The sequence below is a fragment of the Globicephala melas genome, chromosome 19 (genome assembly GCF_963455315.2).
Source record: "Globicephala melas chromosome 19, mGloMel1.2, whole genome shotgun sequence".
Taxonomy (NCBI): domain Eukaryota; kingdom Metazoa; phylum Chordata; class Mammalia; order Artiodactyla; family Delphinidae; genus Globicephala; species Globicephala melas.
Window position 1 is genome coordinate 2987252 of NC_083332.1, and position 120936 is coordinate 3108187.

Sequence of the window (120936 nt, forward strand, 5' to 3'; positions counted from 1 at the left end):
GCCAGAGGCCTGCAGCGGCCCCTCTCACCCTCCCACTGGGGGACCCAGGTGGCCAGCTCTGCAGCCTGACCTTTCAGCTCCAGCCCAGCAGCTGCCCTGCAGGCCCTGCAGCCCCCCAGGGGAGGGACTCAGCTCTAGCCTGAGTGGGGTGGTGGCGTGGTAGAGGGCAGCCTGGGGTCCCCGGACCCTCGCGAATCCTGGCTCTGCCTCTCTCTGGCTGCTGACCAATGCCTCTGTTTCTCCAGGGCTCAGTTTCCCCATCAGTAAATTGGAAGCCATCATCCTACTCGTCCAAGCCTTGTCGGGAGGACTCCACAAAGTCTTGAATGAATTTTAAAAAGTTAAAAAATAAAGAGCCAGGGCCTGACACCTTATAAGCATTGAATGAAGGGTCATCATCGCATTATTTAATTTTAGTTTTAGTTTTTGAATAGGTAACATGCTGTGGGGGAAATTCAAATAATACGAAAGGCAGAGTGATCAAAAGTTCCTTCAGGGGCTTCCCTGGTAGCACAGTGGTTAAGAATCCACCTGCCAATGCAGGGGACATGGGTTTGAGCCCTGGTCCGGGAAGATCCCACATGCCGCGGAGCAACTAAGCCCGTGCGCCACAGCTACTGAGCCGGCGCTCTAGAGCCTGCAGGCCACAACTACTGAGCCCGCGTGCCACAACTACTGAAGCCCGCGCACCTAGAGCCCGAGCTCCGCAACAAGAGAAGCCACTGCAATGAGCAACCCGCACACCGCAACGAAGAGTAGCCCCCACTTGCCGCAACTAGAGAAAGCCCGCGTGCAGCAACAAAGACCCAATGCAGCCATAAATAAATAAATATATATATATTTTTAAAAAAAGAATCACTATGCTGTATACCTGAAACTAACACAATATTGTAAGTCAACTATACTTCAAAATAAAAAAAAAAGTTCCTCCAAAGTCACATGTTGACACTGATTACTGACTCAACTGAAGCAGCAATAGAAAATTGGGAAAATTGGGGGACGAAGAATACGGACTGAGTATTAGCTTATGTTAAGGAATTACCGTTACTGCCGTTCGATGTGATTGATAAGAGTTTTGCAGTTGAGCTGGAAATTTTCCTTCCTTTGATGGAAACGTAAACCTGAGCATTGGGGCAGAATTTATCACGATGTCTGTAGTTTATTTAGTGACTTTTAGCTTTTTATGAGGGAAAATTTCTAGCAGAACCCAAAGTAAAGAGTAAAGGAACTTCCATGTGCTCAGCAACACATGTGCTGTTGACTCAAGATCCCCACCCTCACTTGGGCCATGTTTTCCTCCGCTGGAGTATTTGAAACCAAACACCAGGCAGTGTATCATTTTGCCCCAGATGATTTCCCTAGGCTGCAATTTACTTTAAAATACTCCATCCCCACAAAAGAAAAGAGACAGAAAGAGAGTATGGCAAAAAGTAATGTTTGTGAAGTCTGGTCAATGGAGTGGAGGGTGTTCCCTGTGGCTTTCCTTTTCCACTGTTCTGTGCTTGCAACTTTCCACAAACCTCGAAAAGTCAAAGAACAAAGGAAGTTCTGCCTCTGCACCGCACCCCGCCAGCCCTGCCCAGGTTCCCAGGGCTAACACAGAAGCCAGTTTCCTGGGGATCCTTCCAGGGGCCCAGAGACCTTTCTAGCTGCGTCTTTATTAATAGCAGGTTGTAGTAGTAGTTGAAACCTGATGGGGCAGGCGTCCGGGCTGAGTCACACAGGCCTGTCCCGCGTCACCCCACACCTCCTCCTCTCTGACCCCACGTAAGCCGATTGCCACTCAGAACCTCAGTTTCCTTTTCTGTAAACTGGGGATAAATCACCACCCTTTTGGGTGGCTGGGAGGATGCAGCATAAAGGCCCCAGCGCAGAGCTGGGCTCAGAGCCTCGCTGAGTACATGAAAGAAGACTTTTCCCCAGAGTCTCTCTATTAAGAGCTCCCGGGTCTGATCGGGGAGGGCTGGGGGTGGGGACTCTTGGTATTAGGGGGCTTTGGGAGTGGTCTCCCTGGTCACCAGAGGCCCATGGAGGCAGGTGGATGCACAGAGCCCTGGGTCTCCCAACCCAGGTAAGGTGTATGAAGGGGCTGGGCTCCCCTTTCTCTGTTGCCCTCAGGCCCGGCCCCTGGGGGTTCATAATATGTTTTGTCCCCTCTGTCCTGGGACCAGAGCCCAGAGTCCAAGCTGGTCTAAGTTTGGAAGGGGGAGGGAGGGGTGGGGGGGGTGACAGGATGTCTCTGAGCTGTCACACACACCCCTGTCCCAGGCCCAGAAAAAGGGAGGGACAAAAGGCTTGGAGAGAGTCAGAAACAAAGACGGGAGAGAGACGGAGAGACACTGGGGAGAGCAGGCCAGAGTGGGGGACAGAGTGCGGACATCCTGAAAGACAGACAGACAGACAGCGGCCACAGTGGGAAGAGCGTGGGGACAGGAGCGAGGGGCCGGGGACCAACAGACAGGCGGGGAGACCCACCCTGAGACCCGGGAGCTAGAAAAAGGGCAAGACAGAGACAGGGAGGTGTGGAGAGAGGGGTCCAGACAGGCAGGGAAGTCTCTGGACTCGGACGCAGAGGGGCACGGAGGCAGACCCTTCAGATGAGCTCCAGGCCTTGGCTCTGCTCAGGGGTGCAGTGGAGCTCAGTGGGCGTGCTGCTTTTGGGGAGCCCAGACCAGGGGTGCTTGCCCGAGGGCCAGCTGACATCAGGTCACCCTGAGATGGAGCTCAGGGACCCCGAGAACCAGGAGGATGGGGACCCGGAGGTGAGAGAAAGGAGACGAGGGAGGGAGAGACAGAGAGAGACAGAGAGGATGCGGGAGATGGAGAGGGCCAGGGGCAGACACACACAGAGAGACACAGAGAGACACGGAAGAGACAGGGAAACAGAAACATCAAAGACCCAGAAGAACTAAACCCGAGGACACACAGCAAGGCCAAGGCCCCTGGGGGAAATGTACTCAGAAACAAAGAACAGGAAACCCGGGAAGAGAGGAGGATGGAGAGAGAGAGGGGTAGAGCCGGGGTGGTGTGGGCTGAGGAGGCCCCCAGCGGGGCTGGGGCTTTGGTGGCTCCCACAGATGGCAGTGGGCAGGGGCGCTGAGACAATCACCCATAACCCCGCCAGGACACAAAAACAGGTGGCCTGAGGGCGGGTGAGTCACTGTGACTCATCCCCCTCCCTGGGGACCAACCCCCCACCTCAGCCCTGGGCTGGGCCTCCAGGCCCCCCTGCTGCTCTAGGTGGCCCCCAGACTCACCCCCTCCCCACCTCTGTCCCTCTCCTGCAGGAGGACACAGCCACGGCCCTCCAGAGGCTCGTGGAGCTGACGGCCACCAGGGTGACCCCAGTGAGGAGTCTGCGTGTCCAGTATCACCTCATCCGAAAGCTTGGCTCCGGCTCCTTCGGCCACGTGCTCCTTGCCCGGCCTCGCCAAGGGGGTGAGTTTGGCCACCAAAGGGCACAGTCCTTGATGTCCCCCAGGTTTCCCCCTCTGAAACCACTGAGACAGGGAGCAGCCTTGCGGGGAGCTGATGAGGACACATCTTGATGGGGCTCCAGAAAGTTAAGAGCTCTGTGGTCTTCCAAAAAATGGAACTCACCCAGAGAGGGTGAGACACTTGCCTGAGGTCACACAGCAAGGCGGGAGCACAACTTCGACTGAAATTCAAGTCTCCGCGTCCCCTACTTTATGCGAGAGGAAACTGAGGTCCAGAGAGGGTAAGGCAGTTGTGCAAGACCACAAAGCAATCTGAGGCAGAGCAGAAAGAGTCCTCAGGGAAGGTCTCCTCCAACCTCCACTTCACAGATGGAGAAACTCGAGGCGCAGAGAGGTCAGACACTATGCCCTGCCCCTCTTGTTTTATAAGTAAGGCGTCTGAGGCTCAGAGAGGTTGAGTGGCTTGCCTAGGGCCCCACAGCAAGATCAGAACGCCCTGAGTTCCCTTCTGCCCCCGCCTCCCCAGCAGGTCCGGCTGTGGCTCTGAAGCTCCTACCTCGGGACTCGGTCCTGAGAACCACCTTCCTGAGAGAGTTCTGTGTGGGCCGCTGTGTCTCATCACATCCAGGCCTGCTCCAGACCCTGGCAGGACCCCTGGAGACGCCCCGACACTTCGCCTTGGCCCAGGAGTATGCGCCCTGTGGGGATCTCAGCGGGATGCTGCAGGAACGGGTGAGGCAGGGAGGCAAGGGACAGAGGTTGGGACTGCTCATCCCAGGTCTGACTTTGTCCCTCCCCCAGTCCTGTCTCCAACCCTGACCCCCAAATCTTAACTCCACCCTAAGCCCCCAAACCACCTCCTTATTTCTAATTCTCAGTGCGGTTCCATGACTAACCCCAACCCTAATCCATCCAGGGCGGGGAGTTGGGATTGGGGCTGAGGATGGATCAGGTCGGATGAGGGGGTAGGGAAGGAGACAGAGATGGGCTTTTAATTGGCATTGGCATTGGGAACGGGTGTGGGTGGAGTTGGATGGGTTGAGTTTAGGGTTGATTATAGATTGGTCACGGGTGTGGAGAAGAGCATGGCTGGGGCTGCAGAGTGAAGCAGAGATGCTTGGGAATGTGTATTAGGTTGAGTTGGAGAAGGGCTGTAATGAAGTTCTCTCTAGAAAGACCAGGTCAGGACTGAATCCATGATATTCTGGGGGTACTTGAGTTTGAAGTTAGGGTGGGGCCATCTTTAGGAATAGACTTTGGATTTGAAATAGGGTTGGGGATAAACAGAAGGAAAAAAGGAAGGGAGGGAGAGAAGGAGGGAAAGAGTAGGATGGACAGATGGATGGAAGGATGGGTGGATGGATGGATGGATGGATGTTTGGATGGATTGAAGGATGGAGGGATGAATGGATGGATGTTGGCTATTAAATAACTGGACAAATTATTGAATTGCTGACTAGCTGGCGGAATGGGTATTGAGTGGAAACCCTGCTGTATAGACCGTTGGATGGATAACTGGTTTGAGGGATGGATTGCTGTCTTGCTGCGTGGCTAGCTGGATGGATCGATCTATCAGTCGATTGATGAAATAACCTGTGGGACTTTAGAACTGGGTCTGAGTTAGAGATGGGACCTCCATTAGTACGGGACTCAGATTAGGATTAAGTGTGGGATTTGGGTTTTCACTGGAGATCTTGGTGGTCAGTTTAGAGGAGATAAGAAATATAAGGAATGGGTTTGAGTGTTAGGACAAAGTCTGATGGAAGTTCAAGAAGTTCTCGTTAGATCTGGGGTTCCAGTGAGGAAAACATCTGGGACTTGGTCTACAGGAGTACAGATGTGGGGGCAGCTTGTGGTTGAGGATGACCTGGAGAAGCTGTTGGGGGTATGTTCTGGGGACACTAGAGGTAGCCCCTTGTCTGGGAATTTGGATTCTTGAACCCCAAGAAGCAACGTAAAGAAGGAACCAAGGCAGCCTGACCTTCGTCCTCTCTCTTTGACCCCAGGGCCTCCCAGAGCTGCAGGTGAAGCGGGTGGTGGCCCAGCTAGCTGGAGCCCTGGACTTCCTCCATGGCCGGGGGCTGGTCCATGCGGACGTCAAGCCAGACAACGTTCTGGTCTTCGACCCTGTCTGCAGCCGTGTGGCCCTGGGTGACCTGGGTCTGACCCGGCCTGAGGGCAGTCCAACCTCTGCCCCGCCAGGGCCACTGCCCTCCGCCCCACCCGAGCTCTGCCTCCTGCTGCCCCCTGACACCCTGCCCCTGCGACCAGCAGTGGACTCCTGGGGGCTGGGGGTGCTTCTCTTCTGTGCGGCCATGGCCTGTTTCCCTTGGGATGCGGCGCTAGCCCCTGACCCTGGGTTCGAGGCCTTTGCTGGCTGGATGACCACCAGGCCCCAGCCACTTCAACCACCGCCCCCTTGGGACCAGTTTGCGCCCCCGGCTCTGGCACTGCTCCAGGGGCTTCTGGACCTGAATCAAGAGACTAGGATCCCCCCACTGGCTGTCCTGGGCTTCCTGGGGGATGATTGGGGGTTAAAGGAGAACAAAGAGAGACCTGGGGGCTTGGGGAGTGTGTCCAGTGAAGACGGGGAGGAGGAAGAGGGGGGAGCAAGCCTGGAAGAGTGGTCAGAGGGGGAAGAGAATGACGACAATGATGGTGGGAGGTGCGGACAGATGGGGGACAGCCCTGACCAGCTGACTGGGACAAGCGCCCAGAGCTTGGGCCAAAGGCCTCTCCCCCAGCCCCCATGGCCACCTGGATGGAGAGACAGCTGCTCCCGGGAGGACAGAGATGGGACACATTGCATCTCTCCCAACTGAAGCCTGGACTTGTATGCACAACTCCCCTCCTGACTGAGGACCCAGGGGTCCGGACCCCCGGCCCCTCCCCCCTCAGACCCAGGGGTCCAGGCCCCCAGCCCCTCCCCCCTCAGACCCAGGGGTCCAGGCCCCCAGCCCTCCTCCCTCAGACCCAGGGGTCAGACCCTCACCCCTCCTCCCTCAGACCCAGGGGTCCAGGCCCCCAGCCCCTCCTCCCTCAGACCCAGGGGTCCAGGCCCCCAGCCCTCCTCCCTCAGACCCAGGGGTCAGACCCTCACCCCTCCTCCCTCAGACCCAGGGGTCCAGGCCCCCAGCCCCTCCCCCCTCAGACCCAGGGGTCCAGGCCCCCAGCCCCTCCTCCCTCAGACCCAGGGGTCCAGGCCCCCAGCCCTCCTCCCTCAGACCCAGGGGTCAGACCCTCACCCCTCCTCCCTCAGACCCAGGGGTCCAGGCCCCCAGCCCCTCCCCCCTCAGACCCAGGGGTCCAGGCCCCCAGCCCCTCCTCCCTCAGACCCAGGGGTCCAGGCCCCCAGCCCTCCTCCCTCAGACCCAGGGGTCAGACCCTCACCCCTCCTCCCTCAGACCCAGGGGTCCAGGCCCCCAGCCCCTCCCCCCTCAGACCCAGGGGTCCAGGCCCCCAGCCCCTCCTCCCTCAGACCCAGGGGTCCAGGCCCCCAGCCCTCCTCCCTCAGACCCAGGGGTCAGACCCCCACCCCTCCTCCCTCAGACCCAGGGGTCCAGGCCCCCAGCCCCTCCCCCTCAGATCCAGGGGTCCTGACCCCTCCTCCCTCAAGGACCCTTCCTCTCTCTTCTGTCCTGAGCGTGTCTTCTTGAAGGAAGGTGCTGTTTCCCCTGTAGATGCATTTCTGCACGGTGGGGACATGCTGGGTGCTTATGGACTTGTGATGTGGTCAGTCCTCTCCTTTAAGACCTTAGGTGACTCCTGCTGGCCTTGGCACCAAATCTGGGCTTTCCATATCCAACACCATGGAAACCTCGCCTTCCATCTCTCCCACTTCCCTGGGCTCTGGGGGACATTAAGGAGAGGCACTCATCCTTTCTGGACCTAAATGGACACACAGATAGGCACACACACACCCTCTCTTGCTTGCAGACGTTTGGAAACCCTGTGTTCTCCCCCGAGAATGCCTTCTTCCCAACTCCAGGCCTCCAGAAAGTAGACCCCTCCCCGGGGGCCTCTCCGGCTCCTCCGAAACTTGTAGCCCAGCGATCTGCACCTCTACCTTTTTCATCTCCCCTCGCAGGCTGCCCAGGATAGACTTGGTCTTGTCCCCCTGCACATCCTTTCGGGTTCTGCTCTCACACGGCGAGCCTCCTGCGCCAGCTCCCTGAGAGCACAAGCACCGTGGCGTGTGCTGGTCCCGTCCACGCTGAGGGCCATGGCTGGTTTGCAGGGATCTGTGTTCACCCGGGCCGGCCCGATGCCACCCCCATCCCAGCACACAGACCCCTGACTTGTGAAGCTTCCCGCCTGCAAGGCAGGGGCTGCGTGGATCCCATGCCGCATGCCCCGCACCCAGCACGGCCACGGGGGCCTGCTTCTTTCTGGGGAATCTGTCTTACGTGCTTTCTAGATTTAAAAACGTGAGTTCACTCCATACGACGGGGTGTCCTGAATTGGACCCTGGGGCAGGTAAAGGCTGTTGATGGACATGGGAAGCATCTAGCGTTTGACTGATGGTTACTGTCTACATTTGGACAAATGCACCGATGGCTGGGTGAGGGACTCACCTGGCAGAGAGCTTGGTGAGGCGACATGGGAGCTCAAAGCAGCTGTCCTGCACATCTAAAAATGATTCTGAAATAAAAAGTAAATTTAAAAAGAATCAAGTGAGTTCACATTGATCATCTCGCTCTAAACCTGAGGGGGTGGGTGCAACCCTCCGGGACCCCACCCCTGCCTCCTCCTTCAGCCCTGGGAGTCCCTGCCTGCCCCCTGCCCAACTTTGAAGTCTGCAGACTCATAACTGGGACTCCCCTCCCTTCTTCCCCTCCCTTCAGGGCCTTCACTTCCCAGTTGCTGCACCACCTGCTCCCCCTCTGCTCCGAGTCTGAGGTCATTTCTCACTGCATCATTCTGGAATCTTGTTGTCTCATCCTTTCCCCACACAGGACCCCATGTCTCCTCCCCCGGACGCCCCTTACCAAACACTTGTGTCAGACCTGTCAGTGGGGCACTAATGGGGCAGCTGGCTGGGGTCAAGGCAGGGGCAAGCTGGAGAAATGATTTCATCCTCTACAGGGGACCAGGACTCCTGGATCTGAGGGGGGAGAGGCTGGGGGCCTGGACCCCTGGATCTGAGGGGGGAGGGGCTGGGGCCCGGACCCATGGGTCTGAGGGGAGAGGGGCTGGGGGTCTGGACCCCAGTGTCTGAGGGAGGAGGGGCTGGGGGTCTGGACCCCAGGGTCTGAGGGAGGAGGGGCTGGGGGCCTACACCCCAGGGTCTGAGGGAGGAGGGGCTGGGGGCCCGGACCCCTGGATCTGAGGGAGGAGGGGCTGGGGGTCTGGACCCCAGGGTCTGAGGGAGGAGGGGCTGGGGGCCTGGACCCCAGGGTCTGAGGGAGGAGGGGCTGGGGTCTGGACCCCAGGGTCTGAGGGAGGAGGGGCTGGGGGTCTGGACCCCAGGGTCTGAGGGAGGAGGGGCTGGGGGCCCGGACTCCTGGGTCTGAGAGGGGAGGGGCTGGGGGCCCGGATCCCTGGGTCTGAGGGAGGAGGGTCTGGGGTCTGGTCTGAAGAGGGAGGACTGACTTCCTGGCCTGGGATCTCTGTCTGGCCAGAGCCAGTTCTGGGAGACAACGCACGATGTCGCTCTCCCCATGAGGTTCAAGGGGCGAGGCCTGGGGCGGGGCTACGACCCCCTAGGTGGGGGCGGGGTCTTGCTGCAGGGCAGGCCTCTGCTGGCCTGGGCTCTGAGTGCTGGGCACTGACCACAGCGGGCAGCCGAAGGGTCAGGCAAGCCTTGGAGAAGGTGAGGTCCGGAGGTTGGAGCCCGGGTCAGGAGGAGGCAAGGGTCAGACCGCCTGAGGTGGGCCTGAGGGTGAAGCTGTGCAGGTGGTCAGAGTCCTGGGTTCTTTGGAGGATCAGGGGCTAATTACAGACCTTGAGACTGTGGAGTGGTTGAGTGTCAGGGACACAGAGTCTTGGGGGGGGGTCCCAAGATGTGTGAGTTACATAAGGTCGTGGCAGAGGGGTCGGCTGGGTGTCTGGACCCCTGGATCTGAGGGAGGAGGACCTGGGGGCCTGGACCCCTGGGCTTGAGTGGGGAGGGGCTGGGGCTATTGAGTTGGACCCCAGACCACTTAAGGGCTTGGTGATCATCCCCGAGTGCTTGCTCCCACCCAGGCCCCAGGCGTCCCCCTGGGCCCTGGTGTGAGCCGCGCCCGCCCTGCACAGGTCCTGGGGGCAGAGAGCACCTGTTTACTCTTGGGAGCCTGAGGCTGCTCACCCACCCCCAGGGCCCAAGCCTGTTTGCTTTGGAAACAGGTGGGGGGTGTCTCGAGTTATCTGGTTCATCTTTCATCCTCAGGCCATCAGGTGGCGCAGGGATGTGGGGGTGGGGTGAGGGACATCTGTGCCCTCAGACTTGACCTCACCCCAACCCGAGACTGGTCTCCCCACTCCCAAGACGCCTCTAAGAAGAAGGGAAAATGAGTCACGATGGCCTGAGACAATCAGCTTCCACCCTCCTCCTCAGATCCAGGAGTCCAGGTCCCCAGCCCCTCCTGCCCTGGCCCCTGGTCTGGCAGGACCTAAGTCCTGGTCACCCTCTCTTCTGCCCTTGCAGAGACGCCTGGGAAGCCATCAGAGGAGAAACAGGTGGAAATGGAGATGGGGGCTGTGGAGAACGGTGCTGGGGAGGACCTGGGGGGCCTCACGGCAGAGGAGCTGCGGCAGGGCCAGGAAGCGGCCCTGGCACTGGAGGACATGATGGCGCTGAGCGCCCAGACCCTGGTCCAGGCCGAGGTGGACGAGCTCTACCAGCACGTGCGTCCCCTGGGCCAGGGTCGCTTTGGCCGGGTCCTGCTGGTCACCCACCGTCAGAAAGGTACAAAGGCCTGGGGACAGAGGCGGGGGGCAGTGGTGTGGGCCCAGGCAGAAGCTAGCCAAGGCTGAGGAGTCTGTAAACCTCAATCAAGTCCTGCCTCTGCCCCTTCCAGGCTGTGTGTTCTTAGTAACTCCCCTACCCTCTCCGAACCTCAGCCTCCTCCTTTGAAAACGTGGGTGATGATTCCTTCTCTGAAAGAACTGTGGGCCTCCTCCCCTCCCTGAGGAAATGTTGGTAGCTCTAGTTGCTGGGGACAATGGGGAGGAAGACAGAGCCCCCTCTCATGGCCCTCACACGTGGCCGGCTTGGTGGTCATCGTGGCAGTGACGCAGAGCCATGCTGTCTGCCAGGCACTTAGCAAGGCCAGCACACGGTGGTTGTGGACCCCAACCCCAATCTGGTCGTCCCCTTCCAAGGAGACTGGAGGGCTCAGCCCTGTCCAGGGGGCTGCTGGGCCCCCAAGGAGGAGTCTGAGCCAGCCCAGCCTTCAGGGAGCTCCCAGCACGAATGGGGAGAGGGTGTGTTAGGTTCCTATGATTGTCATAACGAAGTACCACAGACTAGGGGGGCTCACAGTTCTGGAGGCGGGAGTCCGAGATCAAGGTGCCAGCACGGTTGGTTTCTCCTGAGGCCTCTCTCCTCGGCTTGCAGACGGCCACCTTCTCCTTGTGTCCTCACACCGTCTCCCCTGTGTGCATGTCTGTGTCCAAATTTCCTCTTCTTATAAGGACACCAGTCATACTGGACTAAGGACCACCCCAATGATCTCATTTTACCTCTTTCAAGACCCTCTCTCCAGGGAATTCCCTGGCGGTCCAGTGGTTAGGATTCTGCGCTTTCACTGCCACGGGCCTGGGTTCAATCCCTGGATGGGGTACTAAGATCCTGCAAGCCGTGTGGCGGCCAAATACAGTCATATTGTGTGATACTGCAGGGTGAGAACTTTAACATATGAATTTCGCAGTGGGGAGTGGTGGGGGGAGGGACACAAGGCAGCCCATAACAGAAAAAGATGCAAAAAGATGCAGACCTGGGTCCTCACAGAACTTGGAGGCCATAATGGGGAACAGAGGGTTTGTAAGGGGGCCTCTTCCAGGTCCTCAAAATCGAAGGCAGTTGTGCTTGATGGTGGGAATTCAGAGCATTGTTGATAAACAGAAGAGGCACTGCTGCACCCAGTTGGGGAGGGGAGGGGAATGGTTAGCATTTTAGGTAAGGACGTGACCCTCCCCCATCACACACAGCCTCTTGGGCAAGGTTGGGCCCTGGCAGCTGGTGACTCAAAAATTGAACAAACCATATGCTATTTGTCTTTGTCTGTCTGACTTACCTCACTCAGTATGACAATCTCTAGGTCCATCCACGTTGCTGCACATGGCACGATTTCATTCTTTTTTATGGCTTGAGGAATACTCCATCCTGTGTTTATCCATTCATTTGTCAATGGGCATTTAGGTGGCTTCCATGTCTTGGCTATTGTAAATAGTTCAGCTATGAACATTGGGGTGCATGTATCTGAATGGAGTCTTTACCAGATATATGCCCAGGAGTAGGATTGCAGGATCACATGATAACTCTATTTTCAGTTTTTTAAGGACCGTAATGGAAAAGAAAAAAACAAAAATTGGAGAAACCAGAGTTTCTGCCTCCTGGGAGCTTACATTCTAGGAAGTTGTTTCCACGTGTGGCAAAATTCACAATAATTCCTTAGTGGGGTCTAATACCCAGTTCAGGGTATCTTTTCCCCAGTTGCCTCAAACATGGCTTTTTGGCATGGGTTTGCTGGAACGAGGGGCCCAATAAAATTATTGGAAGTTCTGAGTTCGGTTTTCGTGGTACCATTCTACCTGCTCCAAGACAGCAGAGTAGGAACTCACTAAATACTATTATCATTGTTATTATTATTATCATTACCACTGGTGTTGTTTCAGTGGCCACGCTGTTCTAGGGCAGGCTTGGCAGGGGGCAGGCGGTGGAGGGGGTGAGGGGGGCATATGGGAGAGAGTCCAGGCTGAGGGACAGCAGGGCTGGCCCTAGGCTCATGCACCTCTCACCTCTGTCCCTGCTCCGTCAGGCACAACCTTTGCCCTGAAGCAGCTCCCGAAGGCCTCCACCACCCTCCGAGGCTTCCTGTATGAGTTCTGCGTGGGCCTCTCCCTGGGCTCGCACCCGGCCATCGTGGCGACCTACGGCATTGGCGTGGAGTCAGTCGACTCCTACAGCTTCCTGACCGAGCCTGTCCTGCATGGAGATCTCATCGCCTTCATCCAGCCCAAGGTGGGTCAGCCTCCCATGGCTCAGGGGGTGCCACGTGGACGCCCCTACCCAACCTGGGCCTCAGGAATCACACTCACTGCATGGTGACTCAGGTAGCCCTACAGAGGCCTCACTGGGCCCGCAGGTCTTGTGGAATTGTGAGGTCTCTAAGGAGTTCATGGCCGCCACGGAACCAACACTGCACCCTACTGAGGTTCACCAGGGCCCACAGGGCTCACACCAGGGCCCACGGGGCTCACACCAGGGTCCACGGGGCTCACGCCAGGCCTCACGGGGCTCACGCCAGGACCCACGGGGCTCACACAAGCCCCCACGGGGCTCACACCAGGACCCATGGGGCTCACACCAGGCACCGTGGGGCTCACACCAGGGCCCATGGGGCTCACGCCAGGCCTCACGGGGCTCACACCAGGCCCCACGGGGCTCACACCAGGGCCCACGGGGCTCACACCAGGCCTCACGGGGCTCACACCAGGGCCCACGGGGCTCACGCCAGGCCTCACGGGGCTCACGCCAGGGCCCACGGGGCTCACACGAGGGCCCACGGGGCTCACGCCAGGGCCCACAGGGCTCACACCAGGCACCGTGGGGCTCACACCATGCCTCATGGGGCTCACACCAGGGCCCACGGGGTTCACACCAGGCCTCATGGGGCTCACACCAGGGCCCACGGGGCTCACACCAGGCCTCACGGGGCTCACACCAGGGCCCACGGGGCTCACACCAGGCCCACGGGGCTCACACCAGGCCTCACGGGGCTCACACCAGGGCCCACGGGGCTCACACCAGGGCCACGGGGCTCACACCAGGCCCCATGGGGCTCACACCAGGGCCCACGGGGCTCACACCAGGGCCACGGGGCTCACACCAGGCCTCACGGGGCTCACACCAGGACCCACGGGGCTAACACCAGGCCTCACGGGGCTCACACCAGGGCCCACGGGGCTCACACCAGGGCCACGGGGCTCACACCAGGCCCCACGGGGCTCACACCAGGGCCCACGGGGCTCACACCAGGGCCCACGGGGCTCACACCAGGCCTCACGGGGCTCACGCCAGGACCCACGGGGCTCACGCCAGGCCTCACGGGGCTCACGCCAGGGCCCACGGGGCTCACACCAGGGCTCACGCCAGGCCTCACGGGGCTCACGCCAGGACCCACGGGGCTCACACGAGGGCCCACAGGGCTCACACCAGGGCCCATGGGGCTCACACCAGGGCCCATGGGGCTCACACCAGGCCTCACGGGGCTCACACCAGGCCTCACGGGGCTCACACCAGGCCTCACGGGGCTCATACCAGGCCTCACCAGAGCCACCCTCTTTGGGGCCCTCCATCCCCTGGGCCTGGTCCCCGGGGCCGAGGACAAGCGCTATGGCCCCGTTCCCTTCTGGCTGGCAGGCAGGGTGGTGGACCCTGACACCTGTCACCCACAGGTGGGCCTCCTGCAGCCAGCAGCCCAGCGCTGTGCGGCCCAGCTGGCCTCAGCCCTGGAGCACATCCACTCCCGCGGCCTGGTGTACCGGGACCTCAAGCCGGAGAACGTGCTGGTGTGCGACCCAGCCTGCCGGTGGGTCAAGCTTACCGACTTCGGCCACACGCGGCCCCGCGGGACCCTGCTGCGCCTGGTGGGGCCGCCCATACCCTACACGGCCCCAGAGCTCTGTGGCCCCCCGCCCCTCCCCGAGGGCCTGCCCATCCAGCCCGCCCTGGACGCTTGGGCACTGGGCGTCCTGCTCTTCTGCCTTCTCACTGGCTACTTCCCCTGGGACCAGCCCCTGGTGGAGGCCGACCCCTTCTATGAGGACTACGTCATCTGGCAGGCCTCAGGCCAGCCCCAGGCCCGTCCTCAGCCCTGGCTTGGCCTGACGCCCGTGGCAGACGCTCTCCTGTGGGGGCTGCTGGACCCTCACCCCCGAAGGAGAAGCCCCGTGAGCTCCATCCGGGACTACCTGGGGCGGCCCTGGAGGCAGCGGGAGGGGGAGGCCGAGGAGGTGCCCCAGGGGGAGAAGGGGGACCCAGAGTGAGAAGCACGGGGGCAGCCCGGGCCCAGCCCGGCCTGGGGAGGCTCCGGAAGGCAACCCCAGCCCCCATCCTGAGGTCTCCTCCGCATTCATGGGTGGCGGCTGGCTGCTCTGCTGTCTGTTGGTCTCTGTCTCATGATTTTCCCCTTTCTGTCCTTAATTCCCACGTCGGGGTATCTGTCTGCTGCCTTGGTCCGGGGGAAGGGGGTCTCCGAGAGCACCCCGTGTCTGTCCACACCTGCCCCATCTTCCCCGGGCCTTGGTACCCGCTGCTCCCTTTGCCTGCGGTGCTCTGGGTGCTTTCCCGCACCTCCTGCCAAGCTGTCTCAGCCAGGCCGCCCCTCACCACCGCAGGACACTACAGCCTGCACTCCCAGCCCCCTACTCTTGCTCCGCTCCCCTTTCCTCTGTGACACTCACTCCCTTCCAGCCGGACAATTTATCTATTCGTAGTGGTTATTCTGTGTGCCCGGCTGGAATGCGGGCTCCCGGGGGCCCAGGATCTCAGCCTGTCCTGCTCTCTGACGGATGCCACGTAGAAGGGGTCATCCTGCCCCGTGTAGGCGGTCCACAGATGCTTATTCAGTAAACGGACCCCCTGGTTTTGCACAGCCTCCCTCCGTGTATGCCTGTCTTCCTGCCCTTGTCTTTTCTGTTTTGCTGGGTTCCGCTCCCTGCCTAACTCCCTCTTCCTCCCCACATGCTGGGCCCACGCCCTCTCGATAAAGTGCTTTGTCTCTCTGTCACCCCAACCGCTCTCTGCAAATAAAGTGCATCTGGCACTTAGGTCCCCGTGACGCTGTGGGTCTGGCAGTGTGGGAGAGAGAAGGCCGGCGTGTGCGTGCCTGTGTGCCCTGGAGGGCATGTTGTGGAGGAGAGACAGAGACGGAGAGAAACGGAGAGACAGACAGAGGCAGAAAGAATGGCAGACAGTGGTCCCACCGGGCGCTCCTGTGAGGTGCTGGCTCCGCGTGTGCGTTTGTGGTGTCCCTGGGAGTGTGTCAGCACTGTTTGCACCTACCCTGCACACATATGTGTGAGAAGGAGAGGGATTAGCCGCCAGAGCTGGAAAGTGTCCAGCTGTTCTCAGGTGGGTAGGAACTTGAGCGTGTATTTCTGGGTATTTGTGTGTCCATGAGTGTCTGAGCCCACGTGTGTGTGTAAACAATGGTGTGTGTTTGTGTGTGTGGGAGAGAGAGAGACATGAGGGTTTGAATGCAGATGACATGAGTGCGTGGGCTTTGTGTGTCTACAAGCGTCTGAGCCCCCGTGTGCTCATGTAATCGTGTGACTGCCTGGGTGAGGGGAGAAAATAGAGTCTGCGTGCATCTCACTGTGTGCAGTGAGATGCTTGCGTGTCTGTGAGGCCTTGGGCCTGCATGTGGTGTATGTGTGTGTGTGTGTGTGTGTGTGTGTGTGTAGCAGGGGGAAGACAAGTCACAGGCGCGGCTGCCAGTTACCAGCTGGGCCCTCCTCTCCTTCACACCCACCCGCCCCGCCACCCGTCACCCTGGCCCCTTCTTGGCAGCCGCCCTGTTTGCAAACACTCTCTCTTCCTCTCTGTGCCCTCCTTGGCCGCCCGCCTAGAGAATGGCTACAACTCAGGGCTGGATCATATGTCATCCTCTCCCTGGCCCTGCACCCCCCAGGGCCCCTGCTGTGGCCACCAAGGTGTTGCCTGGAGGGGAGGGGTGTGGTGGAGGCAGCCTGTGTGGAGTGACCCCAAGGATCCTTTCAATCTAAGTTCAGTCCAGAGACCTGGGGACATGGGCCCCTGTCCCGGGCAATCCAGGTGAGCTTCCTGGAGTAGGGGGAGAATAAGATGGTGGGTGCAGTAGGGGGAGCACGAGCGGGACCTCCTGCCACCTCACCCGTGAATCTGAAATAACCCAAGCAATTAGGCCAAGAATGTGTCCCAAAAAAGCTGGAGGTGGCTGGGGGGTGGGGTAGGGCTGAGGGGCGGGGGAGTGGAGAGAAGTAGGGTCTGGGGGGGGAGTGCACAGAGGGTGCTAATTGGTGGCATCAGCTGGGGATACACCGGGAGGTGATAATGACCCAGCGATGGGCCCCCGCAGGAGGGCTGGAGGAAGAGACAGGAGTGGATGGGGTGGTGCTAATTTAGCGTTACTTAATGACAAGACACATAATACTAATCGTAATACTTTACTCGAGTGAAACCGCTTACCCCTCAAGCAGCTCCCAGCAGGTGGCACGTCCTGAACTCGCTGGAAGGGGTCCCTTAGATCCTCCCCCCTTCAGGGGTGGACACAGGTGGTCCAGAGCAGCCGAGGTGCCTGCCTGAGGTCACACAGAACGTTGGGCAGAGGGAGGATTCAAATCCAGGCCAGCCCTTCAACTGTCCAAGGTCCATGCTCGATCTTCATTCCCCGACCAGAGGTCGAACCTGCGCCCCCTGCATTGGAAGTGAAGAGTCTTAACAGCTGGACCGCCAGGGGAGTCCCAAGCTCCATGCTCTTAAACTGTAGGAGTGTCCTGTGGCCGTCAGGACCTGGGGGAGGGGTCTTGAGGGGACTGGGGGCCTGAGCACACGTGTGTGAGTGTGGATGTGAGTGTGACAGAGTAAGGATGAGTGTGAGTATGTGGGTGTGTGTTGCTGAGGTGGCCACCCCTCCCTTGGAGGAGATGCGAGTTGGGACACCTACATGGAAAGGAAGGTCGAAAAGCTTTTGGACCCAGGCAAGGGCCGTAGTGGAAAGGCAGACAGTAACATGTGCTGGCAAGGAGGTGGAGAAGTTGGAGCCCTCCTATGGGGCTGGTAGAATGTAAAAGATGGGGCAGTTGTTTTGGAAGACCGCCTGGCAGTTCCTCAAAATGTTAATTAACCATGGAGCTACGATATGGCCCGGCAATTCTGCTCCTAGGTAAATGCCCATGAGAAATAAAAACATGCCTCCACACAAATGTTCACGGCAACATTGCTCACAATAGCGAGAGTGGGAACAACCCAAATGTCAAGCCACTAACAAAGGGATAAAAGAAATGTGGTCTAGGGAATTCCCTGGTGGTCCAGTGGTTAGGACTCCACGCTTTCACTGCTGAGGGCCCAGGGTCAATCCCTAGTTGGGGAACTAAGATTTCATAAGTCGCGTGGTGCAGAAAAAAAAAAGAAATGTGGTCTATCTATCCAGTGGAGTATTACTGAACCATAAAAAGGGAGGAAGCACTGACACATGCTACATCATGGATGAACCTCAAAAACCCAGAGCCAGTCACAGAAGATGACCTACTGTAGGATTCTGTGTATCCACAGAGGAAGAAAGATTAGTGATTGCCAGGGGAAATGGGGAGTGACTGACTGCTCATGGGTACAGGCTTGCTTTTTAGGGGTGGCGATAGTGGTGGAAAAGCTCTAAAATTAGATTGTGCTAAATGTTGCACAATTCTCTGAGTGCATTAAAAGTCATTGAATTGTACATGTAAAAAGGGTGAACTTTGGATGGACCTAGAGATTATCATACTAAGCGAAGTCAGAGAAAAACAAATATCATATGATATCACATACATGGAATCTAAAAACATGATAAAATGAACTTATTTATGAAACAGAAATACACTCAGACTTAGAAAACAAACTTACGATTACCAAAGGGGAAAGGGGGAGGGAGGGATAAATTAGGAGTTTGGGGTTAAAATATACACACCACTATATATAAAATAGATAACCAACAAGGTTCTACTGTATAGCACAGTGAACTATACTCAGTATCTTGTAACAACCTATAATGGAAAAGAATCTAAAAAAGAATATATATATATATATATTATATATACTCTAAGAAAGAATAGATGTATGTATAACTGAATCACTTTGTTGTACACCTGAAATTAACACACTGTAAATCAACTATATTTCAATAAAATTTTTAGAAGGGTGAAATTGGCATGTAAATTTCATCTCAATGAAGCTGCTTAAAAGAAAAAAACCAAAACAGGCATTTCCAAGGTTCTCATGCTGTGACCTTGATTAGTTTCCTTTCCTTCTCTGAGCCTCTGAGTTCACATTAAAAAGAAAATGAAAAAGGAAAAATCCTGCCCTTTTTCTAATAGTGCTGAATTCAGGACCCACTCTTCACACAGGACCCGTTCACGTCTCTCTCCATTTTACAGACGAGACTGTCGAGGCCCCTACTTTCCAAAGACCCTAAAGTCAAAAGGTGGCTGAATCTGATTCCAAAGCCTTTGGTCTTGACTCCCCACTCACCCCCGACCCCACAAAGTGTACCTGGGCCCGTGATCACCAAGGAAGCTCTGGCTACACCCCAGCTGGGGAACCCCAAGTATACAAGCAGGACCAGTTACAAAATGTGTGGGTGTCCAGTACAAAATGAAAACGTGGGACTTCCCTGGTGGTCCAGTGGCTAAGACTCCGTGCTCCTAATGCAGGGGGCCCGGGTTGGATCCCTGGTCAGGGAACTAGATCCCGCATGCCACAACCAAGAGTCCACATGCTGCAATGAAGATCCCGCGTGCCGTGACTAAGACCCGGCGCAGCCAACTAGATAAATAACTAGATAAATATTTTAAAAGAGAAAACGTAGGGTTTCTTGTTTTTAAATAAAAGCTTTTGGGCTTCCCTGGTGGCGCAGTGGTTGAGAGTCCGCCTGCCGATGCAGGGGACGCGGGTTCGTGCCCCGGTCCGGGAAGATCCCACGTGCCGCAGAGCGGCTGGGCCCGTGAGCCATGGCCGCTGAGCCTGCGCGTCCGGAGCCTGTGCTCCGCAACGGGAGAGGCCACAACAGCGAGAGGCTCGTGTACGGCAAAAAAAAAAAAAAAAAAAAAAAGCTTTTTCCCTCCCCAGCCCCCCCCTTTGCTACTGAATGTCATGTTCCCTGCGCACCAGGATAATCACTGGCAGACCCTCAAGGGGTAGGGGGTCGTGGAGCCTGCCTGAAGCTGGATAGCCAGGGGTCTGGCCACCAGAACCTATAGGGGATGTGGGGCTTTGCATGACTCCCCGCTCCCAGCGCCCAGAGAATGCTTCCTTGTCTCATTGACCTCAAAACACAGAATCATCCATTGCAAACACAAAATCAAAAATCATGATGCACAGGCCTTCCCTGGTGGTCCAGTGGTCCCAATGCAGGGGGCCCGGGTTTGATCCCTGGTTAGGGTACTAGGTCCCACATGCCACAGTGTGGCCTAAAAAACCCCCAAAATCGAAAAAATCACAATGCGCATCAGATCGACTCATGGCCGCAGAACGTTAAAGCTGTGGGGCTGCAACCAGCCCACACCCTCCTTGCAGGAAAGCGTTTACCTGGGACCCAGAAGGGCGCCAGCCTTGTAGGGCCTCAGAGACACTGTTCTCTGCATTCGTTCAGCTCAAGTACAGACATGCAAACGACTTGGGCAGCACCCACGCATCACCACCACCCCACCCTGCACCCCTAACCCCTGACCTTGTTAAAACGCAGATTCTGATCCGGTGGGTCTGGGTGGCACCCGAAATTCTGCTTTTCTAACCAGCTCCCAGGGGTGGCCGACACTTCTGGTCCATGGGTCGCACTTTGAGGTGCAAGGAATTGTGAGAACAGGATTTTAGAGTATTGATCCCACGTCCCAGCTAAACTCTCATTAATGCTAAACACTTGTCCGCTTGATTCTTTGTGGTTTTCTATGTGGTCAGTCGTATCGCCTGTGGGAAATGACAGATCTGTGCCTCCCTTTCCACCCTTTGTCTGATTAAGGATGTTCCCTCTGCTCCTACTTTGCGAAGAGTGCGTGTGTGTGCCTGTTTGTAAACCGTGAATGGGTGTTAATTTTGTCAAATGTTTTCTCTGCATCAAGATTGCTAGGCCTCTGAAGCTACTGTTTTGGGCTTGTTGCAAGCTGGCAGGCACAGGATCAGGTTCAGATGTCCTGTGGGAGGTGTCCAGGGTCAGGGCCAGCAGTAGGTGGGGGCTGGCCTCCTATCCTGGCCATGGGCCCCGAGGCCAGATGTTTGGGCTTAGCTGCCTGGCCAAGCAGGGATAGAGTGACCGGATAATTAAGCACCCGCTTCTTTAGGGCTGCAGGAGGTGGCAGAGGGTGGAGGGACCTCGGGCCCGAGTGCCCAGTAGCTCCCCCAACCCTGGCTTGCAGAGGGGCGCCAGGAGCCTGAATCCCCAGTGGGGCCCTCTGGGGTGACCTGGAGTAGGGGTGCACCTGCTCCCACCTGGGAACAAAAAAGGGGACCTCTTGCTTCCAAGTTGGGGTGCCACACTTGGAGTCCCGACTAGCAGAGGCCCTCCCCAGGTTACTAGTCAGCAGTTATTTAAGTCTTAGGGCTTAATGAGACCCGGGGAACAGGACTCTCAGTGTGCTTCTTCATCTGTTGGCAGGGGCAGACAGTTCATCTATCAAGACCCTCGGACAATATCCTTCCCCGCCCCCAGCAAGTAACTGGACCCTGCTGGCCTTTGCAGGACTGCGGGGGCAGCAGCTCCATGACCTTCCAGGACCTCTGAGCCAGGCTCCAGTCTGGGGAGAGGTGGGGAGGAGGGAATGGTTCCCTGCCTGAAGCTGCAGCAGCCAGAATACAACTTGGGGGGTCTTCCAAGACAGCCCCCAGTTTACAAGCTGAGGCTGAGAGAGGAGGAGGCCCACCTAAGGACATTCAGCGGGGGCCCATCGTGGAAGCCTAACCTGGAACCCCAGGCCAAGTCTGACGCCGAGGAATTTGCATTGTTATTCTGAGTCCCCGCAGCTCTTCTCTGTGGACTGAGGCAAGGGGCTTGCCCTCTCTGAGCCTCAATGCCCTTTCTGAAACAGGGGTCAAGTTCCTCCCCCCAAGGGCTATAGTGAGGGTGGGATGTAGTGTATTAAGAGTCCACATTGTGTCCGGCACAGAGAAGCACGGTTAGGAGCCGTCATGGTCACTCTTGTTAACTGAGCACGTGTGCTAAGCTGTGTCCTCACCTGCACTAGCTCATCTAATCCTCACAACCACCCCAGGAGGCAGGAACGACCACTATCCCCATTGTACAGGTGGAGAAACTGAGGCTGGAGAAAGGAAATTAACTGCTAGAGTCCCAGAGCCAAGAGGCAGCCTTGAATCGAGGATAATCTGATTTGGGCACGTAATATCTTCTGAGCAAGGGCCCTGGGTCAGACAGGCCTGGGTACCAATCATGACTCTACTACGCACTCCGAGTGACCTGGGGTACACAACCAAATGTCTCTGCGCCTCAGTGCCCTGATCTGTAAAATGGGGATAAATACAATAACACCTATCACATATTGAGCACTTATCAAGAGCCAGGCCCTGTGCTAAGCACTCTCACATAGGTATTAATCTATCAGCTAATCATCACAGCAGCCCCTGAGGTGCGTACTATTATTATTTTCCCTTTTAGAGATGGGGAAACTCAGACCAAGAAGTAACTGGCTCAGGGTCATGCCCTCAAAGGCTCAAACTCAGGCATTTAGGCTCCAAAGTTCACCCTCCCCCTGCTGAGCTGTGGTAAAGTACCCTCCTCAGTGGGTGTTCATGAAGGTAAAATGACATCATGCACGCAAAGCCCTCAGAACAGAGCCTGACCCATAGGAGGTGCCCAGTGAACACTAGTTATTATTATCACGCACTCATCATTCAAAAAATATTAATGGAGGGTGCAGTCGGTGTCAGGTTCTGTTCTAGGGGCTGGGCATACATCTGTGAACAAGACAAAGATTTCTGCCCTCGTGGGGCTTCATCATGGCCATTATCACTGCCATCATGATCATCACTGCCATCATCACCCTGATCATCTTCATCACTGTCATCTCCATCATCACCATTATCATCATCACCATCATTACAATAGTCATTACCATGATCTTCATGACCATCATCATCACCATCATCACCATCATCTCCACCATAATCTCCATCATCACCATCACCACCATTATCATCACCATCACTTTCATCATTATTATCACATTACCATCAGGATAGGCATCACCATGATCTTCATTACCATCACCACCATCATGGTCACCTTCATCACCACCACCATTATCATCATAATCATCCTCACCATCACCATCACCATTCTCATCTTCACCATCAAAACCACCAACATACTCATCACCACTATCACCATTGTCCTCACCATCCTCACCACCTCACATGGTGCCTGTTGTATTCACAAACAGATCTTGTGATTCCACCTCCTCTAGTCCCCCAGAAACATCATTCACATTTTGTTTTTAATTAGATACTTTGGTTTTCCTATTTGGGTTTGGGAGTGTCTTAAGTCCCTCAGACCCCAGACGAGGTCACACATCTCCCCGCAGAGGCCTTTCTTCCTCCTCTGGGGTAGTAGTGGTTGGTGCAGGTGTGCTGGGGGGCCAGGCCACCTCTGCCAGTCTCTTTACAACCTCACCCAGCTGCCCCAGACCCTGGGCAGCCTCCACCAGCTGGGTCAACCCCAGTCCCAGGGCGTGGCGCTCCTGCTGGTCCCGCTCCAGAGCCTGTGTCAGCCTCTGTAGCTGGCTACCCACATCCCTCACAGCGGCCACCAGCTCTACCAGGGCAGGCGGATCACAAGCCATGACCCTTACAGGTGGCACTGGGGCTTCACATGGGCCAAGGGGGCCAGGGCTCTGACCAGGAGTTGGCCCTAGGGTGAGGCGGTCAGGGGCAGGTTGATCCAAGGGGGGGGCCATAGGGGACAGGTGGAGGTCAGGGGTCACAGTGGGGTCAGAGGCTGAGTGTGGAGTCTGGGTAGGTGGAGAGGTTACTTTGGGGCTCGGGCTTGTGGGTGGTTTGAAGTTCTCAGTGGACAGTGTGTCTACGCTGGGGGCTGGAGAGGGCCTGCAGGGGCTGGATTCAGTTGCTGGAAAGGGCTCTAGGCTCCACATCTGGGACGTGGAGGGGTGAGGGGCCCCCGTGAAGGTCAACCGGGGGTGTGGGCTGGGCTTGACTGTTGGTGCTGAAGAGGGAAAGGGAAGTTCTGTTCCCAAGGAAGTTAGAAGGGACTTGGCAGTGACCATAGGGGTTGAGGTGGGGTGAGGAGTCATGGTGGGGTAAGCAGTGGTGGTGAGGTGAGGGGTCGTGGCAGGGTAAGGGGTTGTGATGGGTTGAGCACTGGTGATGGGAGGAGGGGTTGTGGTGGGTTGCGGGGTCGTGGTGGGGTGAGGGGTTGTGGTTGAGTAAGGGGTTGTGATAGGTTGAGCACTGGTGATGGGAGGAGGGGCTGTGGTGGGGTGAGGGGTTGAGGTAGAGTGAGGGGTGGGGGTGGGGTAAGGGGTGGTGGTGGTGTGAGAGGTCATGGTGGGATAAGGGGCTGTGGTGGGGTGAGAGGTCATGGTGGGATAAGGGGTCGTGGTGGGTTGAGGGGTTGTGGTTGAGTAAGGGGTTGTGATAGGTTGAGCAGTGGTGATGGGAGGAGGGGTCGTGGTGGGGTGAGAGGTTGTGGTAGAGTGAGGGGTGGGGGTGGGGTAAGGGGTGGCAGTGGGGTGAGAGGTCATGGTGGGATAAGGGGTTGTGGTGGGGTGAGAGGTCGTGGTGGGGTGAGAGGTCTTAGAGTGAGGGGTCGTGGTGGGGTAAAGGGTGGTAGTGGGGTGAGAGGTCGTGGTAGGGTGAGAGGTCATGGTGGAGTGAGGGATGGTAGTGGGGTGAGGACTTGTGGAAGGGTCTGGGAAACTAGAAGGTTCTGGAGTTGTGCTGGGGTATGGAGATGTGTCCCAGACTGGGGTTGTGTCAGACTCTGGTGTCAGCTCTGAGGTAGGGGAAAGGCGGGTCACCACCGCCGGTGCAGAGGGGTCAGAGGTCAGTTCTTTGGGCATGGTGGGTGGTGGAGTGGGTGAAAGCCCAGGGGTCAGCGCTGGAAACACGGTGGCATCAGGGGTGGACAAGGTAAGGCCAGGGGTTGTCAAGGTGTGGTGAGAGTTCATCCAGGAGGCCGGGTCTGGGCTGGGCGGCAAAGTGGCGGGAGGGTCAGAGGTCACCTCCGGCGTTGAAGCTGCTGTGGGGATGAGCTGCGGCACGGAGTCAGAGGTCAGGACAGGGCCCGGGGGCCCCGGCGAGGCGGAGGGAGCTGGGGAAGTGGTGGGGGGAGCAGTCCTGGCCGCTGTGGGCCGCAGCCGTCGCTCGGGCCACGGTTTCCTCAGTGAACCTGTTGGAGGAAAGACGGCCGGCGGAGGTCAGTCTGCTCCGCCCATCCCGCGGCATGGTCCGCCTCCTAGGGGTGGGCTGACCAATGGGAAGGCAGAAAGCTTTGTGACGTCATGGGTCGCCGGCAGACTTCATCCGCCCTAGTGCCCCACCTTCACGCTTCCTCCATGTCTCCAGGCGCCACCTGGCGTCCTCCCCTCTGGGAGATGCGGAGATGGGCGGCAGGGGGGAGGTGGGATGTGGAGGGGTACCTGGGATGCAAGAGGGGGCCGAAAGGCAGAGATGGGATGAAGGGAGATAAAGAGGGAGAGGGGAGTGGGAGACGGTGCATAGCATGAGGGGGAATCTGAAGGGTAATCTCAGTAATCAAGACAAATCTCTTTATGCCATATTTTTAAACAATCAAAATTAATACAAAAGATCTACAATGAACAAAAAGTCAAAATTTTAATCCAAGACAGGATCCGACCTACCTCACTGGAATCCCCCCTAAAACTGGCTCTGTCAGATCCTGGTGAGGTAGGTCAGATCCTGACTCTAGTTAAAATTTTATTTAGTTCATCGTGGATTGTTTTTGCATTCATTTGTTTTTTAACCTATGGTATTAAGATCTTATTTATCTTCATTACTAAGTGTTTGGAATGCCCCCAAATTTTAGGCCCGAGTAAAATGAGAAGGCTTACCCTCTTCCAGGCCCTGCTTCCAGGTAAATGTGAATTTTAAGCACTTTTTACAGATGAGAGAAATAAGGCCAAGAGGGTAAGTAACTTGCCCGAGGTCACACACAGTTTGAAAGTTCCAGGGACAAGATCTGAACCCAAGTCCTTTACATACAGAGCCTAGGCCATTAAGTATCACTTTCTCAGTCATGGAAATGTTCGGTGCTGTCCAATATGGTAGCCACTGGTCACCTGTGGCTTCTGAGCAGTCGAAATGTAGCTAGTTCAACTAAGGAATGAATGAATGTTTCCTTTTTCAATTTTCTTTTTTTTACCTTTGAATGGGTTTCTTTTTTTAAATTTTTTAAATTGAAGTATAGTTGATTTACAATGTTGTGTTAGTTTCAGGTGTACAGCTGAGTGATTCAGATATATATACATACACACACACATATATACATATTCTGTTTCAGACTCTTTTCCCTTATAGATTATTAGAAAATATTGAGTATATTCCATGTACTATACAGTAGGTCCTTCCTTTTCCAAATTTTTGATTCACTTAAATTTAAATAGCCACCTGTGTCAGTAGCTACCATATTGAACAGCACAGCTCAACAGAATTCCACTTTTCTGCAGGGTCTTTGAGGTGCGTCGTGTCCCCCTGCAGGGTCAGAGGAGCAGTTAAGTAAAGGGCTTGGCCTCCAGCCAGGCTGCCTGGATTTAAACCCCAGCTCCATTACGTCCTAGCTGGGTAATCATGGGCAAGTTACTTACCTGCCTTGAATCTCAGTTTCTTCCCCATTTGTAAACCATAGACATCCACATACCTCCCTTGTAGAGTAATCATGAGGATTCAGAGATCGTGTGTGTGCAGGGCACTTACACAATGCCTAGCACATGATAAGCATTCTCATGATCATTTATACTGCCATAGTCATTGATGTCTGTGCCTCAATTTCTCTTATCAGTGAAATGGGAACAATTATAGCACTTACATCATTCATGAAGGGCTCATGTGGCTGCTACGAGGATTAACACATATAAATATGTTGAAGCATAATACATATAAAGTGCATAAAATAGTGCCTGACACATGGTATATTGCTTGATAAATGTTAACTGTGCCTAGTTATTATTTCAAGAATCTCAGCTTAGCTCGATAGAACAGGGACTCAGTAACCTAGAGTGGTATTGATTTTTAATTTTTCAGACCCAAGGTGCAGAGAGCTAAGCTACTCATACCCCACTGTATGTTGTCATTAATAGTCCCTGCGATGTCTTCTCTTGTTTCATTTTACTTTTTCTCCTCTTTAACCCCAATCTCCATCCCCTCGTCCTCTCCCATAGGTACCTCCACTCTAGTGTGTTTCACATATGGCCTTAAACATATGTGTGATCTTAAACAATACGGAATGCATAGATGTGTTTATGTTAATATATAAGTGTATCTGTATTTCTGTGTTTGTGCTTTTAATTTCTGCAAATAATATGCTGCTGGAAATCTCATTCTGTTTGACCTTCCCCTCAGTATTATGTTTTTCATACCTATCCATGTTGCTGTGTATATAGCTCGTCATTGCTTTAGCTATTGCATAAAATTCCATCACGTGTAACCATTGCATTTCTCTTCCTTGTTACCCTGCTGTTGGACACTTAACTTGCCTCCAATTCCCTAATACATCCTCACACATATTCCCTTATAAGCCTGTGCAAGAATTTCTCTGGAATATAGATCTAGGAGCAGGATTGCTGGGTAATAACATATAATCATATTTAATTTCACTAAACACCACTAGGTTGTGTTTATCGAATTGCTACAGCCAGTGGGGATGCCTGTCTCCCCACACCCTCACCTACACTTGGTATTATCTACCTTTCAAATTTTTTTCCATGCTCGTCATTGTTTTAATTTGAATTTTCTGATTCATGATGAATGTGAGCACTTCCAGATATACTCGTTGGGCATTTGGGCTTCCTCTTCTGCAAATCACCTGTTTGTATCTTTTGCCCATTCTCTTATAGGATTTCCTATCATTTTCCTATTTGTCAGAGTGACTTACATGGTATAGGTTAGGGTTTCTCACCCTTGGCCCTGTTGACATCTGGGGCTGGATGATTCTTTGCTGTGGGGGATACCTTGTGCACCAGAGGATGTGTAACAACATCCCTGGCCTCTACCCACCAGGTACCAGTAGCCTCCCTGCTCCCAGTCATGACAACCCAAAATGTCTTCAGATGTTGCCAGTTGCCCCCAGTTGAAGACCACTGGTACAGATAATAACCCGTTGTCTCAGGATATATTTCTGCCTGGTCTTTCTAGGGTGAGAGTTGGGTCACCATGGGGAAATCTGGAGTCCACCTCTCCATCCCACCACACAAACACCCTGGCCCCCTCGCCCCAGCCACATGCCTCACCTGTATCCCCACGGACCCTTGGAACTAGAGAGGGATGGCCTGGGCTCCTGATGGTGCCAGCGGTGCCAGAGGGTCCAGGTATGCCTGTGGTGGGGGTCCCCTTGGCTGGGACCTCTCCTGAAGGTGTATCCCACGTCCAGGAAGGCTCATAACCATCCTCGCCACCTTGAGAGATATGGGGAGAACTGAGTAATAACAGTGTTGTGAAGATTTCTTTCCAAGATGCTGGGTTTTAGGAGGACTCCATCAAGAACACAAACTGAAGCTGGCTTCCTGTTAAAATGTCAGCCCACCAAGTGCAGGCGTACTCCCTGGGTCCGTGTGTACTCCAAATGTGCTCTAAGATATGGCCACATTCTCATTCGTGATCCATTAGTGTGTGATCGATGAGATTTTTTAATTAAAATATACATCGAAAAAAAGGAAGCAGCATTGCAGAGTTACAGCCCTTGCGAGGCCCAGTCACATCCCTTCCCTTTGTCAGAGAAGCCTTTAGTTAATAGTTCCCAAGCATGCCTTTACACCTGAGCTATACACGTGGGACTCCCTAATGCTATATTGTTTCCACATGTGTTAGCTTCCTACAACTAGAAAGACTGCACATATACATATATACAGCAAACACCTTCTCACAGCCTGCTTTTTGGCTGCGTTCCTTCCTAGCTGGCTGAGCAAGTCACTTCACTTCTCCACGACTCTGTTTCCTCACCTGTACGAAGGGTATCGTGATGGCACCTACTCCATGGGGTCACAGGGCTGGCCAGTGATAAGCTGTCCTTTCAGTTAAATGCATATAACTCTAGTTCCTTCTTTTTTTTAACCTTGTGTAACATTCTATCGTAGGAACACACAACTGCCGATTTATTTATGCCCCTGTGGACGGGCGGTTCGGTTGTGGCCAATGTTTTGCTGCAGTGGATTCTTCATGAGTGGGAATTGGTCAACTCCTAATTGTGGGACTGCCGTGCAGAAGGCATCTCTCTAGATGTTGTCAAACTGCCCACCTTTATCCCTCATCCTTGCCGCTGAGAGACATTTTAAATTTTTGGCAATCTCATGGGGAGCTGGTGGGCAAAGAAGCTGCAGTTTCCCTACAGATGACCAAACTGAAGCCCAGAGACGGCAAGGAATTTTCCTAAGGCCACACAGCTAAGGAGCAGCACTGGGTTTCAGACCCAGCAGGTCTATCTGCTTCTGAGCGGCAACATCTTCCCTCTGGGGGTAGATCTCCTGGGTCGCACCTCACTCCTTCCCTGTTGAGCTTTTATTTAGAATTTGATTCCAAGGTCACTCCCTGCTTCCCCTTGAGGAAGTTACACCCTGCTCTGTGCTTCCTGGGTTCTTCAGAGCTAATTCTATCACAGGCTTCTTCCCAGTCTCCGTGGCTGGAGTGGTTATGAGTGTGAATTCTGCAGTTTGAATCCAAGCTCTGCCCTACGCTGTCCTGACCTCTCTGGACCTCAATTTCCCTACCTATAAAATGGGGACAAGGATAGTACTCATATCATAATGTTCCACGTGGAGGAGGTGAGTTAAACCATGGTATGCACTTTGGGGACTTCCCTGGTGGTCTAGTGGTTAGGACTCTGCACTTTCACTGCAGGGGGCCTGGGTCCGATCCCTGGTCGGGGAACTAAGATCCCACAGGCCACACGTTGCGGCCAAAAACAAACAAACACGGGATGCACTTAGATGGTGCCTGGCACACGGAGATTATTCAATGAATATTAGCTATTATTGATGCTCTTATTACCATGCAACCTCTAAATGTAATCTGGCATTTTAATTTTTTTTCCTGTACGCGGGCCTCTCACTTGTGGCCTCTCCCGTTGTGGAGCACAGGCTCTGGACGTGCAGGCTCAGCGGCCATGGTTCACGGGCCCAGCCGCTCTGCGGCATGTGGGATCTTCCCAGACCGGGGCACGAACCCGTGTCCCCTGCATCGGCAGGCGAACTCTGGATCCTGTGCACCCACCCCGCAGCGTTCCCTGGTCCAGTAAAAGGCGGGTCCCCATCCCCTACCTCACTCTCTCTCCTCAACCCTCGCACCCAACGCATCACTCGAACCCACCAGCTCAACCCCCGGAATGTAGCTTGAACACCTGCACTTCTCTCAGTCTCCACTGCCACCCTTGTTGAGGCCACCGTCATGTCTGCATGGACCTTCTGGTCTCCCTGCATGCACTCTTACACCTACATCCACCCCCCTGCGGCATCCTGAGCGAATGCTTTGAAAATACACATGTGGGGGACTTCCCTGGCGGTCCAGTGGTTAGGACTTTGCTCTTCCACTGCAGGGGGCATGGGTGTGATCCCTGGTCAGAGAACAAAGATCCCACATGCCACAAGGCGCGCCCCCCCACCCCCCCAAAAAAGAAAGAAAATACACATGTGATCACATCCTCCATAACTTAAAGTGCTTAAAATGCCAAGGGTTTCTGCACATAGAATAAAACCCAGACACGGGCCTCATCCCCGATCACTCTCCCCCTGCCTGGCTCACTCCACTCCTGCCAGGCCAGCATTCTTGCCCGTCTCCCAAGGTCCCACCACAGGGCCTTTGCACATGCTGCTCCCTCTGTCTGGAAGGCTCCTTTAGCTCCCTCCAGGCTCCCCATCACAGCAGATGTCTTTACAATGGACCACAGACCTCACCTCCTGCCATCATCCCCATCAACCACTTCACTTCCGCCCCACTGACCTTACTGCTGTTTCCTGAACCAGCTAAGCACACGCCCATCTCAGGGCCTTTGCATGTGCTGTCCGCTCTCTACAGAACACTCTCCAAACAGATATCTGCATGGCTTCCCCCCTCTCCTTCTTGAGGTTGTCACTTAAATGGCACTTTCTTAGTAAGTCATCTCTTGATCATCCTATTTTAAATTATAACACTTAGCCCTCCCTTCCCCCTCCCTTGCTGTGCTCATCACTGCTATGTTCCCAGGGGTTAGTACTCATGCCTGCCACACAGCAAACATTTCAGACGTGAATTAATGTCTGCGTCTCCAAATTCCATCATCCAGGAAGCCTCAAGAAATTTTGCTTCAGTGAAATGGAAAGTGAGAATTCAACCTTCATAAGCTTCCAGCTTCATCTCCTGTACACTCTCTCCAGACTTACACAGCGGTCTCTCACTGGTTCATTCATTCATTCATTCATTCAACAAGTATGTAAAAAGTCTCTACTAAGTCTCTACAACATAGATCCCGTGGTAGACAGAATAACGCTCCCCAAAGATGTCCAAGCCCTAATCCCCAGAACCTGTGAATATGTTACCTTTCCTGGCAAAAGGGACTTTGCAGATATGATTATGGCTCCAGAACTTGAAATGAAGAGATTATCCTATGTTAATCCAAGTGGACCCAATCTAATCACACAAATCCTTAAAATGAGAGAATCTAACCCGGCTGTAGTGACAAAAATGTAAAGACAAAAGAAGGACCAGAGAGATAGATGCAGCATTGCTGGCTTTGAAAATGGAGGAAGGGGCCATGCGCTAAGGAATGGAGGGGCCTCTAGAAGCTAGAAAAGGCATGGGAACGATCCTCCCCTCAAGCCTCAGAAGGAACACAGCCCTGCCCTGCTGACACTTTGATTCTAGCCAGTGATACCCATGTGGGACTTCTGATCTCCAGACCTGCAAAATAATAAGCGTGTGTTGTCTAAGCCCCTAATGTGTGGCCGTGTTATGGCAACAACAGAAACTGACATAGCCAAATACAAGACAGCTAAAAGTCTAGCAGAGACGACGTGCCCTAAACAGGCAATGCAATTTTCTCAACTCCAGCCTCTGCTCCTCTGAGAATCCCCTTCCTCCTGGTGTCTGCTGGTGAAAATGACGCCATCTCTTCTGCGAGGTCTTTCCCAATTGCTCTACTAGAAATAATCACTCCGTCCCTGGGATCCTGCAGCTGTTGCTCATTTACAGTAAATAACTTTTAACAACCAATGTTTTGCGGTTTTAAATGATTTCACACACATTTTGCTCATTGGATTGGGACCTGAGGTCACCCAGCTCGTTGTTCTAATCCCAGAGCAGCCACAGCTGGAACCCAGCGAGCTGTACTACAGAATTCACTCTTGCAATGACTTCAGTTATTCCAGAATCTTTTCCAATCCAACAAGCAAACTGTGCGTGAAATCGTTTAAAATGGATCTCAATAATGGCTCCTAAGTTAAAGTTTAATTTCTCTGAGCCTCATGTTCCCCGCACCTGAAACACAGGGGCAACACCAGGACCTATGTCACCCAGTTGGAATCATGCGAGCCTGGCACAGTGAGCTCTCCTTGACTCTTTCCAGGGTCCTTGGAGCTCCGGTTTTCGTTTTTTTCCGGAGGAAGAAACTGAGGTTCAAAGAAGCAGTCATTTTTTTCAAGGCCACCTTGCTAACGAGGATAGGAATTCCTGTCTGTCGTTTCCCCTCTCCCCACGCCACCCCGCACCTCCCTCCAAGTCTTCCCATTACTAAGGTTGTACACGTTACCCCTGAGATTTCCATCGTGCAATTCCTAGTTCTGTATTTATTTGTGCCTCGCGCCCAGCATCGGACCTCTCCGCCACGAGGGGTCGCTACGGGATAAGGGAGGTGGCGCCGGGCTGCAGAGAACAAAGCTCAGAAATCCTGGCCACACTGCCAGGTGAGGAGCATCACCTCTGGAAACTGAGCCCTAACTCACAGCTCAGGTGCCCCCCATCCCAAATCTCCGTACCTCCAATGCCTGCTCCGCGACCCCCTACCCTCCCCGCCGGAACGAGACCAGACCGAGGCAGACGCCACTCTGTAAGGTCACCGCCCTCTTCACCCGCTTTTATTGCCGCGGCGTGGGCCAGCCGGCCAATCAGGAGGCGCACCGCGCCTGTAACGTCACAAGGCGCGGGGCGATTGAAGTCTGCCCTGCCCGCCCCTCCATCCGAGGCCCCGCCCCTCTCGCAGAGGCCCTCGGAGTGCGCATGCGTGCTGAGCGTGTGAAAAACGCGGGAAAAGGTGCGAGGGGCGGGGTCCTGCGGACATGGAGCAGAAGCGGCGACACCTGGGGGGAGAGAGCGGTCGTCGCGGGGGGACGGGGTTGGCAGAGCCGGGGGAAGAAGCCGCCACGCGGGAAATGGTAGGATGGAGAGTCAGCGAGAAGGATGAGGAGACGGAGGAAAAGCTGAGGGGAGAACCGACCCTGGGTGGGGGGGAGGTTGAGTGGGAAACGCAGCGGAGGGCGCGATGGTGAGAGTGAAAGAAAAAGGAAGACTCAAGGGAAAGGAAGAGAAACTGGCCGTGAAAAACAGGGAGAAACAGCGGTGACGGGGTGTGGACTTGGAGAAAAAATGAGAAAGATGGTGAGAGAGGCTGACGAGGCATAGAGACGAGGAGGGGCAGAGAAAGAGAAAGAAAAAAGAGACTCGGAGCTGAAAAGATAAACCGACCGTGAAAAATAGTGAGAAACAGGGCTTCCCTGGTGGTGCAGTGGTTGAGAGTCCGCCTGCCGATGCAGGGGACACGGGTTCGTGCCCCGGTCCGGGAAGATCCCACATGCCGCGGAGCGGCTGGGCCCGTGAGCCATGGTCGCTGAGCCTGCGTGTCTGGAGCCTGTGCTCCGCAACGGGAGAGGCCACGACAGTGAGAGGCCCGCGTACCGCAAAAAAAAAAAAAAAAAAAAAAAATAGTGAGAAACAGAGACAATGAGCGTGAGAAACTGAAAATGTAAATAAAAAGAGGAGGACACAGGAGAAGAGATGAAGAGAAACTGGCCATGAAGTACAGTGAGAAATAGATACGGGTTGGGGGTGGGGGAGTGAGAAATGGAAAATGAAAGAAAAAAGAGCCAGACGCAGAGGGGAAAAGATAAAGAGAAGTTGACTGTGGGGAAATAAAGAGAGAAATAGAAATGATGCGAGTATGAACTTGATAAGGAAAGAAAAAAAATTAGAAAGGTGATGAGAAAGAAATGGGCGGTGAAAAAAAAGTGTTTGAGATGAGGAGGGTGAGAAATTGAAAGGGAAAAATAAATAAATAAAAATTTTTAAATAAAATTAAAAAGTAAAATAAATTCCTTTGGGACTTCCCTGGCGGGTCTGGTGGTTAAGACTCTGCGCTTCCACTGCAGGGGGCGCAGGTTCATCCCTAGTCAGGGAACTAAGATTGCCTGTGCCACACAGGCGAGGCCAAAAAGAGAGAGAGAGAGAGAATGTGAGAAACAGGACCAGAGGGTGATCAAGAGAGACCCTGCGCACGGATAGGACAGAGATCTCTCACACACACACACACAATGAGGAAGGTAGAGAAATGGGCAACATCTGAGGGGGGTCAAGGCCCCGGGGGTCAAGGTCAAGGCCCCTGGCAGCAGAGATGGAAGGAGGGAAGCAGGTGACAGCGAGACAGAGGCGGAGGGGCAGAGAGGGACAGAGCTGAGGGGCTGGAGGCTGCTCCCACTGGCCAGAGGAAGGGGGTCCGGCTGAGGACAGAGCCCTCGACCTGGATGTCCCCACCCCGCCTCTGAGCCATAGCCCGACCCTGACCAGAGCGTGAGCTGGGAGAACAGGTTTGAGGGGCTGGGGTGGGGAGACAACGTGGTGACAGGGTGGGCCTCGGCTGTGAGGTCTGGGGGGATTTCCGTCGAGGCTCCGGATCGAGGGGCACGGGCTCCCAAGGCCCCGGCTGGTTTACAGGAGGACTGCGGGCCGGGGCTTTGCTGAGCCTGGTCGGATTCTCTGCAAATCACACCGCAGGGCGTGGGGATGGGTCTCCTTTAGGCTCTGGAGGACAGCGCTACTGCTGAGTCCAGGAAGGGAATGTTCTTAGAGTCTCTGGAGCCCAGGAAAACCTGTCTGGGGTCTCTGAGACCCAGGCCAGCTCATTTAGGAGGATCTTTCTGGAAGCCCGGCAGGGAGGTGCACAGAGGTTTATGGAGGGCCCCTCCCCACCCCGGCCATGCCCCTCACCTGTGCTTGGAAGGCGCCTCGTCGTTGGGGAGGGGGCCCCTGTGCTCCCAGCCGTGCCCCAGGGGAGAGCGTGTGCAGGCACCGCTGCCGCGGTGGTCCCCTTGGCCAGGTCCTCTCCTGAGGTGGGGTCCCAGGTCCAGGGGGGATAGTCTTCCTCATCTGCATAGCCTTGGGAGAAATTGGGGAAGGGGACAGCCCCGACCCGGCTCAGAGGTCCTTGCTGTTGCTCCGAAGTCCCCTTCCCGAATCTCCTGGAGTGACTCTGGGTCCCCACCCCCATGCCACCCTGACTCCTTGGCCACTGAGCCCCCGCCCCCCGCCGTACCAGTGCAGGTGAGCCCCACGTCCTCCTCGTGGTCACAGTTGTGCTGTCCCCACGCCCTAGCGGGGCAGTCGCTCAGCGAGGCCTCACTTCCCTTGCAGCCCACGTCATCCAGCCAGATGGGCCCGGTGCCAGGGCCGTAGTGGGTTTTGCCCACTCGGGGCCTAACCCTTCCGCAGCCCAGCTCCCAGCAGGCCACCATGCCATCCCGCAGGTCCCAGCTGTCATCACACACTGTCCCCCAGCGTCCAGCGTGCCACACCTCCAGCCGTCCGGCGCACCGGTTGGGCCCATCAGCCAGACGAACCCGGAACAGGCCTGCTGGTAGACAGCCCAGATCAGGAGGGGTCAGCAGGGGTTAGGAGGGGTCAGCCTCACCCTCCACGTTCCTTCCTCTCACCTGATGCCCCAGTGGGGGAGGGGGCTGGGTCTTTGGAGGACTCTGGAGTACCTACTCCTGGGATCTCGGCCAATGGCTCCATGGTGGCCTCAGAGATCAGTTCTCGGGGGCCCTGGGTGGTCGGTGTTGCCAGGGTCTTAGAGGTCCGTTCCCGGGGGACCCGGGGAGTCTGCCTTTCGGTGGTGTGTGAGGTCAGCCTGTGAGGGTCCTCCGTGGTCAGCCTGGTGGTAAACGTGGAGGTCGGTCTTCGGGAGGCCTCAGTGGTCGGAGTGGTGGTGGTCAGTGAGGTCAGTTCTGGGGGACTCTGGGTGCCCGTGGCCCTGGAGTGCTTAGTGGTTGGTATCACGGCGGGCTGAGTGGTCGGTCTCTTTGCGTTTTTGGTCACCCACTTCTTTGTGCTTTTGGGTATCTTCCCTGGGGCCTTGGTGGTGGTTTTCTCAGGAACGCTGGGGGTCCGCCTCGCAGAGGGCTTGGTGGCCAGCTCCCCCGGGAGCCAGGCGTCTGGATCTCTACCCAGGCCAGGGATCCAGCTCCAACTGAAGGGGTCTGAGATGGAGTCCAGGCCGGGGGTCCCTGGCAGACAGGAGGGGAGGACAGGGGAGACAGCAGACACCGTGATTGTCCTCTCTCATCTCCCCCTACAGACAACCACCAAGTTCCCATGCATTCATTCACATCATAGACGTTTACAAAGCATCTCCTACGAGCCAGGCCCTGTGCCAGACCTGGGCATACGGTGGCCAGCCACAGCCGGCACCATCCCACCTCTGGGCACTTACAATCATGATGTGACTGCCCCCCTTCACCCCGTCACACTGACCCATCCTCTCCATCTGCCCAGCCACTGCCTGGCTTCCTGTACCCTCTGACTGGTCTTCCCCCACACCCCGTGTGTGGGGGGAAGCTCTCACCGCCCCACCAGGGTGGTACCAGGCCACTGCCCAGCTCAAAACCCTTCTGTGGCTCCCGTGGCCCTCAGGAGGGGAGGGAAAGGGGAAAGTGCCTTAGCTTCAGGCAGAATGGTTGACTCCATCCTCCCAGCTGCCACGGCTCACCTTACATCTTTCTGATCAGCACAGGGAAGGCGGCAGACACCATGGGCAATGCCAAGGGTTACTGATGCAGGATAAGGGTTAATCTTGTCCAAAGAAAGGTTTGGCCCTTTGCCCCTGGCTGCCGGGGGGAAGGGGGAAACTCCAAGCCCTTTCAACGTCCTGCCTGGTAAGAGTGTGTTGTTTCCCTGTGGGGCCAGGGCCACCTAAATCATCTCTGCTAACACTGTGACTTAACGGGCCACCAGTGGGCCACCAGCCACATCTCATGACTGCGCTCCTATAAACACTCTGACGCCAAGGCTGGGAGATCGTCCCTGGTTGGCAATACTTCACGTGAGTTGTCCTGCGTCGTCGCTGGGAGAATTAAGTGAGGAAGCTCCACAAGGGTCTCTCCTGGACCCAGCCCCCCATGCCTCTTCCCTCAACTGACTTTTTAAATTTTTGGCTGCGTTGGGTCTTTGTTGCTGCGCTCGGGCTTTCTCTAGTTGCAGCGAGCAGGTGCTACTCTTCGTTGCGGTGCGTGGGCTTCTCATTGCGGTGGCTTCTCTTCTGGCACAGCACGGGCTGTAGGCATGTGGGCTTCAGTAGTTGTGGCTCGCGGGCTCAGCAGTTGTGGAGCGCGGGCTTAGCTGCTCCACAGCATGTGGGATCTTCCCGGACCAGGGATTGAACCCGTGTCCCCTGCATTGGCAGGCAGATTCCTAATCACTGTGCCACCAGGGAAGTCCTGATATGGACCATTTTAAAAGTCTTTTTGCGGTACGCGGGCCTCTCACTGTTGTGGCCTCTCCCGTTGCAGAGAGCACAGGCTCCGGACGCGCAGGCTCAGTGGCCATGGCTCACGGGCCCAGCCGCTCCGCGGCACGTGGGATCTTCCCGGACCGGGGCGCGAACCCGTGTCCCCTGCATCGGCAGGCGGACTCTCAACCACTGTGCCACCAGGGAAGCCCAAAAGTCTTTACTGAATTTGTTACAACATTGCTTCTGTCTTATGTTTTGGTTTTTTGCCTGCGAGGCATGTGGGATCTTAGCTCCACAACCAGGGATTGAACCTGCACCCTATGCATTGGAAGGCGAAGTCTTAACCACTGGACCGCGAGACAGCTTTTCTGATTGTGAATCCTTCTAGAAAACTATGGAACCCGAGGGTGGTCTTGGGGACCTCCCAAATGATAATGTGTCACACGGGTTTCCAGCGATTTGTCGGGGCGTCTCTTTCTCACAGTGAACTGTGAGCCTCTCAAAGGCCAGGGTTGCGTTCGTTGCATTCTGAGGACCCAATACCTAGCTCAGTGTCTGGCGCTGGATAAATAATGGCAAATGAATGAACACGGGCCAAGCCTGAGTCTACTTCAAGTGGCCCTCCCGTCACATGGGCTTCTTGCCGTCTCCCGGTGCCCCATGCCTGCTTCCTTTCCTCTTCCTTTTCAGCTTCCCTCTAGGTGGGAGACTTTCTTGATTCTTGGCGGGAAGAAGAGGAGGAAGAATCCCAGCTGTGCCGCTTAGCTGCTGTGTAATCTCTCTGTGCCTCAGTGTCTTCATCAGTAAAATGGGCATAACATCCACCAATTTGGACGCATCGTGAGGTGTGAATACGGTCACGGGCGGGGGCTTAGGAGGTGGGCGCTCAATCGATGTTAGTGCCAATGTTAGTTCCCGTTCCCTCCTCCAGGAAGCCCTCCCGGAGCCAGCGAATGGCCAGGGCCTCCTTACCAGTGCAGGTAACTCCAACGTCCTCGTTGTGAGCACAGTTGTGCTTCCCCCAGGGAGCGGCAGGGCAGTCAGCGAGGGAAGCCTCGGTCCCCACACACCTCACGTCGTCCAGCCAGATGGGGCCAGCGCCCCAGCCAAAGCGGCCGGCAGCAGGGTCTGGCTGCCGAGGTCCACCGCAGCCCAGCTCCCGGCAGACCACAGCCGAGTCCCGCAGGTCCCAGCTGTCGTCACACACGGTCCCCCAGCGCCCACCGTGCCACACCTCCAGCCGGCCTGAGCACCTGCTGGGCCCGGCCACCAGGCGCAGCTGGGGGGACCCTGGGGTGGGAGAGACCCAAAGAATTCGAGTCAGACCTTCCTCCACCTTTGCTCCATCTTCCTTCCATTCATCCACCCTTCCTTCCCAGCAGCAAGTGTTTATCCAGGCCTGTGCTGTGCCATCGTCTGCATCAGGCACAGGAATAAAGAGTCAGGGATAGGGAATTCCCTGGCGGTCCATGGTTAGGACTCCGTGCTTTCACTGCCGAGGCCCGGGTTCAATCCCTGGTTGGGGAACTAAGATCCCACCAGCCTCGCGGCACACCAAAAAAAAAGAAAAAAAAAGTCAGGGGTAAAGGGTGGTTCCTTGGAAAGCTCAACTCAGAATTGCCATATGATCCAGAAATTCCACTCCTAGGGATATATACACCCAAGATAAGGTGAAGTGGGCATTCAGTCAGATACCTGTACGCAAACATTCACAGCAGCATTATTCACAAGAGCAATAATGTGGAAACAACCCGAGCGTCCATCAATGGACGAATGGGATGGATAAGCAAAATGTTGTCCATCCATACGATGGAATACGATTCAGCCGTTACAAAGAAAGAAATTCTGACACACTCCACAATACGGATGAACTTGGAGAACATTATGCTCTGTGAAATAAGCCAGACACAAAAGGTCCAATACTATACGATTCCATTTACACGCAGTGCCTGGCTGGCAAATTCACAGAGACAGAAAATCCAATGCTGTGTGCCAGGGGCTGGGGAGATGGAGGGGAGGGCAGTGAGTGTTCAATGGGTCTGGGCTATCTGTTCGGGATGACGAAAAAGCTCTGGAGATGGTGGTGGCGATGGCTGCACAACATGATGAGTGTATTTTTCACGACTAAACTATATGCTTTAAAATGGTTCAAATGGGACTTCCCTGGCAGTCCGATAGTCAGGACTCTGCGCTTCCACTGCAGGGGGTGCAGATTTGATCCCGGTCGGGGAAGTAAGATCCGCGTGCCGTGTGGCACAGCCAGGAAAACAAAAAGGTGTTAAAATGGTCAATTTTACGTTGTGTATATTTTACCATGATTTTTAAAAAATAAAGAAAGTGGGCTGTGGAACAAATTGCCCTCATTGGAGTCCTGGCTTTCAGACTTTTTAGCTGCGTGGCCTCGTCTGTAACGTGGAAACCAGACGGTACCTACCCTGCCAGTGGCTGGTAGTTTTACCTGATGAAGGGGCTTGGAACAGCACTGGTCATATGAGCCAGTGACAGCTGAGTCTATGGCAGCTGTTATCATTATTATTATTATTATTCAGAAAAAGGGGAAGCAGGCCTCAGCTAATAGCGATCAAGTTCCCACTTTTTCAGCCTTTGGCAACCTTGAGGAGATGGCTGTATTAATCATGGCTTTTTATTTGCGGTACCTGATGCTTTGACATCTCGGGGCCTTGCTGACACTGGAGGGATTGCTGATTCCCAGAGACAGGAAACCACTGGAGTGTGCCCTTCATATGAAACCAACCCACCCAGAGCCCTCACCCACCACCTCCTGTCAGGCTCACACACTCCAGCCATCATCCACCTGCCCCATCACCCCAGGGCATGTACCCGACAACCAGGAGCAGCGGCTACGCTCCAGAACCCGCCGAAATGATGCAAACCAGCCCATCCGGAGTCATCTCACCCTGCCTTGTCCATTCCTCCCCATGAAGCCACACTCCAGGCTTTGCCCACCGTCGCCCCTCGCTCCCTCTGCCTCCTGCTGGACCCTGGTGCTTCCCGTGTGGCCCTGTGTCATGTGCGGGCTGTGCCCCCTCCTCTTGGGAATTGTGAGAAACCAACTATCTCTGCAGTGACAGTGGTCTCACCTGTTGGCCGCACCACACAGCATGTGAGACCATAGTTCCCCAACCAGGGATCAACCTGTGGCCCCTGAAGTGGAAGCGCAGAGTCTTAACCACTGGACCACCAGGGAAGTCCCTAAAGCCTGTATTTTAAAACAACATCACTGACTAGTTCTTTCGATACTTGCGAGAAGGAGGCGGCCCTGTGAGTTTCAAGACAGCTGGAGCAGAGCATTAGACTAAGCAGGGGCCTTCTGCGTGTGGGGTCCGTCTCCTCCCCTCCACCCTTCCCTCTCCCCGAGACCTCTGAGGCAGTGAAGGAGGCACCTGGGGGCTGTGGGGAGTGGCGGAGGGGCAGGAAACAGAAGCTAAACCCCTACTCGGCGACAAAAAAGAACAAAATAATGCTGTTTGCAGCAACATGGATGGACCTAGAGATTGTCATACTGAGTGAAATAAGTCAGACACAGAAAGACAAATATCAGATGATATCACTTATATGTGGAATCTAAAAAAGGGGGTATAAATGAACTTATTTACAAAACAGGAGTAGAGTCACGGATATAGAAAACAAACATGGCTACCAGGAGATAAGGGGAAGGAGGAATAAATAGGGAGCTTGGGATGGACATATACACGCTACTATACATAAAAGAGGTAATAAGGCCCTACTGTATAGCACAGGGAGCTCTGCTCAGTACTCTGCAATGGCCTACATGGGAAAAGAATCTTAAAAAAAAAGCAGCAGCAGCTAAGCCCCACATTTGGGGTGCGGGGAGCAGGAGGGACTCACCAGCTTCCGGCCCAGGCTCCTGAGGGGCCGCAGGGGAAGCGGGCGGAGGTGCAATGCCTGCTATCCGCGCAGCCTGGCTCACCGTGGGGGGCGGGGGCCTGGACGCAGTTTCCCTGGGCCTGGAGCTGTTGCTGCCCACTGCGGGGGCCGTGGGAGGGACGTATCCCAGAGGCATACCTGGGGCGTGAGAGGGAAGAGGTGACCACCACCCACTGCTGTGCTACAGGCAGTTCCCCACACCTGCCACCCCAGGACCCCCGATGGAGACTGAGGTTTCACGATGAGCAAGACATGCGGCAGGTGGGCTGCTGGACGGAGGGAGTGCGGGGCCCTGGGGTACACCTCCGGAAAACACACGAGACGCCCCAGCTCTGGCCTCTCCCCCAGGGCCCCCTCACCGTCACACACGGCCCCAGCGTCCTCCCGGTGATGACAGTCATGCTGGCCCCAGGGCCGCGCAGGGCAGAAGCGCAAGGCCGTCTCGTTTCCCCGACAGCGAAGATCGTCCAGGAGGATGGGTCCAGCCCCCTCCCCGAAGAAGGCGCCTCCAGGGGCAGCCAGCGCGGCCCCGCAGCCCAGCTCGTGGCAGGCCACAGCGGCGTCCCGTAGGTCCCAGGCATCGTCACACACGGACCCCCAGCGCCCGCTGTGCCACACCTCCAGGCGGCCCGCGCACCCGTGGGGGCCGTCTGCCAGACGCAGCCTGGGGGCCGGGCCTGGACGTGGGGAGAGGGAGAACAGAGAGACGGGAAACTGTGACGGATGAGCAGCTTTAGGCCACGCATGCAGGAAACTGGGATGGACGAGCAGGTACCGAGCTATGCACGCAGGTGACTAGGATGGATGTGCAGGTACAGGCCTCATGCTCAGGTGACTAGGATGGGTGAGCAGGTACAGGCCACCTGCTCGAGTGACTAGGATGGATGTGCAGGTACAGGCCACGTGCTCAGGTGACTAGGATGGATGAGTGGATATAAGCCTCATGCTCAGGTGACTAGGATGGGTGAGCAGGTACAGGCCACATGCTCAGGTGACTAGGATGGATGAGCAGGTACAGGCTATGTGTGGTGTCCCGCTTCACGCCCAAGATGGGGCTGGAAAGCAGCCATTCCATCTTCAGTTTGCAAGTGAGGGACAGACTCTGAGCTGGGAAGTCGCTCTCCAAGAGTTCAACTCTGGTCTATCCACTGCCCCCCATGTCCCTGCCTCCCCAGGGATGAGCCCTGGGGACGCTGGCCCTGATGCCCTCCACCCACCTCCCCAGGCAGGTCCCCACTCCCCAGCTGCCTTCCCCAGCCTGTAAAGCAGGGCTTCTCAGCCTTAGCGCCCCTGACACGGGGGTCAGGGCATTCTCTGCTGTGAGGGGCCATCCTGTGCACAGTAGGATGTCCAGCAGCATCCCTGGGCTCCACCCCCCAGATGCCGGCAGCACCCCCAGTGCCCCACACAGTCATGACAACCAGAAATGTCTCCATATCACCTGGGGAGTGCGGTTGAGAACCACTAGTCTAGATGTTAACCTCTTGTTGGTTTGGGGGTACATTTCTGTTGGGTCTTTGTGGGGTGAGAGTTGGGTGACCTCTGGGGAGTGTGGAGTCCATCTCTCTAGCCTGCAGTCGGTGTCTAGAGAAAAGGACAGGCCAGAGAGGGAGAGATAGTCCTGCCTGCATCACCCAGCTGTGAGTGACACGCTCCCTCATGGGGCTGCCCTGAGGAGCAGAGATGTTGGTAAGATACCAAGCCCCCGGGCCCCTCAATGGGGTTCACTTCTTCTCCCCAACAGCTTCTTCTCCCGCTGGAGACTCAACTCACCTCCTGGGAACTGGGCTTCAGAGGCCCCATTTCTGCCCCCATGTGCTTCCCACGGAGGCACCACCATCACTGCCTCTGGTCCACCAATCTGTGCCCCGACCTGTGTCCCCTTGGTCTCCATCCCCACCACACCCTACATGCTAGATACCCAGATCCATCTGTGTAGTGGGACAGACACGGCAGTCAAGTTCTGGGCCATCTGCTTTACATCTCTGAGCTTCTGTCCTGCATCCGTGAAGGGTGGGGCGAGGACATCCACCCAGGAGGCCAGGCAGGTGGGGGTGAGGCCCAGAGCTGGCTCCCAGCTTCCTCTGTAGCTCCCTCTCCCCTTTCCCATCCACCGACTGAAACGTTTCCTGCCCCCTGTGCGGGTAGGCGGGCAGGCTCCTCTAGTGGGTGCAGCCCTTGAACTTTCCTACCCCACACCTGTGGGCCACCCCTGCCTCCTAAAAGTCAGGAGAGTGAGAACTGGGTCTGTGCCCGGTGTGGATGGGGCTTAATGAGTGTGAAAAGAAGGAAGGAGGGAGAGAGAGAAGGAAAGGAGGAAGGGAGTAAGGAAGGGAGGGGGGGGGAGGGAGGGGGGAGGGAGGGGGAGGGAGGGGGAGGGAGGGGGAGGGAGGGAAGAAGAGAGGGAGGGGCGAAGGAAGGGGATTAGAGAGCTCCTTAAAGTTGAGACCTCGGTGAGCGGGGAGGGGGCGTGGCCCTGGGGGAGGGGTCTGGAGAGGCGGGCACATACCGGTGCAGACCAGTCCTGCGTCCTCGCTGTGGTCACAGTTGCTCCGGCCCCAGGGGCTTCGGGGACAGTCCCGCAGGGCCTGCTCCCCGCCTCCGCACCCTACGTCGTCCATCCACACGGGCCCTGTGCCCGGGCCGAACCGGGCCCCGCCGGGGGCGGCCAGCGCACCCCCGCAGCCCAGCTCGCGGCAGGCCACGGCGGCGTCCCGCAGGTCCCAGCCGTCGTCGCACACCGTGCCCCAGCGCCCGCCGTGCCACACCTCCAGGCGGCCGGCGCACCCGTGGGGGCCGGAGACCAGGCGCAGCCGCTCTGGCGGGCGGGCGGGGAGAGGGGCAGTCAGGGGCCTCGTGCGAGGCAGCTGGGGATACGCGGATTCAAGCCGCGGGGGTGGGGTGGGGGGATGGTCAGTGGCTTGAGATGGGCCTGCCAGCCGGCTGTTAAGGGGAGAGCCAGGATCTGAGCAGGCCAAGGGCCTGGGTCCCGGGAGTGGACACCCGGGTCTCCTGACCGGGTGGGGAGCCTGGGCCTGACTGTGAATCCCCGGGGGATGCAGTGCCCCCGCATACCTGGGGGGGGGTCCCAGTTTGGTCCAGCGGGGCCTAGCGCCTCACCCCATCCAGATTTGTTGCAGAGGGGAGGCCTGCGCGGACTTACCCTGGCGGGGGGCTCCGGCAGTCAGCAAAGGGGCCCTAGTGGACTTGACGGGCTTGGGCGGCCGGGGGCTCTTCTTCCGGGAGCCGCTCTGGGGGGTCCCGGCTGGGCGGGGGGCTGGGTGAGGAGACAGCAGGGAGGGAGATCGGCAGCTGCACCTCCTGGGGCCGCAGGTCAGTCCCGAGAGTCCCCAGGGGTCCGAAGGGGGCCTTGGCGGGGGCCCTCGGGATTGTGGAGGAGACGGGCCTCTGTCCCTTCTCCCTCACAGCCGAAGCTGGAGACAGGGCACATGTGGGGGGGGCTCACCAGGCATCACCGGGGCCTCCTCAGAGCCGGGGCTCAGCTCCCCAGACAGCCCCGGCCAGGGGTCCCCATCCAGGACTGAAGGTGAGTCGTCCCAATCCCTGGAGTCCGACACACGCTGACCTTCGGGAGAGCAGCGTGTGGCTGGACCGCACTGGCTCTGTTTTGTCAGCCCCATCTCAGGCCTGCGGCCCCGCCCCCTCCCCTCTTTGCCTGGCTGAGCTTTGTCCCACTCACGAGGAACACGCCCAAGCCAGAGAGGTTCCCTATCAACTTTTACCCTTGCCTTCGTCTGATACGAAAACAGGAAGGATGCCTTTTGCTGACATAGAGGATTAATGGTCCATGAGGAATGATGGTCATAAGACCCCCTGGGGGAAGGAAAACATGCTTCTCCCTTGGTACTCAGATTCTGTCTCTAGCCTTGGCCCCTTTAAATCTTCCTGCACCCTTTGCGGTGGTGTGCAGCACAGCTGCAAATAAATGGATCACTGCCCACCAGATCCATCCTGCCTGTATGAGTTCCCCACAGTAAACTTCATAGTTGTTCTTTACTGCTTTCTTTATTGGTCTCAAAGTTCCCCCTCAGTTTGGAAGATATTACTCAATATCCCCGCCATGCGATCCCCAGATGCTATAAAGAGGGCAGGCCCTGAGTGAGGCAGGAACCCTCCAAGGTAGTGGTAAGTCCTGGCTTTGCAGGGGGTGTCAGGGGTGGGGTGTCTGGACTTCTGGATTCTCAGAGTTACTGGACTGAGGACTTGTGTCCCTGGGTCGTCTCTGAAGCAATGTTCCTTGGAGGGGATCGAGGGCCCCTTACCTGCACAGACGACGCCTGCGTCCTCCTCGTGGGAGCAGATGTGGGCCTTCCAGCCGCGGTGGGGGCAGAGGCCCAGCTGCTGCTCACCGCCCCGGCAGGCCAGCTCGCTCAGCCACACGGGCCCCGCGCCCTCCCCGAAGAAGGCGCCTCCAGGGGCAGCCAGCGCGCCCCCACAGCCCAGCTCGCGGCAGGCCACAGCAGCATCCCTCAGGTCCCAGCCATCGTCGCACACGGTGCCCCAGCGCCCGCCGTGCCACACCTCCAGGCGGCCCGCGCACCCGTGGGGGCCATCGGCCAGACGCAGCCACTCTGGGGAGGACAGAGGAAAGGCTGTGATGTCCTGGAGACCCTGGGGCCAGGGGGAGGGTACGGGCTGGGGGCTGTCCTGCAGGGCATCACCGGGAAGCCAGTGTCCTGGCCGCTAACGGGGAGCCCAACTCCTGGGTACCCAGGGGAGCAGTGGTGCCCCGTAGGAAGCAGGAGGCTGTCGCCCAGGTGGTCCTGGGGGAAGTGGTGCCCGAGGTCACAGGCGGATGGGGGCGAACAGGGTCCCATTGGAGGGTGAGGCTGGGCACGGGGTGGGCCTGCAGCTGAGTGAGGCCAGATGGAAGAAGTGTTTGGGGCCACTTACCAACAGCCTGGATCCCCATCAGAGCCACTGGAAGGGAGGTTGGAGGGGTGGACAGAGTGAGGCCTCATGCCTCTGAACCAGAAACCCCGCCGCTGGGAAGCAGGACTCTGGGTCGAGGGCCTGGCGAGGTTCAGGTCCTTGAGGTGGGCGGGGCCCCAGATGCCTCAGGGCAGGCACCCAGGCCCTTTGCACTCCCCCAGGGGTCTGACTAAAGGTCAAATGATGGGTGACCCCCCACAGGATCAGGGCTGGTGGGGCGGGGGTGGGGGGGTAGGAGGTAGGTCTCTGGGGCTCCTAAGAGGGTAGGACGGGGGTGCCAGAGGCTGGGTCCCTGGGGGATCAGGCAAGGGAGGGCCAGATGTCCTGTATCCCCCAAGCAACAGGGATGAGGCCCCGGAAGTCTGAGGCTCTCCAGTGGGTGAGCTCAGGGGTCAGAGGGTGGGGCCCAGGCCCGAGTCCCCGAGGAGAAGGGTCACTCACCGAGGAGGCAGGCCAAGACCCTCATGTCTGCAGAGTCGGGGCAGGGATGGGGTGAATGGGGAGAGGAGCAGGAGAGGGGAGGAGCTAGCGGCCAAGGGAGGGGGGGAGGGAGGGAGAGAGGGAGGCTCCTGCCAGAGGCGCCCGGGACCTGGGGAGGAGCAGGCAGGGGCTGGACGCTCTGCCAGGAGGAGGAGAGGCTGCTGAGGAGGCAGCAGGGGACAGGAGGGGGGGGCGGGGAGGGGGCTGGCCGGCGGCTGAGGCCTGGGGAGGAGGGCGGTGGCAGGCAGCAGGGAGGGTGTCCAACTGCAAACACCCACTGGGGAGCCGGCCTGGGGGCAGCAGGCTGCAGGGAAGCATCCAGGCAGGGGCGTACGCTGGGGGACAGGGGTGCACGGGTGGGGTGCCCACCCATCTGCCTCTTCTCTTGTCCAGCCAGGGAAGTGTGCTGGGACCAGAGAGCATCAAGGATGGATTCACATCAGATGCCGGGGTTGGGGACCTGACACAAGTGGGGCTCCCGGTGCAGCAAGAGGGCTTGCAGCCAGACACCAGGAAGAACTTCCTGGATTGGGAAAAGAGACAGAGAAACTCCCCTCTCCATCCCCCCCGGTGGATCTGCACGCAAAAGTCCCCAACCTCCTGTCTGAGGGAGCCGTGGTTGAACTTGCGTGTCTCCCGAGGAAACTGGGGTCAGGGGTTGGGGAACCAAGGGTCAAGGCTTGGGTAGGGGAGGGCGATTACACACACGCACGCGCGCGCGCGCGCGCGCACACACACACACACACACACACACACACTCTCCCTCTCTCTCCCTCTCTCTCTCTCTCTCTCTCTCTCTGCACTAAGCAGCTGTGAGGCGGAAAAACTTCGGTAATGGGGAGCCTGAGTCAGAGGGCTGGCAGGGAGCAGGGCTGCCTTGAGCTCATTGCCTCCCCTGCCCCCAGTCCAGCACCCCCGCTGCCAACAATTAATGTCAACCTCGGGGAAGGAGGAGCCAGACGGAAGGGGGGCCTCGGAGACAGACTGGAAAAGGCATCAGAGAGAGGGAGACAGGCGCACAGCAGTTTCAGGCTTTATTAACAAACGGGTGTTAAAAACCAGATGGGTCTGCCTGCCCCTCTGGGCTCTCACCTTCCCGGGGAGGGGCTGGCCGGGAGGGCAGCACTGTGCCCACCACCCCCCTCCCTCCCCTGGGGCTCTCCAGGCAGACGACCCTCCCCTGCAGAGGCGCCCCTCACCCTCTCTGCCTCTGCAGCCTCACCCACTCCAAGCACAGCATCAAGCCCCACCCCATTCCCTGGGGGCCTTGTCCCGGTTTGGGGTGCCCCTGCTTAAGTCCTAACCCTGGTCGGGGTGGGGGGCAGGCTTGCTCGGCCTCCTCTCCTCCTGCCCCACGTCTCTCCCAGGCTCATAGCACAAACGGCACAGGCTTGACAGACAGGCAGATGGGGAGACTTCTCAGTGCAGACAGAATCTGAGGCAGGGGTTAGATGGGCCGACCTCTCTGAGAAGTTCAAACATTACAGACAGACGTCAGGCTGTGGTGGGGTCTCTTGCCCTCTGCAGGCCTCAGTTTCTGGGCCCTGGGTGGGCTGGGGATTCATGGAAGGACGGTGTGAAAGTGTCTGCACACCGTAGGTGCTCACTAAGCGCTGGTTTTCCTTCCTCCAGGGTCTGGCGTCATAGTTCCTTGCTGAACTCCCTCACCAGCGTGTAGCCCATACAACCCCAGCTCCCCTCGGCCTGGTAGCCACAGCCCTCAAGCATCCCGGCCACGCCCCACGCTGCCACGGCCACCGGGACCACTAGCCGGGCCCGGGGCTCCCCCATGCCGCCCGCCCAGGCTCGAGCCCGGGATTCGGCAAAGGCCAGCAGCCGCCTGCCCACGCCTCGGCGGCGGTGCCAGCGAGACACAGAGAGGCGGGTGACCCGGGCCCCGTCTCCAGCGCTGGAGCCTGGGGCCAGGGCCAGGACCCCACACACATCCCCTGAGCCCCGCACTGCCACCCAGGGCCCCCCCAGCCCGCCCGGCGGGGGCAGCGAGCCCCACCGGGCCCGCAGGCCCAGCTTCATGGCCGCCACGGCCAGGAACACGGGCAGGAGGAGGGCCAGGGCGAAAGAGGCCAGGACGAAGCGCAGGCCGCTGCTGGCTGCCGCCAGGAGGAGCAGGGCCGGTGGCCGCGTCAGGGCGTGGAGGGCCACGCGGTTCTCTGTGTCCTTCACACCAGCCTGCAGGCAGGAGGAGCAGTCAGAGTCGGGGGGCTCCCATGGGCAGCAGGAACGGGGCAGGGAGGAGGCAGGCCCTGCCCAGGAGGGATCCGGGGCCAGGGTTGCCGGAGGAGAAAGGAAGGCAGTGAGCTGAGGCCTGTGGCGGAGGGTCCAGGACCACACGGCTGGCACACTGGGCTCTGAATGAGTGAGCTAGTGAATTAGGAACTGTGAGGGCTCCCACTTCAGTGGAGAGGCAGGCATCAAGGGAGGCTGGATGGAGGAGCTGACCCAAGCAAGAGAGAAAGCTGGAGGGGCGCCTGGGGCGTCCTCGAGTGCCAGGCTGAGGCCCAAGGGCTCTACTTTGAAAAGCAGGAGGCTGGGGCGTAGGGAAGACTGGAAGTGCGGAGGATAGGGAAGGAGTTGGGGTGTCAGCCCTACAGCGGTGAAAACCCTTTTTGATCCCCAGGGTAGGGAGAAAGAACAAGAGAGAGGAGGGCCCAAGGGCCCTCTTAGGAGCAGCAAAAGACTGCTCGCCGGGGGGTCACGGCTGGCTCAGGAAGGTGACTGAAGCCACTCAAAATGCCGCCCCTGCCCCCTCCCAGGCTCCGTGGTGTGTCCCCGCCCCACCCCCATGTTCATTGGTGCCCCCTCATTCTGTCCCCGCCCCCTCCCAGGCTCACTGGTGTCCAGGCCCCCCCTCCCTGGTACCCTCCCCCAGACTCACTGGTGTCCCCGCCCCACCAGGCTCATTGGTATCCCCTCATTCTGTCCCCGCCCCCTCCCAGGCTCACAGGTGTCCCCGTCCCCTCCCAGGTTCACTGGTGTCCCGGCCCCCCCTCACTGGTACCCTCCACCCCACCCTCCCAGGCTCACTGGCGCCCCTGCCCGCTCTCACCTTCAGCATCTCCAGCACTAAGGGTTTCTCATCTTCCCTCATCTCCCGCACCGACAGGTGGCTGGGGGCCATGGCAGCCCCCAGGCTCCCGCGCCCCCAAGGGAGCAGGCGTGCACCTGGCAAAAACAAGCCGGTCAGCGTCAGGAGGGCACCTCTCGTCCCCAAAGCGCCCCAGAGCTGCGGATCACGCAACAGTATGTCCCAGGTCAGGTCCCAAGAGAGGTCCGAGACAGGACAAGCTTCCCCGTCAACCCATCGACCTTTCTAAAGTCTCTCGGGGTGCCCCCCCGGCCCCCAGTGGTGCCCAGCGATCTACGCCTAAATGCCCGGTGCACGCCAACACCTGCCAACACCGGGCTCCCTTCCAGGTTCCGGGGCGGCCCTGGGGGTGAGCGAAACTACCCCCACGGGCAGAAAATGGACCCCGCTCCCCACCCCCCAGTGCCCAGAGCCTCTCTGCCCCAATCGCCCCCGAACGGCGTCTGTCGCAGGAACAAGGACTTGCAAGCACCTCTGTGGGTCGCTTCGCTTTTGACAAGGTGCGGGGGGAGCAGGGTTGAGAAGGGGGTCGTCGGCGGAAGTGACGTCAGACTAGCGCACTCGGGGCGGGGCGGTGCCTGCTCTCGGCCTTAGCAACTGTTGCCAACCTTCTGGCAGCGGGTGGGGGGAGAGTTTGGGCGTGGGCTGGGAATGGACTAAGGCGGGGAGCGGCAACCCTGCAAGGGGAGGAGCAACAGAGAAAGGGGGCCTGTAGGACGCTGGCGGGGGAAGGGGCTGGGGATGGCAGCGGGGGACCCGGCGGGGTGGGGGCGGGGAGCGGTACTTACCGGTCGCGCGCTGAACGCACGCTTGCTTCCCGACGTCCCCTGGTTCCTAAGCAACCTGAGCGCAGGGGGTGGGGGCGGGGCGGTGAACTCAGTGGTTCTCTTAGGTTCCAGGGCCTTCGCGGGAGGGGCCGCGTCAGCATCTTGAGCCCACTGGCTCCCAAACTGCCCCACCCCAAACCAACCCACCCCGGCTCTCAGTGACATTCGGAATGGGCATTCCCACCCACCCATTTTTCCGTGAGAGGAGGGGTGGGGTGACTTACAGAGAACAAGTGGCAGAACCAGGATTCTAGATTCCAACGCCTCCCCCATATAGTGACCGTTGCATCCCTTTTTTAAAAAGGATAAACAGAGCCCACATAGGAGAAGTGGCTGGCCCCAAGACGCAAAGCAAGTCACCTGCGAACCAGGAAGCAAGACATGAGACTCCAAGTTCCCAAGTGGTGGCTATGGCCATGACAGTGATCTCCCAAACCACAAATAAAACAGAACACAGGAGCGGAGATTCTGGTCTTTATTAGCAAGCCCAGCCTGCAGTTCCCCTCCCCCCAGCTCAGCCCAGCCCAGGCTGACAGTGAGTCGGGGTCTCTGTGTGGGGCGGGAAGGGGTACCAGTGGTTCTACTCAAAACGTGTGCACCAGCTGGACTGCGGGCAGAGTCTGGACAAACTGGATGGAGGGTAGGCCCTGTGGGGTCATGCCCCCAGGTGCAGCTCCTGCAGGGACCACTTGTACCATCTGGGAGGCAGGAGCCGCAGGGACGCCCGCGGGAGCAGAGCCTGGGCCAGGTGGTGGTGGGGCCAGCAGCTGCAGCGCAGCGGCGCCTCCCCCAACGCTGCCATTCTCCAGCAGCTCGGTGGCCGGGGCACTGCGGATAATGAGCAGTTTCTGTCCCGTTGGGCCAGGGGTTGGCGGCTCAGCCAGCCCCGAGGGTAAGGTCTCTACCTCCTGCACACACAGCTGGGTCTGCTCCCCATCAGCCCCGCTCAGCACCAGGACACTCTGCAGCCCCTCCTCCGTCTGCAGCGTCTCAAAGAGCACATCCTGGACCACACCAGTGCTGGCCTCACCGTCACCGGTCTCCCCCGGGCCGGGGTCCGCCAGCAACTCCTCCGCTGCCCCACTCTGAACCACCAGCAGATTAGGCGCCTCAGTGGTGACGGCTCCCCCACTGGAATTGGACAGCTGACCCGTTACAGGCTGGAGCTGTACCGTGGTCACCTCCTGGGCCGGCTGGAGCTGGACCGTGGTCACCTCTGGGGCCGGCTGGAGCTGGACCGTGGTCAGTTCCGGGGCTGGCCGAAGGGGTTGGAGCTGGACCCCGCTCACTTCCTGTGGCCCTGCCTCCCCAGCCCCCACATTCTGCAGAACTATGAGGCTCTGCGCTCCCGCGCTGGCCCCGGTGTTGCTCCCTCCCTGCACCCCTAGCCCCCCAGGGCCTGGCAGCCAGACTACTCCAGCCCCCTGCCCAGCTTTCCCCACTGCCCGTGGGCCCTGCCTTGCACCGCTGCCCCCACCACCAGTACTGGAGGAGGGCAGCAAGATGAGCTTGGGGGGGGCGGGGGGAGGCGGGGGTGTGGGGGGCTGGACGCTGCTGGGGATCAGCTGGAGGCCCTGAGCAGTCTGCACCAGGAGAAACGTCTGGGAGTTGGGGGCTGCTGGGCCAGGGGGCGGGGCCTGGGCCGTGACTCCTGCCACCTCTAGGGAGAGCGTGGCCTGGAGGTGGGGTAGAACGTGGACATCTTGGGTGGCGGACGGGGCTGGGGCGGCAGCCAGTGGGGCAGGGGGCTGGGGGCCGGCGCCGGGGGCTGCGGGGCCAGAAGCGGCATTGGCCGGGGCATGCGTCCTCAGGTGCCGCTGCAGGTAGGCGGCCATGACAAAGCTGCGGCCGCAGATGGGGCAGGCAAAGGGGCGCTCGGCCGAGTGCGTGCGCTGGTGCAGCAGCAGGTTGGACGAGTGTGTGAAGGTCTTGGGGCAGAGCGGGCAGCGGAAGGGCCGCTCGCCCGTGTGCACGCGCTGGTGCTGCCGCAGGTTGGAGGTCTGGGCGAAACTCTTGCCGCACACGCCGCAGGAGTGGGGCCGCTCGCCCGTGTGCACGTGCCGGTGGCGCCGCAAGCACGACGTGTTGCGGAAGGCTTTGCCGCACTCCCCGCAAGCGTAGGGCCGCTCGCCCGAGTGCAGCCGCAGGTGGTACTGGTAGTGCGACGACCACTTGAAGGTAAGGCCGCACTGGCCGCAGGTGAAGGCCCGTAGGCCGGTGTGCACGCGCTGGTGGATGGCCAGCAGCGACGAGCGCTTGAAGGCCTTGCCACACTCGCCGCACTGGTAGGGCCGTTCGCCCGTGTGGTCCCGCAGGTGGTAGCGCAGCCCCGATGAGCCCTTGAAGGCCTTGCCGCACTCGCCGCATTTGTAGGGTCGCTCCGCGGAAGCCGGGGCGGGCGCGGGCGCGGGCGGGGCGGGGACGGGGGCGAGCGGCTCCTGGGGACAGGTGACTTCGGCAGCCTCGGCCTGGGGGGGCGGGCGCCCGGCCGCTGCCTCCTCCACGTGGCACTGCTGGTGCGCCAGGAGGCTGGCCAGCTGCGGGAAGGCGCCGTCACAGCTGCCGCAGCGGAACGCCTGCCCGCCGGCCGCCCCGTGGCTGTGCTGGTGGCGGGAGAGGCCGGCCACCGTCCGGAAGGACTTCCCGCAGGGGAGGCAGGCGAAGCCAGGGGCAGAGGCGGCGGGAGGGGGCTGCGGCAGGGGGGACGGCGGGGACAGTGAGGGCGGCGGGGGAGGGTCGGCCTTCCGCGGCTCCGAGGGCGCGTCCGCGGGCGGGGGCGGCGCCTCCGGCCCGGGACAGGGCTGGTGCTCCAAGAGCAACTCCTCGCTACCGAAGCCTAGCTCGCAGCCGTCGCAGCGGTACACCAGCTCCACCGTGGTCTCGGCCGCGGCCAGAAAGAGCTCGGGCACCACGGGCGGGGGCGCGGGCGGCGGGGGCGCCGGCGGGCTGGGGGGTTGGAGGGGCCGCTGTAGGTAGGTCTCTGAGACCAAGACCTTGCCGCCGGGCTCCCGCGGCGGAGGGGCGGGGGCGGCGCCCGCGGCGGGGGCGGCGGCGCTGCCGTGGGTGCGCTGGTGCAGCAGCAGGTTGGACGAGTGTGTGAAGGTCTTGGGGCAGAGCGGGCAGCGGAAGGGCCGCTCGCCCGTGTGCACGCGCTGGTGCTGCCGCAGGTTGGTGCTCTGCGTGAAGCTCTTGCCGCACACGCCGCAGGTGTAGGGCCGCTCACCCGTGTGCACATGCCGGTGGCGCCGCAGGCTGGACGAGTTCTTGAAGGCCTTGGGGCAGTCTGGGCAGGGGTAGGGCCGCTCGCCCGTGTGCTGGCGCAGGTGGTACTGGTAGTGGGACGACCACTTGAAGGCCAGGCCGCACTGGCCGCAGGTGAAGGCCCGCAGGCCAGTGTGCACACTGCGGTGGATCTGCAACAGCGACGAGCGCTTGAAGGCCTTGGGGCAGTCGGGGCACTGGTAGGGCCGCTCGCCCGTGTGGCCCCGCTGGTGGTAAAGCAGGGCCGAGGAGCCCTTGAAGGCCTTGGGGCAGTCGGGGCACTTGTAGGGACGCTCGCCCGTGTGCGTGCGCTGGTGGTGCAGGAGCCGGGACGACCAGCGGAAGGACTTGCCGCACTCCCCACACTCATACTGGGCCGTGGGGGCAGGAGCTGCGGGGCCCGGCTTTTCCCCGGCCCCCTCTGCGGTAGAGGCCGGCGCCATGTCCGCGTGGGAGCCGACCATCACACCTGAGGAGGGATTCTGGGTCAGGCGAGGGCGGGTGGTCCCCCCACCTCCGCCCACACACCGGGTTATCTCAACCCCAAACCCATGGGCTGGCCCTGTAAGAGGCATGGGACACATCCCTTAGGATTACGGCTTCCTAGAGTCCAGGTCAGCTCTGGCTGGAGAGGCTTCCCACGATGGAAGGCTTTGGGTGCTAAAAGGGAAACTTATGGCAAATTGGGAAGAGCTGGTTACCCCCCACCACCACCATGCCAGCCATCTCCTCCAGGAGGCTGGACCACTGGACGTGGCCTTTATGAGGCCAGGTGCTGCCTTTCCGGCTATGTTCAGCCCCTCTAGAGACAGGCAGTGTCTTTGAAGAAGGCTGGGGTCTCTAGCACGCGCTTTGGATCCTCTGGTCCCTCTAAAGACCTCCTCCCCATCCTGCCTCAATACCCGCTTCCGCTGCCATCCCCCAAACCTTTCACTACAGACAAAGCCTCTGTGAGCATCCGCTCTCCACCGCCACTCATCCTGCTCCGCCACTCCCTCTTGGGACCCTAACCCAGAACCCCTAGGTTCAACCATATCTACCACCCATTGATCCTGTGGGCTCTGCATCCTCCGCCCCCTCATCCACACCCTCACTGCCCCCCTTATACAGCACAGATGCTGCTGGTGACTGGAAACTGGCTGGCCTCAGCCTCCTTTTGCATTCATGCCCAAGGATCTCAAAGCTCCCTCCCCAACACCCTGCACTGCTCCTGCTGCATTTCTCTGGTCCACTCACCCACCCCACCAGGTGATACTTGCCTCAAATCTCTCTCCTATCCCCTCTTGCTCTTAGCAGGTGACCCTGCCATTGATCTTGTCGCTGAGAAAATAAAAGCAACCAGAAGAGAACATTCCCATCTTCCAACAACTACACTGGTGGCTCTCAATGGGGCAGTGGAAGCTCCCTCGACCACCATCACCACGCCCTCCACCCCAGCAGACATGTGGCAATGCCTGGAGACTGTTCTGGTTATCTGGCTGTCGACTGGAGGAGCAGGTGCCCCTGGCATCTAGTGGGCAGAGGCCAGGGATGCTGCTCAACGTCCTACGATGCACACTACAGCACCACCCCCAACCCCAAACAGCAAAGAACAATCAGTTCAAAATGCCAGTGGTGCTGAGGTTGAGAAACCCTGCACTACCCCCTCCCACCTGCCTACTTCTGGGCCTAAAGGCTCTGACTTCCCACCTACAGTGATTCTCCTCATCTCCTGGACCGTTCCCATCAGTGTACCCACAAGCCAGGTCTCCCATCTTTGTAACTTTTAAAAAAATTTTTTTGGCTGCGTTAGGTCTTCATTGCTGTGCACGGGCTTTCTCTAGTTGTGGCGAGCAGGGGCTACTCTTCGTTGCGGTGTGCGGTACTCTCATTGCGGTGCCTTCTCTTGTTGTGGAGCACGGGCTCTAGGCGTGCTAGAGCGCATGGGCTTCAGTAGTTGTGGCACGTAGGCTCAGTAGTTGTGGCTCGCAGGCCCTAGAGCACAGGCTCAGTAGTTGTGGCACATGGGCTTAGTTGCTCCGCAGCATGTGGGATCTTCCTGGACCAGGGCTCGAACCCATGTCCCTTGCATTGGCAGGCGGATTCTTAACCACTGTGCCACCAGGGAAGCCCTCCCATCTTTAAAAAAACAAAAACCCTTCGCCCCACTTCCTCCTCCAGCTATGGCCTCATTTCTCTCTGTCTCCTTGCAGCAAAGCAACTTAAAAGTGCCATCAATACATGCTCTTTCCCATCTCAAACCCTGTCAATCAGATCCTCCCCCAGCCCCCTCCACTCATGGCCTCCTAGTTGCTAAAGCCAGTGGTCTCTGCTCAGTGGTCAATGGACGCCTTATTCTCTCTCTCCTTAAACCAGTCCCCTTGGCTTCTGGGATACCGCGCTCCTCACCTGCCACCCTTCTCAGTTTCGGGTGCTAGTCCTACTTGTGAATGTAGGAGAGTCCAGGGCTCTGTCAACCCTCCTATTCTGTATCCACACTCTCCCTGGAAGCCCCCACCCACTCCTGGGACTTCACAATCTATAAATTGGACAATTCCAAAATTGATCTCCACTTGATACCTGTCCTTTGAAACCTACACCCCTGCTAGACTATGCCATTTGGATGCCTAATGGACAACTCAAACTTAACATGCCCAAAACCTAAGTCCAGTTTTTGCTCCTGCTCTCTCCCCTCTCTGTCCCCCACAAATATCTCTTTCACTCCCAGTCTGCTCCATCTCCAAAAACACCTTTATTCTTGCTCAGGCCAAAAGTCCCAGGGCATCCTCACCTCCTCTTTTTCTCTCACTCTCTATGACCAGTCTGTCAGCCGATTCCCCTATTCGAGCAGGAGCATCCTTGGAATCTGGCCACTTCCCACCAAGTCCCCCATTACCACCTTTTCCTAGGGCACCAACATCTCCCTCCTGGGCAACTGCAACAGCCTCTGACAGCTCTCCTAGTTTCCACCCTTACTCTTCCTAACCCCAGTCTGTTCCCAACACAGAGGCTGAATGGAAACTGCCAACACAGACAGACCATTTCATTCCTCTGTGCTAAAGCCTTCCACTGCTCCCATTTGAGAGCAGAAAACGAACCCCTTACAAGAACCTTCAGACTTCCCACGGCTTATGGCTTCCTTCCCTCCCTGACTGTCCTGCTAGCCTCTCCAACCCTCAGAGCACCATGGTCACAGGGCCGGGTCAGGCATGCCCACTCCCACCTGGGGGCCCACACAGGCCCCTGCCTAGTACCCTCTTTCCTCCAATATCCAGTAAGCTCCCTCCCTCACCTCCAAGTCTTTGCTGAAATGTCATCTTGGGGAATTATTCCCTGACCACCCTACCTAACTCTGCAACCCCTCCCAGCATGCCGCATTCTCTTTCCTTGACTTATTTTTTCTCTTCATAGGGCTTATCACCTTCTAACCTACTTTATAATCAGAGTTTCCCAGCATCAGCACTGTTGATATTGGAGCTGGACAGGGGGCTGTTTCCTGCATTGCAAGTTGGTTAGCAGTATCCCCGGCCTCGGTCCACTAGATGCTAGTGGCATCTTGTTCACTGTTGCATCCCAGCGCCTAGAATAATATCTGGCACTGAGTGAGTACTCAGTGAACATATCTTGAATGAAAGAAAGCTGGGCATCCCTTTGCACAAGCCGTAAAGATTCCCTTTAAAAAGATGAGCGTCCCCTTTAAAATATAAGCAAATCCTTTTAAGAGGCTATCCCAGGAAGCTGCACGTGTCTTTCAGAAGGCCGGCATTCCTTAAACAGGAGACATCCGTGCTCTGAAAGAGCCGGGACCCATCTTATCTGGTAAAGAGCACCCTCTTCAAAAGGCCGGGCCACACCCTTCCAATCAGGCCCGACTTCCCCTTTAAGAGGATCCTGCTCCTGCACAACCATCTTCACCTTCTCTGAGCTAAACTAGGGACTGCTTTGAAGCCACTAGGATTCAGAAGCTTTTCTTTCAGTACCTGGGACACTGTCACCGGCCTTTAAAGAGACAATTTATTCTCGGGGGGTGGGAGGCGGGGGGGTGATGGAAGCGGGAAGCTCTTTATAAACTGCACAACCTGCCCCGCCCCTTTAAAAAGCAGCCCCTTGCCCTTTAAAGAGTCGAACCGGCCCGGCGGACAAAAGTCGGAGGTGAAGTAGCGCCCTTCCCTTTAAGGCATCCCTTCCGGTTTCACGTTCGCCGTTTCCCCAACGTCTCCGCCCTCCGGTCCCTCCCCCACCCCCTCCCTCCGGTCTCTCACCTGCGGCCCCGACCGGGGAATGAGCTGGGGAGACCCAGGGCCTTCCCGCGGGGATCGATGGGAAGGCGGGGCCCCTGCAGCGGCGGTGTAGGAGTGGGGGCCGGGGAGGGGGCGGGGGCACGCTCCCTCCCAACGGCCCCCGGCGCGAGGCACCCAACCTTTATCGGCGGCCTCTCGCGCACACAAACCCCGACGTCGCCGTCAGTGCGTCAGGACGCCACGTGCGCAGAGGCCCCGCCTCCGTACCCCCCATTGGCCGCCGGCTGTGGCGGCCCTTCCTGGCGCAGGCGGCGCGAGGCATCTTGGGAGTTGTAGTACTGTCGGGACCCCGACCACTCGGGCCTTGCGGCGGTCGCGGGGGTCGGCCTAAGGCCGGGGAAAGCTGGGTTGGGATGCAGGGTCGCACGTTCCCCTTTATTAGCATCGACTCCCTCTCGTCTGTGGTAGAATCCTCTCCCGCGGCGCGGTTCCCGAGCAGGCGTCGCCCACCAGGGATGTGGTCACTCCTGGCCTGGCCCCACGACCAGGCCCTCGGGGCTCCCATTTTTTCTCCCGTTGGGGAAACTGAGGCCCGCAGTGCTTCCTGCCCCGCAAAGGTACCACGTGCTTGCGGTTCCCGGGCGTCTGTTGCATTCTCGCTAGTGCGGCTGTAGCGGAAACTGGGCCCTGCTATGCAGGGGGCTGCCCAGGGCACCAGGGACCCCTGCCTTCTTCGCAGCCTGGGGGCTTAGGGGAAAACGGGGCTGTCCTGAATCCCCTCTCCCTCCTTCCATGTTCAGCTCTCACCAGCCGCGGCCTCTAAGTCAAACTGACTTTTCTGCGAGTCATCCAACTAGTTTCTCAACCATGGCACTGGTGACATTTGGGCGGGTCTTTCTTTACTGTGGGGGCTGTCTTGTGCCTTGTAGGGTGGCTAGCAGCATAGTGGCCTAACCCTAACCCACTAGAGGCCAACAGCCCTCCTCGCCACCCGGCTCCCCTCCACCACACGTTATGACAGCCGTCTCCAGACCTGGCTGCAGGTCCCCTGGTTGAGAACCACTATTCCAAGGCAACCCTCTTCAGCCTGACAGCTACCCTTACCGCGCCCCTTCTCAACTACCGGAAAGCCCCTATGCTAGGTGGGGTCCCATTATATGCTCAGCGGCACTCATCTCTGTTCTAGGACAGACGGATGGGGTCTGACTTTGCCACCCAGGTGTCCCCAACAACCAACAAGGGGCTTAATCAGAAGCAGACGGCACTCTGTTGAATGAGGGAATTTTTACAGCCTCCCATACAGTTTCCCAAGGCCCCCAGGCAGGCTGGGACTCAGGCGTGATCTGAGTTGTTGGACCTGTCCCTGCCCCAGGCAGGCTGGGACTCAGGCGTGATCTGAGTTGTTGGACCTGTCCCTGCCCGGCAGGGTCTTTATGAAATCTGCAGTGAATTCATGCATATAAAACCCTTGGCTTCCAGCTCAACCCAAACGTTCCTCTCACTTCAGCTTTCACCTCCCCTGCCAGAAACGAAGCTGCCAGAGGCACTGGGGGCGGCGGGGCGGGGGTGGGGTGGGGGAGGGACACCTGAGGAGAGTTCTGAGCTGTTAAGGAGTAAAGAGGGGAAAGCTAGGAAGAGGAGAGACCTGCAGGCCCTGCCCCCTGGGGTCTGTATCCAAGGCTTCGCAACACATCAGGCTCTGGTCGCTAACAGAGGCTTGGGGATGGAGGGAGGATCCCTTATGAGCAACTGGCTCCCGCTCTCGAGGCCTGGTGCCTCTGGGGAGGAAAACAAAAGTGCAGATTTGACAGGCTCATTTTCAAGACAGCAGGGACAGCCCTGTGGTGTGAGTGATGGGACGCTAACACCGTGTCTGGCTTTCCAGGGACACGGCCGGGAAGAGGAGTTGTTCCCCCATCCATCCCTGAGCTGGACCTCTCACGGAGCCTTGTATGTGGAGTCCTCTGCAGCTGACACAGATATCATAGAAAGTTATCAGAGGCACCCAGTCCAGATTCTGTAGTGTCCAGACTCTCAGTCCTTACCCAGGACCCTCACCAGATCTTGCCCTAGGAGCTGGGATATAGCAACGGGGGTTGGGAGGGGGCAACAAAAGTTCGGTCCCAGTGAGTTTACAAAATCTACAGGGGGTGAAGGGTGGCAATAAACAAGACATAATAAATAACACGCATCCCATGCTATGCGCACACACAGAAAGATAGATCAATGGAACAGGATAGAAAGCCCAGCGATAAACCCACGCACATATGGACACCATATCTTTGATAAAGGTAGCAGGAATGTACAGTGGAGAAAGGACAGCCTCTTCAATAAGTGGTGCTGGGAAAACTGGACAGGTACATGTAAAAGTATGAGATTAGATCACTCCCTAACACCATACACAAAAATAAGCTCAAAATGGATTAAAGACCTAAATGTAAGGCCAGACACTATAAAACTCTTAGAGGAAAACACAGGCAGAACACTCTATGACATAAATCACAGCAAGATCCTTTCTGACCCACCTCCTAGAGTAATGGAAATAAAAACAAAAATAAACAAATGGGACCTAATGAAACTTCAAAGCTTTTGCACAGCAAAGGAAACCATAAACAAGACAAAAAGACAACCCTCAGAATGGGAGAAAATATTTGCAAATGAAGCAACTGACAAAGGATTAATCTCCAAAATTTACAAGCAGCTCATACAGCTCAATAACATAAAAACAAACAACCCAATCCAAAAATGGGCAGAAGACCTAAATAGACATTTCTCCAAAGAAGATATACAGACTGCCAACAAACACATGAAAGAATGCTCAACATCGTTAATCATTAGAGAAATGCAAATCAAAACTACAATGAAAAAACAACAACAACAACAACAACAAAAAACTACAATGAGATATCATCTCACACCAGTCAGAATGGCCATCATCAAAAAATCTAGAAACAATAAATGCTGGAGAGGATGTGGAGAAAAGGGAACACTCTTGCACTGCTGGTGGGAATGTGAATTGGTTCAGCCACTATGGAGAACAGTATGGAGGTTCCTTAAAAAACTACAAATAGAACTACCATATGACCCAGCAATCCCATTACTGGGCATATACCCTGAGAAGAGCAAAATTCAAAAAGAGTCATGTACCAAAATGTTCATTGCAGCTCTATTTACAATAGCCCGGAGATGGAAACAACCTAAGTGCCCATCATCGGATGAATGGATAAAGAAGATGTGGCACATATATACAATGGAATATTACTCAGCCATAAAAAGAAACGAAATTGAGCTATTTGTAATGAGGTGGATAGACCTAGAGTCTGTCATACAGAGTGAAGTAAGTCAGAAAGAAAAAGACAAATACCGTATGCTAACACATATGTATGGAATTTAAGAAGAAAAAAAAATGTCATGAAGAACCTAGGGGTAAGACAGGAATAAAGACACAGACCTACTGGAGAACGGACTTGAGGATATGGGGAGGGGGAAGGGTGAGCTGTGACAGGGCGAGAGAGGGTCATGGACATATACACACTAACAAACGTAAGGTAGATAGCTAGTGGGAAGCAGCCGCATGGCACAGGGATATCGGCTCAGTGCTATGTGACCGCCTGGGCGGGTGGGATAGGGAGGGTGGGAGGGAGACGCAAGAGGGAGGAGATATGGGGACATATGTATATGTATAGCTGATTCACTTTGTTATAAAGCAGAAACTAACACACCATTGTAAAGCAATTATACCCCAATAAAGATGTTAAAAATAAATAAATTAAATAAATAAATAAATAAATAACACGTATCCCATGCTATGTGCTGCTAAGCGTCTCAGAGAAAAAATACAGCAGGAGAGATGGGCGTGGGGGCATGTCTAGAGCTGGGGCAGTGGGTGAAGGCTTGATGTGGGACTAAGCAAACATCTGGACATACGCCTGTCCAGTCCCCAGGCATCCTTTTTTTTTGGCCGCGCCACACAGCACGCGGGATCTTAGTTCCCTGATCGGGGATCAAACACCAGGGATTGAACCCACGCCCCCAGCAGTGGAAGCGCAGAGTCTTAACCACTGGACGGGCAGGGAAGTCCCCCCAGGCATTCTTATTTCTGGCCAACAACACCCCGCCCCAGGTACTTTTCCCAACCCCTCCCACTAGATCAGGCATCCCATCCAGCCCCAGTCCCTCTGAGCCCCCTGCCTTGCCAGCCAGGTGAACCATTCTTCCCATGGGGGACAGGGATGGGAGTGGGCACTGCAGTCTTTGAAGGTGGCCAAGACTACCTACCCAGCACTTCCCTGGGCCCAAGTTTGTCACTCACGTCCCACAAGCCCTGTGTGCACGTGGGGGTGTCTCTGCATTTACCCCCAACCCAGCCAAAAGGATTGGCAAGGTCTGCACCCCCATCCCAAGGAAGTAGTCGAAGGAGAGGAGAAACCCTGGTAGGAATTGGGGAGCCTGGCCCTTCCCTCTTCTCCACTCTCCCTCACCCATCCCTACCAGCCACACTCCAGGTAGTGGGGGACGTGTGCCAGGCTTCTGGGGCACTCCAGCTCCAAAGTGGCTCATCCAGGACCAGAGTCTGGGCCCTGCCCACTCTGATTACAGAGTGTGGAGGGGGCTCGGGTCCCACTCACCGTGCCCCCACCAGTGCTCCTGGACCCCAGACACCTGAGCCTTTCGGCCAGCCTCCCTTCCCTCTAGAAGTGGGGGTTGTCCTGCTGTGTGGACATTCGATTCTGGTTTTGGCCACTCAGTCCAAACCTTGGTGACAGCACAGCCTGCACTCACTGGAGAAGAGAGGATTGGGGTTGGGGACACCTCTCCCTGGAGCAGCCCTCACCCAACCCCCCAGAGGAGGTGGCTGGGGCAAACAGGACTCCCAAGGCCAGAGACTAAAAATAAAATATCCTACAGACGTAGAGACCAAACGTATGGATAACAAGGGGGAAAGTGGGGTGTGGTGGTGGGATGAACTGGGAGACTGGGACTGACATATACACACTACTATGTATAAAATAGAGAACTAATGAGAACCTACTGTAGAGCACAGGGAACTGTACTCAGTGCTCTGTGGTGACCTAAATGGGAAGGAAATCCAGAAAAGAGGGGATATATGTATACGTCTGGCTGATTCACTGTGCTGTACAGCAGCAACTGACACAGCAGTGTAACGCAACTCTACTCCAATAAAAAAATAAATAAATAATAAAATAAAATATCCTTTTTCACATAAGTGGAGTAAAAAGAGCAGAGATACACTTTAAGTGTGGGGGAGGGTAGGGGGCAGGCAAGAGAAGTCCCCAAGTCACAGCTGTCAGCTGTCCCAGGAAGAAGGAAACAAGGGGCCAGGCTGTGCCTCCCACAGACTGAGGATGCTCCTTTCCAGCATCTCTAGGGGTTCTCATGGGGTGCCCGAGCCTGCCCTGCCCTGCCAGGCCTCTCCACATGGAAGGGGCATCATCCTCAGTTCACTGGGGTTGGCGGGGCAGTAAATAAAGGCTCTCTGAAGGTTCTTGGCCAGGCACAGAGCTGGAAGTGATTCCTGCAACCAGGAAGGGACTTAACTGGGGGTAAGGCCGGGGTCTCCAGCCCCAGGGTCCAGCTCCAACCAAGGCCTATCTAGCGAGTCTCACATGCACGTCAGAAGCCCATGGAGGCTGCCCAGGGCATGGGAGCCAGAGGAGACCCCTCACCCAGCCTGGGGGGAAACTAGGGCAGACTCCCTGGAGGAGGACAGTTCACAGGGTCCCATCTGTGTGGGGAAAACAGACCCCTCTGTTTGTTTTTTGTTTTTTTGGCTGCGTGGCAGGCGGGATCTTAATTCCCCAACCAGGAATGGAACCCAGGCCCTCAGCAGTGAAAGCGCGGAGTCCTAACCACTGGACCACCAGGGAATTTCCTAGATTTCTTTCTATATGTAATATATATAATCTCTCTAGATAGACTGATAGATAAATAGATAGATAAAGATAGAGCCTATTGGTTCTGTTTCTCTGGAGAACCCTGACTAATACAAGAAGATTTTCCTGGGTGGGCCTGATCAAATCAGGCAAGATCTTTAAAGCTGGGTCTAGAGGTCAGAGCAGTGGAATATCAGTGATTCTCCTGCTGGCCTTGAAGACACCAGCCTCCAAGGGTTCTACAGATGCAAGGAAATGAATTCTGCCATGCGAGCTTGGAAGAGGACCCTGACCTCAGCCTGCACCTTGATTGCAGCCTTGTGAAACCCTGAGCTAAGGACCCAGCTCAGCTGTGGTGCCTGGACTCCTGACCCACGGGGACTGTGAGAAAATTAATGCACGTTGTTTTACACCACTGTGTTTGTGGTAATTTGTTATGCAGCACAGATAACAAATACACTTCTTGTGTTGGTTTGCTTGGGCTGCCATAACAAAGTGCCACAGGCTGGGTGGCTTAAACAACGTAAAGTTATTTTCTCACTATTCTGGAGGCTGGAAGTCCAAGATCAAGGTGTTAGCAGGGTTGGTTTCTCCTGAGCCCTCTCTTCTTGGCTTGCAGATGGCCACCTTCTCCCTGTGTCCTCACATGGTCTCCCCTCTGCACCTGTCTGTGTCCAAATTTCCTCTTCTTGTAGGGACACTAGTCATATAGGAGTAGGGCTCACTCTACTGACCTCATTTTAATTTAATTACCTCTTTAAAGACCTTATCTGTGAATACAGTCACATTCTGAGGTATGGTGGTTAGGACTTCAACACATGAGTTTGGGAAGACACAATTCAGTCCATCACTCTTCTCAGAAGAAAAGATGTAAGACAAATACGACAGTGTTGGCCCCTCTGAGTTATGGGCTGGGGACACGAGGAACCTGCCACCTGTACATTTTTACAATAAATTTTATGGGGAACAAAGTCCCTCTTGGACTGGGTGAAGAGAGTGCTGCAGCATAGCAGGGTGGAGGCAAGGAGGGACAAGCCTTGTTTGGGCTCCCAGCCTGGCCCTGTCACCTCAGTTTCCCCCCCACACACACTGGAGAGGGATGTAGGGGCAGGGTCAGCGAGGCCTGCAAAGGAGGTTTGGGGCAGGGCCCTGAGCTCCGGGAACTACCTCTGTCCCAAACCCTCCATGGCTCCCCATCACTCTTGCCCTCATAACCCAACTTCTGCCTAGCCTACAAAGCCCCGCAGGTCTGGCCCCCATCCACTTCTCTGACTTCACCTCCTCTCATCGCTCTCCCTCTCTCACTCCCTTCAAGCTTGCTCCTGCCTCAGGGCCGTTGCACCTGCTGTGCCCTCTGACTGGGAAGCTCCTGGCTGCTAGCTCTTCCATTAAGGTTGCAAGACAATTATAACCTTCTCAAAGAGGGCCTCTCCAACTGAAGTAGCACCCCTGCCCCATCCGGCCTCCAACTTACTGTCCAGTCTCAGCATCCTCACAGCACATCCAGAACCATAATTTCTTGTTTACAGACGTCTCCCTCCCAGACTCCTACAGGGACAGACGGTGCTTATCTTGCTCACCACTGCATCCGCAGCTTCTGCACACAGCAGGTGCTCCATAAATGCTTTTTTTTAAAAAAAATTTATTCATTTGGCTGCGCTGGGCCTTAGTTGCGGCACGCAGGATCTTCCCTGAGCGAGCGGGATCTTTCGTTGCGGCATGTAGGATCTCTTATTTTTTTTTTAGTTGTGGCATGCGGCATCTTTTAGTTGCGGCACGCGGGATCTAGTTCCTTGATCAGGGATCTAACCCCGACCCCCTGCATTGGGAGCGCAGAGTTGTAACCGCTGGACCACCAGGGAAGTCCCCATAAATGTTTGTTGAATGATTACATGCGCCCCACCTACCCCCAATTCCAAGGGCTGGGATAGGAGAAAGGAGCCTGTGAATACCTTCTCATACCTGCAAGTGCAGGTCCTCAACAAACATCAGATGAAGCCAGCCCTGACCTGTGAGCAACTCTTATCAAGATCGAAAACAGGGGGAGAAGGGCTCAAAAGTGGGGGCCACACCTTGAGGACACTCCAGCGGGGAGTCCCAGCACCAGCCTGGGACGTTGGCGCCCCCTGGTGGAACATCCCCAGGCCAGACCCTGCCGGCCGGCCGGTGGCCCCCAGTGTATTCCAGGCTGGTCTGGCGCTGGGACAGAGCTGGCCAGCAGATGTTGCCCTTGGCTTCTGATGGCTTGGATGAGCCCACTCCTGGAGCTGGGTTAGCAAAGGTCATGCCCCAGCCATGCAGGGGTGGCCCCCTGCCTGTCCTGACCTCCAATCCTCCAGAGACCTCCCTCCTAGCCTCTTGCCAAGGGACCCTGGGCCCTCCCCTCTGGGCCTGAGAGCAACAGGACAGGAAACCTTCCATGCCAACCCACAACACTACACGTATGTCCAGGGGACACACGGTCACACACACACACACACACACACACACACACACACGAGTCTGCCCAGACCAAGACAGAGAGGCAGTCAAAGTCTGAGAGACACTCGAGAGGTGGTGAAAGGGACAGAGACGGTGAGAGAAGCCAGAAGCACACGAGTGGTGGGAGGCGTCATCAGAGACACAGTGAAGAGGAGAGGGCTGCAGACAACCCAGTGAGGGGCAGGAGAGCCAGGGGGCAGAGGAGGAGAGAGCAAGGGGGACGGAGAGACAACACCAGAGCTGGTGAGAGTCACAGACAGACGGAGAGTCACAGGGGCCGGGGGCGGAGCACAGGGGGCCCGTCACGTCCCCACACCTGTGTCCACGCTGCCCTGTCCTCAGCTGTGGTGAGGCGCATGGGTGGTCCTTGACGTCTGGTCCACCCGCTGCTACTGGCCTCACTGATTGCAGCTCACAATACACTCCCAAGGGACTGGACCTCTGGCAACCTCTGCCTGGTGGTCCCCACCCTGAGCCCTGCACCTGGCTGGGCCTCTGCCACGGCCACTGCCCACCGGGATGCCACCGCTGTGCCGATGCTGCCTTTGGCATTGCTGGATGGTGCGCGGGTCTGGGAAGCAAAGGCCTGATCTCGGGCCTATGCTATCTCAAGTTCAGACCCCGGCCTTGCCACTTCCTCGCTGTGTGAGCTTGGAGAATTTCCCCTCTGCGCTACCTTCTTATCCCAGTTTTACCAGTGAGGTAATGGAAGATGGAATCAGGACACAGGATCTCCCAAGTGGTGGCAAGGAGTTTTGTTTTGTTTTTTTAAAAATTATTCCCTAACATTACACTATATCCCATTTGATAGCTCTCATTTCAAAAGGACTCCTTGGGACTTCCCTGGTGGAAGTGGCTAAATATCTGCGCTCCCAATGAAGGGGGCCCGGGTTCGATCCCTGGTCAAGGACCTAGATGCTGCATGCCGCAACTAAGACCTGGTGCAGCCAAACAAACAAACAAACAAACAAAATATATATATATATATATATATATATATATATATAAACAAAAGGACTCCTATGTTGGGAATTCCCTGGCGGTCCAGTGATTAAGACTTCGTGCTTTCACTGCTGAGGGTGCAGGTTCAATCCCTGGTCAGGGAACTAAGATCCCACAAGCCGCCTGGCCGGGGGTAGGAGGAAGGACTCCTATGTATATTCTCTTCTTGAGCCAGAGTCTTTTATAATTTGCTGCTGATAATTTTATCAAGGTCATTTGGAGGACAAAAAGGTTATTTATAATAGATCTTAGAAATAATATACTTTAGTATTTAACAACTATGAGAGCTTTTACAAAGTTCTTAGTTTCCCTCCTAAGGGTTTTTTCCCCCATGTGGGTTAAATCCCCCAGCACAGCTGCCTGTGACTTTGGGTGACTGTGTGCCCGGACCTCAGTTTCTCCTTCGGGAAATAGGGACACTGATGCCTTCCTGTGAGTGCCCAGGGGCAGGCGGCCTCACCGAGGTGCAGCATATCAGGCACTGGGGAACCCTGGGGGAAGCTCTCGCTGTTCTGTGTCTCTCTCCCTGCCTGCGTGCTGGGGGCGCCGGAGGCAGCCCCAGGCTCAGCCTCAGTGGCTGCAACCACTGGCCCAGTTAACGTGGCCTTGAGGGGAGCCTGGGAGGAGCCATCACTGGGGCCAAGCCTCTCCCTCTGTGCCCCGCCTCAAAGACGCCGACGTCCTAACCTGCAGAAACTGCAACTGTGCGACTTGGGGCGAAAGGGACTTTGTAGGTGTGGTGGAGTTAAGGATCTTCAGAGGGGGAGATGATCCTGGATTATGCAGTGAGTCCTTATAAGAGGGAGACAGGAGGGTCGGGGCCAGAAGGAGATGGGGCAATAGAGGCAGAGGGCAGGGCGATGCACTTTAAAGACGGAGGAGGGGGCCACAAGGCAAGGAATTTGGGAGACCTCTAGAAGCCAGAAAAGGCATGGGAACAGATTCCCTCTAGAGCTGCCAGAAGCAACACCTTGACTTTAGCCCGTGGGACCCATCTTGGACTTCTGATCCCCAGAACTGCGAGAGAGTCCCTGTGCATGGTTTTGGGGTTTTTAAAAATTTATTTATTTATTTATTTATGGCTGCGCTGGGTCTTTGTTGCCGTGCGCAGGTTTTCTCTAGTTGCGGCGAGCAGGGGCTACACTTCATTGTGGTGCACAGGCTTCTCATTGCGGTGGCTTCTCTTTGCAGCGCATGGGCTCTAGGCGTGTGGGCTTCAGTAGTTGTGGCTCGTGGGCTCTAGAGCGCAGGCTCAGTAGTTGTGGCGCACAGGCAAGTGGGATCTTCCCGGACCAGGGCTCGAACCTGTTTCCCCTGCACTGGCAGCTGGATTCTTAAACACTGTGCCACCAGGGAAGACCCTGTGCATGGTTTTAAGCCACTAGGTTTGCGACAATGTGTTAGGGCATCCGCAGGACGCTCATATACCTCCCGACACAAACCCCCAATGCAGTCTTCTCAGAGCAAACACTGAGACACTCCCTCCTTCCCGCACCAGCGGAGACCAGGTTCCCCCACTCTGGCCAACACCCTCCAGAGGCAAGAGGACCCCACTCCCAGCCCCAGGAGCCAGCCCCTCCTCCCTGCCACGTCCCAGCCCCCCGGAAACACAAGGGCCCCCAAGTCCCCCAGTGAAATGCCTTGGGGGGAACCATGCCCATGTTTTCTTTTCCGCTCCTGCCACAGCCTGGCTGTCACCCATGTCACCCACCTGAGCAGCGAGGCCCATACCACAGGTGTCCCCCCCCTCCCCTGCTCACTCAGAAGCTCGGGTATGAGATGAAACGCAGGGTTTGGGGGTCAACCCTCCCCCCCCGAAGCCAGCCCCTCCTGCAGGCTGGAAGACCTCGGGCACTGGCAAGCTGCTCTCTGAGGCTGTTTCCCTGGGACGCCAGGCCTGGAGCAGAGGGAGGCAAGGAGGCACGGGCAAGTGGGTCTGGAGGTGGGTGGATGGATGTGGGAATGTCTGCCCACAGCGGGGGCTCCCAGCATGCCCCCTGGGGGCCACCTCCCCTCCTTCCCAGCCGGCACCCAAGCCTCCCACCGCCCCTCCACTAGCCTGCAATCATGGCTCCTCCACGCTAATCACTGCTATCGCTGCGGTTGACTCTGCTCCTGGCCTGCTTCCCTAATGAGGGCTTTGTCCCCTTAATTGGCCATCTCCAGGAGCTTTTCTCTGGCCCCCCACCTACACTGCACTGTCCCAGATCGCAGGTCCAACTATGTGCTAATTGGGCCCTTGGGGGACACACAGAAAGACCCCTCCCCTCCCTGCCCCCTTGCCTTCCTATATCAGACCCCCACCTACCGGTGCCTCAAACCTCAGGGATGTTCTAATTGCCCAGGCCCTGCCTCTGCCAGCCCGGGGAGGGCCTTTCCCTGCAGAGCCCACCCACCCTCCCAAAGCCCATCTCTCTTCCTGTCCCCCACCCCCCAGCCCTGAACCTACAGCCCTGGCTGCTCCTTGCCCCTCAAAGATTTGGGGGGAGCTACTCCAGATCACCCTGGCCATGCACCCCGGGGCCCGTCAGCCTCTGGAATCTCCGAGCCCGGCCCCCGGGAGCTGTATGCCTTCGTGACTGGGGCAGCCGCCTATGTGCTGCGCACCCTGCACCCCCGGCAGACCCAGCCCCCCAAAAGGAGGCCCAACCATAGGAGGTTCCTTCACAACCAGATCTGCAGGGGAGGGGAGCGGGGTGGGAGGGGAGCCGTTGGTGTTGGGGAGACCAGGCCCAGACCGAACAGAGAGAAGTGGACCCCGGAGCTGGATGCAATCAACACCAGTATGCATTTACTGAGTGCCAACTGTGCGCCAGGCCCCAGAGACCCATCAGTACAAAGCAGACAAAATTCTCTGTCTTCATGGAGCTCGTGTTCCAGTGGGCAGGCCAAAATAAAGAGACGAATGATACGGTATGATGCTACCAAGTGGAGGAGCCTTGAAGACACAGTGCTGAGTGACAGGAGCCAGACACAAAAGGCAACCTGTGGTATCATTCCATTGCTGTGACATATCCAGAACGGGCAAATGCACAGAGCCAGAAGGCAGATTAGTGGGTGCCAGGGGCTGGTGGGGGGCGATGGGGAGAGACTGCTAATAGGTACCGGGTTTCCTTCCAGGGTGATGAAAAGTTCTGGAACTAATTAGAGGTGGTGGTTGCACGACATCATGAATGTACTGAATGCCAGTGAATTGCACACTTTAAAATGGTTCATTTTAAGTGATATGAATTTTACCCCGATTTTTACAAACAATATGGTGTGTTCGAAGGTGATAAGTGCTGCGGAGGGCATGCTGGGGGAGGGTTGGTATTTTAGGTAAGGTGTCAGGGAAGGCCTCACTGAGGAGATGACATTTGAGCAGAGACCTGAGAGAGGTGAGGGAAGGAGCCCTGTGGATGTCTGAGGAAGAGCATACCAGGAAAGGGACAGCACGTGCGAAGACCCTGAGGCAGGAACATCCCTGGTGTGTTCCAGGGCAAGTAAGAAGGCTGGGGTGGCTGGAACAGAGTGAAAGGGGAAGGGAATTAGGTTCAAAAGAAACAGGGCCCTGATCGTGGAGACCTCATGGGCCTCTGGAGGGACTTGGGCTCTGGGCTGGGATGTGGTACAATCTGAAAGGATCCCTCTGGGTTTTGAGCGGAGATCAGATTGTGTAGAAGGCTACTGCAGTGATCCAGGCAAGGGATGATGGTGGCTCAGATGATGGGTGGGGGACTGGGCTGTGGAGATGGGGTCCGACTCTGGGGCTTTTTGAAGGTAGCGCCTTTCTAACCCACACACCACACTTGGCCCCTCTCCCATGGCTCCCCATCGCCCTCAGGACAAAGGCTCTGCCCTAGTAGCCCCTGTTCGCCTTGCCAGCCTCAGCTCCCCATCTAGCACTTCACCATTCAGCCTCTGGGCCTTTGCACATGCTCTTCCCTTTGTGGTACAATGCGGTTCCCTGTCTCCAGGAATGTGGATGGAGACCTCTGTTCCTTCAGGTCTCTGCTCAGCCTGTCCCCACTCTCACACCCACCCAGCACCATCCCACCTTGCCCTGTGCTCTCCCCTCACCCTCTGACAGTAACCATTTTTTGAGGTTGCTGTGTGCCAGGTACAGTGTACTAAGGCCTTGCCATACACTACATCACTTAATGCTCCCAACAAACTCACACTGTAGGTTCTGTCTTTCCCCTATATTACAGCCAAGGAAGCTCAGAGAGGTTCAATGACTTGTCCAAGGCTACACAGCTAGACAGTTGATACAACCCTAGGCAGTCTGAATCCAGAGCCCATGCTCTGGACCACTTTATAGTTCTGCCTGGATATAGCATCTCAGGGACTTGATGATGATGGTGATGAGGAGGAGGATGGTGGTGATGGTGATGGTGACAGTGATGGTGATGATGGTAGTAAGGATGATAATGGTAATGATGACAGTGATGGTGATGATAATGAGGATGATGGTGATAGTGGTGATGGTGATGGTGAGGATGATGGTGATGGTGATGGCGATGATGGTGATGATGGTGATGGTGGTGATGATGGTGAGGATGATGATGGTGATGATAGTGATGGTGATGCTGATGATGATGGCGATGGCGATGATGGTGATGGTGAGGATGATGGTGACGGTGATGATGATGGTGATGATGATGGTGATGGCAATGATGGTGATGGTGGTGATAATGGTGATGATGATGGTGATGGTGAGGATGATGGTGACGGTGATGATGATGATGATGATGGTGATGGTGATGATGATAGTGATGGTGATCGTGATGATGATGATAAGGATGATGGTGATAGTGGTGATGGTGATGGTGAGGATGATGATGGTGATGATAGTGATGGTGATGGTGATGATGATGGTGATGATGGTAGCTAAAATTTATCTGATACTTAGTATGTGCCGAGCACTGTTCTAAGTACTTCAGTTTTAACTCCCCGTACTCACTTACAGTGAGTATGAACTCATTAATCCCTGACAGTAACCCCAGGAGGTAGGTGCTTTTATAATCCTCCTTTTTCAGATGAGGAAACTGAGGCACAGAGAGGTAAACTGACTTGCCAAAGGACCTGCTTTTCTGTAAGTAGGTGGCTCCCCCCAGCCAGCCCAGGACCGTGCCTCAGGAGGTCGTGGAACCAAATTTGAGTAAATGGGAGCCCGGTTCAGCCTAAACACTGCCCCCATACTGCAAGCCACCTTCCACCAGGATGCCCAGCTGTGGCCACACCCAGAATGCTCACCCCGCACACACACATACACCACTGAAGAGGAAAACACTCATGTCCCCAAACAGGGTCCAGCCCTGTGTTCCTGAGCTGGCCTCCCAACTCCTCTTCAGCCTCCTCTGCTCAAGGACCCCTCCCCATCTTCAGCCCTCCCCCCAATCTGGACCCTGTGATAATGCCAGCCTCTGGCCTCCCAGGCTCCCTGTCTGTCCTCCCTGCTCCCCAGGGCCAGCTTCTCTGCTAGAGCATCCCAACCTCCCCACCCCCATGCCCGGTTCTACCACGTGCTCCCCAGGGACACAGGCTGCCCACCAGTGGCCTTGAGGGCAGCCCAGGTAGCTCTGAAGCACATTCCCCTCAGCACTCAAGCTCAGCCTAGGAAGATCCAGGTCAGAGACAAGCTCTCCTCAGCATCTTCCCACCCACGCCCTCCTCCTCCCTCCAGGTCCGCTCAGGCCCTGCTCCCTCAGGAACCCCCTCCCACCCACGCTATGAAATTTTAACTTTTTGTGAACATTTTTCAAACCCACAGAAAAGTCAAGACAGTTGTCTGATGCAGCAGTTCTAAAAAGGTGGTCCCCTAGGCTTCCCTGGTGGCGCAGTGGTTGAGAGTCCGCCTGCTGATGCAGAGGACACGGGTTCGTGCCCCGGTCCGGAAAGATCCCACATGCCGCGGAGCCGCTGGGCCCGTGAGCCATGGCCGCTGAGCCTGCGCGTCGGAGCCTGTGCTCCGCAACAGTGAGAGGCCCGCGTACCGAAAAAAAATAAAAATAAAAAATAAAAAGGTGGTCCCCAGATCAGCACCACTAGCACCTAAGCATCACTTAGGAGTGTGTTAGCAATGCAAATTCTTGGACCCCACCCCAGAAACTCGGGGGCCCAGGAACCAGCATTCCCACAAGCCCTCCAGGTGTCCTTCCTGTTGTGCACTGAAGTTTAAGAGCCACTGGCCTATTGATCTCTCATGTAACATCACTTAGATTTTACTGTCCATAACATCTTAGCCTATTTCTTTCATCTATATGTTTTTAAATAAGTTTAAAAGTAAATCACAAATGTCACGACTCTTCAGCCCTAAACACCATTTATCCTTACTTTGTTCAGGTCAGGGACCATACGTGGCATGTAGTTGTTATGAAACTTAAATCAGTCCCCCGCCCCCACCCCCGCACCCCCTCTGTCATTTAACCTGACCTCCCATTACTGAAAACTTTCCCTGGGGCACTCAGAGCATAACTATCCTCCTTGGCATCAAAGACAGTGTTATAGTGGCAGCTCTCACTAAATATAGGAAAATATATATAACATTGGGCTTCCCTGGTGACGCAGTGGTTAAGGATCCGCCTGCCAAGGCGGGGGACACGGGTTCGAGCCCTAGTCCGTAAGACACCACATGCTGCGGAGCAACTAAGCCCGTGCACCACAACTACTGAACCTGTGCTCTAGAGCCCGCGAGCCACAACTACTGAGCCCATGCGCCACAACTACTGAAGCCCGCGCGCCTATATCCCGTGCTCTGCAACAAGAGAAGCCACCACAATGAGAAGCACGCGCACCGCAAGGAAGAGTAGCCCCCACTCGCTGCAACTGGAGAAAGCCCGCGTGCAGCAACGAAAACCCAATGCAGCCAAAAATAAATAAATTAAATAAATAAATATAAATGTAAATATATATATATATAATTCATCATTTTGAACATTTTAAAGTGTACAATTCAGAGGCATTTTGTATATTCATAATGTTTTGCAACCATCACCTCCACCTAGTTCTGGAACATTTTCATCAACTCCAAAGGAGAACCGGTACCCATTAGTATTCCCTCCCCATCCTCCCCTCCCCGCCAGCACCTGGTAACCACCAATCTACTCTATGTTTCCAGGGATTTGCCTATTCTGGACATTTCACATAAACAGAGTCATACAATATCAGATACTTTTTTTTTTTTTTTTTTTTTTTTTGCGGTACGCGGGCCTCTCACTGTTGTGGCCTCTCCCGTTGCGGAGCACAAGCTCCGGACGCGCAGGCTCGGCGGCCATGGCTCACGGGCCCAGTCGCTCCACGGCACGTGGGATCTTCCTGGACCGGGGCATGAACCCCTGTCCACTGCATCGGCAGGCGGACTCCCAACCACTGCCCCACCAGGGAAGCCCTCAGATACATTTTTAAATAAACCGTTTCCTGGAAGTTTACCATAGTACAAAAAAATGAACACATCAACCGTGTGGAGTTTAATGAATTTTCCCAAAGGGGCCCCACTGACGTAACCAACACTCAGATCCAGGAACAGGGCATTCCTTGTCCCAGAGACCCTGGTAGTACCTCCTTCCCATGAACCACACATCCTGATTTCTCTCACTGTCGATTGCGTTAGCCTGTTTTTGAACTTTATTTAAATGGCGTCACGTATCCACTTATTTTAACTCACCGCTTTTGTTCAACATTATGTTTTTGCATTAACCTGCTAGAACTTCCATAATCAAACACTACAGACTGGTGCAACAGAAATGTATTGATACTTTCTCATGATTCTGGAGGCTGAAGTCCAAGATCAAGGTGTCGGCAGGGAGAGGCCTCTCTTTGGCTTCACACGTGGTCATCCCTCTGTGCGTCCTAATCTCCTCTTGCTGGATTAGGGACCATAGTGATGATGTAATTTTAATGTAATCACCTCTCTAACGACCCTGTCTCCAAATACAGTCACATTCTGAGGTCCTGGGGGTTAAAACTTCAACATATGAATTTTAGGGGGACACAGTTCAGCCCCTAACAGTTTGTGAGATCCGTCTGCATTGTTACTGAGGGGTTAGGAATACTGGGGGGAGACCCGTGCAATGGCTATTACAATCATCCAGGTGGGGGAAGCTGGGGACTCCAACCAGGGGTTAGTGGAGATACTGAGAGGGTTGGTGGAGATGCAGATTCATAACTACTTAGGCAGTAGAATCCACAGGGCATCATGTTATAGTCACATTGCCAGCCCACAGTGCACCTTTGTGTGAAAATTTTGTTAAAGGCACCCCTTCCTTAAGACATTTTTTACTTTTACATGTTGGAACATAGTCATATTAAATCTAAATGTCAAAAATGTGCGTAGTGTTGGACGAGATGTGCTGCCTTGTGCAGTGCACAAACCCCACAGCTGTTCAGAGCTTCCCTATGAATGGGGTTAAAAAGATTACATTGTCAGACTCATGAAAATGGACCCAGGGGCAGAGACATTAGCACAGAGAAGAAAAATGTGGAGGGATAGAAGGGACAAATCACTCCTGGGATGGCAGATAGGAGGGGAATCCTTCGTGGTCACCCAGCTAATGCCTGGCTCTCTCTGCAGGCAGTTTGCCAAGATCGAAGCTGCCACCCAGCGCCTGGCCATATCCATCCTGTCCCAGGAGGCACCTCCCCAGAGACCGCCACCCCAAAGGCCACCTCCACCACCTCCATCCCCCTTCCTGGGGGTGGCCTGTGATGTGGCCCCCACTGGCCCCAGCCTAAGTCTCGCTGCCCTGGACGCCTCCACCCACGACCTCTTTGAGGACATTGTGGTCCCCCCAGAGTGTCCCTCAGCGTCATCTGACCTGTCCCACTGTGTGCTGGGCCAGGCGGACCTGAGGCAGGACCCACACTTCTATGACCCCCTGCTCCCTACCCTGCATGCCCTGGGGGGATGGGAGGGAATGAGCTCTCAGCTCCTGAGGGAGGTTGGGTGGGCAGGTGAGAAGTGTCTTGTGCCTGCCATTCTCAGAGGATCCCTGAAGGCTGGGGGACCCGCTCCCCATGACACCCAATCACAACCCAGCCCAGGCTCCCAGACAAACCAGTCTGCGGCTCCCTCCGTGACAGTTCTTCAGCCACCGCCCCCCCAGGAGCCCCTTGTCCCATCCACTACCCTCCTGGCAGCCTGTGGGAATATGAACCAAGCCCAGACTCCCACCTCTGACCACGGCCTCATGGGTCTTCTCCCAGGTCCAGTGCCCCCATCACAGCCCCTTCGGGGGGGGGGGTTCACGCTTTCCCTCCCCCACCTTCTCCCTTCTTTCTTCCCAACCCCACCTCCTTGGCAACTGTCCCTTCAGTTCCCTCTTACCCTGGTTCACCTCTGCCTAGTGTCTGGTGTCATCTTATTTATTCCCAAAGATTTGTTGAGTGCCTACTATGTGCCAGGCCCAGGTTTGGGTGCTGAGGATTCAGCAGTGAATAAAACAGATAACATCTCTGCCCTCGAGGAGTTCTCATGGCGGGGGGTAAAGTCGGGGGTACTGAAAATAAATGAGTACATCCATACATTTTTTTAAACACAAGATAAATTTCCAATTTCAGATTGGCATTAGTGCTGTGAAGAAAATAGAACAGCGACCTGATCAGGTGACTGCTTGATGTAGGGTGGTCAGGGAGGGCCTTGAATGACAAGAAGGAGCTGGTACTGCAAAAGTCTGGGATTCCAGGCAGAGGAACCAGCTCGTGCAAAGGCCCTGAGGTGGGACGTTGGGGGAACAGTAAAGGAGGCCAGCATGGCTGGAGTGGAGTGAGACGAGGGAGAGTGGTAAGAGGTGAGGTTGAGAGACTGACAAAGGCACACCATGAATTGGGGGTAGCTTAGATTTTATTCCAAGCCTGATGGCAAGTTCACTCTCCATCTCTTTCAACCCCATTTCCAAACACAGTCTAAATATTACGAACACCACCGTAGGAGGCAGGTGCTGTGAGATGGGGAAACTGAGGCACAGAGAACGAACGTGCGGGGAGAGGGAGGGATTTCTTGGCTTCCTCGCGCCTTTAACCCTTTCCAGGAAAATGCTTGGGTGTCTTTGCTAAGTTTGTCTCTAAACAGAAGGGCAAGGGTTCGAACCCCAGGCCTTCCCCTGCCCTGGGCACAGCCCCTCCCTCTCTCTCTCCTTCTCTCCCTCTCGGCCCTGGGGTTCTGAACTTCACAGCCGGGCAGGTAGCGACCCACCCACTTCTCCAGCTGGAGTCCGCGTTCTCGGTACCCACCGCGCCACTCCGCCTTAAGCCCGCCACTCACACCTGTCACGACTCCCCATTGGTCAGACTGGCTGCTTTCCCGCCCCCTGACGGGCCAATCACGCTCTCAGGAAGGACAGTTGGCCCACACGCAGCCCCCCCCCGCCAGGGAGAAGTAGCGGCGCTTGCGGATTGGATGGGAGCGGGGGGGTGGGGCTGAGCAGAGCTAGACGAGTGCCTATTGGGCGGCTCAGCCCTGGTGGGCGGGACGCGGGCGGAGCCGGGGGCGGGCCAAGTGTCTGGGCTTTGGGAAACATCTACCAGGCCTGCGACCCCGCGGGTGGGCCTGAGCGGCGGAAGTCCGGCTGCGGGAGGTAAGTGACTACAGGCCTCACCTGCGGCGGACGGGCCGGGCCGCGTCCCGACCCCTTCCTGATAAGGCCCTTCTGGCGCTGCGGGGGGACAGACCTCCCCCCACTTGCTGGTGGAGGACAGCCGGGGAAGGACTCCTGCCTGGGCTCTCCAGAATTGGCTAGCCAGGGGCTCGAATTCTCCACGGGCCGCTTCCGCCCTCGCTACCAAGTTTCCGCGTCACCCCTGCGTGGTGGGTGGGTTTGGCTCCCATTTCCTCAATAAGGAAACTGAGGCTCAGACAGAGCTGAAACTTGCCTAAGGTCACACCGCCAGCTAGTCTCGGCTGCAGAACCGGGTTCCCCAGGCCATGGGGATCTGAACAGCCCCATTCGCTCCTCAGGTTGCCGCCCACCTCGGGCCGCTCCTCCTCCTCCGGCCTCGGGCTCCCTCCACCCCGAGCTGCGTTCTGAATTTCATCACTTACCCAGAGTACCGCCAACTCTGTCTCCAGCCGAGACCCCCTCCCCACATTCACCCCCCCCACACACACACATTTTCATCTTCTCCCCCAAATCAGTTCCCCTCTCCAGGTCCCCAGTTAGTCCCTGGAACCTGCCACCCTTGGACCACTGGCAACCTGAGGATCTTCCTTCTTCCCCCTCCGACCACAGCCAGGCCCAGCTGCCCCCTCCCCGCTCTGTCCCCGCTGCCTGAACTGGAGCCCAGGCCTCACCCTTGGCCACCTGGACCGCAGTCCCCACTTTCACCCTGGCCTCCACCTCCAGTCCAGCCCCACCGCGGCCAGCGAGGCCTCCCTATTTTATTGTATATTTTGAAAACTTTTTATGGAAGTATATCACATATGTAGGAAAACAGAAATCACAGATACACAGCTCAAATAACTTCACAAAGAGAGCGCTCTGGTGTCAACAGCATCCAAATCCAGAAGCCGAACGTCCCCCACACCCCAGAAACCCCCCTTGCACCCCTCCTTCAACACTGCCGCCCAAGGATAACTGTTATCATAACTTTAATGCCACAGGTTGGTTTTGCTGGGTTCTTGCCTTATGTAAATCTTTTACTGTATTGTATTTATTCCTGACTAGACAACCTGTTACACATTGTCCAAAATTCAAAAGGAACAGACTAGTACACAGTGAAAATCAAATGTCCTTCAGTCCTTCACACTCTGCCCCTCAGAGGCCTGTCCCTGCAGAAAGAGCCTGTTCCTCATGTGCCTTCCAGAGAGAGCAGATACAGATTGGAACAGTACCTACACTTTTTTCTTCTTGCGTTTTGGCACAAATGGGAGCATTGTTATACACACTATTATGCTTTTTTTTTTTTCTTCACTGTTAACATCTCTTGGACACTTTTCCACGTTGTTACTTAAAGATCTCCCTTGTGATTCTTCCTGGCTGCAAAGAATTCCATAGTATGGATATACCATAACTTATCTAACCAGTACCCTAACCGTGGATGTTGGATTTATTTCTATTCTTTTGCTCTGGGCAGACGCCCATAATGAATAACCTTGTCCTGTAATGAATAACTTTGTGTCATTTCACAGGTATGTCTGCAGGATAAATACTTAGGATAGTTAGGAGTGAGTTCTCTGGGTCACAGGGTTTGTGCATCTGTAATTCTGAGAAATGTGGGCACATGGTTCTCCCTAGGGGTTCTTGCAGTCCCCGCTCCTACAGCCCAAAGGGAAGCTCCGCCTCACTCTAGACTCCTGTCACTGTCACAGGCTTCCGGACATTCCAGCGCCCCTGCCCCCACCTGACCCTGTCCCTCCTGTCCCGTGGAGAGCTAAGCCGGGAATGGGAGTGAGGAGAGCACTCCAGGTGGAGGGAGCTGCCTGGGCAAAGGCCCTGAAGTGGGACTTGGCCACCAAGGCTGGAAGGTCTGGGTCCAGCGCCTTGTGGGAGGAGGGTACATCGTAGTCCTGAGGTCAGAGAGAAGCCATGGGGCCCTGGGGAGAGCTGAGAAATAGGGTCAGCTCTGTGTTTTCAAAAAGGTTGTTTTCTTTCCCTCTCTCTTCACTTCCTCAGAGAGAACTCTGCCAAGATGGATTAGATTCCCTAGCAATCCTAGCACTGGTCACAGTTGTAATTATGCAATTAATTAATTCAGTGTGGTTTTGTTTTTGAGGGAGTTTCCATTCCATTTGTTTTTTGAGACAAAATTCACACAGCATAAAATTCACCATTTTAGCCATCCACTAGTTTTTAAACTTTAGATATGTCACACATAGAAAACATTTTCAGTGGTAGATGTGTTCAGTTTAAAGAATAATCATAGACACCTGTGGGGACTCACCAGCCAGCAACTGAAACTTCCCCCGAGTGAGTGTCAGCCGGCTTGCCCTCCACTGGGTCCGCTGGGTCCGCAGGGTCTCCGTTTCCTAAATAAATCAACAAATAAGTGAGTAACATGCAGAGAGAGAGGGAGCTGCAGACAAAAGCCAGGACTCCCATTTGTTTAGCAACTCAGGCACCCAGGGACACAAGCCTCTGGGTACATGGGCTGGGACATGTGAGACTTGGGGTGTCCAGGGCCCAGTGCTCACTCTGACGGGGGCAGGGAGGGGCAGTCACCCCTCTAGTCCCCACAGGACCTTGGCCTTCATGGACTCCCGTGGGCTTCAGTGTCCTCCCCTTTAAAAGGGCTGCTGGCCAGGTGGCTCTACCAGTCCCCGACCTCTTAATTTTTATATTTCTCTCTTTTTTTTTTTGGCCATACCTCGCAGCATGCGGGATCTTAGTTCCCCAACCAGGGATTGAACCCATGCCCCCTGCAGTGGAAGCACAGATTCTTAACCACTGGACTGCCAGGGAAGTCCCTTTCTTTCTTTTTCTTAAAATTGTGGTAAAATACACATAACCTAAACTTTACCATCTCGACCATTTCAAAGTGTACAATTAAGAGGCACTTAGTATATTCATGATATTGGGCAACCATCACTACTGTCTAGTTCCAGAACACTTCCATCTCCCCAGACGGAAACTCTGTACCCCTTTTCAGTCACTCCTCACGCCCCCGCACCCCACCCCACCCCCGCTGCCCTGAGGTGGAAGCACCACCAACCCTCTCCCTGTCTCTGGACGAAGCCGCTTTGGGTTTGGGGCATTCCGTGTAAATGGACCCCTGCACGTGGCCTTCTGTGACTGGCCTCTCTCACTGAGCATCGCGGTGAGGGGCCTCCGCGCTGTGGCCTGTGTCGTTGCTTCATTCCTCTTTATGGCTGGGTAATATTCCACTCCACAGGTACCCCAGCCTTTCTTTCTAAGACCTGGAAGGGGGTTCAGCTGGTGAGTTTTCCACACGGGTAAACTGCTTTTCAGAGGAGGCAGTCAGACTTGAGGGAACCCAGGCCATGAAAGAGGGAGGTGGTGCAGCTGGGAGAATGCAGCTCTTTTTGCCTCGGGGCTCAAGTCCTGCTCCCTCTGCTATGGGCAGTGGGCCCTCAGTCAGGACACTTCACTACTTAGACCTCGGTTTCCTCCTGGGGGTCGGGGGAGGATCACAGTTGGAGCCTGGGGTGTAAGCATGTGGACCCTGGACATGCAGAGAAGCCTCTCCCTGCCTGATGCCACTCCCTCAGCCCCTCTGCCCACCCCAGGACATGGCAGCTGTGAGGCCCGGCCTGGGACGCATCATCCCTGGATCATCCATCCTCTTCCTGTGCGACATGCAGGAGAAGTTCCGCCATGTCTCGTTCTTCCCCCAGATCGTCTCTGTGGCTGCCCGCATGCTCAAGGTACAGCCCCTCCTCCCGCAGACCCACCAGTCCAGGGCCCCAGCCCCTCCTCCCTCAGACCTAGGAGTTGGGCCTCCGGCCCCTTCCTTGGGCTCAGACCTTTGCTCCTCACCCCAACCCAGGTGGCCCAGCTCCTGGATGTGCCAGTTGTGCTGACTGAGCAGTACCCACAAGGCCTGGGCCCCACAGTGCCCGAGCTGGGAGCTGAGAGTCTGCAGCCATGGTCCAAGACTTGCTTCAGCATGGTGCCCGCGGTGCAGCAGGAGCTGGACGCGCGGCCCCAGCTGCGCTCTGTGCTCCTCTGTGGCTTGGAGACACAAGCCTGCATCTTGGTGAGACCGCAACTGAACCTTGGGGACCTCCATTCACACCTGGGACCTCCCCAACTTAAAAAGGGTGTCTTTCCTGACCCAGAACTCTCTATCCTCCCCTTCCTGACCCATGACTCCCCTCCTGACCTGGGACTTTCACCTTCACTAAGGACCCCTCTCTTTACCTGGGGCTCCCATCCTGCCTAGGATCCCGTTGTAATCTGGGGACCTCCTGCCCTGATCCGAGCCTCCCTCATCCCCATCCTGGTTCCCCAATCACTCACCCAGGATCCCTATTCTTGTCTGGGGGTAGCCCTTACCTCTTTCTGCCCCTAGCACACAGCCCTGGACCTCCTGGACCAAGGGCTGCAGGTCCACGTGGTGGTGGACGCCTGCACCTCCCGCAGGTGAGAGGGTCCCTTCAGGGGTGGGGTGCATGTGGGATGGGTTTGGAGCACCCAGGAAGAACCAGGGGGTGGGATCCCTGCCGAGTTTGCCAGGTGTCTGGGTGTCCAGACCAAGGCACTGACACCGCATGCACACATGCACCCCCCGCCCCCCCGCAGCCAGGTGGACCGGCTGGTGGCGCTGTCCCGGATGCGCCAGAGCGGCGCCTTCCTCTCCACCAGCGAAGGGCTTATTCTGCAGCTCGTGGGTGATGCCACCCACCCCCGGTTCAAGGAGGTACTGACCCCCACGCCCCACACTCTGACCTCCCCCATCTCCTGTGCAAACGGGAAATATCTTTTCAGCACCCACCACATATTCACAGGATACATCCGGGAACACAGAAGGCTGCCGCCTCCAGGGGCGCTAAGTTCTAGTGGGGGGAAACTGCGGGTCAACACCATAAATCAATGAAAGGAGAAGCTGTCTGGCCACGAGGACTGGAGAGAGAGATAAAGCAGGAGAGGGGGCCAGGTGTGCAGAGGAGGGGTTGCCTAAGGTGGTCCAGAGGCCTCCCGGAAGAAGGTGATTTTAGAGTGAGGTAGAGATGGGAGGGAGCCAGGCAGACGGGAGAGAACAGTCCAGCAGGGGCCCTGTAGATGGGAGCCCCTTGACCCTTTCCTGCCACCCTCTCCTCCAGTCTATGGCACTGAGGTCCAGCCTCCACACCCACCACCCGAGTGGCCTTCCTAGTACCCAGGTCTGACCAGGTAGTCCCCACTGCTTCACACCACTAAGGGCCACTGCTTGGCCCTTAGGATAACGGGACATGCCCGAACTTGAGATTCCCAGCCCTCTGAGGTCTGCCCCTTCCCCTCCTCTTAGTTCTGTTGAGCATTTATTGAGCACCTACTATGTGCCAGCCACTGTGGCAGGTCCAGGGGCAATAGCAAAAGACAGTCTGTATTCAATTTCGCATTGTGGCCTGGAGCTGGGGAGGGAACATGTAGAATGTGTGAGAAATAAGATGGGGGCTGGCAGCTGGGAGGCCCCTCCTGGGGGGTGGCCTTACAGTGGAGACCTGAAAGTGCAGGAGCAGCCAGTCATCCAGAAAGTGGTCCTGGCGGAGGGGACAGCTAGGGCAAAGGCCTGGATGTGGGGCTGAACGTGACTTATTCAAGGAACGGTAGCAGGGCACGGTGAGTGCAGGCTGAGTGTGGGAGGAGGGGAGGCAGGGAGGAGCCGGAGCCTTCCCAAAGATTTTGGTGGGGGTTGGGAGGGGCAGCCATGGGGGTTTGCACAGGGGGGCTGGACACTGTCAGATCTATGTGTAGTGCCAGGTGGCTAATGGATATGTGGTAGGAAGGGGGGAAACCAGGGTGGAGGCAGCGGCGGGGATACAGGCTTTGCTTATTTTCATTTTTTAATCTCTGCAGGTTAGCATGACAGGGATTGCTGATGGGTGCAAGGTGTGAAGAGGCAGCACAGAGAGAGGATCTGGCTTGAGCGCAGTTGCTCAAGCTCTCTACTGATGGGGGTGGCGGTGGCGGCAATGAGGTTGAGAGGTCAGGTGACCACCAGCATCTAAGAGGCAGCTGGATAAGTGAGTCCAGAGTTGAGGGGCAAGGCGCAGGCTGGATTTGAGAGTTGAGGGATAAGAGAGGTGAGATTACTTAAGAAGAAGCATGTGTAGACAAGGAGCCCCAGGAAAGAGTCAGTCACGCTTAGTGGTCCAAGTCAGCAAGGTGGACCGAGATGGCAGATGATCAGGTGCTAACCCTGGTGGCTATGGTGAAAGGGAGGCCCCAAGAAAAGTTTTGAGAAGAGGCAATGGTGGGTTTGGCCAGTTGCTACTAAGGGGGCAAGGGAGATGAAAATGGAGAAGTATCCCTTGGATCTGTCATGGGGATGAGAACCCTTGACGCTTCCTGACTCCCTACCCCTACCCTACAGATCCAGAAGATCATCAAGGAGCCCGCCCCAGACAGCGGGCTGCTGGGCCTCTTCCATGGCCAGAACCCCCTCTTCCGCTGAACTCCCTGCCCTGCCTTGAGGGGAGACCGACCACCTTCTCGTCCCTGGGACCTTGGAAGCGCTTTCCCCCCCATTCTTGGATCCCAAGAGTGGTGCAGTCCACCGGGGGTACCGCCCCCTCAGCAGGGGATGTGGGTGCCGCTTTTCCATTGGACGGCAGCTCCCGGAAATGCAAATGAGACTCCTGGAAGCTGGGCGGGGGTTGGCTGAGCCGAGCTGGAGGTGGGGCTCGGCCCCCCCTCCCCGGGCCACTTCAAGGGGCGACAAGGGGAGGGGGAGGGAGTGTCACAGGCTGTGTGGGACCCGGTCTCAGAGAATAAACATTGATGTGACTGTGGACTGAACCATTCTTGGGTTTGGGGGGTATCCCGGGGGCGACTGGGGGCTGCGGGCGGTGGCGGAAGAGGGGTCCCCAGCAGGTGGGGAGGGGGAGGTGCCTCTTCTCAACTCCAAGCCGGCGCGAGGCAAAGGCGAGGGCTGGCCACTGTCACATCTGCACCGGAGCCGGCGCGCATCTGCACGGAAAAGAACTGCCGGCCCGGGGTCGCCCAACTCGCTGCCGGTCGCCCCCCCTATCAGCGCGCGCACGCCCAGCCGGGTTGGCTCGCAGACACGCGCTGGCTCTGCCTCCCCTGGCCGGCCCCCCACGTCGCCACCACCCCCGACTCCCCCAGGGTCCCGCATCCGGAAAGTGAGGTGAGCGTGACCGCACCCCGGTGCGGAGGGGGAAACTGAGGCACGAGGGACTTGGGGACGGGGAGGAAGGAAGAGACAGGCATGCGGATGAATGGATGAATGGATGGGAAGGACAGACAGCTTCAGCTGAGTGGTCCCTGCTCCCCTAAGACGCAGGAGCCCGGGGATCCACATAGGGGCTCCCAGAATTCTGCAGCCCCCTTGGAAATCTGGGAGTTGGGACTCTACGGACCCCCCAGTCAGGGCCCCTCAGCCCCTTCAGAGTCTTAGTCCTCCCCCCGCCCCCACCACATCCTTGGGTGCCCAAGAAGGCAATCTGAGTCCCCCAGGGACCCAGGCATCAGAGCTCTCAGCCAGACCGCCCCCCATTGGGGAAACAGAGCCCCCCCCGCCCCTGGATCCCAGACCCCTCCCAGAAGTCCCGGTCACCGGACCCCGCGATCAGAGCGCCCAGCACCCCCTCTCTCCGCAGGGATCTAGGAGTCCTTGCCTCCCCCCTCCTCCAGGAGCCCCTGGGACCGGGCGCCGGCGCCCCCGGCCCCCGCCTTTCGGATCCAGGTGTCCCCCCCTCCTCACCCCCTCAGCCTGAAGCTTCGCGTCTCGGAGGCCGCGCTCGCGTCGCCATGGCAACAGGAGTCTATTTTGCGCTGGGAACACACAGCTCCCGCCGCAGCGCCCCCCCAACCCGCCCCTCCAACCTGAGCCTGAGCGAGAGTGGGGGGCCCGGGGAGGGAGACTGGTGGTCCGGGGTCGGGGGGAGACACAGAGACACTCAGAGGGACAGAGATTTGTAGACAGCAAACCTAGGAAAGAGACAGAGACACGGAGTCAAAGAGGTAGCGAGAGATGGGGATGTGGAAACGGGGAAGACACAGGATGTATAGAGACAGAGACTGGGCAGAGGGAAGGAGAAAATGTTGGCACACAGAGGAGACTTGGGACAGAGACTGAAAGATGCAGAGATGCGATGAGACACGTAGAGAGAGACAGGCTCAGAGAGGCCGCGCGACCCAGGGCACCTCCCGATAGAGATGAGAGATCCGCCGGCAGGCTGAGGGAGAGGCGGTGGGAGGCGACGTCCCGGGAGGAGGTAAGGACACGGAGACGCAGAGACTCCCAGAGACAGAGACATAAGAGACAGGAAGGCCTAGGGACCTGGGCGGGCCGCTGGGAGTGCGTGGGGAGGGTCCGCATCTCTCCCTCAATCCCACCTCCCACCTCCCAGGTGGCGAGCCGGAGGCGGCGCTGGATCCCTCCACCCTGCCTCCCCCGCCCGGAACTGGGATCCCCGCCCCCGCATCCAGACCCCTCCCCTTCTCCCTCCGCTTTTCCCCTCCAGCCGGGTCCGCCTCCTCCGGAACCCAGATGCCGCCTTCTTCCACATGCCTAACTCAAACCCACCCTCAACCCCAGATATTCCTAGGAGGCCGTCCCTTTGCACTCGGACACTGCCCACCCTCAGCCCCCACCCCGCTGCCACCTGCGGACCCCTCTCCAGCACCCAGTTGCTTGAGGTCAGGGCTTCTGGCTTTTTCTGGGTCTCCTCCCCTCTGCGGGTCTCTATCCTCCTCTGGTTCTCTCTTTCGAGCTCTTTCTCTCTCTCTCTCTGTCCTTCAATCTCTGATCCCCAGTCCTCTGGGTCTTTGCCCCACCCCCACCCCGTCACTGCTCGCCCTATGGGTCTCTGCCCTCCCAGGGCTCTGTCCTCTTTTCTTTGGCTATCTGTACTCCCTTCTCGTCATCTCTGTTCCTCTCTCTCTGGGCCTCTGTCCCCCTTTTTCGCCGGGTCTCTGTCCCTCTCTCTCTGGGTCTCTGTCTCCCTCTCCCTGAGTCTCTGTTCCCCTCTCCCTGGGTCTCTGTTCTTCTCTCTGGGCCTCTACCCCCAATCCCGAGGGCTCTCTCCCCCTGCCCCCCGCGCCCTATTCTAGCTCTCATTCTCTGCTGCCAGGCACCTCAGAAGGCAGTCCTTGCCCCCAGAGCCCAGCTGGCAGGGTCAGGAGAGGGGGGGGTGGGGGGCTGTGAGGCACAGCGCTTGCAGGGGAGCGGGTGGGGGAGGGGCTTCTCTGGGAGCCCAGGACCGAGTGGGGCCTGCTCTGGGACCCCTCCTCACACTGGCTCCCCTGATCTCTGTCCTCACATCTCTGTCTCTCAGGTCCTGGGCTGGGGTGCTGGGTTCTGGCCCTGAGCTGCTAGGTGTGTGTGGTGAGGGGAGGGAGATCGGGGTTTGGGGGGCATTCCTCTCCAGCTGTGAAGGAGGAGTGTGCCTTCCGGTGTGTGCTGGGGGGCTGTCTGGGTGTGTCTGATGGAGGGCCACATGCCTGCTTCCAGACTCTCCACCACTGGGTTCTCACTGGTGTGTGTGCCTATGAGGTTGCGTGACTGTGGGTTGTGATGTGTGCCACTGCGTGCCCACGTGCAGCTGGCTGGGGCAGGTCCCTGGCCATGTTCTGGAGCTGTGTGTGGTCCCAGTGTGTCAAGGTGTCTGAGATTGTGTCTGACTCTTGTGCGCTGTGGGTGGGAATGCCCCGAAATGCATGGTTGTGTGTCCACATGGAGCTGTATTGTGTGTTTGGGGAGGAGAGAGGCTCAGGTGTGCCGCCAGGATGACATTGGGTGTCCTTGCGTGTTGTGTCTGGGACACTGTGTGGGTGTCCTGTGCTCTGTGTCACTGTGTGTATATAAGCTCTGTTGTGTGTCTGTGTATAGTTTTGTGTGAGGTAGAGGAAGAACTGGTCCTCTGTATCCTTGTGTGTGGACCAGCTGCTGTGTCTGCAGTGTGTCTCCTCCCCACCTGGAGGTGCTGCCCTGCATCAGGAGGTGTGAGGCAGGGACAGGAGGCTACAGGACGCCCACTGGTCGAGGGGCTGTGCGTGTGTGTGTGTGTGTGTGTGTGTGTGTGTGTTGCTGGGTTGGAGGGGATGTAGGCTTCTGCTCCTCCTGCCTCACTCCCCAGAGTTGTCAATGGCCAAGAGTTTCGTTTCCCTGGCTCTGTGCATGTGTGCGAAGTTGGAAGGGACAATGGGACTCTGTTAGCAGAGGGAGAAATTCTGTCCATGGAGCCCAGCCAGAGGCTTGGCACAGCACAGGGACTAAGAGGGCAAACTGCTACCCTTGTGGGGCAGATGAGACAAAGGTTCCCCCAGCCCAATGCAGCTCCCTAGCATCTATGATTTAGCAGACAGATGGTACCCTTGCATGTGTTTGAAAAGGTACCCCTTCCCACAGATGGATGCAGCCCCACCAGCTGCATTCTTAGGAAGGAGAGCGCGGCTGGATTCCAGCCTCTCAGCCAGACCCTCTTGTGCAGTACACAACCTGCCCAACCATATGTGGCAGCCCTCGTATGAATGAAGGAATCCACATCGCCACACACGTGTCACTCTCAGAAGTGGTGTGTCTGTGTGCATGACAACCTATGTTTCTCTGTGTGGGATAATGCATCCATGTTCTGTGGGTGGTGGTGCCCTGAGTTCAAAGCCTAGCACCATTGCTTGGGCACTGCGACATCACCTGACCTTTGTTGGTTGGTTTTTGTTTCTTAACTGTGGTAAAATACACATAACATAAAATTTAGCATTTTAACCATTTTAAGTGTACAGTTCAATGGCATTTAATATATTCACAGTGTTGTGCGACTACCACCACTATTTAGTTCCAGAATATTTTCTTCACCCTGAAAGGAAGCCCTGCCCCCATTAAGCAGTCACTCCCCATTCCCTCCTGCCCCCAGCTCCAGGCGACCACTTATCGGCTTTTGTCTACATGGATTTGACTATTGCAGACATTTCATATAAATGGAATCATACAATATGTGACTTTTTGTGTCTGGCTTTTCTCTCTTAATGTTTTTGAGGCTCTTCATGATGTAGAATGTATTGGTGCTTCATCCCTTTTTATGGCTGAATAGTATTCCATTGAATGGACAGACCACATTTTGTTTACCCATTCATCAACCGATGGGCATTTGGGTGGTCTCCAGTCTGGAGCTGCTGTAAATCATGCTGCTAAGGACATTTGTGTTTTTGTGTTAACATGTTTTTCAATTCTTTGGGGCATATGCCTAGGAGTGGAACTGCTGGGTCATGTGGTAACCCTATGTTTAACTTTTAAGGAACTGCCAATCTGCTTTCCAGAGTGTGGGCCAAGGCACTTCTAAGATGCCCGTTAAACACCAAGTGGAGGCATCCAGCAGGCAGTCTGGAGGCGAGCTCAGGGGAGGGGCCGGAGCAGAGCTAAAAGGGAACGTTGAGGCCCCAGGTGCAGCCTCCCATAGCCCTCTCCCCATCCCAGGCCCCAGCAGTTTTCATGGTGTGGTCCCTAGATACATGTGCACTCAATGGGAAGGAATAAAGGATAAAAATAATACCAAACGACATTTATTAAACTAGTCCCACCCACCCACCCTCTCTCCCACTTCCTTGCACTGCTTTTATTTCTTCATGGCCTCCATAATTTCTTAGTGTTTCTTCATAACAGTTTCAACGTGCATCCCATTAATTTGTGTCTGCATACTGGCTTTTTCCCCTCACCAGAAGGCAAACCCCATAAAGACAGAGGAGGAACCCTGTGGTTCATCTACTGCTGCATCCCCAGCCTCAGTAAACACTGCTGAAGGAACCCCTCCTGCCAGCCTGTTGCCATACAAAACAGCTGGGCGCACCTGTCCCATCTGGCCCCTCCCATCCTGTTCACCCTCCTATAAGTATAGCACCTGCGCTAGGCCAGGCACTGCCCTAAACTCTCTACACATATGAAATCGGTTCGTCTTTCCAACCACCCAGTGATAGCCATCCTTACCCCTGGTTTACAGATGGGGAAACTGAGGCACATGGGGACTTAGGTGTATCCAGTATCAGGCACCTGGCACATGGTGGAGTTGGGGGATGAACCACTACTACCCTGACTCTCCAGCTGTGCAAGGAGACACGTCAGACCTGAAACTGTGAGCATGGGTGTGTGTGTGTGCGTGAAAGAGAGACAGACCACAGAGAGAGACAGAGACAGAGAGAGAGACTGAGGCTCAAGATCCCTTGATTATCGGACGTAAATACAAGAGAGAAATAAGCACTGGGGAAACTGAGGGCCACGTGGGTCTAAGGCAGCAGTTCTAACTGGGGGCAAACGTGCCCCCCGGGGGGATATTTGGCAATGCCTGGAGGCATCTTATGTTAACACGATGTGGGGGAATGTGAATGCTCCTGGCGTCCAGCAGATACTGCTGAACACCCTACAATGCACAGGATGGGCCCCCACAAGCAAGTACATTCTGTGCCCAGATGACAGTAGCGCCCAGGGTGAGAAACCCTGCACTCCCTCTTTCCACCTCCTGGTCTATAAACTCAGGTTCTCAACTCCAATCTCTCTCTCTCCTTCTCTCCTCCCCATCTGCTCTTCTTTCTCTCTCCTTCCCCATCTACCCGACTCCTCCCATCTCGCCCACCCCACCATGTGTCTCCCTTCATTGCCTCCCTTGGTCCCCCACTGACCCATCCCAACCTCCTCCCCACTCTGCCCACCTCTCACTCTGCCCACCTCTGCCCTCCCTCACCTGCATCTCACCTCTGGCTTTCCCCTCTGCCCTCTCTCCCTCACCTGCCTCCATGGTTTCTTCTCCCTCCATCACATCTTTCCTCTGGTTTCTGTCCACCTCTCTTATTTCTTCGCACCCCCGATGCCACTGTCGACTTTCCCATTCTTTCCTCCACCACTCATCACTCACTCTGATCTTTCTCTGCCATTATCATTTCCGTTCTCCTTCCGCGGTGTCTGGACATCCTCCTGTTGCTCCCCCATCACCGTGCACTGTCCCGTGGGACTGCCAACTTTGGGTCCATACATGTCCCCTCCATCTTTTCTGTTTCTTGGTTTGTGCCTCTCCGTCCTTCTACCTTCCCTTGGCCCTGCCTTCCTCATCATCTCCGGCCCCCATCTCCACATTTCTCCACCTCTGGCCACCTTTCTCCCGCCCGCCGTTCCAGCCTCGGTTCTCCCCCCAGCCTGGCTGCCCCATGCCGGCCCTCCTGCTCCTCGGGACCCTCCTGCTCCTGGCCTCGACTACCGGCCAAGCTGGGGTGCGCCCGTCCAACGCCACAAGCACCGAACCCCCGGGCCCGCTGCCCGCCCTGCTGGCGCACCTGCGGCGCCTGACCGGGGCGCTGACCGGCGGCGGGGGCGCGGCGGGCCCAGGGGCCAACGGAACCAGGACCAGCACCCCGAGTTCGGCCGGCGCGGCGGCACGGGCGCCCCCTCCTGCCGAGCTCTGCCACGGCTACTACGATGTCATGGGCCAGTACGACGCCACCTTCAACTGCAGCACTGGCTCCTACCGCTTCTGCTGCGGCACCTGCCACTACCGCTTCTGCTGCGAGCACCGCCACATGCGCCTGGCGCAGGCCTCCTGCTCCAACTACGACACGCCGCGCTGGGCCACCACGCCGCCGCCACTGGCCGGGGGCGCCGGGGGCGCCGGGGGTGCGGGCGGGGGACTCGGGCCCGGCCAGGCCGGGTGGATGGAAGGGGGCCGGGCGGGTGGCGCCGGGGGGCGTGGGGGCGAGGGCCCAGGGGGCAGCACGGCCTACGTGGTGTGCGGGGTCATCAGCTTCGCCCTGGCCGTGGGCGTCGGCGCCAAAGTGGCCTTCAGCAAGGCGTCCCGTGCGCCCAGGGCGCACCGGGAGATCAATGTACCCAGGTGTGTGTGCTCTGGGGCCGGAGGGTGGGAAACCTGGGGGCGGGGGCGGGGCCACGGGAGGCGGAGCCATCAGGGAGTGGGGCCGGTGGAGCGGGGGGCCGGCAGGGTGCAGGGAGTATGGCCAGAGACTGAGGCAGCCACCAGGAGCGCAGAAGCCAATGCCTTGGAGAGATGGGCGGGACATGAGAATATATGTGACTTAAGTGGCAGTCTATGGAGTGACCGGGTAGGCTCGGGCCTTCATTCATTCAAACAAATATTTCTTGAGCACTTTCTGTGAGCCAGGAGCTGGGAACACAGCAGTGAACAAAACAAAGTCCCTGCACTGAGGAGTAAACCTGGTTTCCAATCCCAGGTCAGCTGCCTGCAGGCTGTGTGACCCTGGGGGATTTGCTTAAACCTCTCTATGCCTCAGTTTCCTCGTCTGTACAATGGGCCTAATAATTGTTCCCCACCTATTCAGACTGTAATGAAGATTACCTGGGTTAATTCATGTTGAGTCCTGGTACCTGGTAAGCCCTCAGTAAATGCTGGCTACCGTTATCATTAAGACAGTAAGCAAGGAAACACATGTGCAATATACTTTTAGATCCTGATAACTGCTGTGAAGAAAATAAAGTAGCATAACGAGTTGTGAATGGGAGGGACAGTGTTGTTTTACACGAAGTGGTCAGGAAAGGCCTCTCTGAGCAGAGACTTGAAGGAAAAGAGAGAACCAAGCAGATATCTGTGGGAAGGGCATTCCAGGCAGAGAGGAAGCCATAAGTGCAATGGCCCTAAGGTGGAGTGTTTGCAGGACAGCGAAGCGGCCCATGCAGCTGGAGTGCAGTGGGTGAGGAGGAGGTGGACAGAAGTAGGCAGAGGCCAGGTTTATCCTAAGTGTGATGGGGGAGCCCTGAGCTCCGTGTGTCACCATCTGATCCCTGGGCTGTGCGTGTGAAACTGCAAGGGATAAGGGCAGAAATGGGGAGACCAATTGGAGACTGTGGCAATAATGGTGAGAGATGGGGCTGGTAGAAGCAGAGGTGGTGACAAGTGCTCCGAGTTGGGATACATTTTGGAGGGCGAATCCACAGGATTGCTAAGGGCCGTGCAGGAAAGAAAAAGAAGAGTCAAGGGTGATTCTAGGGTTTGGGGTCCACATAGCACCCTTTATTGCCATGGGGAAGGCAGCAAAAGGAACAGGAGTGAGGTCCCAGGTTCAGGGTGGGGCAGGGCCACAGAGAGGACGATGTGGGAGGGACCGCAGAAGGGGTAGGGTCCAAATACATAGGGGAAGGGGCGCTTCAAGCAGGAAGTGTGGTCCGAGGGACCTTGGGGCAGGCGGTGCTCAGATTGATATTAGCAAGGGGCGTGGCCAAAGGCTAGAAGCCGAGCTGAGCTAATGGATACACCCAAAGGTGAGAACGGAGAGGGGAAAGAGGCCTGCGCCCTCCCTCTCCCCACCCCCAGCCCCAGTCCCCAGGCCACTGACCATCCCTCTGCCACTTCTAGGGCTCTGGTGGACATTCTGAGGCATCAGGCGGGGCCTGGGACCCGCCCGGACCGGGCACGAAGCAGCTCCCTAACCCCGGGGGTCGGGGGTCCCGACAGCATGCCCCCGAGGACGCCCAAGAACCTCTACAACACCGTGAAGCCCACCAATCTCGGTGAGTGAGAAGTGGGGCTTCGGCTGCCGCCTCTGCTGCCTCTGCATCTGCCCCCACCCCTCATCCCTGTAGCTCCGCCCTCCACGGATGGCTCCATCTCCCATTGCCCAGGCCCTGCCCCTAGCCACAGCCTGCTGTCTCTGCCTTCCCTGAACCGTTATGGCCGACACCTGTTTTGGGCAATGCACTGGACTTTGCAGTGAGCCAGACCTCCTCCCTGACCTCCTGTGGGCACCCTGGGTGGGAACCCTGGGTGCTACGATGGATGATTTAGATTTAGACATTCTCAACCCCTGCACTTGAGAAACTCATGTCAGACCACCCAACAGCCAGTGACACACAAGGACTCACTTGGTAACTGAATTAGAATTTGTTGGGAGCCAGACGCCTGGATTCAAATCCTGGCTCTACCACTGTGACCTACGGCAAGTGACTTCGCTTCTCTGGGCCTCAGTTTGCTCATCCATAAAATGAGAATCATAACAGTACTCACTTCATATTATTGTTATTCTTATAGTTTATGATGAGTGCATCAGTGGAGAAGTCCAGGTAGCTGGAAGAGGGTTTGAAAAGGGTCTCATTTGGTGTGAGGGGGAGGAGTTCCCTCAGAACATGATGTTTGAGCAGTGGCCAGGAGGGTGAGGGGAGTTTCTTGGGCAGGGGGATCTCTGAGTGGCTGGAGCACAGCTTGTGAGGTGGCCAGAGCTGAGGCTGAGGAGAGGGTGGGCAGATACCTCAGGAAGGGCCTTGAGTACCAGGCTGAGCTGAGTGGCTCTGCCTTTGTCCTGAGGGCAATGGGGAGCTATGGAGGAGTTTAGAGCAAGGGAGAAGCAAAGTCAGAAGTGGGTGGAAGAACTATGTCTCTGGAACCCATATGAAGGAAGATTGATGAGAGGAAGAAGGCTCCAGAGGAGGCTTGCATGATGATCCAGGCAGTAAAGGACAAGGCTTGATCTGGGATCAGGAACGGAGGGGAGGAGATGGGTTTGAATAGTAGTGATAAGGAAGAAACATTTGACCTGGATCTTGAGGGGTGAGTAGGAGGTCTTCAGGCAAAGAAGGAGAGGAAGGGATTCAAGGCCGAGAGAACAGCATGACAGCATGTGCAAAGGCCCTGTGGCAGAACTGAGCTGGACCATTTGGGCATCAGAGAGAAGTATGACTTGAGGGGAGGGATGGGAGATGAGGCTGCAGATGTCTGTTGGGGACAAGTCACACAGGCCTCAAATGCCATCCCCAGCTTAGACTGTGTCCCATGGGTGATGGTGAGACATGGGAAGAGTTTCGAGCAGCAGAGGGACAGGGGCAGGTGTACATGTCAGAAGTACTGCAGTGGGGCTGATCTTGGAGATGGGCTGGCCATTTCGCCAGAAGGCTGGTTTGATGATCCAGGAGGGAGAAGCAAGTCAGGGCAAAGATTCAGTAAGCAGGAGGGACCAGAGCTGGGGACCAAGTGGACATGGGTGGGAATCCTTCCACAAGACCAGGACAGCGGTGCCAGCTGGGAGCAGGCAATGGCAGTGATGCCACCTCCCCTCTTGGTCCCCACAGATAATCTGCACCACAACTACCTGCACCTCAACGTCAACAGCCCCAAACACCACGCTGCCACTCTGGGTATGGACCAGGGCGGGGCCGCGGGGAGGGCAGGGCTCCTTCCCTTCCCACCCTTGTATTGAGCCGGAGCCAGGTGCCCAGCATAGGGCAGGTGTGAGACCCTGGGAGCCTGTCCGCACAGTCCAGCCAGGTAACCCAGTGAGGCTCAGTTTCCTCATTTCTATGCCAGAAGTAGTCTGTGGGAAGCTGCATGGAGTGCGTCCCTTCTAGGCTGGGGCAGGGCACACAACGAGTGCTGAGCAAACGCCAGTTGCCCCTCCTCCTCCTCCTTCCCCAGCAAAGAGCACCCGAGGGTTGGGGGGAGTGAGCACAGGGAGTGTGCTCCCTGTGGACTGCTGCAGCTCTGAGGGGCTGGGATTCCAGATTTCTAATGCTCTAAGGGGGCTGGGGGCCAGAACTGCTGGGTCTGAGGGAGGAGGGCCTGGACTGACCCCAGCCATGCCCCTCTGCCCCAGACTGGCGGGCCATTCCGCCGCCCAGCCCCTCCTTGCACTACTCCACGCTGTCCTGCTCTCGGTCCTTCCACAACCTCTCACATCTGCCCCCGTCCTACGAGGCCGCTGTGAAATCTGAACTCAACCGCTACTCCTCCCTCAAGAGGCTGGGTGAGTCCCGGGAAGGGGAGCTACCTGGGCGATGGGGCGGGGTCAGGGCCTGGGTTCAGGACAATGGACAGTGACCCGATAGCCTTCTAAAGCTTTAGATACCCCGCCCCCGCCTTAGATTTTTCTCCAAGTTTGTTCCAGAATTACCTGAGGTAATTTTGTATCACAATTACTTGGGGTGCTTTTTGAAAATGCAAACCCATGGTCCTCTCCCCAAGATCTGTTGCATTCATCAGGACTTGTATTTGCAATGAACAGAAATACAACTTAAAAAAAAAAAAAGGTGACTATGCTGGCTTGATAACAGAAAGTCTATGTGCCACAAGCTTCAGGTGTGGCTGAACCCAGGTGCTCAAAAGCTGTCTCCAGGATTCTACATCTCTCAGCTCTGCTGAACAGTGGGCTGGCTTCATTTTCAGATAGAATCTCCCCTTGTGATGGCAAAGACTGTCCTGAGAATTTTCAGGGCACTTCTACCAGAAGAGTCTCTCCCAATGATTCCAGCAAAATTCCCAAGCCTGGATCCCACTGGCCAAAAAGGGTCACATGCTTGTCCCAAAACCAATCACTGTGACTCTGATTGGACATTTCTGGGTCAGTGGCCGATCCCTGGTAGTGGAGTAGCCTTCAAACATTTTAAACGGAGATCCACAGTAAGAAAGGATTTTTATATTGTGTCCCATGAGACCCACATACACTGGCACATTTCTAAATTACAGTAAAGTTTTGAAACTTGTTATTATGGACATTTTCAAACACACTCGAGAGTAGAGGAATTGTAAAATGAGCCCCATGTTCCTTTCACCCAGCTTTAACAATGGGCAACATTTTGTTAATCTCTCCTCCCTCCACCCCATCTTTTGGTGGATTATTTCAAAACAAATCCCAGATATCATGTCACTTTATCCGTTAATATATCAATAACACACACAACTGAAATAAAAATTTTGTGAATGGTATTCACCCTTATTCTCTTATTATGGGACACTTTCTGATAATTTTCTATTCTATTTCATTTTGCCAAATGCTGGTCCCTACCCACAAAATTGACTTTTCAACCCATGAATGGGTCGAATCTCCAAGTTTGAAAAATACGTGCTACAGGATGAAAGGGAAGGGAAAGTGGTTCCTCAAAAGCAAGAGTTGGGTTCTACTCCCAAAAGAAGGGATGTTCCCAGGCAATTAAAAAAAAAAAGGTCCCCCCTCATCTATGATCGCAGCATTGCAAGCTGGGCCTGGGAATCTGCATTCTGCTAGCTTGACTGTTCTGACTGGTTAAAATTGTGCCCCTGCCCAGGCTAATGACCAGGAAGTTCCAGGTAATGTCTGGGGTCTTCCTGGGGTGGGGGGTGCCCTAGGGAAGGGAGCACGTTCTGGGCTGGCTGAGGACCCACCTCTGTGGTTTCTTCCCTTCTCCCCCAGCCGAGAAGGATCTGGACGAGGCCTATCTGAAGCGCCGGCACCTGGCAGAGATGCCCCGCGGGACGCTGCCCCTGCATGCGCTGCGGCGACCTGGCACAGGGGGCGGCTATCGCATGGAAGGCTGGGGTGGCCCCGAGGAGCTGGGCCTGGCGCCCGCGCCCAACCCACGGCGCGTCATGTCCCAGGAGCACCTGCTGGGCGACGGGGGCCGGGCACGCTATGAGTTCACACTGCCACGCGCGCGCCTCGTGTCACAGGAGCACCTGCTCCTGTCGTCCCCCGAGGCTCTGCGCCAGAGCCGCGAGCACTTGCTGTCACCCCCCCGCAGCCCCGTGCTGCCCCCCGAGCCCGCCGCCCGCGCCAGCCTGGCCGCCTCCCACTCCAACCTGCTGCTGGGGCCCGGGGGGCCCCCTACACCGCTGCACGGGCTGCCCCCGCCGCCCGGCCTGCATGCGCACCACCACCACCACGGCCTGCACGGCTCGCCGCAGCCCGCCTGGATGTCAGACACCGGCGGAGGTGGGGGCACGCTGTCTCGCAGGCCGCCCTTCCAGCGCCAGGGCACGCTGGAGCAGCTGCAGTTCATCCCCGGCCATCACCTGCCCCAACACCTCCGCACTGCCAGCAAGAATGAGGTGACTGTCTGACTGTCTGAGGTCGGGCCAGGGGCTTGGGGGCTGCAGCCTGGGGCCCCCATCCCGGCCTGCATCCCCCAACACACGCCAGGGGCCTGGGACCAGATCTGCGGTGGCCGGGAGGGCTGCCTCCAAGGACACTGTTTTGGATGAAATCATCACCTGACACAAAGCTTCCTTCTGCGATGTCACGGCAGATGAGACCCCTCCTCCTATGTCACAGTTTGAGGCAGGACCTCCTTCCCATGACGTCATCACAGAGGAAGAGGCCTGTATGTGAGGTCATCACTAGCGAAAATGTCTTTGTTCACCACAGGGACAAAACCTCCTTCCCATGAGGTCATCACAGAGGAAAAGGCCCACCCTTAAGGTCATCACTAGAGGCATCTATGCTCCATGGTGTCATCACAAAGACTTCCCTTCTGTGATGTCATAAGAGGAACAATGCCTTGTCCTATGACATCATCCCTAGAGATAGAGTCCTTCCTATGATGTCACTGCATAGATAAATCTCATCCTTATGATGTCATCTCTGGCACCAAAAGGCCTCTTTTGACATCATCATCACCAGGAAAATATTTTCTTCCAAAGAAGATGCCTTTGTCACCACTACAGACAAAGCCATCTTCCTGGGACACATCACAGGGGAAAGAGCCTCACCAGCTGTGTCCTCACTAGACATAAGATCTCCTTTCTACGACATCATCACAGGGACTCTGCTTCCTTCCTGTGATGCCATCGCCAGAGAAGGTGCCTTGCCCTATGATGTCATCAGAGGGACTGTGCCTTTTCCGTGATGTCATCAGCAGAGATGGCAGCCCACTCTGGGGACATCTCCAAGACGAGGCCCCTTCTGCAATGTCACAACCAGACTCTGCCTGCTCCGAGATTACATACGCCATGAGACACCTCCACTGCTGCTGCCAAGTCCCGGAACGGCAGGGCACACCCAGAGTCCATGACTATCCTGGGGGGGGTCACCAGAGAAAGTGCCCTGTCCTGAGGCGTCATCTAGGGGTGTCCTCACTGGGGAGGCTGCCCCGGCGGAGAGGTCTCTGCCACAGATGACAGTCCATCTGTGGATTGTTGGCAGTGGCCCTGCCCCAGCTGAGGCTCTGCTCCACTGCTGTGATGTCATCACCAGAGACACTGCCTGCTCTGGAAGGCCATTACTTGTAATGGTATCACCAGAGTTTCTGCCTTGTCCCACCATGACTTGGCTTGGTCACTCCTTCCCCTGACCCTAGAGACATGCCCTGCGGGATTTCTACCAGAACCTCACCTAAAGGGTGGTTGGGCCACGGGTCCTGTGTGACTCCTGGAGGATAGCACTCCCAGACTGGCTTCTGCTCCCACGGAGGCCACTCTGGCCCACCAGGCTCCTGGAGTCCTGGGACTCACAGGTGGCGCTACTTCTCTCTGCCGTAACTACAGACATCACCACCTCTGTAAACAAAGTCCTGGCCTCCTGTTGGGGGGTGGGGAGAGGTGGGAGTATGCCTGCTATTTATCTAGCTGATGACATCATCAGCACCACAAGACTTCCACCACTCCTGGTGGTAAGTTGCACCTGGGGTCCAGTGTTAACCATGCCTGATGATGACATCATTTCCCAGGATTCCCTTTGACCTATGGTGTATTCATCTCCCAGGATCCACCATAACTAGGATATCATTCTCTTCCAGGATTTACCATAACTATAGTGTCACCTTCTCCCAAGGTTCCCTATAGCCAATGGTGTCATCATCTCCCATGATTCTGCACAACCATGATGTCATCATCTCCCATGATTCTCCACAACCATGGTGTCATCATCTCCCAAGATTCACCACAGCTGATGACGTCATCATCTCCCAGAACCCGCCATGACCAACGGTGTCATTACCTTCCAGAATCCACTAGAGCTGATGGTAACATCTTCTACCAGGATCCACTAAAACTGATGATGCCACAATCTCCCATAGTCCCCCATAATTGTGGTGTCATCATCTCCCAGGATCCACTTCAACCATGATGTCTGCATGCCCCAAGATCCACCACAGACTTGGTGTCATCACCTCCCAGGATTCAACTCAGCAGTGATGTCACCACCTCCCAGCATCCATGAGTCAATGGTGTCCCAGAACACATGACACCCAATTAGTGTCATCATCTCCCAGGATCCATTTCAACCATGGTATCACCATCTACTGGAATCCACCATAACCATGGCATCATCATCTCCCAGGATCCAGGACACCCAATGATGTCATTTAGCAGGATCCACTTCAACCATGTATCATCACCTTCCAGGATCCATCATCTTGGGAGCCAAGTATTACGACAGCTGTATTTCAATTGTCTTCTGGGGTCACCTACAGTTGTTCCCTTAAGAGGAACCAGCACAATACACATCATTTTCCCATTCCCTCAAAAATGGAGTGGGATGGGGTCCCCTCTGATGACATCATCATACTCTGGTCCATCCTGATGATGTCAATGCCATGCTCCTGACTTAGGCTGATGCCTGCCTGCATCAACAACACCACAGACTTGGCCTTGGTCAGTCCTCCATCTCCCCCTGATGAGGGTATCCAGGTCCCTCCTGATAACTGCCCTTCACCCAGCCATCTGATCGGTGACAGGGTCAACAAAGAGACCTCTTATCATCACCAGAGGAGGGGCTTTACAGTCCTCAGGTGATATCACTGTCCCTTGCCCAATCCCTGTTACCTGGATCCCCACCCAGAGCTGCACTCCATTGGCTTGGGCCAAACTCTCCTTAGAGACCCCCCTGGGCTGGGCCAACACCTGCCGACCTCCCTGAGGCCTTCAATGGTTTTCTCTGCTGCCCTGGTCGTGGGGCAGGCACATCTGGAGAGCCACGGCCACTGCCAGTGCCACCTGTAGGGGTGGGAGGTGGTGCTCTGCATCACCCCAAGATGGCAGAGAAGCAGCATCCTCTCCTTCATCTCCCCCTCACACACTGGGGAGCCTCTGGGGTTTCGGGGATTCCCCAACACCCTACGCACAATTTGCCCCCAATTCTCTCTGTATATAGCCATGTTCTGGGGCGGCCATTCCCCCACTCTTAAAGGGCTACATGCCCCCTCTCCCAGCCCCCAGGGCGAGGTGAGGGGGCCTCTTCTCCCTCCCCTGGGCCGTCCCCCTCCCTTTCCTCTCTCCCCACAAATCCTGGCACCTCAGCTCATCCCTTTTCATCAGGAGCCTGGGGCAGATAACTGACCCTCAGCTCCCACCACACTGAGGAAACTGAGGGGTTACCCCCAATCTACCAGGGCCCCAGTGCCAGTTTGCCAGTTTTTCAACTCCACGCTTACAGCTGCTCCTTTGGGTTCCTCCAATCCCCTTGAGGGCCTCACCACACCCAGTATCCCTATGGCAGACTGTGACTTCCCCCAAAAGGAGCCAGCTTGGGCGCCTGCCCCTCCCAGACCCCTCCCCTCTGCTCACCACCCTCAAGGAGCCCTCAGCTTTCTCCAGCCCCCAGAATTGGGGGATTCGGGGCCTTTCAGCTTTTGTATGCCCCCCTCAACTTGCTCTTTCCCGGCCTGGATTCCAGGTATCTTGCCCCCTCCCCACACTCACTTGACACAGGCTGCCTGACCCTGGGGCCTTGACCTCTTATCTCAAATAAGCCATAGTAGGGAGAGGTCTCGAGGTGGGTGAGGAAGTGGGCATGTCCTGCCAGATCCCCTTGATGCTTCCAGAGATGGGACCTCGCCATCTGAGTCTTCCCTCACCAGCCCCCACCACCTCATAAATGCATACACAGGCTTGTGCGTACACACACACACACACACACACACACACACACACACACTCCCATTCCAGTGAGGGGGCAGTGGAGGGCGGTACAGAAAGAAGATCAATTCTGGACCAAAAGAACTTCCAAAGCTCTGCCTGCTTCCTTATCCCTACCCACCCTATTCCTCCCCCCAACACCTGACTCTTGCCCCAGTTCCCTGGTGAGGACAGCCAGCCGAGCTGCAACTTGGTATTTTTTTGAATAAACAGATGTTTTCCTGATCCCTGGTCTCAAGTATACTGTCGGGAAAGGATGGGTTTCCATCTCCGCATTTGCAGGTCACTGGGGAGTCCCCTTTGTGGCCAAGGAAGGCGGGCATCTAAGTGTCTTTACAGGTAGGTGGTCAGGGCTGCTCCAGCTGTCACCAAGAGAGGAGTCAGGCATGGGGAGATGCACTGTAAGATGCCTTCAAATCCTTAGTTTCTTCCTAAGAAAGCTTCTTCCCTCTAAGCAGGTAAGCATTTGTTTGCAGATTCTATTTGTTTGCGCCTCCTTATATTTGAATTCTTTGCCTGAACATCATTGAAGTGTGTGTGTGTGGGGGGTGTGCATCTGCATTAGTTTCCTGGGGCTGCAGTAACAAAGTACCATACAACTGGCAGCTTAAACAGAAATGTATTCTCTCTCAGTGCTGGAGGCTGAGAGTCTGAGATGGAGGTGTCGGCAGGGCTGAGTCCTTCTGAGGCTGTGTGGGAGAATCTGTCTGTGCCTCCCTCCTAGCTTCTGGTGGCTTGCTGGCAATGCTGGCATTCCTCGACACATCATCTTCCCTCTGTATGCGTGTCTCCTTGGCAAAATGTCTCATTTTATAAGAACACCAGTCATCATGGATTAGGGCCCACCCCAATGATTTCATCTGCAAAGACCCTGTTTCCAAACAAGGTCACATTCACAAGTCCTGGAGTTTAGGACTTCAACATCTTTGTGGGCAGGGAGCAAAATTCAACCCATAACGGGGTGTGACAGAATAGTCTAAATGTCAGTTTTTATGATAACTGAAAATCATTTTCCACACCTCTCTCCTCCCACCCAGTGCACTAAAATATTTCCATAGTGATGACTAGAATTGCCCCCTCCTTCTGTCTCAAGAAGTGCCTCTAAGGCTTGGTTTTATGAACTTTAGGACAGCTCACCTCTAGGAGCATCTAAGTGTTTGTTTACTAATATCAGACTCATATTACATCAAAGCATTAGTTTGCTCGTACCTCTGGGTTGTGTGTGCAGGGCATTTCAGCATTGATTTTATCATTAAGAAAACCCCTTCCTCTCTAGTGTATTTAAATGTTTGCTTCTCAGATATTAGACTTTATTCCATATCAGTCAGGGTTCTCCAGAGAAACAGAACCAATGTGTGTGTGTGTGTGTGTGTGTGTGTGTGTGTATTCCTGTTAAGGAACTGGCTCATGTGACCGTGGGGGTTGGCAAATCCAAAGTCTGTAAGGCAGCTGGAAACTCGGGCAGGCTTTCGAGGCTGCAGTCTTGAGGCAGGATTCGTTCTTTTCCAGGAAACCTCAGTTTCCGCTCTAAGGCCTTCGAATGATTGAACGTGGCCCACCATATGATCTAGGATAATCTCCTTTACTCAAAGTCAACTGACTGTAGGTGTTCATCTTGTCTACAAAATACCATCACAGCAACACCTGGGCTGTGTTTGAACCAACAGCTGGGCACTGTAGCCGACCAAGTGGACACATGAAACCTAACCATCCTCACAGGATAGTGCTTGCTGGAAGGAGTGTGATCTGTGGTTGAGAAAGCCTGCCCCCCTTCGGTGCAGTTAAGTGTTCACCACCGGCTAGATTTCACCTGCTGAGGTCCATCTGTTTGACCGTAGGTTAGTGGGGTGGGAGGGGGTGATACCTTCAAGTACTGGTATTGGATCCCTGGTGAAATGCCCCACGTGGTGTGTGTAAGGGTTGTTCGACCGTTCTTAGAAATCGCCTCTTTGTGCTGGCGATTTGTCTATAGAAAATTGGGGGTGGGGGTGGGGAGGGAGGGTGGTGATGTAGTGTGTCGAAGTATGGGATCATTGAGCACTCAGAGAGTCTCCTCCTGGGCACAGACTAGGGCCGTACTTCCCTGCCTCCTATTGTGCTTTTTTTGTTTTGTTTTGTGTGCCAGATACAAACCCTTGTTGCTTTAACAACTGGGGCTTTGGGGCTGCTTGTTACTGCAGGACAGTGCAGCCTACTCCAGCCAATGTGCCTTGCCTGTGGAGAGGGGAACTGGGTGGCTTTTTTGCTGTACACTCTTGCACTTCTGAATTTTTTGTAGGTGCGTTACCTACTTTTAAAAAAATAAAGTCTAAATGTAAACGTCAATGGTGCCGGCTTTGACTGCCATTCCCCTAACTGAGCAGATGCCCAGGGCGAGCTTAACACAGGAGACTAGAGTCTCATTCCCCTCCCATGCAAGTGATTAGCTTCCACTCTGAGTTGTAACGCCAAGGCTTAAATGTATGTATTTTTCATTCAACATGGCCTCTATGTGCCTGTCAACTACTTCATTTCTGTTCAGCCAAGAAGAAAGCAATCTGATCCACATGTACCGTGCTTTAGTTGAGCAAGTCAACGATAAGATCTGGCATAAGCATTTTCGCCTTTGTAACCTAACATTTGCTCAATTTGCAACTCCACTGTGTTGATAAATACAGCCTCTGAGCAGCTATTCTTAACCGGCATTTGAGGGGGCGGGCTTGCAAACTTCTGAAATCTATACCAGATGTTGTGTGCATGTGCCTTTCTTTTTTCTTTTCATTTCTTTTCAACTTTATATTTTGAAACAGTTTCAAACGTGCAGAAGTTACAAGAATAAGTCCAAGAACTCATGTACAGCTTTTGTCAATTCACTAATTGCTAACATTTCATCACACTGCTTTATGGTTTTCCTCCCATATAAATATTTTTTTTCAGAGACACTTGAGAGTAAGTTGCCCCCTAAGGGACATTTCTGAAGGACAAGGACATTCTCTTACACAGCCACAGTATAGTTATCAAAAGCAAGGACTTAACACTGATGAAGTCCATGTTCCAGTTTCACCAACTGTCCCAGTATTGTCCTTTGGAGCAGTTCTCTTTTCAGTCCCTGGTACCCCGGGATTAGGTGTCGAATCTGGTTATTGTGTCTCTCGAGGCTCCTTGGACTTGAACAGTTCTTCAGTCTCTTTCATGACACACGTTTCTGGAGTCCAGGCAGCAGCATAATTTTTATTCCAGTCCCTACCACCAGACGTTTAGGGTTTTCCCATTTCTCAATACTATGAACAATACTTTGAGGAATATCTTTTTGCACACCATGGGGAGCATTCACTTGCTTTTCCCTGGGAAGACCTCCCAGGAGGGTGAACTTCTGGGTCGGAGGGAGGTGCGTTTTTAAGACTTTTGCTGCACAACGCCAAGATGCAGTTCCGAGAGCCTTGCCAAGTCCACGTATGTGAGAACGTCCATTTGCTCCCACCCTTGCCGGCATCAGGCATTATTCTGTTTAATCTTGATGTGCATCAGAGGTGTCTGTTTTACGGCCGTTATAGGAAGCCCCTAGTTACTATTGTGCTTTTTTTGTTTTGTTTTGTGTTTTTTTTTGCGGTACACGGGCCTCTCACTGTCGTGGCCTCTCCCGTTGCGGAGCACACGCTCCGGACGCGCAGGCTCAGCGGCCATGGCTCACGGGCCCAGCCACTCCGCGGCATGTGGGACCCTTCCGGACCGGGGCACGTACCCGTGTCCCCTGCATCGGCAGGCGGACTCCCAACCACTGCGCCACCAGGGAAACCCCTAAAGTTTGTTTTTGTCCAACATGAAAGTCTGTGCTCTGCCGTCTAGGGTTTTTGGAGCGGGATAAGAGCAACGCGTTTCATTGCTGCTGTCTGTCACTAGAGGGAGCACCTGATCCACTGCAGGCATATTTAGCAATTAATGCGGGCCCCTCCCACTGGCGTAGAGCTCTAACCTCTGTTCAGGGGCACAAAGGAAAGTGGTTCTTGCTAATTACCTACCACAGCCTTACAGTCAACTTGCTTAAAAATATTAAGGCCACTAAAGGGGCAGAGAACACATCAGCAACCACAGACTGTGAACTCAGAAATAAAGATGGAGGCATTTACTCATGAAAAGATGCTCAGCCTCACTGGGAAGAAAGGAAATGCCGATGAAAGATGAGGCACATTTGACCATGACTGGCACATATTTTGAAGCCTGCTAATACTCGGGCTCATTTCTGCATCAAAACATTGACATCGGCTGCTTCCTCTGCCTGGAACAGTCTTTCTCCTCTGGATAAGCACAAACCTTGCTCCCTCGCTTCCTTTAAATATTTGTTTCCTTCTCGATGAAGATCTACCCTGACTCCCCGCATCTAAAATTCTCCCCCCTCCCCCCAGTGTTCCCAAACCTCCTTACCTTAACTGCTCTAATTTTTATAGTAATTTTTTTTATACTACCAGCTTTTCTTACCCACTAGCCCAGGACTTTCCCAGTGCTGGCACTCAATGAAAGTCCAGCATCTTGGGCAACCCCGTACAGTTGGCCACCCTGGGTTTAGTGCTTACTGTTTATCTGTCTCCCCACCAGAATGGAAGCCCCAGGAAGGTGGTGTCTTGCTTCCTGTCTTGGTCACTGATGTATCCCAAGCACACAGAAACACAGCCTGGCAAATAGTTGGTTCTAAATGAATTACTGAATGAATGGATCAGAGCCTAATGGTGAGGATCTAAATAAGTAGAACCCTGCCAAGGGCTACTTGGCAGAATTGCAAACACATGCTCTTTTGATCCTGAGATTCCACTTCTAGGAATTTCTCCTTCAGGAAAGCTCACACCTTTTTTTTTTTTTTTTTTTTTGGTGGTACGCGGGCCTCTCACTGTTGTGGCCTCTCCCATTGCGGAGCACAGGCTCCGGACGTGCCGTGGCTCACGGGCCCAGCTGCTCCGCGCCATGTGGGATCTTCCCAGACCGGGGCACGAACCCGTGTCCCCTGCATTGGCAGGCGGACTCTCAACCACTGCACTACCAGGGAAGCCCGAAAGCTCACACCTTTGCCCAAAGATAAACGTTTGAGGATGCTCACTGCAGCTTCTAGCCACAGACTGGACCGGCATAAACACCCTGGAGAATGCTAGAAACTCCCGTGTTCTTATCAAGGACCGCTGTGCATGCTGCCGAGGGAGGATGTGTGGGAATGTAAACGTCCAAGTAGTGTGGGGAAGAAGACACCCAGATATTAACAGCGGGTACCTGAGGGGGTGGGATTGCGAATGTGGGAGTGGAAGGAGAGCTGGAGAGCTGCACCTCCTACTTTTACCTCTTGCACTGCAGTAACTGTGTGAATTTCCCTCCAAGCATGTATTTCTTTAGTGATTTAATACAGATGAACAGAAGAAATGAAGATTAATTTCTGAAGCTAGAATTCAAGCCGAAGGGACAATTTGGGTTTCACTGAGCAAAAGTAAGTTTCCAGGTCTCCAATATTTAGGAAAGTAAGGACAGCCCTCCCCTAGCCCATCCCCTGCAGATTCCAGTCTCCCAAACTAACACAAAAGGCCCATCACTAGGCCATCTCCTGAGTCATTCTCAGATCCGCCCACTTCTCGGCCATAGCCACCACACTAGCCCAACCCATGACCAGCTCCCTGCTGGAGTTCCTGCTTCCACTCTGGGTCCTCCAATCTAGTCTCTACCCAGCAGCCCTGAGCCAGAATCTCAACATCAGTACCAAATCCACTCACACGTCCCGGTGAGAATTCCTCATTGGCTCCCTAGGGCTCTACCAAGCCTAGCCCCTCCATACCTACCTCTACTGGCTCAGAACATTCTTCCTTCAGACCTCTCTCTCCCTCTTTCTCCACCCCTCTGGCCTTCTTTCAGTTCCTCCCATCTCAGTATTTTTTAAAAATTCTTTTTAGAAAAATAACATCTTTATTCTGACATATAACTCACATGCCATACATAAAACCCACCAATTTAAAGTGTTCTGGTATATTCATAGAGCTGTGCATCTATACCATCACAATTTTAGAATATTTTCATTGCCCCAAGAAGAAAATCTACCCATTAGCTATCAACTCTCCATCCCCCAGTCCTAGGCAATCACTAATCCACTTTCTGTCTGCATGCATTTGACTGTTCTTGACATTTCATATAAATGGAATCATACAACATGTAGTCCTTTGTGACTGGCTTCTTTCCCTTAGCGTAGCGCTTTGGAGGTTCATCCATTTTGTAGCAGATAACAGTACTTCACTCCTTTCTATGGTTGTATAATATTTCATTGTAAGTAAATACCAGTTAGTTTATCCATTCACCAGTTGCTGAACATGTGGGTTGTTCCCACTTTTGGCTATTAGAAATAACGCTGCTATGAATATCTGTGTATGCCTTTTCACGTGGACATGTTTCCATTTCTCTGGTATATACCTAGCAGTGGAATTGCTGGGTCATATGGTAACTCTAGATTTAATCATCTGAGGAACTGCCTGACTGTTTTCCAAATCAGCTGCACCATTTTTCATTCCCACCAGCTGTGTGAGGGTTCCTATCTTCCACATCCTCCCTGACACTTATTATCTCACTTTTTGATTATAGCCACCCTGGTGGTGTAATGCGGTAGCTCACTGTGGTTTTGATGTGCATTTCCCTGATGGCTGATGATGCTGAGCATCTTGTCATGTGCTTATTGGCCATTTATATATCTTCTTTGATGACCAGCACCATCTCTTCTCAGGGTTATTGCAACAGCCTCCTCCCCGGCCTCCCTGCTTCCGCCCTCATCCCCCTTCATTCTCTTCTCCATCCAGCAGTCAGAGTGAGACCCCAGCATTCCGCTGCTCAAAACCCTGCCATTGCTCCCTGTTCCCCCGGAGACAAGACCAGAGTCCTAGCCACGGCCTTCAAGGCCCTGAATGATACCGGCTCCCCAACTCCATCCACACATACATCTCTCTAACCTCAGCTCCCCACACCCTCCCCCTTGCCCACTCTGTTCCAACCAAACCAGCCTCCTTGCAGTTCCTTGCACGTGCTAGGCCTTTGTTCCAGCTGTTCCCACTGGCTGGAATGCTCTTCCCTGATAAGCACATAGCTCACTTCCTCCCTTCCTTCAAACTTGTGTTCACATGATACCTGCTTGGTAAGGCCTCCCTGGCCACCTGGCTTAAAATTCACAACCTGGCACACCCTGAGCCCCTCCCTTGCTCTACTTCTCTCTTTTTCCACAGCACTTGCTCCCTTCTAACATACCATGTATTTTATTTATTTATTACATTTCACTTCTGTGTCTGTCTTCTCTCACCACAGTAAGCCCCACAAGGGCAAAGATCTTTGTTTGCATACGTATCCCAATCATCCAGAACAGTGCCTGGCACACAGTAGGTGCTCAATAAATACTTGCTGAACAAACACCTTGATCTGTCAGGCACTCTGCTAGAGTCTAAGAACAGGGTCCCTGTGCTCCTGGGGCTGTACTCATCGGGGGACAGAGACAAACACGTAAGCAAACAAATAATAAATTCTTATGGACCAGGAAGATCAAAGAGGGTGAAGTAAACAGAGCATGGGAGTGGAGGTGAGGAAGCTGCTCTGAGAGGTGACTTTTTTTTTTTCCAGCCGTGCTGCACAGGTTGTGGGATCTTAGCTCCCCGACCAGGGACTGACCTCAGTTCCTTGGCAGTGAGAGCGAGGAGTCCTAACCACTGGACTGCCAGGGAAGTCCCATGAGAGGTGACATTTTAAGGTGAGCCTAGGCCATGAGGAGGACAGAGGTGGAGGAAAGCCCTCCTGGCACAGGGGACTCCGGTGTAAACTTCTTCAGGTCAGGCAGAGATTGGCTTATAGCAGGGAGACAGACAGAAAGAGGCCAAGGGGGCCTCAGGGAGAGTGTACTTACAGATCTCATGGGAGTTTGGGATTTACTTGAAACGCAGTGTGTTGAGGGCTCTTGGAAAGTTCTTAGCAGGGGTGGGGCCTGTTGGGATTTCAGGGGTCAGTAAAGAGCAGCCTCCCTGAGGTCCAACCCCTGCCACTGCCTGTTTCTGTAAACAAAGGCTGATGGGAACACAGCCAGCCCCTACATCTGCACATGGGCTTGGCTACTCTGGGGCTATAGCAGCAGAACTGGGTACGCTGGGACAGAGACTGATGGCCCGCAAAATCAAAAACCTTTACTGAGGTTTGCTGACCCCAATTTTAAGATGCAGGCGATTCCTTCCTTCTCCCTCAGGTCCTGTCGACGTCACCGATCGCCATCACGTCTCCCATCCCCACTGCCACCATCTTGCTCGCCTCCCTCTCTATTAGCGCCCATGGCCCTGTCAAAGCCTCCAATGGCTCCCTAGGGCTTGAAGACAACACACCGCCCACCCGGCAGAGGCGAGAGATGTAACCGCTGCCCCCGCTTACCTCTCGGACTTAAGCACCTCCCTCCGACCTACCCTCACTGGCTTCCTGGTGGCGCCCCAAACACACCAAGCGCGATCCCCTCGCCTCGCCTTTGCATGGGCTGTTCCCTTTTCTGGAATGCTTTTCCCCTAGACCTTCCCGCATGGAGCCCAAGTGATCCTTCCTCAGGTCAAAGAGCAACCCCCACCCCTCCCTTTGTAGGCCCTTGGCCCTGATTGTTCCTCTACGTCTTTATCACTCGCTGACATCATAGGATATACTTACTTTACTGTCTGGCTTCCCCACGAAGACGTCAGCTCCCTGAGTGCGCAGGGATTTTGTCCCTTTTATGCTCAGCCATATCCCCAGAGTATCCTGCCTACCACATGATAGGTGCTCAAAAATAAAAGCGTACTGAACGACTGAGAGTGTCCCGAGGGGAATCATAACATCCACCTGACAGGACTGTGGCAAGGATTCAATGAGATGAAGCATGCAAAGAAACTAGAACAGTGCCCTGCCCAGCGAGCACCGGATCGATCACCACCACTCTCGTGACCATCATCAGTTACGTCTGTTGAGTGGACTTCTGAGATACAGCTCAGTCTGACCACCACCTCCGCCATGTCCCAAGTGGGGGGCGGGGGGGCCCTGGGCAAGTCACTTGACCCCTCTCTTCCTTCAGGGTTCTTGGGTGTTAACTGGGCCGGACTCCTCTGCACCCGGTGGGATAACACCCAAGGCGAGGCGCGTGGGATGCCCGCGTGCGGCCAATCTGCCACAAACTAGTCATGGCTACGGCGGTGGGCGTCTCTGCACGTTCCTGGCCCCTGTTCCAGAGGCTGGGGCCCCCTGAGGAGTCTTTTCGGGACCAGGGCAGAGAGGGCCTGACGGGGGCGCCGCGGCCGCACCGCACAGGAGCCGAGGAGGCGGGTCAGCTCCCGGGCCTCCCGCTCTCAGGGCGCCGACACTGGGCCGCCCGGGGCGCTCTGCGCCGGTTCACCAGACAGGGAAAGGGAGACCCGGCGAGGCCTGGCTGGCGGGAGACCGCTGTCAGTCACAGGCAGGGCCAGGCCCTCAACAAGGCCTGGGGGCTCTTCCTTCTTTCTCGGGCACAGTCCTCACAGGAGGAGACTGAAGCCTGGCTGGGGCCAGAGGTCACGCACTGGACGGCCAGGCGTCTAAGCCTTCAGCGCCGGGTTGACACACCACGCAGGTCACAGGTCATTCTTAGCACAAAATGGCGCCTCGGAGAAAAACGTACAACGATTCCCAGCGCCCACCCCCACTCCCGGCTGAGGAAGGGGCGCGGGCATCCGCGCACACTCATTTGCATACATAAAAATCAACGAACTTCATTGGCTGCAAGCGCCTGGGTCCGCGCTAGGCAAGGCTCCCATTGGTCGCTCTCCATTTCCCTCGCCCCCCCAACCCCCGTACTGCCTTCTCCGTCAAGGATTGGCCCGCGCGCGTCTCGTGACGCCACTCCACGACTGCGCGCCCCTATTGGCCGGCGCGCCTTCTATCGTCCTTTTAAACCGCCAGAGTCCCACCTCCCTTCGCCCTGCCCAGGCTCCACGGCCGACCGTTAGTCGCGTGAGTGATCTCCTGGGCGTCGGGGCACGCGCGTGCGCCAGCGTCTCATTCAAATGGGCCAATCAGCGGTCGCGTCGCCCTTCACGTCCTCTCCCGCTCTACTTCCCTTTCTCCGCCACTCCATCCTCCCGGATCCCTCCCCGACCACCGCGTACCCCCATTGGCCGGCCCGCCGAGCGCCCCCTCCCCAACTTCGGCCTGCAGCTTGCTGGAAGGGAGCGAGCTCGTCGAACGCCGAGGGCCGTGCGCGCTGACGTCACGGGTCGAGGCACGGCGAGAGGGGCCCGCGAAGGGGCGCGGCCTGTGGGCGGATATAAAAGGGCGGCGGTGCGCGCGCGACAGGCTTAGTGCGGCCGGGCACTGGGGGCGGGTGGAGGTGCGGTGCGGTTCGCGGCGGGCGTCGGAGGCAGCGGGGAGCAGAGCGGGGCCGCCGGGGCCTCGCTAGGGCCGCAGCGGCAGCAGTTGGGCCCCCCGCCCCGGCCGGCGGCCGGAGAGCGCAGGAAGGGGGCCGGGGGGACCCGCCCCCGGCCGGCAGCAGTCATGGTGAGCTAGGCGTCCAGGCCCGGGAGGGGTGGTTGGGCCCCCCCCCCCAGAGGAGGAGGCGGGGTCTCAGGAGCCTCTCGCGGGCGGCTTGGGGGATTGGAGGGCCCACCTGGGTATCCCGGGCCTGAGATGGGCCCAGGGGCCTTCCTGTAGGCGGGGCGGGGCGGGAGGGGAGGGCCCGGCCGAGCTCCGGGCTTTTTGGCCCGCCCGTGGGTGTTTCGGGAACAACGACGCTCCGCCGCCGTCTCCAGGCTCGAGTTGGGGTTTCCAGGGTGTTCTTAACCAAGATTAGGTGGGGAAGGGGGACCGGCATAGGCCTCGGGCCTGCCCGGAATCATTCGGGGACCTTGCGGAGCTACGAGCGGGCTTTGGGGTCTTCTGGGGAAGGTGGAGTCATCCGCAAGCCCTCGGCAATCCGCCCTATTTCTAGTGGGAGATCAGCTTGGGGCGGTCGCCTGAAGCATCCTGGGTTGGGGGTTCTGGGAGCTCGGGGTGATTGACAGCCTGGGACTGCAGGAGTAAGACTAGGGTGCCACTGCATCCTAGATCCTGCAGGAGGCACCAGGCCCTGGCTCTGCCCGTGGCTCACCCCCTTGTCTCCATACCTAGAACTCCAACGTGGAGAACCTGCCCCCCCATATCATCCGCCTGGTGTACAAGGAGGTGACGACACTGACAGCTGACCCACCTGATGGTATCAAGGTCTTTCCCAATGAGGAGGACCTCACTGACCTGCAGGTCACCATCGAGGGCCCTGGTGAGTGTGGGAATGAGAGGGAGGGGTGCACTTCCTAGATCTCCGTCAATCTTAGAGCAAGGATAGGAGGCTCCCACTGTAAGGTGGACTGCCAGACCCTGAGGACGCAAGGGTAGACATGACAGACACACCTGTTACACATGGTGCTCACAGTATGCAGGGCAGGACACTAGAAATGACAAGTAATTGTATATACTTTCCCCGTAAGTGTTGTGAGAAAAATTCTGGGGGCCAGGAGAGCATATAATGGGGCCTTACCTGGGTTTGGGTGTTTCCTCCATCCTGAAGTATGGGTAGGAATTAAGTGGGATTGGGAAGAGGATGCCAAGTGGGGAGAAGTGTCAGCAAAGGCCTGGAGGGGAGGCTGGATCATCTCAAACTCCTTCCTGCCGCCAGTGTTAGGCTCTCTGGGGACCAAGCAGAGAACAAATGCAGGCTTTCAGGGAGATAACAGTAATAACCAAATAACTACAGGGGACCGTTTGATCTTGCATAGTGGCTTAGCAGGTTGTTTCACGTGCACTACATTTAAGTTATTAGTTGAATTTTTATAAGTGAAGAGTGTGATGAAGGACCTAGTCTGGAGTTGAACTTGTGGGGAGGGGGTCAGGGAAGACTTCCTGAGGAAAAGAAGAAAAAAGACTTGTGAAGCTTATAGGGAACAGATCTTTTAGGGCTTGTAGACCTCTTTTAAAGGAGTTTGGAAAGGAAGCCTTTGGAAGGTTTAAAGCCGGGCCAGTGGGTCGCTTCAGACTTCACTTTGACTTCAGTGAGGGTGGGGATACAATCTGGAGGCCGGTCAGGAAGCCGCTGACCATGGGCATCCATCAGGTGAGAGAAGTGGTTCCGCTGGACTTGGAGGTGGGCTCAGATTCTGGAGTGGACCTGGAGGTCAGCTGCCCAGGCTATGATGGGTGGGACGTGGGGGCTGGGGCATGAGGAACAGCCATGGGTCTGGAACAACTCCCAGTGTTTGCTGCAGCAGGGAAGACCACGGAGTGGACAGAACTGTCCTGACATTTGCCTGAGAAGCTTCCAAATAGATGTTTTTCCTAGGAGCTGAGTGGGCACGTGTGTCTGTGCCTCTTGGGAAGGGTGTGCTGTGCCTTCACTTGGGAGTGAAGAGGGATCCGTGGGTGGGGACCACCAGTCAGGGGGTTTACTCTGAGCTGGGGGTGGTGCCTGTGGCCCCCTGGGAACCTGGGCCTGTCTTCCTCTCGAGAACCCCCCGTCTGGTGGAGGAGGCGGTGGGACACTTGCCTCGCAGCCAGACCGTGGCTGCCTGGGGTGCCTGGAAGGCCTGCGCCTCCTGACACTGTCCCCCTCCCTGCATTCCAGAGGGGACCCCCTACGCCGGAGGCCTCTTCCGCATGAAACTCCTGCTGGGGAAGGACTTTCCTGCCTCCCCGCCCAAGGGCTACTTCCTGACCAAGATCTTCCACCCAAATGTGGGCGCCAATGGTGAGATCTGCGTCAACGTGCTCAAGAGGGACTGGACAGCTGAGCTGGGCATCCGGCACGTGCTGCTGGTGAGTTCTGCCTGGGCCTGGGCCTCCCTCCTGGACGCATCCCAGTGATGTCCAAGCCACGGAGCCTTGTTTCTCTCCTAAAGTCAACACTGAACTGGTTGGGGCTTCTACATAAGAATCCAGATTTCCAGCTTTTCTGGAAGGGTTGGCGGTGCCCAGCTACCTTTGCTGTGGAACAAGTGATGGTTTGTGTAGCAGGACGGTGTTCTGACAGGTACAAGTCAAGCGTCTGGTTAGGGCGAAGATAGACTGTCCAGTATCCTACAGCGTACAGTTCATTGGTGTTTCAGTAGTCACAGCTTGTACAACCATCACCATTGTCATTCCATCGTTCCTCAACCAGGGGTGGTTTTGTTCCATTGGGGACATTTTTAATTGTCACACCTGGGGGTGCTACCAGCACCTACTGGGTGGAGACAGGGAAGCTGCTGCACATCGTGCAGCAGGGACCACCCCGCGGAGAACCATCCAGGCCCACCTCAGCCAAGCTGAGGTGGAGACAGCCAGACTACTCTGGTGCTCCAGGGTCCCCATAGGCCACTTAAAGCATGTAGGTCACCTGATGCCTCTCCACCCCTCCCACAAGGTGAAATTTAAAAAAACAAACACTGAATTTCTAATGAGCCCCTGGGGCAGTTGGTAGGGAGGACTGGGAATTGGGGTTTCCTGCAGGGCCCCGGGGAGGATTGAGCACCAAGGTAAACAGACCCCAAACCTTTTCCTCCTCTCCCTGGAGTGTCAGTGGTGGCTGCCAGCAACACCAGAGATGAGCTCACAGAATAACTCCCAAGTGTCCCCAACAATCCCTAGGGCCTGCAGTGCGGGGCCCTGGCCAGGCTCAGCCATGGGAGGGCAGCTGTGGGAAAGGCGGGCAGTCAGGCCTCTGGTTGTGGGGTGCAGTTGTCAGAATTAGGGTGTGATGCTGGTCCCTCATGATTATCAGTGATGTGTGTTGGGCCAGGTGCTTTGGGGAGTACTTGTTACTGCCCCCATTTACACGTGAGAGCATTTCACCTGCTCAAGGCCAGACAAGTTCTGGGTTCCTGGGGTGCTCTGCGTTCCCTTTTAGAATCAAAGTGGAGGTAAAACAAACACGGCTTAGGGGCCACAGCTGTCTGGGTAGACTCCTCTTAGAACGGTCCATTGGTGGCTGGCTGGTCACACCTTTCGGCCTCGATTTACTCTGCAGTTAAAATGGGCAGATTAAGGAATATTGAAGACTCACTTCCTTCCTGGACCACTCTCGACTGTCCTCGGGCATCAGTCTCTGTTTATGCCCTGGTGCCTTTCTCTTGGGTATTAACAGCTTGCCCAGCCAGGATTTGTGCCTCTGCCCTTGAGATTCCTGTTAAAGCCAGCGATAGCTGTAGCTTTAAGCATCTTCCTGTAGTGTAACGTAGAGCTAGTTGTCTAGTTGCTAGTTTCTAAGTTGTTCCCCTCGCTTCCTTTTTTTTTTTTTTTTTTTTTTTTTTTTGGCTGCATTGCGTCTTCATTGCTGTGCACGGGCTTTTGTCTAGTTGCAGCCAGCAGGTGCTACTCTTCGTTGTGGTGCGCAGGCTTCTCATTGCAGTGGCTTCTCTTGTTGCAGAGCACGGGCTCTACAGCGCAGGCTCAGTAGTTGTGGCGCACGGGCTTAGTTGCTCCACGGCATATGGGATCTTCCCGGACCAGGGCTCGAACCCATGTCCCCTGCATTGGCAGGTGGATTCTTAACGACTGTGCCACCAGGGAAGTCCCCCCTCACTTCCTGAATGACCTGGGGCGAGTCACTGATCACGGTGCCTGCACACATGTGCCATCTGGGGGAGCGGTGTTGGGAGTTGAGGCCACAAGGCCGGACGTGTGAGGCTTGGGGGACCGGCCCCCCCTGACCCTGGCGCTCTCCCCACAGACCATCAAGTGCCTGCTGATCCACCCTAACCCCGAGTCTGCCCTCAACGAGGAGGCGGGCCGCCTGCTCTTGGAGAACTACGAGGAGTACGCCGCCCGCGCACGCCTGCTCACAGAGATCCACGGGGGTGCAGGTGGGCCCAGCAGCGGCAGGGCCGAGGCCAGCCGGTCCCTGGCCAGCGGGGCTGTGGCCTCCACCGCTGACCCCATGGCCCCTGGGGGCCCAGGAGGGGTCGAGGGGCCCATGGCCAAGAAGCACGCGGGTGAGCGTGATAAGAAGCTGGCAGCCAAGAAAAAGACGGACAAGAAGCGGGCGCTGCGGCGGCTGTAGTGGGCTCTCCTCCCTCCCTCTCCCACCCGCCACCCACCTGCCCCCAACTCTGTCTCTAAGTTATTTAAGTTATGGCTGGGGTGGGGGAGGGCACGGGGGCACTCGGACCTGGATTTGTTTTTCTAAATAAAGTTGGAAAAGCAGCTGTTGTTGCCTCCACCACCCTGGCTTTGAGCAGTGGGCGCCCCAGCCCGAGACTTCACGTGGGCTGAGCACAGGTCTCTCAGCTCAGCGGGCCTCCTGTTGGAGTCAGAGACGCCCTCTGTCTGAGGGGTGCAGTGCCAGGCACGGGCCTGCTGCTGATCTCTCCTGCCCTTGTTCTCCTGAAATGGGCATAGTGGCCGGGCAGTGGGTGTGGGAGCTCCGTCTGTCTGCTGTGCGCTGGGGCACTTGATCCCGCTCTAGCCAACAGAACATGTTCCTGTGGATTTCTGTATCATATATCACAAATCCCAGGCCTGAGGAGACACCTGTCTTACAATTTGTGTTGGTTGGAAGTTGGTGTGACGGGCTGGTCGCTGCTCGGGTTTCAGAAGTGAAGTTGAGGATCCACTGGGCACGTTCCTTTCTCGGGTCCTCTTCAAACTCAAAGCTGGCGGGATTCAGTTTCTTGGGGTCATAGGGCCTGGGGCTATCCCCAGCTCCTAGAAGCTGCCAGGGTTCTTGCCCCACAGCCCCCTTTTGTGGGACCCAGTTGATTAGATGAAGCTGATGAGCCCCGGGTGATAACTTGACTGCAGGAACATGTCCCAGCGTGGTCACAGGTTCTGCCCTCACTCCAGGGGTAGGGGCGGGAGACCCGGCGGCCCAGGTCAGCTTCCTGCATGCACCCCTGCGGCATGGCCCTTCTCCCTGCCCTGTTCCTTCATCTGCAGGAGGGCAGACCTGCTGGTCGTCGTACCTCTTGGACTGTTATGGAGGGTCAGGTAAGGGCCGCAGACCCGGACAAGTGTCGGGGTTCTCGGCTGGTGGGAGAGTAGGGAGTGGTCGGCCTTGGCAGAAACCAGCAAAGGCACAGATGGGGAGGCCAAAGATTTTGTCGCCCTCTGTCAGGCTCTGTGCCGGGCCTTAGGACACAGTGTCAAAAATGATCATAAAATACAGAGAAAAGAAAGCCTGGTATGCCAGTTTTCACAGTTGCTTCCTTTGTAATCAGCAAAGCCTGTAAATATAACCCACATGTTCACCAATGGATGAATGAGTAAAGGAATTGTGAATTCACACAGTGGAATACTACTTAGCTAAACACTGATACACAAAATAACATGCTGAGTGAAGCCATATACGCAAGAGTACAAAATACTTGATTCCATTTCTATGAAATTCTAGAATAGGCAAAGTTAGTCACTAAGGGCCAAAAGCAGATCACTGGCTGTCTGAGATAAGTAGGATAAAGTGTACAGGGGTGTGGGAAGGCTTTGGGTGTGATGAGTACATTCCAGATCCCAATTATGGTGGGGGTCACATGGGTGCATAATTATGTCAAAACTTATAAAGTATATACTTAAAATAGGTGTATTTTACTTTGTGTAAAGTATATCTAAGAGAAGTTGATTTAACTTTTTAAATCAAGGACTTCTGTTTATCTAAAGGAAAATGAAAGACAAGTCAGTGGGACAAGTCAGTGGGGTTGTATGCAATCGAAATGGACAAATCCAAACATGTATAAAGAGCTCCTACAAATCAGTAAGAAACAACACAAAAGTTGGCAAAAGCATTTGCACGAATGCTTCACAAAAGGGGAAATCCCAACGACTACCAAGCACATGCAAAGATTCCCGTCATCACTAGTGATGGGGAAAGTGCAGTGTAAACCCAAGTTGAGACCACTATGCTCCCGTGAAACTTGCCACAATGATAAGATCTGACAACGCCACATGCAGAGCCACGGATACTCTCCTGGTCCACAGGGCGACCCTGGCAGGAGCGTGAAATGGTAAAAGTCACGTGGGGACGCAGTAGTATCTCATTACTCAGCCTTCTTGCACATGTACCTTAGGCTGCAAAACCACATTTGTCCTAATTGCAAGCAGTATAAACATGCTTGTATATTCAAGGAGCAATACTATACAACACAAAAGTAGTGGACCATCACTACTTCCAGCAGCGTGGAAAACAACATCAGCCTAACAAGCAAGTCACAGGAGACCCATAGTCTGAATGCCTTCGCACACAATTCCAAAACCGTCAAAACCAAGCTGTGCTGCTAAACACACATACCTTGGCGGTAAAGCTGTAAAAGCAAGAAGATTGTTTCCCTACAGCTCAGGATACTGGTTACCTCAAGCCAGTAGGGAGCCCATGAGGGAAGTGTATAAATGTGTTTTGTGTGCTTTTCTCTGTGTCTGCTATATTTCAGAATTTTAACAACATGAAGAAGCTCATTGAGATATGGACCAATCTCCAAAATATGTGAGAAAGAGCAACATGCAAATGCTGTACAAGATACGCTACCATTTCTGTTCTTTTTTGTTTGTTTTAATTTTGTTTTAAATAGGATGTGGGACTTCCCTGGTGGCGCAGTGGTTAAGAATCTGCCTGCCAATGCAGAGGACACGTGTTCGAGCCCTGGTCCGGGAAGGTCCCACATGCCACGGAGCAACTAAGCCTGTGCGCCACAACTACTGAGCCTGCGCTCTAGAGCCTGCAAGCCACAACTACTGAGCCCACATGCCACAACTACTGAAGCCCTCCCACCTAGAGTCTGTGCTCCACAACAAGAGAAGCCACCATAATGAGAAGCCTGTGCACCGCAACGAAGCCCCAACGCAGACAAAAATAAATAAGTAAATAGGATGTGTATTTGCTTGCATATTCATCGAATGCCTCCAGAAGGTTACATTAGCACCTGCAAATACTGTCCCAAGAAAGGAGAGCTTGGAATACCATGTGCATGTTACCCATTCAAAAAACAGACTTAAGAAAAAAAAAGGCAAGCAAAGACTTGGCTTGTTTTAATTTTAAAGTTAACAAGAGCTTCTTCAGTGAAACGGCTCCCTCTCATTCCCATCTCCCCACACCCAATTCCCTTAATCAGGGACAACCAGTGTCGGCAGGTTCCTGTGTATTTTTCTGGGGAAATTCTATGCAAACGTAAGCAAATTTAAACATATGTTCTTTTCATTTTTATTTTTTGGCCACACCATGCTGCTTGTGGGATCTTAGTTCCACGACCAGTGATTGAACCCGCTCCCTCGGCAGTGAAAGCGTGGAGTCCTAACTGCTGGACCGGCAGGGAATTCCCATAAACCATATTCTTTTACGTCCAGCGTTTCATCTGTGTATAACACAGCACGTCGCACCTGAGTTTTCTGACTTAGCACATCTTGGCCATCTGTCCTGCAGCACTCACAGCCCTTCCCTGCCCTCAGCTGTGCCCTAATGTATGTCACACTGAGCTGGAAGGAATGACCTTTGTGCATGGATCCCACGGCACACAAGGAACAGAGTCAACCTTTTCAAGTGACATCCCCGTGCCAGAGGGCACATTCATTTGTAATTCTGTACAGACATGGCCAAACTGTTCCCCGTGGGTTTGTACCAATTGACGCTGTCAGTGACGTAAGTGTGCCCATCCCCCCCACAATGGCCTTAATAAGTGCACTTTGATTTTTACCCAACTTCTGGGTGTTTCTCAACCTGAGAGGTGAACACTATCTTAGTCTATCTTTAAAAGACTTTTTTTTACAACAGTTTTGGGGTTACACAGAAATCGTGAAGACAAGAGTGTCCCCCCCCACCCTTGGGTGCATCTCCTCCATAAATGCTACACTAAGCGAAGGTACTGAAACAAACGTGCTGGTTTTGCTGTGAGAACCTGGCCAAGGGCCACGGGGGTGACATACAGTCAGGGTGAACTCAGCAGGCCTGGGGTGCTCAAGGCCCACAGGTGGATGATTGTGAACAGTTTTCAAGATGAAACACAAGGGACTTCCCTGGCGGTCCAGTGGTGAGGACTCTGCACTTCCACCGCAGGGGGCACCCGTTCAATATCTGGGCAGGGAACTAAGATCCCACATGCCAGGCGGCATCGTCGGATCCGGGGCTGGGATCCTGGGCTCCTTGCATGTCTCCAGACCACGTGCTCATGTCATTTTCATAATTAAAGACTTTAAAGAATAGATTTTATTACAGCAAATGACTACAAGAGAAACAAAGAGATTTTTAAAATTCCTGGACTGGGAAGAAACAGCCTGGAGGGAATGCAGCAGAGGACACAGTGGTGTATTCACAGAACTCATGTAGACTGGGAGACACGGGCACTAGCGTGTGTGGATTTGTCCTCAAAGTGCTCGGAAAAACACGAGCATTGTTTTGTGTGCAAATAGTTATAGACATGGGAAGACATTTGTGATTGTTTTGAGTCCATCTGCTCAAGATAATTT

The 120936-nt window shown here is 55.8% G+C and overlaps 8 protein-coding genes across 22 annotated transcripts; 5 read left to right on the forward strand and 3 right to left on the reverse strand.

The window, feature by feature from the left end:
* The first annotated feature begins 2717 nt into the window (after positions 1-2717).
* SBK3 (SH3 domain binding kinase family member 3) lies at positions 2718-6259 on the forward strand. The gene is made up of 4 exons (XM_030851218.2): positions 2718-2762; positions 3288-3438; positions 3967-4169; positions 5444-6259. Exons 1-4 carry the CDS (start codon positions 2718-2720, stop codon positions 6257-6259), a joined length of 1215 nt encoding a protein of 404 aa, XP_030707078.2.
* Positions 6260-9097: 2838 nt separating this feature from the next.
* On the forward strand, positions 9098-14630 carry SBK2 (SH3 domain binding kinase family member 2). Its single transcript, XM_060289469.1, has 4 exons — positions 9098-9143; positions 10066-10326; positions 12401-12603; positions 14040-14630. The coding sequence occupies exons 1-4, from the start codon at positions 9098-9100 to the stop codon at positions 14628-14630; spliced, it is 1101 nt and encodes a 366-aa protein (XP_060145452.1).
* Positions 14631-19465: 4835 nt separating this feature from the next.
* On the reverse strand, positions 19466-47468 carry SSC5D (scavenger receptor cysteine rich family member with 5 domains). 3 transcript variants are annotated; one of them, XM_060288395.1, is made up of 14 exons: positions 46967-47468; positions 46079-46105; positions 45448-45756; positions 44631-44750; positions 44328-44441; positions 43674-43982; positions 41524-41841; positions 41126-41302; positions 38228-38545; positions 35460-36032; positions 35063-35380; positions 34738-34905; positions 27807-27971; positions 19466-24730 (listed from the first exon to the last, which is right to left on the reverse strand). In XM_060288395.1, exons 1-14 carry the CDS (start codon positions 46968-46970, stop codon positions 22890-22892), a joined length of 4761 nt encoding a protein of 1586 aa, XP_060144378.1. In that variant the 5' UTR covers positions 46971-47468; the 3' UTR covers positions 19466-22889. The 3 variants fall into 3 exon arrangements, with proteins under 3 accessions (XP_060144378.1, XP_060144377.1, XP_060144376.1); XM_060288394.1 differs by having other exon boundaries at positions 35063-35377; positions 46559-47468; XM_060288393.1 differs by having other exon boundaries at positions 46559-47468.
* A 138-nt stretch (positions 47469-47606) lies between these two features.
* NAT14 (N-acetyltransferase 14 (putative)) lies at positions 47607-50838 on the reverse strand. Of its 3 annotated transcripts, XM_060288409.2 has the most exons (4): positions 50755-50838; positions 50492-50546; positions 49665-49780; positions 47607-48787 (listed from the first exon to the last, which is right to left on the reverse strand). In XM_060288409.2, exons 3-4 carry the CDS (start codon positions 49734-49736, stop codon positions 48239-48241), a joined length of 621 nt encoding a protein of 206 aa, XP_060144392.1. In that variant the 5' UTR covers positions 49737-49780; positions 50492-50546; positions 50755-50838; the 3' UTR covers positions 47607-48238. The 3 variants fall into 3 exon arrangements, with proteins under 3 accessions (XP_060144392.1, XP_030707049.1, XP_060144391.1); XM_030851189.2 differs by lacking the exons at positions 50492-50546; positions 50755-50838 and adding an exon at positions 50176-50329; XM_060288408.1 differs by lacking the exons at positions 50492-50546; positions 50755-50838 and adding an exon at positions 50008-50147.
* A 114-nt stretch (positions 50839-50952) lies between these two features.
* On the reverse strand, positions 50953-59511 carry ZNF628 (zinc finger protein 628). Its single transcript, XM_060288397.2, has 2 exons — positions 58033-59511; positions 50953-54260 (listed from the first exon to the last, which is right to left on the reverse strand). The coding sequence occupies exon 2, from the start codon at positions 54253-54255 to the stop codon at positions 51115-51117; it is 3141 nt and encodes a 1046-aa protein (XP_060144380.1). The 5' UTR covers positions 54256-54260; positions 58033-59511; the 3' UTR covers positions 50953-51114.
* Positions 59512-77819: 18308 nt separating this feature from the next.
* Positions 77820-84753, forward strand: ISOC2 (isochorismatase domain containing 2). Of its 8 annotated transcripts, none has more exons than XM_030851184.3 (7): positions 77834-77941; positions 81192-81235; positions 81547-81684; positions 81807-82016; positions 82309-82402; positions 82562-82679; positions 84336-84576. In XM_030851184.3, the coding sequence occupies exons 3-7, from the start codon at positions 81550-81552 to the stop codon at positions 84433-84435; spliced, it is 657 nt and encodes a 218-aa protein (XP_030707044.2). In that variant the 5' UTR covers positions 77834-77941; positions 81192-81235; positions 81547-81549; the 3' UTR covers positions 84436-84576. The 8 variants fall into 8 exon arrangements, with proteins under 8 accessions (XP_060144388.1, XP_060144385.1, XP_030707044.2 ...); XM_030851186.2 differs by having other exon boundaries at positions 82332-82402; positions 84336-84551; XM_060288404.2 differs by lacking the exon at positions 82562-82679 and adding an exon at positions 80674-80755 and having other exon boundaries at positions 77867-77941; positions 81189-81235; positions 84336-84753.
* Positions 84754-84819: 66 nt separating this feature from the next.
* Positions 84820-98402, forward strand: SHISA7 (shisa family member 7). 4 transcript variants are annotated; one of them, XM_060288399.1, is made up of 6 exons: positions 84820-85112; positions 91091-91800; positions 93295-93449; positions 95001-95066; positions 95522-95671; positions 97094-98402. In XM_060288399.1, the coding sequence occupies exons 2-6, from the start codon at positions 91121-91123 to the stop codon at positions 97738-97740; spliced, it is 1698 nt and encodes a 565-aa protein (XP_060144382.1). In that variant the 5' UTR covers positions 84820-85112; positions 91091-91120; the 3' UTR covers positions 97741-98402. The 4 variants fall into 4 exon arrangements, with proteins under 4 accessions (XP_060144382.1, XP_060144383.1, XP_030707052.2 ...); XM_060288400.1 differs by having other exon boundaries at positions 91109-91800; XM_060288398.1 differs by lacking the exon at positions 84820-85112 and adding an exon at positions 85864-86202.
* A 13416-nt stretch (positions 98403-111818) lies between these two features.
* On the forward strand, positions 111819-116697 carry UBE2S (ubiquitin conjugating enzyme E2 S). The gene is made up of 4 exons (XM_030851183.3): positions 111819-112044; positions 112654-112801; positions 114140-114330; positions 116222-116697. Exons 1-4 carry the CDS (start codon positions 112042-112044, stop codon positions 116549-116551), a joined length of 672 nt encoding a protein of 223 aa, XP_030707043.1. The 5' UTR covers positions 111819-112041; the 3' UTR covers positions 116552-116697.
* Positions 116698-120936: the final 4239 nt, after the last annotated feature.

What these genes read in the sequence shown, in the direction of transcription:
- ZNF628 (XM_060288397.2), bottom strand. Translation starts at nt 54,255, where the DNA reads ATGGTCGGCTCCCACGCGGACATGGCGCCGGCCTCTACCGCAGAGGGG.
- NAT14 (XM_060288409.2), bottom strand. Translation starts at nt 49,736, where the DNA reads ATGGCCCCCAGCCACCTGTCGGTGCGGGAGATGAGGGAAGATGAGAAA. An exon ending in TAGTGCTGGAGATGCTGAAG is followed by an intron (nt 48,788 to 49,664) that starts GTGAGAGCGGGC and finishes TCCTGCCTGCAG; the next exon opens with GCTGGTGTGAAGGACACAGA.
- SHISA7 (XM_060288398.1), top strand. Translation starts at nt 86,080, where the DNA reads ATGAGACACGTAGAGAGAGACAGGCTCAGAGAGGCCGCGCGACCCAGG. An exon ending in AGGCGACGTCCCGGGAGGAG is followed by an intron (nt 86,203 to 91,090) that starts GTAAGGACACGG and finishes CCGCCGTTCCAG; the next exon opens with CCTCGGTTCTCCCCCCAGCC. An exon ending in CGGGAGATCAATGTACCCAG is followed by an intron (nt 91,801 to 93,294) that starts GTGTGTGTGCTC and finishes TGCCACTTCTAG; the next exon opens with GGCTCTGGTGGACATTCTGA.
- SBK3 (XM_030851218.2), top strand. Translation starts at nt 2,718, where the DNA reads ATGGAGCTCAGGGACCCCGAGAACCAGGAGGATGGGGACCCGGAG. An exon ending in AGGAGGATGGGGACCCGGAG is followed by an intron (nt 2,763 to 3,287) that starts GTGAGAGAAAGG and finishes CCTCTCCTGCAG; the next exon opens with GAGGACACAGCCACGGCCCT. An exon ending in TGCCCGGCCTCGCCAAGGGG is followed by an intron (nt 3,439 to 3,966) that starts GTGAGTTTGGCC and finishes CCTCCCCAGCAG; the next exon opens with GTCCGGCTGTGGCTCTGAAG.
- UBE2S (XM_030851183.3), top strand. An exon ending in GGTCACCATCGAGGGCCCTG is followed by an intron (nt 112,802 to 114,139) that starts GTGAGTGTGGGA and finishes CCTGCATTCCAG; the next exon opens with AGGGGACCCCCTACGCCGGA. An exon ending in GCATCCGGCACGTGCTGCTG is followed by an intron (nt 114,331 to 116,221) that starts GTGAGTTCTGCC and finishes CTCTCCCCACAG; the next exon opens with ACCATCAAGTGCCTGCTGAT.
- SSC5D (XM_060288393.1), bottom strand. Translation starts at nt 46,970, where the DNA reads ATGGGTGGGCACCCCACCCGTGCACCCCTGTCCCCCAGCGTACGCCCC. An exon ending in CGCAGGCGTCGTCTGTGCAG is followed by an intron (nt 44,751 to 45,447) that starts GTAAGGGGCCCT and finishes GCTCTCCCGAAG; the next exon opens with GTCAGCGTGTGTCGGACTCC. An exon ending in CGTGGGGCTCACCTGCACTG is followed by an intron (nt 34,906 to 35,062) that starts GTACGGCGGGGG and finishes ATTTCTCCCAAG; the next exon opens with GCTATGCAGATGAGGAAGAC.
- ISOC2 (XM_060288405.1), top strand. Translation starts at nt 81,550, where the DNA reads ATGGCAGCTGTGAGGCCCGGCCTGGGACGCATCATCCCTGGATCATCC. An exon ending in AGACACAAGCCTGCATCTTG is followed by an intron (nt 82,017 to 82,308) that starts GTGAGACCGCAA and finishes GTCTGGGGGTAG; the next exon opens with CCCTTACCTCTTTCTGCCCC. An exon ending in GACGCCTGCACCTCCCGCAG is followed by an intron (nt 82,403 to 84,335) that starts GTGAGAGGGTCC and finishes CCTACCCTACAG; the next exon opens with ATCCAGAAGATCATCAAGGA.
- SBK2 (XM_060289469.1), top strand. Translation starts at nt 9,098, where the DNA reads ATGAGGTTCAAGGGGCGAGGCCTGGGGCGGGGCTACGACCCCCTAG. An exon ending in GCGGGGCTACGACCCCCTAG is followed by an intron (nt 9,144 to 10,065) that starts GTGGGGGCGGGG and finishes CTGCCCTTGCAG; the next exon opens with AGACGCCTGGGAAGCCATCA. An exon ending in TCGCCTTCATCCAGCCCAAG is followed by an intron (nt 12,604 to 14,039) that starts GTGGGTCAGCCT and finishes TGTCACCCACAG; the next exon opens with GTGGGCCTCCTGCAGCCAGC.